We start from the raw sequence: 121,896 nt of genomic DNA, 5'->3' as shown, positions 1-121,896 counted from the left end.
TTTGCAAGCTTGTTGCACTCTGTTACCTCTTAAGAGCAGCTGTACTTTCTGTTTAACAATGCATTCAGGAGCAGAGATACCTGAAGTAGTTTTAAGCAAGCATGGCTGAGTATTAGAAGCGCTGTAGCCATGATAGCATTATGTCTGACAGGGCTTCCTAGTTGACGTGGCTTCTTTTTTACTGCTGTGATGCCCAAGTCAGCTTACTGAGAATTTATTAGGGTAGCTCAACATTGCAGCACTTTGCACAGTGCGGATAAACTAAACTGCAAGGGGATGAAGCTTTGCAAATCGTGCCCACAGAGACATTCACACATTTAAGTCAATCTTTCATCATCATAAAATGAAAATGATAAACCTGAAGACAAGGGCGGGGGGTGGGGGGGATGGGGGGTGTTCAGCAGCTTTCGTGGTTTCCTGTCACCGCTTCTTTTCATTATATGTTGTGATATAGCGTTGCATAAACTTGTGGTGTCAGGATACAGCAAGAGGAAGTGAATAAGAGCAAGAATGTTGAAGTAGTACATCCATGTTTTAAGTACATCCATGCTTCTAACCAATCGAACAGAAATGCCAGGGTAGAAAGACTGGCAGGGACACTTAGAGTCTTCCACAACCCCATTAACTAACAGAAGGACACCTCTTTAATGAGGTGAAAATATAACCGTTGGTCATCTAGGAAATTTTCTGAAATACTCAGATTTCTGTGCATGGAGAGATCAGGACATGTCAGAAGGCAGTTTTCTCAGACACATTTTGTGTCATTTTCCTTTATTCTTTCCCCATCTCCAGAGAGTTTTGGTACACCAGAGTAGATGTTACTACTACCATTTGAATTTTTGTTCCAAATTCCCATGTTCTATGGCAAGATGTGCCATGTTCGCACTTTGTGTGGAATGATAATTCAACATGGATACTGTAACCTTGTATGTCACTCTAATGAATTCATTAATCATTGGCCTCAAAACAGTATCCAAATTATTCAACCCCAGATTCAGAAAAGGTACACTGAAACATCACGGACTGAACATAGACCATTTCCAGGATTTATTCATTTGATTCAAGAGAATACTCTCTGATATAACAGTATTTTCTGATTGGGATTCCAAATCTGTCAAGTAGTAATAAAAAACCCCCCGAAACAAATGACTAAGAAAATATGACAGGCAGCAACATCCAGACTGTGACTGCAGTATGTCTATGTTTTATATCTGCTGTCTGTGTTTTAGACAGTACAACTTAATGTTTTAACTCTGGCAGTTCAGGCAACCAGGTTATCCCATTCTAGTGGAGCGGGATAACCAGCAAATAACTCTTGGCAATCTGCTACAAGGCAATATGAGTTCAGCTGCACTTAACACCGTGATGCCTTTGGAAACATGTCAGGTGAATAGCTATTACGAATTTTATTCCAACATTTCCAATTTCACCAGCACTGTGTAGATTTTCAAAGTAATTATTTTGAATGAGCAAGAATGGTTTCCGTGGGAATGGAAACATATGCATGGAACTTTACCTATAATAAGGACATGGAAGAAGTTAGTAAAATATACAATTCAGTGAGATAATTGTGACTGGTAATGGGATCTGAACTAAAACCAAGATAAATCGGAAATTTCCAGCCTTTTGAACAGTATGAATCATATCTCAACAAAGAAAATAATAACTCATAGTCACATACCAGCTTGTCAGCAATCCTTGGGATTTACTTCAGGGAAAATTGACTTCAGGACAATACTGCTGCTTCTTGTTCTAATACCAGCTGTGGACACACACATTCTTATTGTAGAAAAAAACGTGGCATCACTTATTACTGCTGTTGTTTTCAAACCAGCAGGGAATTCTTTGGGATTATAAAAAAATATCTGGCAAATTTGTAGACTTACCCACTCGACTTCATTCATGGAAGCAGGAACTTTCTTTCTACAGAGATGTGCCAATCAAAAGAAAGTAGACAAGATTCTGGCATACTCAATATATGCCTTTCTTACAGAGAAATACAATTTTTAGCGGGGTTTGTTCTTTCACCTGTTACCAAATGGTTATATGAATTTGGAAATGCACGTGTGTACCATTCCAGCTAAATGTGAAACATGTGGTTATTTGATCTTTAACTGGACACTGAAATTTATATGTATTCCATGGATGGACAAAGTCGTGCAAAGCAGACAGCTACTTCTGTCTTTTCAGTCTTAGATTATTTCATCAAGATTATAACTAAGGTAGTGGTCGTTTACAATATCGCTTTAGAAGATTACACGGTTTGAAGAAACAGCCCTGTTGACAGAGCTGTTATTTCTGCTTCGGGGTTGCTTCACTTCCTTCCTACTCCATAACAGCCACAAGCACCGTCGTACAGCCAGACCTAGATCAAGACTTCCTCGTCCGAATGAACAAAACAAAGAGAGAAAAAGCGCTGGGTGGCTCACGATTTTGCAGAAGGGGCGGGCAGGGGAGAAGATGAGAGCAGCAGCTGATGATGGCAGGAGAGGGGCCGCGTGCTTTTCTCCTGCAGGAACGACTGCCATCTCCCACCGCTCAGCTGCTGCTGCGGTGGCTGTTTGTCTTTGCCATGCTGCAGCACAGTTTGGCACGCAGCAAGGCCACAGCTGTTTTGCCCCACTTTGGCCATGCATAGAATAAACTCCGCTGGCAGCACTGTATCTGGGAGACCTGTCGTGGTGTCGCCTATAGACACAAGTAACAGCACAGATACTTGTACCAGAATGAATACACTGCGTCTTCTACCCAAACTGTGGTATCGGCTGCCCAGGAAACACAGCTGACCTGAAACACAAGCTTGCAAACAGCTCCCTGGTTGACCCAGGAAAGGCTCCGTGGCTTAAACATGGGCGTTTCATGGAGGAACCGAAGGCAGAACAACTCCAGCACCACCGAGTTGGACACCGCCAACACCGGCAACAACTTCACAATCGCTCGTTTTGCCTCGTCCCGTAAACTCGCGGGCCTAAAGCAATACCGCCTTCACCCCCCTACCGCGGGTCCCCACCTCCTGCTGGCACCGAGCGGCAGCACCGGCCCGCGGGAGGGGGCGCCCCCCGCCCCTGCCCCTACCCCCGCCCCCGCCCCGCCCCGCCGGGCCGTCCCCGCCGCCGGGCAGCCGCCCGCCGCCTCCCCCGCAGCCCGGCCCGCCCGGCGGGAGGAGCCGCCCGCCGCCGCCGCCGCCGTAGCCCGTCCCCGCGGGGCGGTCCCCGCGGCCCAGTTCCTGGTGGCGGGGATGGCGCGGCGGGCGGCGGGGCTGCCGCCGCCGCTCTGCCTGCTCCTCTTCTGCCTGCCCTTCTGCCTGCCGCGGCTGGCGGCGGCGGCGGCGGCGGCGCGGCCGCCCGCCCCGCACCTGGTGCTGGTGCTGGCCGACGACCTGGGCTGGGGCGACGTGGGCTGGCACGGCTCCGCCATCCGCACGCCGCGGCTGGACGCGCTGGGGGCGGGCGGCGTGCGGCTGGAGCGGTACTACACGCAGCCCCTCTGTACCCCCTCCCGCAGCCAGCTCCTCAGCGGCCGCTACCAGGTAGGGCCCGGCCCGAGGGAGGGGGGTGTAACCCGGGGAAGGTCGGTACCGGAGTTGTTGCCCCAGCCTGGTGACGGCTGCGGAACAGTCGTCGGGGTCGCTCCATCCCGCTATCCCTCCATCCCTCTATGTGTCCATCCCGCTATCCCTCCATCCTACGCCGTCCCGCTATCCCTCCGTCCCACTATCCCTCTGTCCCGCTGTCCCTCCGTCCTGCTATCCTGCTGTCCCTCTATCCCTCTGTCCCACTGTCCCTCCATCCCTCCGTCCCGCTGTCCCTCCGTCCTGCTATCCCGCTGTCGCTCTGTCCCGCTATCCCTCTGTCCCTCCGTCCCTCCATCCTGCTATCCCTCCATCCTGCTATCCCTCTGTCCCTCCATTCCTTCATCCCTCCAATTCCTCTGTCCTTCTGTCCCTTCATCCCTCCATCCCACTATCCCTCCATCCCTCCCTGGCAGCAGTGACGACCCCCTCCCAGACCCTTCCTGCGGCAGCCTGTCAGCAGGTGTCTTGGTGGGGCACATCTCTCCTGCTGGTTCTCAGCAACACTCTGTGTAGTTTGGCCTTCTTGTATCTATCTCATACAAAAACATGCTTAGGAGAAGGCTACTGTACCAAAACTGGTTGCGTTTGTATGCAGACAAACTTACTTACTTTTGGCTCGCTAGCTCGGCAGTAAACTAAGTGTGAGTTTATTGCAAGTTGTTCTGCTTCAGAAAAGCTGAGGTGCTCGCTATGCTTCAGTTGTATTAACAGGTATGGCAGCATATCGTGAAAAATACTCCTGTCGTAGTCATCTTCTGTTACGTACTTCTGAACTGGACAAGCATGCAGTCAACATGCGGCCAGAAGCACATCAGCACTACGTGCTCAGTTTATGCAGCTTGTTTTCCAGTGCAGTGTTTAAACGCGTCCTGACCTGTGCATTCTTCATATGGTAACATAGGTGTAGACATTTATGCACCCCTTGTTGGAGTGCGCACAGAGTGGTCCTTGCTCAGGGTATCTAGCTGCTTTGGAGTCCTAGTTGTGATTTTTCCCATTTTTTTCAGTTGAACAGTATAAGAATTGGACTTCATCATACTGCTGTTCTTCCCCCTCCCCCTTCTTTTTATTGCAACTTTGGCAAGGGGAAAGAAAGCACAGACAGAAAGGAGAAACTCACAGAGGCTTAAGTGTATTTCAGAAACTTCCCCTCTCAAAGTCCTGCATATGCATGCTAACTGTACCTATTTGTGTTCAGAATGAAAATAAATCCTGTATTAGCAGATGTTATTTCATGTTGTTGTAGGAAGGTTGTTCTAGGTGATACTCACTCTTTCCAAGCAACATTTCTTCTGTTTCTAGAAACTCCGAGAGTCAATAATAAAGAAGGGGAAGATGTAATTGACTTTTTTTACCAACTCTTTAAATTGTTTTATGTAAATAACCTAAAACATTTTTTCATCTTGACTGTTTCTAGAATATAGTTCATACCCTGAATATGCTTATCTAGAAATGAGTCCGGGTTAACTGGACAGTACTGCACCTGATCCTTAAAGTGGAAATTGGAAATGCTCATAGTTCTGTCCTGATTTAAATTTGTCATATGTATTTGACTTGATAATTTAATCATCTTCATGTTGACCTCGTTACAAATGAGCAAAATAGTATTAGAAAGTGGAAGTAATTTTTCTATAAAATTGAGGAGACATTGTGTGTAGGAAATAATTATGTAGCAAATATGTGGGATTTTGTTTTGTTTTACCCATTGGTGTGATTAACAATTGCTTGGAGTTTTTAGAAAGTAACCTAAATCTGTTCCTATTTGGAGCTGGAATTTTGATAGTCATCTTGCAGTCCGTAAAGAAAGAAGAGCAGAGGTATTGGTTTATGAAAGCCGTAGAATTTTTGTATTATTATTAATATTTTCCTCTCCTTTTTCTTGCTTTCTACAGACAATGAAAGAAATTACAATGCTTTGCTAGCTTGTGTCTTTCACTGTATTAATAGTATTTTTGTAATACTGCATTTTAAGAAAATAATTCTCTTTTTCCAGCTCCTATTTCAAAGAAAATTAGTAACTAATAGGCCCTTTGTGAGAGTCTACTTGCCCGCTTGCCTAAGATCAGGGCTTGTTTGGTTTAAAAGTGAGTTCAAAGTGTTGCTAAAGTGATGCTTTAAAAATTAATTGTGCAGCTTGCTACACTGGAGTGCTTAGTGCAGTTACAAAATCTGATGTCTTGTACTCTAGGGGGTCTTGGAGGTTTTGTGCTTTGACAGAGGCAGATTATTAGAAATATTTAGTAAATAAATAAGATATTTATACTTGTATGTGTATGTTTGCTGGCCTAAGTTTAGGGTATTGCATTTTTTTTATCTGGAGGAGATAGGGGAGTCGACAAAAGTCAACTTACAGTACACAGTAGCTGAAGGGTTTTCTTGCATCAAGCAGTACATACTCCGAGAATTATCAGTCATGTTTTTATAAAGAGATACAAAATTTACCACTTCTTAAGATTGGAAGCTTATGTGGAACTATTAGAGGTCAGATCTAAGCAGTGTCTAAAACTTGTGTTATCCCCAGTATCCAAATGCTTCGTTTGTAAAAGTGCTCACGCTCGCTTTAAGCATGTAAATAAATACATAATGTGTGTATATAATGTACATTTAGAAGAGTAATGCAAAAAGCACTGTCTTATCCTTTACTACCTTTTCATCCGATGACTGTTCTCTGGTATAGGCAAAAGCTTGGTAGCTTCACCTGCCATTGCACTTTTTTGCCCATCTCCATCCCATTTAAAATCTCTCTCTCCACGTTGAGATCTCATCCCTAGCCTTCAAAGAGACCGTAATGGTAATTGTTGCCTGTTAGATTTTGCCATGAAAACGCAAAGGGCTTTGGGGTTTTTTTTATTGCACTAAGTTTATGTCTGGGAAGGTCTTGTAAACGCCTGCGGTGCGATGTCCTTGTCTTCCTCCATACTCCCCCTGACTTCCACCTGTGCCTTCCTCATCTTCCTCGGGGCTACATGAGCAAAGACATGAAGCCCTAAAGCTGATGGTCTGGTGTAGCTTTGTTTCTTTTTGCGCCTGCTTATGAAGCAGCTTATGGGAACACGTTGCTGTCTTGTAACTAATCTCGCATCCTTCTTTTCTCTGCTAGATCCACACAGGTTTACAACACCAGATAATCTGGCCGTGCCAGCCCAGCTGTGTGCCACTGGATGAGAAACTCCTCCCGGAGCTGCTTCAAGAGGCGGGATACGTTACTCACATGGTGGGGAAGTGGCATTTAGGGATGTATAGAAAAGAGTGCCTTCCGACCCGCAGAGGATTTGATACTTACTTCGGTAATGATTAGATTTAACATGGACAAGAAATGCGGTGTTAAAAATTATGAGAAACCGCCCGATTCTTCTAAGAACAGCAGGTTTACTGTTAGTGTATGAGTAAATCAATACTTGGGCATGCATGTTTCCGAAGTATAACTGCTTAAAATAAGATGATAGTGCCTTAAATGCATGCCCAAGCCTTACAACTGAATGAAGAAAATATCATTATTATTGAGTGGCTCCAAAGAAAGTATTTGTGTCTCATGATCTGCATTTAATTTGGTTCCATGATGGTTAGAAGATTTAAGGTGTGGTGATTGATTTGTTTTTATAAGTGTCTGTAATCTAAATGTTTTGTGTTAGATCAGACAGCAGATGTTGCTTGCTCTGCAAATAACGTTACGCTTCTAAAAGCTGGTATTTTTAAGAAAGAAATAGGCATCATACCACACTGTGTTCATGCTTTATGAATAGAGTAGCATTGTTTTCCAGAACTGCTGGCAAGGAAGGTGGTGTGAGAGCCTCTATAGAACAGTATCCAAAAGGTCTGTTGCAGGAACTCGCAAGTTATGGAGTCAAATCCTCAGATTAAAAAAATAACGCCAGAATTAGGGTGTCCCAGTGTGACTCTGTTACAAAGCAACTTGTAGCTACAAGTCGTTTATTCTTCTGCTCGCAAAGGTTCGAGTCCCAGTATTGATTGGACTTTTGTTAGTTTTTGCACAAGTGCTGCAGATGTGACGTGAATCAGGCTGCCGGCAATACATCTCATTGCGCGTGGTGCTGCATGCAAAGTTGTCCATCGCCACTTGGCTGTTTTTAAGACACTGCCATTAAATGGAGAATTTCAAAACAGTTCATTGTCTTCAAAATAACTTTGCAAGCTGTTGATAGTACAGCTGCCCACTTCTACAGCTGAGAAAGTAAGATACAGAGAGACTTACACGTTCCTCTTGTCTAACTTTAGGCACTTAAATGAGGAGCCTGACTGTGCTGCGTCCCTGTTGTAGACAGTGGTGATCCAAACTTTAGGTGGGAAGAACCGTTCACTTAGATTGTTTGTCTCTTTTGACTCTTCAGGGAACTTGAGGCCGTGGTTTCACAACTGAATTAAGCCGATACGTATGGATTGTAATACAACGGCTCGTTGCTTAAACGTATATGCCTCCTCCCATCCCTTTGCAGGAGCTTGGGGTCTTCTTGGCAGCATAGGTGTAGGTAGGCTGGTGCTCCTTGGGGAATCTCACCCTAGGACTGAGTAGACTCTTGATGCAGGGGCCTTAATACAGGCTGGCTCTGGGCATGGTCATTGAGTGCCCAGCATGACACTATTTTTCAGAGAATCTAACAGTTTAATATTCTGTAATGTTCGTGTAACTCCAGTGTTAATTGCAATTAAGGGGCATTTGATTCTTTGGCAAACTTGGTGCAGTGTCTCCCCCATTGGGCACTCAAAATGGGACAATGCAACTTGCAGCTCTGAGTCCATGGATGTAGGCAGTCTGCCCACAAAATCTCTCCTTATGCTTTGAAACAAAAGCAATTTTTTCCTTCTAAAAATCTGTTACAAGTTTATATTGTTTTTAAGACAAAACTTCATTATTTCTGTATGTGCTTTTTTGCACAAGTAACTGTACTTGAAGCTGCAGAATACAAATTCAAGTGAAGTTCCTCCATTTTGTTTTTTTTTTGTCCCCAATTTTAGTTTGGTTTTGCAGAACTTAAGAATATATTTTTTGCAGATTTGTCTGGGTTTTTTTCAGGGTATTGGGGGATAAATCTGAAATCTAATTTCCAAAGTAACAATTACTGAGATTCAGAAAATTTTGAAGAGGTTTGTTTCTGGTCGATAAAAATCAAAAGCACTCAATGCTTGACAGGAGAGCCCTTGGCAGGAGCAAATCTATACCTCTAGAATTTTTGCATAGTTTGTTTCTTTTACGTATCTTTAAACAATAGTGTCTTTTTTCACCAGTTGGTGTCAGCAGTGGATCAGAAATTGCTTTACAGCTGACATTAAAAATGCTTCATACTTGGATGTTTTTGAAAAAATAAGTAAAAAATTCCAAACTTTCTAATATTGTGAGAAATTTTCTGTGAAAATACAAATATAGAAACTCATACTCGCTAAATATCAGAGTAATACATGGATCAGTCACTGCCTTTGCTATCAGTGCATTAGTTTAATGCTAATGTATTTGATATCAAGTTATGAATGTAAAGGCACTGAACTGCTTTCAAAATCTTTCATGTGTTTTGAAATTACTACTTGCATTAGCAATAAAAAGTCTATGAAGTATTAATGTTGAGCTACTTAGACCTGTCAAGGGATGTCACTATAGATGGTGAAATGTTGGATGAACTCAAAACCACTAAAGTTTTGACATTTTTCACTTTTTAAAATTTTTCCCCCCTAATGTATCTGTTTATATGACATTATGTTGGTCAGCTTATTTGACATCTTCTCCTGTTCTAGGTTATCTTTTGGGGAGTGAGGATTATTATTCTCATGACCGTTGTGTCCTCATCAAAGCAAAGAATGTGACGCGCTGCGCTCTGGACCTTCGAGATGGAGAAGAAGTTGCAACTGGGTTTAAAAATGCATACTCTACTAATTTATTCACAGAAAGAGCTACAGATATTATAGCCAATCATAAAACTGAGAAGGTACAGTCAGCAGCTGTTTTTGATAACTTTAGCACTAAGGAATGTTTAAAAAAAAAAAGTTAATGAAATTTTAATAGACCTGCGCTTGAGCTATAATTCGGGGCTTTTCAACAGGGTGCGTAAAGCTAAATGCGAGAAGTAGCGCTGGTAAAGCTTGCCTTGTCTGCTGTCAGAATCAGCTTTGGCTGCACAGCCCTGGCCTGCTACCCTTCTCCATTTCTTTTTTTAATAGTGTGAGTAATAAGTTTATAGAAAATGATTTAGCATGTAGTTTGCTCTTCTTAAAAGAGAATGGAAAGTTTAATGGGAGATATTTCATACAAAGAAACTGTTAACAACTGTGTTGTGAAGAAAAGATACGCCTGATGTTTTTACACAGCTTTGCGAAAGTGCTTTATCAAAGTTTTATTAGTTTGTGCTTATTAGAAGAAAGAAGTGTAGAAGAAATCAAAACACAGTGTCTTCAGCTGTTGATGAATCAAGGCTGCTTTTGCTGCAGTAACTTTTGCATTTAGTACTTTATGGTCAACTAATTTCCGTTCTACCCCTTCCACCCCAGCCCCTCTTTCTCTACCTCGCTTTTCAGTCTGTCCATGAACCTCTCGAGGTCCCTGAAGAATACATGAAACCATATGCCTCCATTAAAGATGCAAAGAGGCGCCGTTATGCAGGGATGGTGACTCTTATGGATGAAGCCGTAGGAAATCTTACTGATGCTCTGAAAAGATACGGTCTTTGGGACAATACAGTTCTTGTTTTCTCTACTGGTAAGTTAATTTAAATATTCTTTCAGTAATAACTTTGACACAGTGTCTAAGAAGCTGACTTCAGAGACACCTGGCCCCTCTGTTCTTTCCCTGTATATTTTCTGATTATAGAGGAATGATGAAAGTACAACAGGACTTTATACCAGAAGAAGCAGTTTCTCTCCCCTGTCTTATGGCTTTCTCATGCATGATGAAAATAACTCTGAGCAAGTGTCTGTGCGAATCGGGGATACTCCTATTGGAGTAGAAACAGTATTGTAAAAACTGAGGAGTACAGTGAAGTTGGAGGCATCTTACTTGGCCCTGCAGTTACTGAGTATCCGTCAGAATTGAATCCTTACTGAGAGCGATCGACTGAATTAATTTGTCCTGAGCTATAGATAGCTGTCTGATCAGTCTATAAATTGCCACGTGTTGCGTGAAGCACGAACAGCCAGACAGCAAGCAGTTTGAAGCCAAATCTCTTTATTTCCCTTACTTCCATGTAACATGTAATTTTTGTCTTGCTTGGATTATTTCACTGGCACCTTACTCCCATGAAGCAAAGGTCTGTTAATTAAAAAGCTTGGTATGTGATGGTTAGCCTTAGTCTAGGCTGCCAAATTACAGGCTGAGTTTTTATATGTACTATCAAGCTATCTGGTTTCTAGATTATTGGGATAATGCAAATAATACATTACAAAGCAGTCTCCTTTGTTTCCAAATTAGGAATGAAACAGAACCTTTTTGAAATACAGCTGCTTGGCTGGGTTTCAGGAACATAGTTGTTCTTGTTTGGCTGGGAGTGGGACGTGGCCTTTCAGTACTTAGAGTTGCTCTTTCGCTCAGGCATTACAGGTTAGGGCTGTCAAAATGGCAGATTAATTTTCAATGAATGCTTTAAAAAAACCCCGAACGAACAACAACAAATACCCAACCCCCCCCCCCCAAACCCCAGATTTTTATGAAAATGCAGTGATGTGTTTTGAGTTTAACAGCTGCTTCCTATAGCACTTGGAATCTTGGAATTTCTTTTTGTGTCCAAACCTGTTTGCCTTGTGGTGTTACGTTTGTGTCCAGGTTTTAGCTCTAACAGGATTCGATAACTCTTCTATGCCTGTTTCTGTTTACCATGTTTTCATATTTAGAACTGAAAATAAGCAAAGCCATATGGAAAATGATACCAATATTTATCCCATATGGAAAGAATCCAGTCTTTGCTGATGGGGTCCTGGTAGAGTTATTTCAGTAATGTTTGTTCAGTGTGTTGCGGAATAAAACTAAAGATATCTGAGTTGGAATTGCAGGGTATGACTGACTTAAAAAGGCAAAATTATTTTTTTGGATATAAAATATTTTTTTCCAAACAATGACAGTATGCCCTGCTTTTAACAGTAGTTATCTTGCCATCAGTTACAAGTATGTTTCAACAAGAGTCAAACAGTCAGGAGAATCCAGTGTCTGCCCTATCTAATGGGACTTATCTTGAGTTAATTGACATTTTAGACTGCCAGGAGTGGAATTTAGTATTATTGAAATGCAGGGAAATTTGGCCTAGATCAAGCAGGTCAGGGGGCAATGATTCGGTTTTTTTCAGTGTTCTTCCTTCACTTCAAACAACTGTTCTTTACAGGCATAATACATTGCATACTTTAAAGACCTAGTTTCCAAAAAACAAATGTCGAACATATTAAGCATAAAAAAAAGGCAAGCAAAAAAAAAGAAGCATGAAATCTATTCAGCTTTTCTGTATTATATTTATCACTTTTGCAGATGCTGTGTTTTAAAATTGGCATTAGAAAATGGTTGAAAAGAAACACGAGAGGGTCTGCAATTGAACGTCTTGTTCAGAGAGTTGTGCTGTGTGAGATGTCTCTGCACAGCTTTCAAGTCCTTTGTAAATGGGTGTCTTGGTGTGCACGGGTAGCTATAGTGCCGGTATATACTTATACTATGATATTACCTTCAGCTCTTGAGGGCATCCCTGCTCGAGGAATCTGTGCCCCCTCTCCCTGCCCCAGGTTCTCTCCTGGGACTGGGGGACCCTCCTCATGCTTGGTGTGGCAAGAGAGACACATTTTTCCCCTCTGATCACGAATTCTCTCCAGGAAAGTTCTTCCCGTGTTGTGAGGTCAAGAATCAATTTAAGGATTTAAATGAAAACTGCACGGGAGAATCCAGGGATGGATAAAGTGTACCCACAATTTTAATGAGCAATATGTATGTGTCTCCTCAGCGTATTAGTTAAAGATACAGAATCATAAAAGCACTCTGTTTTGTTATAAACCTGTGTGGTTTGATAACTGTAGTGCTGGAAACCTATAGAGGAAAAAGAAGACCATACTTTATGGTAGATTTTACTAGATTCATTACTATTCCCTGTTTAGTTGCAGCCAAAACTCACACTTGGATGTTTGCATCTCACTGCTTCAAAATTGCCCCCCAAAAAATAATTTACAAGTGATCATTTGCTATTCTGTGCTATAGCAAGTAGCATTGCCATATACAGTCTTCTGGTTGATTCCTTCACTGTGAAGTGCTGACCCCAAAATTAGAGATCTGGTTTTGGTGAGTGCTCATGGAAATACTCTAGAACATGATATAATCTTCGCTGTCATGGTAGATTTCTTTTTATTAAACTCTTTCGTGTTTCTTCCTATTTGTATATGTTATGGCTCAACCAGGATTGCCTTGAAAACATGCCACTTGGCAAATGGAAATACAGCGTATTTCAAAAGGGCCTTGTAAAATGTGTAGAAGAGCTCCAATTCCTCTTTAAAGTGGCCTGATGGAGACACTGGGCCAAAAATGAAGTAATCTGGTCATTAGCAAAGTCTGACTCCATCAGTATATCGTGTAAATCAGCATCTCTGGTGTCTTTTTGAACAGATACACAAGCTATTTCTACAGGTAAATAAGAAAAAGAGCAAAGGTGAGCTACTTCAACGGTATGTGGTATTATATTTGTGTATCAAGTAGTAGCTTGGAAAGTCTTGACTGGTGTGGAATAGAATTTGCTTTTATGGAGCACCTTTTATACTGCCGATACAAGTCAGTCTACATTAATGACATCAGTGGTGAACATGAAGTCATTGCCTGTTCAAGCAAAACAGCTAAAAATGTTGCAGCACTGTCTTGGGTACCCATGGCCTTTTATCCACTTGAAATAAAAAAGAATGAGACATAGGGTTTATTTTTCTTTTTAGGAAACATAAGAGACTATAACTACCAACTTTCCTAAAGAGGGCCTTGATTTAAAATAAATAAAGGTCATAAAAAACATTCAAGTGGTACAAATTTACCTCAGCACTATTAACACTGGCTTAGAGTCCAAATTTTGCCTCAAATATAGACCTATGATTTTAGGTAATACGTAGGCATTTGCTGTAAATGCCATGTGTTTATAGTTTCTGCAACTTGTTACAAGTAATTTTGGTGGAAACTTGCCAATATTAGAGCAAAGGAATCCAACCTCTAATTTCAGTTCTGTATTAAAGCTACTATCCTTCGCTTTAACTTTCCGCTTTTTAATATACTAAATAGTTTTGGAGCAAAACTCCTTACCGCTCTTCCTTCTAATTTGTCTGTTAATTCTTATATGTAGGTTAGCACTGTAGTGTCTGGTAGTTGCCGTAAGAGGGCTTTGAATAGCAAAATATGTGGAACTTTTCAAGCCTTGGTTTGTGTTGCTAAGAGGAAACCACATAAATCCTTTTCATAATGGAGCATGTGACAGTGATGACTGTTTTCACTCCAAAAGAGGGTCTTTTTATCATTTTAGAACTATGATTAATAAGAGCACAGATTTTTTTGGACACACTTACTGATGTTTATACAGTCTTTCTCTCACTCACCTAAATTCCCCCCCCCCCCCCCCCCCAGATTTTGTATTACTCTAACAAAGACTTTTTCTCAGTCTTTTTTTTTTTTTCTTTCTTCCATTCCAGCCAGCATATTGTGGCTTTTGTCTAATAAAATGTTGGGGGTTTTCTTGCTTATTTCCAGCTCCTACTTTGGTAGAAACCAGGGATCTGACTTTCACTGGTTCCCTAAGGGCAGTTTTTTCTCCTCTCCCTGATGTCTTTGTTCCTGAACGAACTCCTGCTCCTTCTCTTATGCTGGTAAGGAAGTTCTGAGAGAGTTTGAATTGCAGAGTGTCCAAGCTAACTGAAGGACAGATTGGTTAGAGCAGTTATTCTCTGGCTGTGGTGTCAGGCGTGCTAATTTTGAAGGCTGTGTTGTCAGATTATTTTTTTTTAGTAAACCTGCTCAATTATAGATCTGAAGACCTGCTTTAATTGGTCTTATTAGGAGGTTCGGAGAGGTTCGGTGCATTGCCAGGGAGGAAGATGCCTGGGCATCTGCTGCTTCCTAAGAGAAAATCAGCACAGGTGCCTTAGCTGCAAGCACCTTCAGTCAAACTAGTTATTGAAGTCCACATATTCCCAAATATTACTTTTCTATTTCTTGATTATTTAAGCTTGTTATTATACAGATTAAAAGTTGCGGCTGATCACTGTATTTGCATTGGTCGGAGTTGTTGCATGTCAATGATAAATAGTGGAAGGTGCCTGTAGGTGGTGTTATATATTCCGCTGTTGGCTTTTACTCTTTTTTTTTAGGCTTTTTCCACATTAAAGTACAGGTAGTAAGAATAATTTTTTTTTTTTTTTAAAAAGAATATATTCTCTGCCATATGGTGCAGATAATAGTAATGAGACACCTGGTCTGATTTGTAACTATATTATCAAAGGTGGAAATGTTATCTCATGATGGAAATTAATTTCAAAATGAAAACTGCGAAGCTGTTGATAGTCAAGATATTAATTATTTTTCCCCCTGTTTTAAAATCCTGTGATAACCCAAAATGTTTTATAGGAAATGTTTATTTATCTTCCCTTCCTTCTAGCGTTAACCCCTCCCCATCCACCCTGCTTTTTCCGTGCAAAACCTAACACTCCAAACCTGAGTTCCTGAACAGAGGGTGACCTTGTGACAGAGACACTCGCTTCTTTTTTCCCTTTGTGTTTAAAAATTCCAGCATAAGTGGAATCTTTACTTTTTCTTCCTGTTTTTAGCAAATGCCAGTGCTTAAAGTGAAGTTCACTTGTAAATGAAGCTGAGAAGTGAATTTTGCCCGGAGTTGCACGCTGACCATTTTTGCGTAAAGCTTTGACTTAAGCATGCTGATAGTTATCCGAGCAAATTTTTTCTCAGACTGAGATGAATGATGAAAACAACTCATTTTACATGTCAACAACATTTAATAGTTTCCCACAGCTCTCAAAAGGCTGTCTTAAACTGATTACTATTAAACTATACTAGTTTGTTCTCCATAATGGTGTTTAAGAAGCCATTATTCTTTGTGTCAGAATCTTCTACCCCCAAATCAGTGGTCAGGTTCAGTGCTCTGGCACTGGGACAAGTCCAAAGTTTTCTCGGTTATGTCTCATTTAACTTGCTTACTGCAGACATATGAACAGTTTGTGAGGTTATTTCCATTGTTTTTAGGTGCAAATTTCTCTCTTTGTTTCTCTTGTGTTTAGTGATGGTGAATGCTAGCGTAGACCTGACACAGCAGGGTATGTAACTACTGAGACCTGTTTAATTACTGAGACTGCTTACAATCAAAGCAGTCGCCTGAAACTGTCTGCACTAGGATTGCTCCTATCATGAAAGCTGTACTGGGACTTAAAAAAAAAAAAAGAGGGGGGGGAAAGAAGGATTCAATAGGATGAAAAAGGACATTGTTCACACAGCTTTTGTAGGGCTAAATTTGTAACTATTGGAATCTTGTGTACATCAAATGCATTTTTTTTCTATGAGATCAATTTTCTCTTTTTTTTTTCCCACTTTAGAAAAGTCAGAAGAATAATGAGACAGTTCTGGTGAGTTACAGAAAAACGTAGAGGTTGATTTATCTGAGCACAAGTCAGTAAAAGTTGCTCTGTAAATGCTCAGTAAAGTTGCTTAGCAAATGGTGCTCTGATGCAGGAGAGGTATTATGTTCCCTTGATGGAAAATAAAAGCCCTATGGGTGTATTTAAAGCACAACAAGAATTACATTAGCAGAATTTTATAGTAGAAGATGTAGTTTTCTGTTTCTATTGTCCCTCTAATGGAAAGGCTTTCAGTAGTTCTTCCATCAAACACACAAAAAATCAGTATTAAGCACTGAAAATATAATAATGCGTCAGCACTCCGAAGACACTTTTTTGAGTGGCTTTTCTGCTGCCTATATTGAACCTTCAAGGTTACTCTTTCCGCTGAGAGTATACAGCATCAGACTGAAGTACACAACAGATGTTTTTTCATCAGCTGATCTTAACCAAATGATTTTGGTTCGTTTCGTTGGAAATATATGTTTTGTATTAGCTATCAGAGGGAGCACGCTTGCATTTCTGTCGCACTTGCAGCATGATTGAAAAACACAGCAACAAATGGATCTTTCAGATGCAATATGGGGAAGCAGGGAAGAACTTGAGTTCAAATTAAGGGCAAAGTTATTCTCTAATTCACGCTGCGAGTCTGTTATCCGCAGTGTAGATCTCTGCTGTGTATTCCGTACTCTTTTTTTTTTTTTAATGAAACCTCAATGGGAGTTCCGCACTTGGAACACGTACAGAATAAGCATTATTCATGCTGTGAAGATCAGAGGGGAGAAATTTTCCCCAAATGTGATCCTTTACCGCTATTATCGACAGCACTCTCTGTTTAACTGTGAGTCACAACCACGAGCTTAAATCACACAAAGGAAGGGCTCTGAAGTCCTGTTCTGTGACCTAGACTTTCAGCAAGAATGTTGGAGGTCAAAAATGAGATGCATTTACAGAGCTGTGCATTGAAGCTGTCTGGTGCTTGCTCGTATTGTGTCTGGCACTAGTAAGTGCTATTTAATTCCCTTTCATATATATGAAATTCACCCAGAAAATTAAAAAAGGTTTGGGTTTTTTTTGTTTGTTTTTTTTTTTTTTTTTTAAAAAAAAGCAACAGCTTACTGCCTGCTTGTTTTGTTGATATTGGCAACTGATTGTAATGTTATATCCAAACTTCTGTGTATGAGAATTACACATGTAGACTTGTCTCCTGCTTATATCCATCACTTAATTTTTAAATAAGTACATATTAAATGGTACATAGTGGTATCATGTCTGCTGAATAACTGTGGGGGTTCTAAACTATCGTATCAGTGTTGCTTGTTGTTCCCCTTCTTTGCTTTTTATTACTATGAATTATGGACTGCCTCCATAATTTCACTACTGAAATTATTTGTAACAAATAAGTATCTGAAATAAAATCATACAAATCCCAGTTTTGCATTATGGAAAAGAGATGTCAGCAGTTCATGCAAATAAAACTGTTGGGATTTGGCTTTTCTGTAGTCTCCCCATCAGAAATTGGCAACAGCAAGAAAGGTATAGGGATACGTGTTTTGTCCCATCTTCTATCTTTTATCTTTGTCTGAGATTGTTTGCATGTTGCATGTTACTCCTTTTATTTATTTTTAGTTGAAAATTTCAGAAGTATGCTTTGTAGAAATATCATAGGTAGTGTGAGTCACTTCATTGACATGCTGTGTTTTCAACAATACCGAGACACTAACATTGTTAAATTGGCTTCTTAAACTCTGCAAGTTACACATGAAATAATTTCACAGTTAACTTTTAATATACTTTCCAGTTCTCCTTTGGCTGGATGGGCCCTCACACTGACCTCCATATGGTTCTGATTAAGTATAAGAGCATGATTGCTCATAAGGCCCCAGCCCTTCAAAGGAGCACTAGATATATAACATGTAACAAATGTTTACCGAATTAAACTGTGGATGAATTGGATATGCCATCTTATTTCTGCCATCTTTTTCTAGACTCGTTACACCCATTATTGTTTAGTAGCTGCGGATTAAAGGAACCTGTGCAGTCACTAGTATTCAAGGTTGTTTTTTAAAATGCAGTATTACAATATCAGAGATAAAAATAAAAAAACTCAGTATTGGAAAACAAAGTCAGAATTACACAAAGGAGAGTAAGCAGCAACGACTTCCATCATCCAGTTTAGTGGTTTAAACTGTTTTGGATCAGTGAGACAAATGTGGTTGAAAATCTGTGCTAAATCTGTTGTCCCTCTAATCCATCCTCTGATAAGGGAATTGTGCTGCCTGGCTGGTGGTGGCACAGTGGTAGGATAACTTTGGATGCTGTGAGATTCAGGATTAGAAGTGTGTTTCTGTTGTTGCCATTTGCAACTCATTGTAAAATCTCCTAATGCAGCAACACAACGAGAAAAGGGGGAAAAAGTCCCCAAACTATGTGAGTTTGAGTTCCTTTTTAAGCTTTCATCATTCGGAGCTCAGGTGTTGAAAACGTATCAGAAACTAGAGAAGAGGGAAGGAAGTTGCTCCTTCCTTATTTTACTGGGACCCGGTGGGTATGAGTTTCTGTCCATTTCCCTGATTGTCCATCTTAGGTATCCAAATGGTGAAATATCTTCCAAATTCTGTGGGAGACTGTCTTCTAATGCATCACTGCAGGTAATTTCAAAAAAGATTAGAAAAACTTTGAGTAAATAAGCTTTCTCTGGTTGTCCTCGCAACTCTTCCTTGCATGACTTCTAGTATTTCTTCCTTGTCCTATATGTTGTTTTAGGCTACTGCCATGAATTCACATATATATTGGGAATTGTTAAATTACCATGTACTATTAAAGGTACTAAATATTAAGATATAGCCAAATATATGCCATTTACTGGTCAACTATTTCCTTAACCGATATTAATGAAAGAGATAGCTACAACATCTCTTTTGTATATTGCCATTATTATTTTAGAACCTAAATTTTTCTACAGCCAACTCTTGAAAATTGAATAAGGAAGGAAAAGACAAATACTTCTTTTCTTATCCCTAGAAATCAGTCATCAGAGTGGATATATACTAAATCTGTTGCAAAGAGCGACATTTTATAATATCTGTTGCAAAAGATGAAATCTGATGCAAAAAGCAGTATTTTATAATATCTACTACTATGTTTTATTAGGATAGCTTGATTTTATAGAATCATAGAATTGTTTGGGTTGAAAGGACTTTTAAAGGTCCTCTAGTCCAATCTCCCCTGCAATGAGTAGGGACATCTTCAACTAAGATCAGGTTGCTCAGAGCCCCCTCCAACCTGACCTTGAATGCTTCCAGGGATGGGGCATCTACCACCTCTCTGGGCAACCTGGGCCAGTGACTCACCACCCACATCACAAAAAATTTATTCCTTATATCTAGTCTGAATCTGCCCACTTTTAGTTTAAAACCATTACCCCTTGTCCTATTGCCACAGCCCCTGCTAAAAATTCTGTCCCCATCTTTCTTGTAAGCCCCCTTTAAGTACTGAAAGGCCACAATTAGGTCTTCCCAGAGCCTTCTCTTCTCCAGGCCAAATAACCCCAACTCTCTCAGCCTGTCCTCACAGGAGAGGTGCTCCAGTCCTCTGATCATTTTTGTGGCCCTCCTCCGGACCCGCTCCAACAAGTCCATGTCTGTCTTGTACTGGGGACTCCAGAGCTGGACGCGGTACTCCAGGTTGGGTCCTCACCAGAGTGGAATAGAGGGGCAGAATCACCTCTCTCGACCTGCTGGCCATGCTTCTTTTGATGCAGCCCGGAATATGCTTGGCTTTCTGGGCTGTGAGCGCACGTTGCTGATGCATGTGCAGTTTTTCATCCACTGGTACCCCAAGTCCTTCTCGGCAGGGCTGCTCTCAATCCCTTCTTCCCCCAGACCGTATTGATACCGCAGCTTGCCCCGACACAGGTGCAGAACCCTGCACTTGGCCGTGTTGAACGTCATGAGGTTCATGTGGGTCCACTTCTTGAGCCTGTTGAGGTCCCTCTGGATGGCATGCCTTTCCTCAGGTGTGTCAACTGTACCACTCAGCTTGGTGTTACCTGCAAACTTGCTGAGGGTGCACTTGATCCCACCATCTATGTCACTGATGAAGATACTGAACAGTACTGATCCCAGTGCGGACCCCTGAGGGACACCAGTCATCACTGATGTCCATCTGGACATTGAACCGTTGACTAATACCTTCTGTATGCAACCATCCAACCAATTCCCCATCTACTGAGCAGTCCACCCATCAAATCCATTTTGAGAGAAGGATGTTGTGGGGAACTGTGTCAAAGGCCTTACAGAAGTCCAGACAGATGACATCCATTGCTCTTCCCTTGTCCACTGATGTTGTCACTCCATCATAGAAGGCCACTAGGTTGGTCAGGCAGGACTTGCCTTTGGTGAAGCAAAGCTTGAATCACCTCCCTGTCCTCCATGTGCCTCAGCATAGCTTCTAGGAGGATCTGTTCTGTGATCTTCCCAGGCACAGAGGTGAGGCTGAGAGGTTGGTAGTTCCCAGGGTCCTCCTTTCTACCCTTTTTAAAAGTAGGTGCAACATTTCCCTTTTTCCAGTCACTAGGGACTTCACCTGACTGCCATGACTTTTTAAATACCATGTAGAGTCGCTTGGCAACTACATCAGCCAGTTCCTTCAGGAGCGTGTGATGCATCTTGTCAGGTCCCATAGACTTCCGTATGTTCAGGTTCCTCAGGTGGTCACAAACCCGATCTTCTCTTATAGTGGGAAGGACTTTGCTCCCCCATTCTCTGCCTTGCGGTCCATCCACTCGAGAGATGTGAGAGAAGTTGCCAGTGAAGACTGAGGCAAAAAAGTTGTTGAGTATCTCAGCCTTCTCCTTGTCCATTGTTACCAGTTTGCCAGTCTTGCTCATTGGCGGGGTACGCTTTCTTTGACCTTCCTTTTCTGGGTGACATAGCTGTAGAAACCTTTCTTATTAAGTTCAGCTCCAGCTGCACCATGGCCTTCCTGACCCCATCCCTACACAACCAGGCAGCATCCCTACAGTCTTCCCGGGATACCTGTCCCTGCTTCCACTGCCTGTACATCTAATTCTTGCCATTTAGTTTGACCAGCAGGTCTTGACTCAGCCATGCTGGTCTCTTGCCCTCCTTCCCTGTTTCTTATGCCTGGAGATCGAGAGCTCTTGTGCTCTATGGAAAGTGTCCTTAAAGATCTGCCAGCTCTGTTCTGCTCCCATGTCCCTGAGAGCAGTTTCCCAGGGGTTCCTATTGACTAACTCCTTGAAGAGCCGGAAGTTTGCTTTCCTTAAAATTCAGGTTCCTGACTTTATTCTTCACCTGTCCCATGTCCCTCAGGATCGCAGACTCCACCAGTGCATTGTATTCTAGCAGATCATACAAAAACTCTGGTGGAAATACTTAGCTTTTTATAATTTTGAATTTCAGTATTTCTTTAAATAATTGTTTAATAGAACAAATGCAAATGGAATGAAGTTTGAAATTTTATATACATAAATTTTTAGATTTTCTTTGTATCTGATTAATAATGTTTGGAACAACACAGAACTGTCTCACACAAAGCTTTTGTATTTGTTTAGAAATACTGCTTCTCCAACAGAGTTACTTCGTCCCTTGCTTCTGTGAATCAATATAAAAACATAGGGAAAATCTATCATTGATTGACTTGAGAAAGAAACATGCGATATTATCTGGTTTGGGTTAAGAATTTGGAAGAAGGTGCAGGTGTTGTAAGATGGCCTTAGTCAAATAAGTAATGTCTGAAAAAGATTACTTGAATCCCTGCTGAGACATTCTGGATCTGTTTTCCTTTTATGCTGTTTCATTTTTTTCACACCTATATGTTCATATAAACTATGGTTTGGTTAGTACATCTGTTTCATATATTTATGATTATTCCAGAATTAAAGTATGCTCCAAATAAACACGTGAGTGAAGGCTAAAATCCACAGAAGAAACAGAGAACTTCCAAATAAAAGCTCCGCACAACTGTCCTTTGTATTCTTTCTCTCGTTTGCTGTTATGCCATGTTATTCCATGTTATTCGTATGCATAAAATATATCTGTATTTGTGGATGATTTCCCTTTATCGTGTGTTAAAAGTAAGATTTTCCCTCTCTGCCTTAACTCATGGGAGAGGAAAACCAGCAGAGAGTCAGAATATAGATGTGCTGAAGGCCAAGGAAGCCATACATTTTACAGATTTTTGACTTAAAAGAAAACCAACAAAGAAGCACTAAAGTCCATGTTAGTTATTCCAAATTACAATTAATTCATAGTAAGATATTGTATCAGTTAAAAAATGGTTGACTTTAAAAGTGGAAGGAAGGTTTTGTATCATAGGTTTGTGCTCTTGCCTATAGATTTTCCAGATCATCTGTTTCTCTAAAATTTAGAAGGCGTTTAAGCTTAGACGGGCCTAGTGTTGCCCATATCCTGTGCATGCAGACAAAAAAAATTTTTTTTGATGAAACATAGTTGGGAACCACAATGGAAGGTTTTAATATTGGAAAAAAAAATCTGTAAAATAACTAAGACTGGAAGATAGAAAGTGTCCGTCTTCGGAGCTACTAAAGTTGAGCAGCATGAGCTTGAAAGTGGGCATGTCGTGGATGTTAAGATTTGGCCATGGGTGAGTGTATCAGGTCATGTAAATGTCTGGTGTGAAACTGGCTTGGAGAGCTCTTACTGCAGTGTCTGTTCCAGGTTTCAGCTCTTTGTGCTAATGCTGGAACTAATAAGCTGATTTCCCCTCCTTTTGTAAGGATCCTTGTTTGTATTTTTCAGTTCCTTACAGCTCAGTCTTGATTTTTCGTCTGCTTTCTCTATACGTTTCTACTAATTGTCTTTATGCCCTTTGCAAATCTCTGCCTCTCTGGATACCTTCATATGTGTCTTATGACTGGAATATCTGCCTCTTAGGATATAGCATCTGTCTTTACATTTCTCTTTAAACAGAAAGAAATGCCCCCACTTTTTATCTGAACTTTGAGCTCTGCTGCCCTGTGGAATGCTGCCTGTGCCTGTTCTTAGGTTTGACCTCTAATTGCGTTTTCTCAAGTTAAAATACAGCCAGAACTTTGTGTACATTGAAGTGAGCTGACCCTGAATTCTGTATTAAGGTTCCAGAGTTCCTTGAACTTGGTTGGGAAGAAACAGAAAACTGCAGCAGTAATTTAACTTATATTTTAGAGTAAATGGCTTTAACCAACTACATATAAAATCAAATAATGCAGCAACTATACTGCATGTTTTTCGTTATTAACTTCTTGAATTATATACGATCTACATGTTTAGGCTATGCAAAAGGTTATTACTGGTCATAGCAGAGAACCGCATGTATTAGAGCACTGCACTGCTTCTGGTACCTGGCAAGAAGATATTTTATCAATTTAACAAAGAAATAGTTAGAATATGTTGATGTCTGACACTCAAAATTTAATGACAGTTTTAATAGTTACATCTCCTTAAGTCTGCTTTCTATTTGCACTACAGCATTGTAACACATTTCACAATCAAATAAGCATTTGTAACACGTGGATCTTAAGAATGACATCCTATGCATGCTTTTCTGTTGAGTCCAAATTTTTTCAATAGTATTCTTCCATTACTGTTCTCATGGGGGTAAAAAAGAAAAAAAGTGGCTTCGGTTACTTTTCTCATGAAAGTTGTACATGGTCTCAGTTTTGGCTGCAAATGGTGTGAATTCATATCTGCCTACTTGAATGTATCACGTGTTATGCTGCCATCAAGCTGTGTTCCAGTGATTTCAATGGACTGAAAAAGCAAACCCTTTGTTTAAAACTGTTTCATAAGTACATTTTACTGACCACAAATGGTTCACATTGACTAGGAGATATAAATTGCTGCTCGCCAACATTTACAGTTCATTAGAAATTCAAAGGTAGCAGAAAGAATGCAAAAAAAAAAAAAAAAAAGAAAGTAAAAATGCATGCCTCAGGAGGAAGAATAACTGTGTAGACAGTGATGGTGATGAGTGGGACTAAGGTTAGGGGCTTTTTCTGCCCACAGGTGCCTCCCCTTCACATACAGTTGCCCCTGGGGTCTCTCAGCTGTGGTCAGGGACTACGTGTGGCTTCCTGTGATTCTCTACCCAAGTGACCTTGGGTAGCTTGAACATTCTTAGTAGTAACAGTGTTTTGGGTTTATTAATCCAGATAATTTTGATGGAACTGTATTAAGGGTAAGCACGCCAGCCTTTTTAGGGACTGTTGACCTCTTGTGTGAGCTGATAGCTTTTGATTAGCTTAACTCTTTAAATTAGTTTAGTCAGACCAAAAGAGCACATCTTGCTGCAGCCTAAGGCAAATGAAGAGAGAGACTTTGGGAAAACATGGACCTGAAGACCTTGACTAATTTAATGGGTCACTTATTCTCTAATCCTGAGAGAGACTTGTAGTTGAATTTTTGAAGAGTTAGTAACTCCTTTCCCAAAGTGGGAGTAGGGGGAAGATGGGACTTCTGGACTTGCATATACAGGTCAGGTAGTGATTACCAAGGAGACCAGAAGTCCTTATGAGGAAGGTAAAACTGCAACTGTAATTGTGGAGGTTGGGGGAGCTCACCACACAGGATGCCACCATCCCCTCTTTTGTCATTCTTGTTTACAGTGACCCTGCCAGTTTGACTGAAACATTAGATGTTTGCTAGTGCAAGTTTGGACTGAGCAGGCAGAGGAGGGATCATGTGGCTGGCTTGGTCATTAATATGAAAGGGATGATAAATTCTGATCGTTGGTGGCAGGAGGGATGACAACTGATAGCAGACAGACTCCTTTTGCAAGCACAGGTTGAACCATAAAGTGGATGCGTTTTATGGCTTTAATATCACTACATTGGATAAGGAATTTGCAGAGAAAAGAAGGAAAGACATCTTCTAAAATTGAAGGGATTAAGTTATTTCTGAAGTATGGGTGTACTGGGAAACACTTGGCCATCCAGGGTGTCCTGGTTTGAGGTAAAACAGAACCAATCTTGTTCATTAACTTCGCTTCTTAGATGGGCCTCTTCAAACAACTGAAATTAACTGCATATTGTGCAGACAGTGTTCACTCTCTCAGAGTGATAAGACCAATGTTTATAGCTGATGCCCAGGCATGGCATGCAGAGAGGCTCCTGCTTATACTTATTGCTATCACACCCAAGGCCAACCAGCTTTGTTATGTGCCCCGTTGGAGGGTCGGAAGCGAAAAAGCATAGTGGGGTCCTACCTGCAGGGAGGAGCGGACAGGACAGGTGACCCAAAACTGACCAACAGGGTATTCCATCCCATCTGCCTCATGCTCAGTATAAAAGCTGAGGGATCAAAGGGTCACGGGCTCTTCCTTCAATGGCCGACGTCTGATGAAGACTCTGTTCATCTGCCTGTGATCCCGATCCTGAATCCAGATCCGGAATCCAGTTCCCATCTGTCACTGAGTCCAGCCTGGGACTGCCCCAGTGCCAGCCGGTGTCGTGATTGTCATCTCGGGAGCTTGATACGGTTTTGTATATATTTTTCACTGTTTTGTCTTATTTTATTATTACAATTTCATTAAAGTAGTTTAGTTTCTTCTAAACTCATAAGTCTCTTTTTCCTCCTCTGCCTCTCTCTTTGAAGAGGGGTAGGGGGGAGCATCTGTCAGTCCCATCTGGGGTCCCTCGGGTCCCCAGTGGTGGATTTGGCCTAAACCACGACACAGGGCTAAAGCTCTGTTTGTAGTGAAATGGCTGTCTTTGAGCAGAGGAATCTGTTAGTGCGTTACGGATTTTTCTGCATCTTCCCCAGTGTCAGGAATGGAACAGGAAACCAGTTAACCTGTAAAGGATAGAGTTTCCAGGATAAACTTTCTAAGGAATGATCATTAGGCACAAAAACATCAAAACCAAAATGCCCACCGAGAGCAAAATATGCAATTTGTCTGTTCCTTTGAAGTCTACAGTTGTTTCCATTGTGCATATGAACAGCTCCCCTTTGAAATCACTGAGAGTTATATGTGTATATGTGAGGACTGAATGTGGTCTGTAAAGCTAGATAGTTGCCAAGAGAGAGATTTCACAACTTCAGGATTCAGGAAATATGATCAAAAGTAGCAGAAAGTTCAAGGATGATGATGTTGGAGAAAAGTTGGATCTTGCCAAGAGGAAATTGCTGGTGACCTTACTGAACTACCATGGTGTCTTGCAGGCGTATTGCAGAGGTTCAAACACGGGAGCAATTAGAAGAGGGCATGTTTTGGCACGTAGCTGGGAAAAACATAAATCACAAAGTTGTAATAAAATAATCGTTATTAAATTAAAAATTTTGAGTTTAAGTGCTTCTTGTCACTCACTTGAATGTAGCGTTGATGTCACTACATTGAGGAGGAGGATAGGAATATTAGGCACACTGTAAACACTAGGTTTTTTTCTGTTTATTTGGAGAAAATAAGTTCAGTTTTAGCCAGCTTAACATCCTTTTTCTTAGGTCCAGCAATGTGTTATTTAGCCATTATTACCTGTCACCCAGCAAAGATGTTAAAGAAATAAATAACAAGTAAAAAATGACTCTGAAATGTTCATTCAGCAAGTATGTTCTCTGCTATTTCCCCATCCTGAAAAGATAATCCATTGCTGAAAAACATATTTATGAAAACTGGTTAAAAATGCTGCTTAGATCATTAAAGGGAAAGAAAACTATTTATGTAAACATCCATTTCTCCTCATTACCTATCTTTCCATGTCACCATGTTACCTTATCAAATAATCCCTTCCCTCTCCTGTAAGCTTGATTGCATTTAGCTACAGCTGAGGTAGTTTTTGGGAGAGTCTTGGACTCTGCTGAATGTAGCAATACAAGACTGATGCATTTCCCACCTTGTCCATGCATGCTGAATGAACTTAGGTGTTTCATTTCATTGTCATCCCTAGGAGAATGAAACAGCCTACAGGAGACAGGATAGTTGCAACATCACAAAGTAATTAACCTTCCCTCCCTGCTCCCCCAGCATTGTAAGACTAGTATTATAGAGAATATTCTTTTCTTTGCTCTTTCACTGATGTATTTCGTTTAGAGAATTGTCGGATGGAATTTCAGGTTTTGTGGTTTATGCGCTTGGTGTGAGAGTTAGCTTAGGGACAGATACTTCTTACTCAGGTGCGTGCTGCCCTTTTTTCAAATGTCCGGTGTGGTAAGTAATAACTGAAGAGTTTTGTTTCAGTTTTATGTCTTTCTGCCAGCAGACGTGTTTTTTTCTGCTAGTGAATTGAGCCAGTGTATTCTGGGTATAACCAGGGCCCCAAGTGATTAAAAACTTGAGTCACTCCTCTCAAACAAAAGTGATGTGAAAAACAGATGTAAATCTGTCCAATTGCCGGAATCAAGTCATAGTTTGCACTGTGTAAAGCCAATGCATGTGCCTACACTTAAGAAGAAGAAAAAAAGACATCTGGCTCATAGCAAATGAAATATGAGAGTCATGGACACACAAGAGGAGTTGGGCTACTGCTGGATGAGCAAGCATCAGCTGAAAGGCTCCTGACATGGAGTGGTGGCCCTGCCACTCCTGCTGTTAGGAACGGATTTTTTAATTCCCTGCAGTGAGGTTTTTGCTGCTCCTGGGCTGGTTGGGGAGTTTCGACATGGGGCAGTTTTCCCTGGCTGCAGGCGGTGTGGTTGGAAGGTACCCATTGGCACCACCTTCCTGTGCACAGGCTCCACTGGACTCTGCACAGCCCTCTTCTTCCTCCCCAGCTTTTCTCCCGAAACCTTTCCCAGCTGTATCCTGATGTGCTAAACTGCTTATATTAGTTCCAGAGTCCTCTGTTTATTGTGTGCCGGAGAAGTGACAGAAGGCAATCGGAGCAGTCCCCCCTCAAGTAAACACCAAGGAAGAGGAGGCATAGGGGGTTAGGATGGAAAACGTGGCTTCTGGGCACAACTCTGAGGCTTTAATGCCTGTATGTTAGATCGTTTGTCTCTGCTGTTTGCATGTAATTCTAAGTTTTGGCAGCTTCATATCCCTGGAAGTGGGGGGGTGGGTTGGTTTTTTGGTTTTGGGTCTTTTTTTTAAGAAAAAAAAAAGGTGTTAGGTCAAAGTAGTCATTTCGTCCCTCGTGCTCAAAAGGCAAAACTGGAGAAAAGTGAAGCAATGATCCCCCAAGGCCGGCAGCCTTCCCTGCAGGCCGTGCACACCTTGATGTTTCTGCTGCGTCTGAAGTCAGCGACATCTTTTCTTGTACACAACTCTGAGCAGCAGTAGATGTAAAACCAGTTTTCTGCTGGCTCCTGTCCTCACGTGTTGTAACTGGATCTTTTTTTTTTTTACCTTACAGCTGCAGCCTAAAGTACAAAACCAGCAGGCCTGAGGTCAGGTATTTTCCGTATATGTGGAAGTACAGATGCGTTAGTTTTGGCTGATGGCTGCTTATACCGGGTGTCCGTAAGCACCATAACAGTGGCCTGACTTCCTGCTTTTTTTCTTCCAAAAGCTGCTATAAATATGCCTCCTAATTAGATCCATAACGTTGTTGGGATAACAGCACTAGATTTGTTCTAAGAAAGTCACGCGGCTTCCAGAAGCAGAGGAAGAAACCCAAATGTATTCAAAATAAACTTCCGAATGCTTTTACTGAATAAAAACACCTAGATGTTGCCAGCTATCGGACAGTCTCTGCACTTAGAAAATGTAATGCTTGAAATTCAGTGCTTCCCAGAATACTTGCAGTCATTTGTCAGTCCTACACAGTTCTCCTTTCATTGAGTGTCTGTCTACCGTATGGACATATCTCTTCTGTTTGGTAGGGAGAGGGAGGGATGCACGTGGAATCTAAACATTCTTCCAAGTTACGTTGACAACGCGTATTTATTTTATATGGAAAGAGGGGGCGTATAGGAGGGACTCTGGTGTTCCTTTTGGCAAAGAGAAGCCACCTTACTTCCACTCTCATCTTCACAAAACAATTAATCTATTAATCAGAAGCAAGAAACTGGAACAAGCACCAGGAATTATTATTGATTGTATTTCCCCTTCAAATGTTTTGTGCACGTATTTCATAATAGATTACGTGTAGCTGATGTCAGCAGCCTTTATCTTCAGGGGTAGTGGGAGCTTAAAAGGTTCCTTTTTCTCATTATTTTCAAGATGCTTTAGTTAGCTTTAATTTGATAATGTACTGAAATGCCCAAATCTGCATTATAAAATAAAACAGGGTTGTTTTTTTTTTCTGGTCTGTACTCACTTTAGAAATACCGTGTGGCTTTAGACAAGCCTTTCAAACAGAGCTTGGCATGGTTTATGTATCAGACAGATGTGTGCTAGATCAGCTTACTGCAGGGGCCCATGAGGAGAAATTACAGGGTGTGGGAGTTTTCTCTTGCAGCTTCAGAAAAATTCACCAATTCAAAAACGTAGGGATCTTATGCACAGGTGGAAAACAGGAAAAAAAAAACCACCTGGGACATGCCAATGGTGGATTTGAAAACTACTATAGATACAGTAAGAGTATTTGGCAAGTAGTTTGTAACTGTTTTGAGGGAGAAAAGAACACTTAGGTGTTTGTAGCCAGGAGCCAGAAATGTTAGGCCAGATCTTTACAGATGCTAATGGTTGGTTAAAGTTATTAAGCACCAGTACATGATAAATGATTAGTGAATTGTGATATCTAATTGTATTTGTATGATCCTAGATGCTTAAAATTAAGCTTTCTTCTTACTTTGCCCCTGCAGATGTTTTACTTCAAATGCTTTCTTTGTGCTGTGTTCTGAATAGGATAAAAAAGTGGTTGCATAGTCAAAGACTTTCTTGGCACACAGTATTTGATTTTTCTCTCTTTTTTTTTTTTTTTTTTGACTGTTTCCTAATGGAATACTTCCTTTAAATGTTGATTGGTCATTTCTTGCTCAGTGGATGTATGAGTTACATACATACAGATCTGTTAAACTTTTGAATGGCTGTTTTTAAAAATGAACATAAATATCCCGAAGTTATGTATTTAAATTTATTAACTTCATTATCATAAAATGTTTTGCATGTTGATTTTGTTTTGGTGATATCAAGCACTTTTTGGTCTTTTGTTACTTATTACTAAAATTTATTTATGCAGAATTGTTGTGCTGTGAGATGTACAATGGAAAACAGTCCAGAATACCTATCCTGTTGGATTGTTGTGCTGAAAGAGTTTTTTTTTATTTTATTTTCTATTAAGACTGTTCTTTTTTCTTGTAGGAAACAATTAATTACTGATGTATTTTCCAGAGTTATTGTTGTAAATATTTTCTGTGTTCTTGGATCACTCTTTATTCTACAGATACCAAAACCAATTTTTAAACTTACCGTGATACTTAGGATTACAGTTCTGCCATTGCAACCAAGGTTGAATAATGTGTATCACAAATTTAAACTTTCTTGTTTAACCATCTTCCAAGAATGGAAGGTTTAGATTAAATAGAAGCTAAGGACAGTTTGTGTAAACCCTGCATATTTTTATGAGGTATTCTCACTGTCTAAAACAATTTGCACACTAAATGTAGTCAGCAAGGGTGATTTATTTCTTTTTTTTTTAATAAGAAGACTTATGAGTACCTCCTTATTTGGACTAAGAAAATGCAAAGACTGAAAAGAAATGCTGGAGTAAAAACTGCTTAATAACAGCACCAAATACAGCCCTGGATGAATCTGTGGAGAAATTTGAGGAAGCCCTCTCAGAGGAGCTTGTCTAGAACAATTTGCTAGGCATGTCAACAGGGCCACAGGATGTAGTTCAGTTGTGGTTATAAGAAGAATGCAGCAACCTGAGTGGTCACAAGGGAGACAAAAAAAGGATGCCGTGTTTAAATAAAAAGTTAATTTGCTGTATTATAACTGAAACAAGATCTAGTGTGTTAGAAGAAAATAAGTAGCTATACAGCAAGGCATGCTATTACTTTTGAATAACATAAAAAAAATGCAAATTTATTTTCTGTATTATTTACTATTTTTAGTTTACCCACTTAAGCCCTACATAAGAGCTGGAGAAAAAGCAGTGAGGGAAATTTTTGAAGTGAAGACCAGTTTCTGGCCTATTTGCAGAGAAAATAATACCTCTATTCTAGAGCATTAAGGTGAGGCAACATCAGGAGCAGAAACTGCTAAGATGGTGTGTGCATGTAGTAGGAGTCGCGAAAGGAAGTCACTTGGACCGCTTGTCCACATGGTGAAAGAAGTTAGCGTGTTGTTCATGCGTACTTAGGTGTTCTTTGGAAACTATTCTAACAGTGCTTTTCCCACCATCCAAAAAAATAAAACACAAAGATCTCTTTATAGCTTTTAAAATAAGTTTTTCATTCTACTACATAGGCAATGATTTTTGTGCATACAACTGGCAGAGATTAAGCTTACTTTCTTAGAAAATTGGCCTTATACAGTATTACAGGACATGTTTCCATTTAATTTCTTCTACCAACAATAACTTCCTAGCCCGTTGATCAATTTAAACTGAATTTGTCAGAGGAGTGAACTCTAATGTATGAAGTTTTGACAGATCTATTAATGCGATTAATATTGTCCCTGAGTTCAGTAACCACTGTGGACTTGTCTTAGCAATGAATATGCATGGCCAAGAGGTATTTATGATCCTGGGAAGGACACTTGTCAGGGCTTATTCTTAAGTTAACACTTTTGTCTTTGTGGTTTTTTTTTTTATTGTCTAATGAGATATAAATCCCAAATGAAGCTTTTCCCATAGTTGTGAGTATCTATTGCCGATATGGGTTATCTTCATCATATGAAGCAGCCTGTTGCTTCAGTTCCAGGGTAATTCAGTAAAAAAGTGAGTCCATCTGAAGACTTGAATCCATACATGTTTAATTAGTTATTGCTATCAGAATTGTTTTATTGCTGTTTTTTATTGTCCAGCTGCTCTTCAAAGAGGTTTTAGTCATTAAACTGTTTACTAGTTACATACATCCCACATCACTGCATATGTATACTGCCCTAGTCGAATGTTTGGCAGCTGGCAACTCTTCAGAGAAGTGTTTGGGAGAAACAGAAGGGCCTCTCTGTTTACTTTTGTTTATTGATTCCTTTAAGAACTCCTGCAAAACATCTTTGACAGTTTACAAATTACAGATTTAACAAATTAAACTCTTTCTCATGTACATGAGAATGAATATTAATTACAAAAGCAGATGTTTGTGAGAAGAAAACATGGAGCTTCAGTTTTGAAGGTATATTCAAGATGCTGAAGCTTTACTTTGCTTTTATTTTGCTTATGTTTAAAGGTTTTTAATAAATTAAATAAACATTAAAAAGTGCCCTTCCTCTTCATTACTTTGAACAAAAATCCCACAGTAGGTTGAAAGACAGTCACCTTCTGTTGTACAAAGTGGTTTGTTTTTTTTTTTTTTTAAATAGGTTTTATTCTCTGATTTTCTGTGTGGGAAATGTGTCCTATTTTAATCCAAAATCTTTTGGGAGGGAGGTACTACAGATTTTTGTTGTTTCAACTTGCTCCATTAAAGTATCTTGATGTGGACAGTATGTAAGTACTTTAAGAAAGAGTGAGAAAGTGAGTAGATATAAATAGGTGTATGAGAGTGAAAGAAAGTAGAAATAGTCCTAGAAGAAATTATTTTTTTCTTGAAGGCATATTTGGGTAGTTGCTAGAGTTGTTAGAAAAATACTTAATTTTTTTGCAAATATTTTAGTCAAAACAGAAGGTCTCACTTCAAAATTTTATTTTTGCTATAGCAATGATTGTTATTTATCGAAGATCAACTTTGCCAGTACTTTGAAAAGTATTCAAGGCGTTAGGGTGCTGTGCATGACTATTTTGAAGGCAAAAGTTATTTCATCTGTAGAGCTTTGTATCAATCTATTTTATCAGGATGCAAGTCCCACAGATACATTCATATCGAGAAACTAACATAAAATGTGGTGGTGTTTTGGGTTTGGAAGCACTGCATTGGTTTTGAGAGGAGTTTAGATCTGCTAATTTTGTTAGTATCAGTTCCAATGAAATGATTCAGTGTGGCAGTTTCTTTGTTTGAAGATATATTCAGGTCCTATCAGATTCCTATTCCTTGGATGATGAAGGACAGTGCAAAATTAAAAGAGAATTATGCTACTCACATGAGTCATGTAAACTGGCAGAGAATGATAATGTTAGAGATGAGCCTGGCTTTTGTACCTTGGGACTCTTTTTCACCAATTCCTGAACCTCAGAAATACTTATTGCCCTCAAGAAACTGTTCTGTCCATGACCACGTGGTTCCCTCAGATCTAACCATTGCAGGTTCCCTCCCTGATGCTTACAAGTATTTTCTCTTTAGAATTTTTGCTTTCTCTTCCATAGAAGGAACGATACCTCTTCCCAAATCAGTGCAGCATTTCATTGGTGTCTATGACATAATTACTACATTATACAGCTTTCTCCATCATCAACAAGGCTGATGTTACTTCAAGGGTGCACCAATTTGATCCGAACTACCTTTTAAAACACTCGGGATGCTTCTGCTTCTCTCCTTTATTCTGTCGTTTTGCCATTTACCCTGCATATGTCTTCTGTGCATTTTTTCATCGGTGGTAATGCCTGTTCCAAACTCTGTTTTAGCACATTCTTCTTCCAGCAAGAATGTCTCTCCCCAGTGTTCTCTTTCATTGTCACAAATTTCAACTTGCAGAAGAAAATTCTGTCAGAATGGAATAAAAGCATTTTGATACCCCCCTTCTTAAAATAACACAGAATGATGGGACTGATAAAAATACTGTGAGAAAATAAAGGTAGTGAAACACCTATCAAAGCAAGCCAAACCAAGCAAACAACAAAGCTCTTTAAAGATGTATGATGCTGCCATTTAAGAAAACAAACAAAACTGAATAAATTAGCTAGGTAGTGCTTATGCCAAGTACCATAATTTCTAACTACAGCCTTATTCTCCCCCCTTTCATCCTTTCTTTGGGGATAAGAGCTGGTTTCTTTTATGATTTTTCTAATACATGTAACATGTTGTGGGTACTACTGAAGTCTAATTTATATAGATGTAATTACAAAAAAGATTCTTACAGATAGGAAAAATATGTTCACTATGTTTTCCAGACTATTTCACTATTATTTTTAATGAAAATCATATTCGATGTTTGTCTCCAGGAAAGAGATAATTGAAGTATCATGCTTGGGGGAGGGTAGTGTTTTCAGCTGAAGTAGCAAGGCTGAAGATTTAATAATAATAAATGTTTTAAATCAGGGCCTTTAGTTGTAGGTACCTTGATTCCAAAAGCTTTGCTCTGGAGACTGTCTGCTGAGATTAGGTTATTAGGATGAGTCATGGAGAAAAAACAGTTGCAAAAATGGATGATAAATCATTCAGGAAATATTGTTTTGAAGTACATTTAGACTTGGATATGCAGCCAATGTAGAACATGAAGCAACAATGATCCTATTTGTCTCTTACCTAAGTGGATATTAAGTGTGTGTTTTAAACTACTGGGAGTTTCAGTATGGACTTTGGCATTTGTTCCATATTCAAGATACTTTGCTAAAATAGCGTGAGAAATAGCTTATTTGGGAAAACATGAGAATGGCTGTACTTCCACAGATGAACGGTCCGTGTAGCAAAGCGTCCCCTTGCTACAGCAATACCTGGTAGCACGTGTCTAGGAAGGAGCATTGGGACTCATTGTTGGTGCCTTTCAGCAAATGTTTTGTGAAAACTTTCAAATCTTCAGCAGTTTGTGACTGAAGAAATTCCTGAGACAGAGGTGATGTCTTTTCTTGTAAGAACTATCAACTATTTTTTCATCTTTAACTTCTCCAGTGGCTTTCTGAACCCATGCAAGCTTTTAGCATCAACTGTATATATATCCACAGCTGTATCTTAGGGGAAATGTATCTGAACACACATAGAAGATACCCATTTTGTCTCCTGCTATCTAGACATACCCTCATAGGTAAGACTGACTAGAACTCCAGTTGCACGCCTGTAGTGGTTCTTCATGCCTTTTTTAAGCCATGTCTATACCTCATGCAATCAGTGGCTTCTTGCTTGTTCCCTCCCCCACCTTTGTTATTTAGTGGTTAGCTTTGTATTTCATCAAGACAGAGTCCATTATTATTTTTCATTATTATGTAACTTGCTCCTCTTTAACAAATAGTTGATATTTGAAGTCCTAGATAGTATTTCAGACCATAGGGAAGTAGTTATCGATATGCCGATGTCACACACAAGTTTTTACAGGATATATGTTAGATAGACTCCTTGTCTCAGGGAATTATAATGAAACTGGTATGACATAAATGTCTTCAAGTCAACTACAGAAAGTAAAGAAAAAATAAATATAATAAAGATTTTAGTTTAACCCAGGAAATGCACGCTTTTTCTCTCTGTTCTTCAAAAAGACAGTCTACTTCTATAATTTCCTTGCTACTTTGTTGCTGATATTCAGGACTAAAAAAAGTAATCTCATGTGCTATTATTAAACTGATATGGACAGTAATTAGCTTATGAGACAAAGAAGATATTTAACATACTTAAGATTTGATCCCACTGTACGTCCAAACTGTGCTCTAACATAGTGTAGATAAGATAGCTTCTATTCTAAGGCCACCAAAGGTTAAAACCTACTGAAAGCTCTGTCCTGTGAGTATCACTGACAGGAATTCCTGTTTACACTCAAAGCAGAAGGAATTGTCAAAACTGGTTTTTTTTTTTTGGTTTAGTTTTGTTTTGTTTTGTTTTGTTTTGTAACCAGCGACTGCTTAAATTCTCAGATCTCATTGCTCAACATTGTTGTGTGAGAAATATTGTTAGGTAGTATTTGGTTGCCTGGATTTCATACTGAAGACAGTGAAGCTCTTAATTTATTTATGTTTAACCCAAGAGTGCTGGACACAGCAGCCTTACTGGAAGCTAGTTGGGCCACAGAATGCTTTACACTTTCCAAATGATGCTATTTTTTCCAAGTGCTTCATTTAGCTTAGTCTTCCACTTTTTAATGTTTTTACAAAGACATGCACTACTTTATTCCACAGTAGAACAAAAAGGGTTTTCTGTGTGCAGTAGAAAGCTGTTCACAGTGGGGGTTTACATTGGTCCCTAATTAATGAAACAGAACGGGGATCATTTTGTTCTGTTGTAGTTACAGTGAAGCTCTTCTGTAAGGTGTTGGACATGTACTTCTTGTTTCTTCCCTCAAATGCCTTTTTTTTAATCAGAAAATACAATATAAACATGTCAAATTACACTGAATAGTTCAACAACTACTATCTGAAAGGCTTTTAACCTCATTAAAGTATATAAAAATTATCCTTGAAAGAATTGCCATCAATGACTCTTCCAAGATCATTAAAATAGGTTCGAAGAAAAACAACTTTACAACAGTACTAAAAGTAACATCAAAGAATCAGTAATTCTGTTAACTTCAGGAATCTAGATTTTATTTTGAATGTGGAAGCTTGGTGAGAGAGAGTTTAAAAAGAGTTACATGAGCTATCTCTAATTTATGTAGATATTTCTGACTTACTGTAGTCACAGTTCAACTTTTTCTGTAACCATCTTATATGTTGTTCTCGCCAAACACAATAAATTCAGTATATTTTTAAATTTCTTCAATTATTTTAACTTGTTTCTACTCTTTGTTAGGGCTTTCTTCTTCTGCCTGAAAAACTGTTTTGTGTGACATTACAAATCTATGTGTGTGCCTAAAAATCTAGGGGAAAAAAATGGTTCTAAACTAGGAATACAGGTATTGTCCTGGCACTGGAATAACAGTTTTCCACTACTGAATAACAGTTTTCCATTTTAGGTATAACTTAATGCTTTGGAAAACAGTGTATTCCGAGTACTAATGATGGCATTGATAGCAACTCTTCTGGTGGTCTTTAAAGTAGTTGTAAATACATTTTTAAAGTCTTTGATTCTGGAAGGTTTGGATTTCTAATGGTATTTAGAATCAATGTCAGAGGTTGCTCTCAACAAAGTCTTTCTAAATCATTGGCTTGTAGTATGGTATAATTCCTGCCTAGCAATAACGTTTCATTGTAATAATTTGTAAGACTCTGGTGAGAATTCACTGGTGAGAACTCCGTGATTCCATGAATTAACTTACATTTGTGACATGCTCTGAACACACGATATTATATGACCACTGAACAGCACTATGTGAGTACTTGCATGACATGCCTATATTGTGAAACTGTTTTTTCAAATGGATTAATGAATGTTGTGTGAAGGATTGTTCTGTTTCTTTCTTACCAATAATTCCTTTTCATTACTTGTTTTCCAGATAATGGAGGGCAGACTATGGCAGGTGGAAATAACTGGCCGCTGAGGGGAAGAAAATGGACCCTCTGGGAAGGAGGAGTGAGAGGAGTAGGCTTTGTTGCAAGTCCTTTACTGAAACGAAAAGGCGTCGAAAGTCATGAACTCATCCATATCTCTGACTGGCTGCCAACGCTGGTGCACCTTGCTGGAGGACATACCAATGGCACTAAGCCTTTGGACGGCTTTGATGTTTGGAAAGTTATCAGGTAACTCGCATGTCAAATCACCGAGTCAGCATTCTGGTATGAGAAAAATTTAATCAGCCCAGACAACAGAGCTGGAACTGGGGGGGGTGGGGGGGTGGAATATTGCGTGTTCCTTTTCCTAAATAAAGAGAAGGTGTAAGTGCAGTTAACTTTCCTATCCATGAGAGAATTATGCAGGTTGCAAATTAATCCTGGTCACAGGTGCAAAACCTCCACGCACCTTTAACTTGGTATGTTGAATTTATCAGTGTGGATGCAGCAATGCATAAACGTGGAATACTTTTTCAAGAACGCTCTGTGATCCAGAAGTGCCTTAACTGATTTTGCACAGCATGGAGTACAAGGTAGTAAATTTTGTGGACCTTGCCCTACTCTCTACAGAGCCCAGTTGGGTGTCTCTGCAGAAATGAACATGTGGGAAACCTATGGAGATGTTAAACTCACTGAGCATGGATTCCACTTTGGTGGTTTGTTAGCTCAGTGCAGGACCTGTCAGGCTGGCTCCAAGTGTGACCATATGAAGAGGTCTGTATCGTGCTCTCCAGTGTCTCAGAAAGCTTGGGAGGTTGAGTACAGAAGTAGACTTGACTTGGTTCCTGAGAGGTCGTAATGTGGTGCCCGATTAAGGAAGCTGGAGCACTCAGGAGCACAGTGCAGCCATGATTAGATGGCTGGAAAAAAAAGGCAGCTTAGCTCCAGTTGGCACTGAGACCAAGCTAATGACTTTTACTGGTCTCTCTCTGACTCCGTGCACCTCTTATGCTGTCTGGATTAACTGGGATATCCTGAACACCATTAGTTCAGATAATGGAGGGTCTTCTGTGCAGCGAAAGAAAAATGAGCTAAATCGCATATATTTTTCCTCTGGAAAAGAATAATAAAAGTGGTATCACAAATGCTGGATACTGGAGGCTCTGGGCATATCTGAATATGTGCTTATTATTGCTGTTGTTGGGCTCAGCAGAGTCAGTAGCATAAAATGTAAAAGAATAAATGAAATAGACATTATCTGGTAAAGGTGATTTTTTTCACTAGAACAAACCGGCAAAAGAAACTCTGATGTTTGCCCTTTGTGGTATCTTCAATACAGACTTATATTCAGTCAGTCCTTCCTCTTGCAAAGCTTTTCTTTTATTCTAATGTTATTTTATTCTACTAAAATGGATTACCAAGTCCTCAAAACCTGAGTTTCTGCAGAATTTTAAACTCTTGTGAGCAACCCTTAGCTTTGCAAAAATTGCATGGTAACACTGGTTTAAATACCTTTGCAAAAATTGCATGATTTAAATTCCTTTGTTTCTCCCTCTTCTGTGCTGCATGTAATGTATTCATTGATGGGGCTAAATCCTATTGTCTACATTCTTAGAAGTTATATTTGTTTTAGTTGGTCTTTGAATATAGTTGTAATTCGCATAGGAATCATTTAGGATGGAAAGTTTAACACTGCTAAAGCAGAATAAAAGGACTAGCAATTCTATTTCCTACATGCCATTCATCTGAGAACTAGTATTTTGTTTCCTTTGATAGTCTTTATTACGTTTTTATAGCAGCCAGATGATATTCTATTATGTGTGTTATAAACTTTTGTCCCCTTCTAAAGGTTCCCACCCCAGCTTGCAGGAGAAATGTAGGTATTTTCTGCAATTTTCGACATAGGGCATTACGATAAATGCTGATTTTTGTGTGTCTTAGCAGGAGTTAGTTCCTAAACAAGCGTGAGCAGCAAGTGTTTGGGTTAGGGATTGAAACGAGAAATTGAGGGTTAAAGCAGGCAGAGCTGAACCCATCTACCTGTCCCTGGTTAGCCATATATAGACCTTGAAATTAAAGAAAAAAAAAACAAGCCCAAACACCCCCCTTTCCCCCCCCGCCCTATATCTTGAGTTCAGAATTGTTTTTCTGTACCTTTAGTAGGATTACCTGTTTTGAAACTGCTAAGATTGATTCCTTTCTTAGTGCTGCCTCTGTTTCTGAGGAGCTACAGGGTAGTTTTCTGTACTATCTGGAGTTTGCGGAGAGCTCATGGCCTTGCGCCCAGGTGCGCTGTATGGCTCTCTTCCAAGTGGAAGAAGATAAGGATGTGTATAATTGAGGCCAGGGACCGTTAACTGCCAGGAAGGAATGGAGACTCCTGTCCAGCCAGAGACAGTAAAATGTTTTACATGCCGAAGTTACTGTGGGAAGAATTAGCATCAGCAAGATCCTGGGGTACTCCTAACCTGTAGATGTTTCTTCCAGCTACCAGCAGAATTCCTGCCTAATTCAGGTCCAGTTTCAACTAGGTATTCTTTGTCATGGACTGATCTGCTCAGATCAGGTTACTTCCACAGGAAAGTCACACTTGGGGAAGGATAGGTATGGCTGCGCATCCCCTGCACGCTCCTGGCACTTGAATCCTGTCTCTTCGTGGAGGAGCTCCATGCAATGTTTACTGGCACTGCTAGGGAATAGGTGACCTCCAATATTTTCAGTAGTGCCAAACAGAGGGCCTCTGTCCAGAGGGGGTAAAAAGGCAGTTTTTGTGAACCGTTAGGCTGCTCTTTGGCTGACCTTGCAGCCAAAATGTCAAATTTCACATGATTTTCCCATGTAATCAGGAGAAATGAGTGTATTAAATTTCATGATCATAACTCAAAAGGTCACTTGAATATTGGATAGCATACAATGAAGGCACAGTGCCCTTTTGGTGACATCTGATGGAAAGTTCAAATGTGTTGGTCATAATGAGTGAAATTAGATTTTGCCAAGATTCAACCTCATTTGAAAAAAGTAAATGAATTGCCAATCACTGTGTTACATCTGTATTTTTTTCAGCCCAGTTCAATTCAAGTAGCTCCATATGCTTCTTGGGGGTTTGAGTTTTTAGGTGGGGGGGGGTTTGGTGCACTTTAATCCTAAGACTACTTTTTCTTATGTATCTAATCAGAGGGAAAAAGGTTATAAATTTGGAACCTTGATTTAGATATTCAAAAGAATATATGAGACAATGCAGATACTCTCAAAAGTCACAAAAATATTGCATCCATTCCATTATCTGTCTGGTCTCTGTGTAAAAATAGTCAGTTTTCAAAGGATGTGTTCTTAATGTGATATTTATATAATAGATAAAAATAATACAATTCTGAAAATAACTACATATGAATATCTATATTTCAATATAGATATTCATATAAATAATATAGAAATTAGATATAAATTTTGAAATCCTAGATATAAATTCTGAAATCCTGCACCAAAATGAACTTTCTGTAAAGATTTTAAGATGATTGGTAGTCCAAATTAGGAATTGCCTTAACGTGACATCTGCTAATATTAAGTTCTTGTAGTAAATAGAAGTGCTGAGACCCACACGTATATACAACTGTTCATTTCATGCCTCCTTTACTTAACTTTGACTTGAAGAACCAGAAGAAAGTTAATGGCTATGAGCAATTGGCATGAAAAGATAAAGTTCAGGAGCACATGTTTCTTGTGGACAAAAATATCTTCTTTTGCGTCCTTTTTAGCTAGCTATACTTTATGTTTCTTTCATGCAGTGCAGGAAACTGAGGAAATAGAAGGTTCTTGTTTTCACTGTTTGGACTTATTTTCTTAGGTAAAAATTTGCATGCTACTTAACAGCTCTTTGACGGGGACTTTGAACTCAAGAGCTTGTCTGCTCTTCCTAAGCTGATCTGCTGACCCCGTGGTGTAGGAAATAATGTTCCAACACTGTATCAATGAGGAACCTAATGGAAGAGGAAAGTGATGTTATTTAAAATAGAAACTGAAATAAAGCAGATTGTGCTCTCGCTCTCACAGTTTGGGGCTCTGGCTCACCGAAGGGTGTGTGTCTCAGAAGTCTGCCCAGCAGACAGGCACCAAGGCAGGGGTTTTCAAGCCATGCATCTGGCAGCCAGGCATCACGGTGCTTGTGACCATATGTTAGGCCCAGGATCTGTTGTGATGGTGCAGAGTTTCGGGAACGCCAACTATCAAGTCCTTCTAACATCTTCTGTGTTCTTCTTAGGTTGGTGACCATGCACAGGTTCTGGTTATGCCTTTTTGTACCCTTTTGGTGGTGCTTCTCCATCCTGTCTGACCTCTGTGAGTCACCAGGTGCCATCACTGCTGTGTTTCCCTATCTCCCTGTCATGTGAAACTGATCTAGATGTGTTGGGGTCTTGCTGACATGCTGATCTGCGTGTCATTAACACAGGCTGTTATAAGAGCCCTTTCCCTGCTTATCTGTTGGTGCTGTTGTCTCCACACGCAGGTCTTCCCAGTCTTTCTCCATCCATACCAATCCTGCCTACAGTTTTCTACAGTACAAGATAGGAGGCCACCAAAAAAACTTTTCCATCCAAATATTTGTTGCAGCGTGTCTGCGGGACGGTAGTTCCTAAGTTTGATTGCACTTTTCTAATACTTAAGATTACCATGGGTAGCACTACAATATAGCTGGAACCTCTAAAACCATGCATGTACGTGTTAGAAATTATATCTAAAAATACAGGATAATATCACTAATATATTTTACAAAAATAGTAACTGAGAATACCAAGAAAAATAAATGGAAAACAACACTAAAATTCAAGTAGTCAAGGAATCTAAACTGTACTGCATGTTTCCAAGCAAGTATCTCAAAAGGCACTTGCATTTCTAAGAAACATCTGTTCTCCAGATGCTTGCTACTCTATTGAAATAGACACAAGGCAAAATAATTTTACTTATGTAGAAGTTTGCCCTGGTCAATACATTGTTTTGATATATTTTGATTTTCAGTACTGAGTATCTAGTATGTCTGTGCTCAGGAAAAATATTTTATTTTGCATTAGCAAGGAAATGGAAAACCAAATGGTAGAGCACATGAAGCAGTGTGATAGGCTCTGAGAGATTCAGGATAAAATGCAGTCAAAATATCAGTATTTCTTCAAAGCTTGTTAGCAAGCATAGCTTTTCAAGTTTTACTCATACATTTTGCAGGATGAGTTTCAGTTTTAGATTTTTATAATGTTGGAAATACCAGAATTGACTAGGTGAAGTAAATGAAACAAGATCAGCTTGAATTCTTGTGTCCCAAATCATTACATTCATTTGAGGAATTAAACACCTGTTTGAAAAAAAATTTCATTATTGTGGTATAAATTAATGCTGAAGAAAGAGCAATGTAAAGCTGAGACTAATGTTTATTTCCAGCGTATCTGAAATACAATTATTTTAGGAAAGCGTGTACAGATATGACCCAGAGTAATACAATATATGGCAAGGTTATAAAGGCTCAGATTTTGCTGAGTGACACTGAGGATGTTTTTGTGCAAGACAAACATATTTACCCTGAAAAACCTTGGATTCCTTCCCAAGGACACCTTCTGCCTATTTAGCAACAACAACAACAACAAAAATGAAAGGTCACATGTAAATGTTTGTTCATATTCACTACGGATTAATAGATCTTTCTGTTTGTTTAAAAAAAATTTGCAAAGCAGAAGACAGAGCGATGTTTTCAGAATAAACTAGCTGATTCTCATACCAACTCTGAACTTAGTCTGCATGTTTTCAGCAAGATGTCTTTACATAGAGGACTTTTTTGGGAAACAATACCTTTTAACTGCTTAATTAAATAGTCAGTCAGACATGGTGGAATAATAACCAGACAAAAGAAAAAGTTCCTTATTTTCAGGGAGAGGCGCAATATATTAAAATATTGGAGTCTAAAAATAAGTATACTAAAATCAGAGCATTGTAAGATACGGTTACACTGGAAGCTACTAAAAGACAAAGGCAGGATTCCCTAGAGAATCTTACTGCTTTCTTATTCTGGCTCTGTTGGCTAGACTATGTTGCTGGTGCAAAATAGCCTTGGCAGAACATCTGCCAAGGTGAACTTGTTGTTGAGGCTGTGTCTTTTGAGAGAACGAAGGTCAGCGTGGAGCTGCATAAATGGGAAGGAGGACAGAGTTTAGGTACAGGGAAAGGGAACCCTGCCACAAGTGTAAATTCTCTACTTCAAGGCGTTGCTTCTGTCTTCCTGATACCCTTTTTTGTCAGCTAGTCACTTTCTTCGGTGTACAATGCCATCTTCTTTTCTATGGCTATTGTTTTGCGAATAATGTATGCTGGTTATAAACCTCCATTTTGTGTGCAACAGAATTACCGGAATAACACCCAAACTGAGTGAGCAGTTCAGTGCCAGCTGATGTGCTACAGAGCTTAATAGAGCAATGCCATAAGCTTCAGGGAGTATATCTCACGATTATATATAAACCACAGTTCCAAGTTACTAATACCAATATTCTAGCCCAGAAAAAAATGGATTCAATAGAAATTACAACTGCATCGTGCAAAACTTAAATGAATGCAGGTGTAATCTTTATATTTTTTGTTCTTTCTACCTGCTGTGCAATAACATTAGTAGCCATGTTTACTATACAGTATCCTTCAGATTAAAGGCCATAAATGAAATTACCTTTAATAACACGATAGTAGTACTAGTCTGCTTGAACAGCATGAATATCCTCGGTTCTGACTTTCTGCTTACATGACACTGTATGAATATTGGATGCATAAATAAGAGAGCACATAGGATTAAGTTACTTCTTTCTTCTGCATTTGACTCTGGTGGAAGATACTAGATTACTTAGCATAATTCTGGTGTTTGCTTTCTTTCAAAAGGATGCTAAAAAATGTAGATACAGCTCAGAAACTCCCCAAGCAGTTACTGCAGAGTCATTCATGTGCTATAAATTCGCATCCTAGTTTAACTTTGTGGCGGTTTTTATATACTAATGCTGTAGGTTAATTATTGTACTTCCTCAGTATTAATACCAAAGCTGTATTATCTCAATACATTTAATCTTTCGTCCAATCCTCCTAGTTAATGTTGTACTTATTCAAAATGTGTAGTGTCCAGAAATTGTTTTAGAAATGGAATAGAACAATATTAATTTTAGTTAGTTGTTATTGAAAATTTTAAATTACAGGCAAATATTGTTTAATTATACAGCTTATATATTAAAATAATAGCCATTTTGAGGTTTCCACTAAGTTTTATGTCACCTGAATTTTTTTTATTCATAGTGTTAAGTGGTTTAGGGGCCCTCGTTGAATTTTTAAGTCTTACGATGAAGTTCCTTAATAGAAAGAAAACAATTTAAGTTATTTGGAAGTGTCTAAAAAGCTGTCAAATTATAAAATAATGTTGTACCATGTTGTAGCCAGGGTTCTTTCTAATTATGTCTTCCTACCCATGTTGCCCTTCCTAAGTAGTAAATTTCTTTTTCTCAGTTTAGGACTGGGTTTTACTTAACTCAGAAAATTTATTGGTAAGTTTGGAGACTCATTCCATGCCATCCCTGTGTATCCAATGACTAGAAAAAGAAGGATGATTTTTTTTCTCTGCAAGAAGGTTCAGAGTATCTAAATAATCCTTGTGACCTCAGTTACAAATTGAAGGCGTTTTTTCTGAGGGGTTGGCAATGCCCCTAGTGTTTTTTAAGGCACCCAGCCAAAATGCTTTCAGCATTCGTTCAGGTATGCAGATAGCATAGCAAGTGCCATGCCAGCTTACACTGTGTGATTTGATTTTTAAAGGTGATTGTTGTAAAACCCTGGTTTGGTAGGGCCAGTTCTGTACTCTGTAAACTTGTGAATAATCCCGGTAAACACCAGTGAAGTCAGGGGAGAGTGACAGGGGCAAAAGCTGTTGCTACTGGGCTGGAAAAGAGCATTTGGATTAAAGTTGATAGCAATTGGTTATGAGCTCATTCTGTATTAGGATGACAAAAAGCCTTAAAATAAATCATGCAGAATCCTAATGAGCTGTAAAAGGAAATTAACGTGTCCTTTTGAAATCTCTCCTAGTGAAGGAAGACCTTCCCCCAGAGTGGAACTGCTGCATAACATAGACCCCTTGTTTGTGGATGACTTCCCATGTGAGTATGCTGCTGATTGTTCGAGAATTATTAATCATACAGTTTATCTTCTGAACACTCCTTGTTTTCCTTAATTGAAGTATTTCCTGCTAGGTGCAACAAAATAGAGTAGGATGCCTTCTGCTTTTAAGTAAATAGCTTTAAAATACAAAGGCGTCATCCCCCAGGTGCTGTAAGTACTTACTGAATCACGACCAACGCATGCTTCCTATTTCAGAGGGCTCTGAAGCACTGCTGAGTAATGAGTAAAATACTTTGGGACATGGAAATGTTGAGGAGCAGCCGTGTGCCTGAGGTGCACAGTGAGGCACACTGCCAAGAAAACCCTACCAAACTCTGTCTTCAGTGCTCCAGGCTGGCAGGTAGCTCCCAATGAACTGCTCACGCTAGCACATCTTGATACGTCCATATAATATGACCTTGCAAATGGAAAACCTGAGTCTGTGGGAAGCTGAGAAGTTCCAAGTGTTGTGATTGCTTTTGTTCCATAATCACATGGGTTGGATCTTTAATGCCATAATCACATGAATTGGAGCTTAAGTTTGCCATTTCTATAGCTCTTTAAGCACCGTCTGTTTTATGATTCAACATTATTAGTTTGCTAAGGACTACAAAGTTTTCAAGCAGCGTTTTTTTTTCATGCAGAACATTGGAACAGGTCCTTTCCAGTGTTTTTACAGCATTTCTGTATTTCATTAAATAAAGAAGTAAATCCAGGGAGAGGAAAAGTAGTGCAGTGGGGACAGTGATCTGTTGCCTCCAAGACAGATACATGTTGTGCTGTAGGAACTGTATGGAGAGGGGTAACGTGGCCTTCTGCAATGCCTGTCTAGTGCTGGCTGGATGGCACTGCCTGCAGATAATTCCTACATAATGAGGGAGTTAAGGTGTAGCTACTCCGATTTCCCTTCAAAGGATGTTCAGTGAGTTGTAGCATTCCTGTACAATCTTGTGCCCTGATGTGGTATTCTCAGGCATACTTCAGAGACCATCTTTTCCTTGTGAGAACTGCCGGGACTGAGTTCATTGGAGGTGTTTGAGTAGACAGATTCCTGATGTAAATAGAAAAGAGAAGAGCAGAGGAGTCTAAGCTCAGGAAATACTTCCCTGGGTTGCTTCTGTGATGGCATACTCTGATGATACTTCACTGTTTGCTACTTGTAGCGTGTCCTTACTTTTTGTGTGTATTGAGCAAGATGTGGGCAGGGAGCGGGACAGGTGGGCAGAAGCTATAGTAAGTGCACCTTTTATGCTGGACGAGATGTGACTTTTAAGCGTCATGAACAGAGGAAGGTGTATGCGTGCCTGTAAATTTACTATGTTTTTATGTACCTTTCAAAACTGGACTCTTTAAAAACAAAAATGTAACTTTTCACCCACATGTCCTTATGTGCCATATAGGGCTTTCCTGTCTCTTCTTAGCAAAGGCCTATAATTTTGGCAAGTTACTTTGTGCCACCTTTTTTACTTTCTCCCTTAATTGCACTTTTGATCAGGAACAGGTAGAGTTGACCTCCAGATTAGTATACCTTACATTTTCCCTAGTTTTGATTTTATGATACCATTCTTAAAGGTTAGTAATTGTACTTCTGGTAGGTTTGACAAGATCATGGAATCACGGAATTTTCAGAGTTGGAAGGGACCTCTAGAGATCATCTAGTCCAACTCCCCTGCCAAAGCAGGATCGCCCAGAGCACATTACTCAGGACTGCATCCAGGCGGGTCTTGAAAATCTCCAGGGAAGGGGACTCCACAACCTCCCTGGGCAGCCTGTGCCAGTGCTCTCTCACCCTCACCGTAAAGAACTGTTTCCGTGTATTTGAACAGAACTTCCTGTGTTCTAACTTGTGCCCATTGCCCCTCGTCCTGTTACTTGGAACCATTGAGAAGAGCCTGGCTCCATCCTCCTTCAACCCACCCTTTAGATACTTGTATGCCATAATAAGGTCTCCCCTCAGCCTTCTCTTCTCCAGGCTAAAGAGTCCCAGCTCTCTCAGCCTTTCCTCATAAGGGAGATGCTCCAAGCCCTTAATCATCTTAGTATCATTGTTATTCATGACAAAATACACATTAACCTGTGCTTTTTTAGATCAGCGTTCTTTTAATTAGCATACTATTTCTAATGCAACAGAGCATTTTAATTTATAGTCCATTGTTGGGTACAAGAAATCCAGCTTTCTTTGTACTCCATCTATTGTCATAACATGCTCAATTTCTTATAAGTTAACTGGAAGCTGGAATGGTTTTGTGTTTTGCAGGGTGAGTCACTATATTATTTATGATTCTGTTTTTGACACAGCTAATGTAATTATGCTTTGTCATATAAGGATTAAAGTCTCTATTTATCAACCTGAGTTATTAGGAGTAACTGTATATGCATATAACTCAGCTGATTTCTACTTAGTGTCTCTTTTTCATTTGTGCAAACTGAGTAGTAAGTTTAGAATTAAGATCCAGATAAGTTATGTTGGTGTCTCTGTTATGGATAGGTTAGGGAGACGCAAAGCTTGAAATATGTAAGTACTTTCATATTTTCAGCAACCATGGCTCTCTTCATGTTGTTTTTTTTTTAAAAAAGCATCTTAAAATAAACTGCCCATACAATCTTCCTGTCACCAAGGTGATAAACTGTGTGTCACTCAGGAGTCTTGCTCTTTCCTTGACTGTTTATTTTTCCCTTGTCCTGACTGTTTTGAGATCAGAGTACTCTTTTGCTTTTTTTGCTGGGTTCTTTCTCACCTCTTGTGTAGTCTCTGGCCTTCTTTATGCCCATCTTGCCCTTGCCCTAGTCCATGTAAAAATTACATCACCTAAATCACCTTGTGTAAGATGAATTAGTCATATTATATTAATATTTTCTCTTTTTTTGTAGAAATTGAATTAGAATGTAAAATAATGACTGGAAGATACAGATTAGCCAAATCTTTGGGTTTGCAGAGTACTGTGGAAGAGCAAAGAGGAAATTAAATCTCAAGATACTGTTAAACATAACCAAAAAAACTTTCAGGATGTTGTATAGAATCGGGGAAGTTCTGATCATAATATTATTAAGGAGCAGACACTGTACTGTTGTTGTGCACACACAGGGCATTAAGTTATTGTTGCACTTGCACCACTGCAGGTTCAGTGCTCCTAAACACTTAAGTAGTTTTGCATACAATGTATATATATATGTATATATATTTTATGTAATGGATGCATTTATCTTCATGTCTGTCTGAATAAACTGATACTATACATTTTTAGTATCACAAATGATGGGATGTCTCATCTAATTCATTAAATTTTTTTTGACTGAAATAGAAAAACTGAGCTTTGTTCTGTTCAGATTGTTTACACCAAATAAGCATTCCTCCAGGGTAGAATTTATGCAAAAGACGTTAATCAACTTAGTGTCAACTCAACTGTTACAGCCAAGTATTCAACAGAATGTTAAGTTAAAGGTAGGACATGCTATCTCGATTACAGAGTTAACTACATCTTTGCTGCTGTGGTCTGTTAGAACTGACCTTAACCTGCCTGTTTACCACTCATGGGGTAACATCATATAACTTTTCAAATGCTCCGACTGAGAACTGTTTTCGAACCTCTGGGCATCAGCCAGGGTTACTCCAGCAGATCTGATGAATCTACTGATCGCCATCTTCTTATATTTTTCAGGAGCTCATGGCTAGTGGTAAATACTATAGCCCTACAGTAGACTTGTATCAAAGTACTGTACTTCTATTATTAATACTGAACAGGAAAAGAGGGGAAACACTGTAAACTAGTTTGTCTGCAATTCTGTTTTACAAAAAAACGCTGACAGGTCTTACTTCACTGACTCTCTCAAGTAATCTTCTCTCTCAGAGGGCAGACTTTCTTCGTGCAAGAATAAACCTTTCCAGTGGTCTGAAACATACTGCAGTGTTTTAGACTGTAATTCCTCATTTGTCATCTTCAGTGCTAATAAAGGTGTTCCTGGCCCTTGCGGCAGACTTCGCCCTCAGGCTCCCTCTGACCTGCGGCAGCCCAGTGGAGTGGTCGGGGTTAAAAATCTTTTCTGTCACTGAACTGATCTGGTTTGCAATGCAGACCTACAACAATTTCGGTCGTGTAATGGAGGAGGTAGTGGAATGAAAAACTAGAGTGGAATCACCAAAAACTAGGATGAGGAGAGGGGTGGGTTACAGTCTTTGTAGCAAAGCCAGTCTGGTGGTGAACTATTGCTAAGATAGCCAGCCTGTCCTCTCCCTTTCTCCCATCCTTTCCTCCTTCCCTTGGGTTGGATCTGGAAATCACATGGTGGCAAGATGAGTCTTCTGCCAGATAAGCCTTCAGACTATTCTGGGAAAGAGGAAAAATTTCTACCACATCAGCCAGCTGAATCAATTTGCCCTGTAGCCGTATGACTGGGAGCAGGGTGGGGAGTGTGTGGTTGGTGGCAGATAGAGGGACTGGCCGCAGGACCCAGCAGCTAGGATCAGCACAGGCCACCGGGGAACCTCAGCCAGAGGCAGTAGTTTCATGGAGTTTAAGCTTGCGGAGGTCGCTGCTGCTACCAAAGAGGAAATCCTGCCTCCCACAGCGCTTCACCACCATCCCCCTCTCTCATGGGTCACCAAAGCCACTCGCAGAGCCAGGCTATGAACGAGGTCAGGATATTGGTTCAGATTTTGATAGCCTTTTTTTTTTTTTTCCTTCGGGTGTTTGTTATACATATAGCCACACGCTCATTTTGGCACAAAGGATGGGACTAGAAGGAACTTCGGGGGCCAAGTGAGACTGATTCTGTTCACTATGAAATTAAACCCTGAGATACCTCCAGGGACTGATCCAACTTGCTAGTCTGGTTTTCCTCTGTCAGGTTGAAAGGTTGTGGGGTTGGAAGTGGGCAGGCAGAGGGAGGGCCAACCCTCCTAGCACTGTCTATCTGCTCCTGGAGACAAGAGCCTCAGGGGGAAGGAGTGGGGAACCACACCTTCTGGTTGAACCTTGCTGTGCTAAACCAGTCTGGTGAGCTCTGCAGGTGGAGCTGGACCCAGGCTCCTCAGAGGTGGTTGGTCCTCTTCCTCCTTGCTAAAAGCCATAGCTTTTGTCTTTCTGGTTGTTTCTTCATCACTCTGTTGATTATTTTCAAAAGTCATGAATATAGGTCTCCATCGCTTGGTATCAGTGTAGATTTATAATTTATTAGAGAGTGTGCAGCTACATAAAAGCAGGACGTTGGTATGAAACATCCACTGTCTTCCAGGTTTGGGTCTGAAACATTCACATTTTCTGCTAGTTTTAAGAGTTTGGTAGTAAAATAGGAAAATTAAAAACAGAAAGCTAAAATTGTGTTGAAAGAGAGTATAATTTTCTCTGTAATGTGTAGGTTAAGACAGTGCAAATAAAATGCATAAAGTAACTTAAAAGTTGCATAAATCAAGAATCTGATTTGCATGTGTTGGAAGGGAAAAAAAAAAAAAAAAGACCAAAATTGTTTTTCCCCATTTTGTGACTTTGTCTTTAAAAAAAAAAAGGCCAAGTTGTTGATGGTTTGGCAGCTATGCGGGTGACGTCAGCTCTTCCATTGTGAAAGATCTGCTTTCTTTTAGACAGCCTTATGGCATTTCATCAAGTTTTGGTGATTCAGCTGAATTAAAAACCAACTGGATTTAAGTCTAAATTCCCCTAACTGCTAAACCAAACATATTTCTGACCACACAGTCATTGCTAGATGCCCTGTCTTGAAGCAATATTGAAACTTTATATCCCACAGAAGGCAATCTTATTTTGAGAATCAGGTCTAAATGACATGGTGAAAGGAAATGTACCCTTTAATTCAGAGTTGTTAATCAGAATCTCTCGGTGCACACTGTATTATTTTTTAGTCTGACTTGCTAAATTTATTAATGAATTTAGTGAATTTCACAAAGTCTTGTAGACTACATGTGTAGCATCACTTTCTCTTCAAAAATAATTTGAATTTCTTTAAATTAGAAAGATGTATTCAAAATAAATATGTTGTTGGGTGGGGCTGTTTTAGGCTGAAAAAACTTTTACCTTCATTTAAAATTCCAGACTTAACCATAAACTAAAACTTCAAAGGCATAATAAAATTGTAGGCTACTAATTGTAGTGAATTTATTTTGAAGATACCTATTCAGAGAGGCAGACATCCAAGACAGACAACTTGTAAAAACATTCTGTGATTTTTCTCCAAACTTTTATTTGCCTTAAGCAAAATTAATCAAGCTTTACATCGCTGTCCTTGACATTTGAAGAAATGTATTATCTCATATATTGCGTTATTAATTGCCAAAATAAATGATTGCTTATAAGGGGCTAGATCTACTGTATGTAGAATGAACATATGATATATTACAATAAAGAAACCATTTCAGTTGTGGGACTGATGTATCATTCATGGGCATTAAAATTGCATTATAATGGCTGTAGCATTATATATTATATCCACACATATACCAAAATGATTCGTCTTGATTAAGAAATAGACATTCTAGGCTCCTTTAGGCCCCATTTATTAACTTTTGCCCAGGTGAAAGATGATTCCTGAGACTTTGCAGGCCAGAAGCGATTTCTTTCCCAGTTTTATTACTGATGATCTAGCTGGTTTAGAATTATTTAAAAAAAAAAAAAAAAAGTGAAAAAACAATACTGGGTAATGGTGTTATTCACTAGCAGCAGAAGACTTAGGTATGCATGGATGAGTGTGCCGCATGGGCTTTGAATGGAATAAATATATTCCGTGTCTGTTCCAGGCTAAGATCCGGAATCCAGTCTTGGAGCCAAAAATGTGCAGAAAAGTGACCGGTATGGTTAACTGACTGAGTTTACATAGTGACAGCTGGAATGGGAAAATGGTCAAGAATGGGGAAAAAGATGCGTTCTTTGCTTCCCCAAATTTCCATTTCTCTGCAAAATTACACATGTGCATTCTGACCATCTGGACTCTGTCATCTTTTCATTACAAGAAAATCATAAATTGTAATGACCCTCTGTAAGTTTGGAAGTCAGGAGTTGGCAACATGTGACCCTGGAGCCGCGTGTGGCCCTCAGTCACTTCACGTGGTGCTTTCTATGCTGGTCTGGCAATTTTGGGCAGAGCTCAGCTCCACTTCCTAATGGGAGGCCACTGTTCCAGCCAGCTCTGCTGCCATTCACGTCAGAGATGAGTGGTGTTTTTCTTTTGGCTGTCGGCTCGATGAAGTTTCTGGGGCATCGCTTTTGCTGTGGGGAGCTTTGGCCTGTGGTTATACATTGCCTTGGCTCTTAGCCCACCGGCATCTCAGTGTGAACCATCCATCACCACAGTATTCGATACTAGGTGTACAGGGATTGCATGTCCAGTGATTCTCCTAAATACTAGTTCCCACGATTCCTTTGGGATAATCTCTTTTAGAATTTAGAGATGTTAAGTCACTTAGTAAGTGTCTGGTACCAGTACTATGACTGGAAGTCAGAAATCCCTCGGTACTGCTTCTTTTTGATGCTTCATTATACCCTACACCTATTTGAACATAACACTAGCATTTTATATTTTCATGCAGGTCTTGACGTAAATGTGAGATCACATTTTTCAAATGAAATATCTCTGAGCTGGAAATCTGTGACGTTTTAATTGTGCACAGGATGTTAGAGTCTGGTTATACACGGCTCGGTTCTCTTTACCTTGAACACTGCTAACTTACAGTGACACAAGGGGAGTCTGGGTGATTCACACATAAGGCTATCTCAACATGACCTTTGATGTCTTCAGTAATTCATAAGTACTATTGCATTCAGGTCAAATCTATTTCCTGGAAAAAAAAAAAAAAAGATTTTGACTTTTTTTTTCTTATTTTTACATCAAAAGTGAAGGTTGAGCATTTCCTTTTACCATCTCTCATTTTGTGATGTTTGACCTTGTATGCTGTATTAGTAAGTTTGCTCTTATTTAGAGTGAGTTAAATTTTTATATTCTTTCATTTTATAAGAATATAATAATCTGGATAAATGCTTCACCCTGTTCATGTTCACAGGGATTTTTTGCTGCCATGAGTAATTCTGGATTTTACTCAGTTGTTTGTGTGGTGTGTTTTTTTGTGAAGATATAATCTGTTGTAAAAATCAAAGGGAATACTTTGAAACAAGAATGAGAGTATTTTCGTATGCTTACTCTTGTTGAAATTAAGAAGAGTATGCATTTTGAAAGGTAAGAGAGTGAACGTGATACTCTAGTATAAATCTTTCCTTTTGAATCAAACATTACTACGAGAAACCTGAAATTAGAAGGGACAATAGTGGATCCATATGTTCACAGCATTCAACTAAGTGAATTAAGATAAGTGAGCTTCACTGGGTGAGTTTGTCTACGGTACAGCCCTATGCCTTGTCAATGCAACGGTAGGAAGTTATAGTGTCTCAGGGCTTATCTGTTTCAAGATCAGTATTCTATTCATTCTTCCAAGGTTAAGGTCACAGCTATTCCTCAAACGTTTTTATTTTAATAAAGTAACAGAAAGACTCGGAGTTTTGTAGAAAACTCATTATTGCCATAAAGCAGCAAAAGGTCACAAAATGTCTTTCCTCGGTGAAGTAGCAAACCCCCTTATTTCTTCAGTAATTCGTTGTCACAGTATAGGCTGGAAGAGACCTTGACATTTCCAGAGTTTCCTTGTTGAGGTGAAATAATTGCTCTATACATCACAGTTCAAAAAAAAGAGAAATCAGTTAAAAGTGCGTATATGCAAAGGCCTCGTTAGCCCACAGAGCCATCCACATTTCAGAGTGACTGTAGCAAGCTTGTCCTTCCTTCTGGTATGTTTTCATGGACTCTCACATTAATTAAGGCATTAGACCTACAAACACATGTGTAACTTCAAAAATGTACCATAAAAGTGAGGATGAGCAAAGATAAAGGGTATACAGATATAACTGAAATGGAAAACCCATCACTTCTGAAGGACTACTACTGACTATTGAGCTACCGTTTAGAAACACTGTAGAATATTTTATTTATTTTATTCATTATAAGCATGAAAGAAAAACTCTTGCCTTTAAAAGACTGAGAAGAAAAGCAAAAATGAATTGACTTCATCTGTGTGAGGAGTTAAAAGTGTAAATGGAGGAAGGTGCATAGCGTGACTTTGAGCCTTTTCAAAAAATACGCAACATTTTCTCTCCGGTAGGGAGAAGAGTTGTCTGTCTTCTGCAGTACAGACCATCGGTAACAGCAGAGGTCTATAGCATGGCAGTAGGCCTAGAAATAACCATGAGGAACTTGTTCGACTCCTGTATTGATCGTGTCTGTTATTGTGAAGAGGGAAAATGCTACTTAATTAGACACTGCTGTTCAAAGCTACCTTGTAACTTTTAGCTTTTATTTCTATGAAATTTTTTTTGTCTTTGGTGCCTCACAAGAAGGCAAAAATATAAGAAGCCCTAAATAACCTACTGACTATAGGTTTGTTAGTGCACAAGCAGCAATGCCTATGCAAAAGCAGTCTGCTCACAAACAAGATACTCTTATATATACTTCCTTACAACAGTCTAAATAATCTGCTTGGACTCAAGAGTGTTGCTCATCTATTAAAGTCAGACAACGAAACTTTGATATTTAACTTTTCCCATAGTAGAAGAATGTTTTTTTTTCTAAATTTCCCTGCAGATTTTCTCTCAGTAAGACTAAATTTGCAATGGATGTAAAAAAGCTACAAATCTAATAGAGCAAGTGTTGATCAAGACTTTAAGATATATGTGTTTTCTGAGACATGCAATAAGCTCTAAATTTAGGCTTTTTAGTGGATAATGGTAACTGTGAGTGTTATGATAAGTATCCATGACATTTTCTCCTGCCTGTTTCTCCATCTCTTCCCATTTATCCATCTCTTCCCAAAACACCTCTGATTTCATTTTGACAGTTCACTGACTGAGATTTGCTCAACTTCAGCAGTATCAATAAAGACCTTAAGACAATTTGCAGAGGATTGAACTGATCCTGGTGAGATTGGGACTTTTAGCCAGAACTGATTATACCCCAGTTGACTGTCTTGTGTGCACTGGATCCCAGAGCTGAATCTGTTACAAAAGGAACATGAGTTGCATTCATGCCAAGGTAACAACATGTACTTTGCCATAGCAATAGGGAGAATTTCTTAAAACTCCTCCTGGAGTTTTCTTTGTCTTGTGTAGTTCTTGATGAAAACTAAATTAAATAAAACTTCGGAGGGCAACGAAGCTGGTGAAGGGCCTAGCTTTGTTTGAGGAAGAGGAGGCTGAGAGGAGACCTCATCACTCTCTACAACTATTTGAAAGGACACTGTAGAGAGGTTGGTGCTGGTCATTTCTCACAGGTAATTAATGACAGAACAAGAGGGAATGGCTTCAAGCTCCAACAGGGTAGGTTTAGACTGAACATTATTAGGAAAGAATTTTTCACAGAAAGAGTGGTTGGGCATTGGAATAGACTGCCCAGGGAGGTGGTTGAGTCACCATCCCTGGATGGGTTTAAGAGACGTTTAGATGTGGTGTTGGGGGATATGGTGTAGGGGAGAACTTTGTAGAGTAGGGTAGATGGTTGGACTCGATGATCCCAAGGGTCTCTTCCAACCTAGACAATTCTATGATTCTATGATTCTATGATTCTAAATAATAGACTGCTTCACAGAATTAAGTCTAGCAAGAGGTAGTTTTTGTCATGAAGTTTTCCACTGTATAAAGTGCTAAAAACAATTTTCCAGTACAGCACCATCTACAAAATTTCTTGTGCATCTACATGAAACACAGTGCAAAATTTTCTATTTATGGGCAAGTGACAGTTTTGCCTGGGGAATCCTATTCTGCTTGTATCTAAGACTTTTTGTGCTTCTGTAGCTATATGGGTGAGAAATACTCTCTATTCCCCTCGAATTCCATTTATAAATGTATGGAGAACAATCATGTGTTTCCATACTGTTGACAAAGAAATAAGGCATTTTAAAAGACCTTATGTTTATAAATAGAAGATATATAAGGACTAAGTGTCTGTGTCTCCTAATAGTAAAAATATTAACTATGCCTCTTGTTCTTTTGCCTTTTTATTTCTCAATAAAATTTTCTTTGAAAGTGTAGTCTTACTTTTATCTTGCAGGCAAGTAGTTAATTCATCTGACTGGTTTAAGATTTTAGGGACTGTATAAATTATATTACTGTGTTAGAGACAGTCATGATTTTCAGACTGTTTGGAGGAGACTTGATTTAATATTGATCAGTGGAAATGAAAAACGTAGTACTTTCACTGCTCTTAATGCTATAACCACTGTGGTTTAGTGTATATATTAAAAACGTGAATCATGTTCAATATATTATGTCCTGATATTTAACAGGAAAAATAAATCTCATGTTAAAGCAAAGCATGTTGGTGCTTAATCCGGAAACATAAAGCAAAGAAATATAAATATAATGGAAAACCAGTGTCATTTCTGACCCAAGCCACAGATTCGTACTGCTTTTATTATGCTTGCAGCTGAAGGATGTGAAGAATACAGCTTTTCAATTGCTATAATGGCCTTCACTAGAAACAGTATATGCTGAAATGTATTTATATGTTCTTATGTTCCCACGTTAAACCTTCCTGCCACGTTCTGTCTGTTCTCCCCAGATCCAGGTACTTCCAAACTGGGAAATACTGAAGGAAATCTGGGTATTTTTTTCATGTACCATTCTGGTTTTTATGCTGTAAAGTACAGTCTCTAATTTGGATATATTTGTAGACTGCCTGCAAATCAAACTATAGACCAGACTGCTTGCAAATGAAAACCACCCTGTGCCTACAGAATGCTTTGCCTCTGTGGATGCTAGAAAAACACATAGATCATTGAATTAAAATTTAGAAGATAGTAAAAAGTTAAGAATCTGTTCCAAATGGTGTACCCACTAAGTTTTCTTACTTTCTTACATAAATTCAAAGTTTTATGTACAAATTTATTATGAGTGAAAATCGAAATTACCCCAACCCATCTGGATAGTCCATCACCAAGTTAAAGGCTTATTTTCTATGTTGTCATTCAAAATATTTATAAGTATTATATGATGTGAAATGGAAAATACAGAGAAAACCTCCATCCTAGAGTTTCATACAGTCTGTTGGGGAGAAGCCTCTCCTGAAAGATGGGAGATTGCAGTTCAAAGCCCTTCCTAACTATCAGGGTAACTCAGGGCATGAATTTGGGTCCCCAAAGCCCAGAAACCTATCCCCAGTGTTGGGCTAGATTTTCTGGAAGGGGGAAAAAACCCTCTTATTTTGTCAGGTACATCCTCATGTGAATTTAACCCTTAGTTTCCAGTTTAATTTTCTTTTTATTAAAAATATATGGAAGTTAAACATTTAATTGGTCTGAGCCTTTATTTCCAATTTACTGAAAATTAAATAAGTTCAGCATCAAATTGGTGTCTGTTTCTAATTGCTTTAGTGGACAAACAATAATTTATAGAGCATGCAGTTGGATAGGGCTTTCAGTGTGAACTGAGATTTGCCTCCTTTAGGGAGGAAACTAGTGGACAGTTGGAAAAATGCCATTGGAGGGAAATTCAGAAGATGTGGTTGTGGGAAGCAGCACTGACCACAAAGAAAAGTTATAGGGTGGCTTCCTGAGTTTTACTGCAGTGAAGTTATGGTTCATTTCTCGACTTTGTGTTTCCTTTTCTGGCTGCATGCTCCTATAAAGAATCAAGTGTTTGGGTGCCTGTTACCTGACGTCTGCCTTTATTGTGCTGTTTCAGTGCTGCAGGGAAGATCTAGCAATATGTTTAAGTAAACAGCTTCTAGATCTTAACTTCTGAGCTTAGTGACGTGGATTTTGCAGCGGGGAAAGTGACTCTGGAATTCTGTTTTCTCTGCTCATCCATAAGCCTCAGTTTTTGGTAACATTCATGGTATTGTGGGCTGTTACGGATTTTTATTTTTATATTTATTTTTCTAAGCTGTTTCTTCTGAGAATTGGTAAATTATGTATTGGCACTTTTGTTTTGATTTGTGAATTACTTTAATTTGGGGATAATTGTGTGTGTGTCTGTGTGTGTCTGTGTGTGTCTGTGTGTGTTTGTAGCCAGAAATTATTGTTGTGAATACAAATAGAGAAGCCTTTCATATAAAGGTTTCATGGAAAACACATTGTGTCTACTGAACTGGATGGATTAAGGGGAATTTAGCTTCATTTGTTTGATTAAGAGAAGATACTACTTTGTTTGTTACTACTGATGCTTAACCAGTGTGAACCAGCGCCCACTGGAATTAATTGAAGGGTTTTCATTAGTTTCAGTGTGGGTTTTTTCAAACCCTAACAAACCTCCTGCTGTTCCACAGTTGAGCATTAGTAAGGGACAGTGAGCTTGCCAATCGTGAAGGCTTTGTGTGTATGCGTGTGATGAGATTTCTTGGAGGTTGAAGACTGCTGTCATGAAGGAAATTTTTATGTGGTGTTCCATAACATTTAAGAAAGTCTGTGATTTGTTACCTACTGCTTCTGCTACTGTAGCACAAAAACAGGCTAAGGTTATTCGAAGGAGTCTGCAGTGTCTATTGATAGAAGAGTAATCACCTGTGATCTTTGAAATGCTTGGTTTTCTTTCTTTTCTGTTTAATGGGCATCATGTAAGTAAATTTTTAAATCCTGATAAAGGAGTCAAATGGTGTACATCAGAACAGAGCTGTGATGTGCAAAACCTTTGATTTATTCTTATACAAGCAGTGGGAGAATGATACCATTACCATTTTTCTGACAATATATTGAATCTGGTGAACACAATAGGGATTTTTTTGATGATTAGAATAGTATGTTGATTTTAAAAATGATAATGAACATACTAGAAAATACTCTCCTTCTGTTTGGGCTTCGTATATAAGTGGTTTTTGGTTTGCCAGTCCCAGACTTCTGTCTGGGGATCTCCTCTGTGGTTTTTATAGACTACTAATCAGATCACAAGAGGCAGGGACACATATGCATTGCCTTACTATGAAAATAATACTGGTTTTGTTTGTTGTTTTTAAGTTCTAGTGGAAGTAACCTGAGTGTTTTTTTCCCATGTTTGGTTCAACTATTAAGCAGAATTCTACTCTGCGACATACAGAATTTTTCACTCTTCTTTAATAAAAACATTTTTACAAAGTAAAGAAACTTTTTTTTGAATCACTCATCATGTACAATCTCAGCAGAATTAAAAAAAAAAAAATTGAACATCTAATTTATCCCCTTGAGACCTGTCATTGCCAGGTGACACTACCTTTTGAAAGACTCCTCCTGGAGTGACAGTCTTCAGTGAGTTGACAATCTCTGTGCACAAGATTAAATTATTTCATATGCAGTATCTTTTTTCGGACATATGCGTAAGTGCCACTTCATTTCCTAAATCTGCCTTACTGCAAGTGCTTGTTTCTGCAGTTCAGTAGTTTCTTGCCTTCTGGCTACGGGATGCAACCTCCTTATGGCTGTGTTCCTTGCTCTGAGGGCATAACTGACAGAATGCCGTGATGGGTGCATCTTGTCACACTGATAGCTCTGTATGTGTCTCTCCAGTCTTCATTAGCAGAGATACATCTGAAAACATGAGCGCTCCCAATGAACCTCCCAAGAGTCCTTGCAAACAAGCAGGACCTTATTGCAGCACTGCTTTAGTGACAGTTGTGGCTTATGTGATGCCTACTGACAAAATGAGATGTCTTTTATCACACAGGGGTAAGGATGGCAGGGGACCAGCAACTCCGGGAGATTTTCTAGCTGTTCTGATAGCAAGAAGCTGAGAGGCTATGAAAAGAAGATTTTACAAAGTGATAGAATAACATGGAGGTTTTCCACGAAACATCTTCAGTGAATGAAAAACAATGGCATGTTATTTAATTTGAGGATGTAGCCAAGATTATATGTGTTCAGAGAATGTAGTCTAGTCCAGTCGGAACATGACTGTTACCGGCAAAAGCAGACGATGAATTTCCTGCGTAAAGAATTTATGTCTCATCCAGTGTTTCGGCATGTTTGAGTTTTTCTCACTTTGGGTACGTGCTGTGTAGTAGTGCCATTCTGCATTGTAGATGATGTTTAGTCAGGTCAGGTGGAGACTGCAGTCACGCTGAACAAGTCAACAACTACCAAGATCATGTGGTTTCACTCAAGGTATTTCATGAGGTCTGAGTAGTAAGCACTCAAACTGTGTGTTACATTGATATGTCCCCTGTCAATTAAAAGAATAAGGCTTTGATTATTTGATTGCATTTGGCTCAACATCACACTAGAAGGGAAAAGCCTTCCTATGGTCATGCAGGGGACATAAGCAGCCTGGTCCCTGGAGTTCCCTACAACATACAGGTTTAATTAAGCAGAATGTACATCTAGCAGAGGATTTTAATTCACAAGGGATTGCACATCACCCAACTTTGTAACTGGCTTCTGAACCTTTTCAGTTGTACTGTGTTCTTTTGGGGATGTGAAGACCAGAAGTACGGTTTTCCTGTTGCATAGAGCTTTTTGCTGTGTTCATTAGTCCTTTTCTAATAATTCCTTGTGCTCAGTTTTCATTTTGACCAGTGCTGACAAAATTCTGAGAAAGCGTCAGCTCAGTCTGTTACAATCCCAAGGTTTCACTCTTGGACAATTATGGGTGACACACAGGCCATCATTTTATATATGAATTTAGGATTGCTATTTCACACATGCATCACTTTACTTGTATCTATGTTAAATATAATTGCCTATTTTAATGCTTACTCACCCGGTCTCATAAGGGCCTTCTGTCATTCTTTACAGTCAGCTTTAAATAATCATCAACCACAGACTTTGTAATCTCACTGTTCAGTCCCTTTTCCAGGTCTTTTGGAATATGTTCAACAGTATGGGTTCCAGCACAAATTCCTTTAGGAATCCAATAGTGGCCTCTCCAGTGTGAAATCAAAACGTTTTTGTTTCTCATCTTATTAGACGCTTTTCTATCTATGTGAAGATCTTTCTTCTTGTCCCATGGTTGCTTAGTTTCTTGGCCTAGATGGACGTGTAATATGAGAAATAAACTTTAATTCTACGTGTTTTGTGTTATGTAAATATTGGAGTGGAGTAACCAAATAAGTGATAGGGAGCGTTGTGTAGCCAGACAAAACTTATACTGAAACAGAAGTCTTGAGAACTACAGAGATAATTTTTAGTTACCGAGAGAATACCTAGGGAATCCTTTCATGCAGTACACATTGTAAACTGCAAGTTATCAAGCAATTTAGACATCCAGGTAGTACAAAATGGACACACACTTGTGTTACAGAAAATGTTGGTGATATTTCTGCTTTGGCTGAAAGCTCTTAGATGTACTTTACACCTGAAAAACAATAGCACCTGTTTATATATTTGTTTCAGATGAGTTTCTAATTTGCTCTAGATAGTGTGAGCCATCTAAAATCTTAATTCACCCTGGGTTTTGTGGCTTTTCTTAATGCATGCTTTTCAGTCTTTTCCATCAAGCAGGTTGCAATTAAGCGTGGAGCTTTTTGTAATTATATTTTCCCTGTTACATGGCTGAATCTGCTGCTACATTGTAGTATCATAAATAGAAGTTTAGCTGCAGAGAATGCTGATATTTTTCACTTTTTCGTTTGGGAAATATACTGCAAAAGGTAGATAACTTCGAACATCCTTGTTTTGCAGATGAACAAGCAAAGGTAGAAGCTTTGTTTGTTCTATTGTCCACATAGGGCACTGATTATATGTAGCTGCTTATAAAATAATGGTTTTGTTGCTGGGTAACATATTGGAAAATTGTAGAGTCATAGTCAATGTGACACTTACTTAGTTTGTTTAGATTAACTCTTTGGGCAGGGCTCTGTCTCCCAAATAAACAATACATTAACGTTCTTTTGTCTTTCTCCAACATTGCTCTCCAGTGCACAGCATTGCCTCCCTGCACACTAGTATTGTAGACCACAGTGTACAGAAATATAGCATGCTTCAAGAAATATTGTTTTGGACCCTTTAAATTTTGTGGTTGGGACCTTGCTAAATGGCATGTTAGAGAGAGCTGTGTGCTCTTTGATCTCTTACCAACCAAGAAAACCTCTTCTCGACATGGATCATTTTCATCATCTTAATCATAGACTGAAGGCAGAATATTTTATTTTTAGATGTACTGTCTATTTATATCTCCATATTTTAGGTTTCTACCAATTGCTTGAGTTGGTTTCATTCAAAGAAAGAAAGAGAGCTAGAGGAATGAGAAGATTAATTGAGCTATGCTTATTAGATCTGTGCAAATGTCATATATATGTAGTTATATATAATATGTATTCCCCTATATATTCACTTTTTAAATCTCAGCTGAAAATTTGTACTTTGTCTTCTTCCTTCTTAGGATTAGAAATTAGATCATGAAGGTGAAATGAATATATTCTTAAGAAATTAATTACATTTAATAAAATGTTTCCACAAATTTATCCTTTAGACTGATGTAAAGAATAAGCCTTTCTTTAAAAAAAAAAAAGTTCAGATTGTACCTTTTCTTTTTATGTTGCGAATTTATACCATACACACTATCCTGAAATCTTTTTTTACAAATTATGGTTACGTGGTACTTGAAATATTTGCCTTGCAAAGTAGGAAGCAAGAGATTGAACAAATCATAGGAAATATTTACAAAGATGATGACTGATGTGAATTTTCCAGCCTACCTACCAAGTACAGTGTTGCAGTGGCTTTTTTGTTGTTGTCTTTGCTGTATTTTGATTTTTCTTGCATTAGAAAAAGTGGTTTTTTAAGTATTTTCTGTTGATTGAGTATTAAGTATTTCTGAGAGTATCAGTGAAACCTGTAAGAACATCATAAGACTTAGAAAAATAAACAAGTTGGATTTATAGGCCACATACAAGAAGAGGAGTGGAGAGCATCTGATAAGACATCTAAAGTAGTAAAATGTAGTAAAACTGGATCAACCCTTCTTTTTTTTTTTATTACCATGTAGCATTGCGGGCATCAAAGGGTCACAAAGTTATTTTGGCGTACAGCAGTAGTAGAAGAATCTTAAAGGTTTTAAGTTACACAGAAAATAAATAGATTTTCAGACATTTTTGTCTTTTTCATGGTGGTATTTTTTTATTTTAGGTAAGTTTCTGATAGGTAACTAGGATTGTATGAGCCAAGGAACAGACCATCGATTCTCAAGCATACGTTGATCTCCAGGGAAGAAATGTGAAGAAATGTTTCTTCCTATTTTCCACCCCCAGAAATCATTGCCCAGTTGGATAGGTGAACTAATGATTTAAGCAGAAGGCTATTGTAAGTGTATGCAAAAATACATAGGAAGACAGTTTTTTTCTCTGGAAGAGCTACCCAGCTAACCTAAATGATGTATTAAATCCGGAGTACACAGACGATATTGAATGAAGTCAGAAGAGCTTTTTTGGAAGGCTAGGAGGAAAAAACAGCGCTAAGCACATTGCATAATTTTTTATGATCTTCCCTATGGTTAGAAAGTGAAGTGAAAGAACAGATGATCGCTCGGCAAAGTAAGCAATTTTGGTTTATCTTTTCTGTTTTACTTTGAATCATCAGTTATTAATTACGTCTTGGGTCTCACTGCTGGATTGAATGTACCAAATAACTTCTTCACTATGGCAAAACTTGTCATCTTGTAACATTTCTGTAAATTGTTGTTTGTTTGGTTTTTTTATAATTTAAAATTGTATGACTAAAGCAGGAAATAATGTAGGTATCAGATATTGTGTCCAGCTGTGGAACCCTCAAGATAAGAATGACATGAATCTGTTGGAGCAGGTTCAGAGGAGGGCCATGAAGACAATCAGAGTGTTGGAGCACCTCTCCTATGAGGACAGGCTGAGAGAGTTGGTGTTGTTCAGCCTGGAGAAGAGAAGGCTCCAGGGAGACCTTATAGCAGCTTTCCAGTATCTGATGGGCACCTGCAACAAAGCTGGAGAGGGACTTTTTACAAGGGCGTGTAGTGACAAGACGATGGGTAATGGCTTCAAACTGGAAGAGGGTAAATTTAGAATAGATATTAGGAAGAAATTTTTCACTCTGAGGGCGATGAGGCACTGGAACAGTTTGCCCAGAGAAACTGGATGCCCCATCCCTGAAGGTGTTCAAGGCCAGGTTAGATGGGGCTTTGAGCAACCTGGTCTAGTGGGAGGGGCCCCTTCCAACTTGAGATATTCTATGATTCTGTGATTCTATACTTACCTTTTGTGAAAGTTTTGACCCTTTCAGTTAAGTACATACAGAGATTAATGTAATAAAAAGGACTGCATAAATCTGCTTTGACATAGTGCTTTCTTTTGTAAACAAAATATTTGGCTTGTCCTGAACTGAAAGTAATTTGGTAACACATCTTGTGTATGATCAGGCCAAAAATCTGTCTCGCTCATTATTCTGTTTCCAAGAGTAGCAGTTGTGTAGGAAGTAGTGTATGAAGACAAGCACATAAATATGTGTGCCCCCACAACCTGCAGCTAATGGCTCCCTAATGGCAGCTAATGGCAGCCTGATCCTTAGGTTGTGATTTTGGATATAAGAATCCTTGATAGATTTTTCTTCTACTTCATGAACCCTTTTTATCAGCATCGCAAGGAAAGGAATTCCACGCTTGAGTTGGGTTCATGATAAAGAAGTATATAGTATTGTTTGTTTTGAATATGGAGCTTCATAATTTATTTGATGCCCCTATTAGGAAGGACCAGTTGTTCCTCATTCAGCTTGTCATGGCCACACAATATCATAGACCTCTGTCCTGTCCCTCGTCAGTTGTCCATCTTTGAGGATGAAGAGTACTATTTATTTAGGCATTCTTCACACAGAAGCTGTTCCATAGCTTTAATCTTCCTTGTCATATATCTTTGTATTTTGTACAGTTTTTCTGTGTCTGTTTTGTAAAATGGAGACCAGAACCACACAGTGTCCTGTGTGAGGCACAACAAGGGCCTAGGTGGTGGTATAGTGTCCCATTCTTCACCATTTCTAATGTTGGTTTTGCTTTTCTGCTTCTGGACATTGCCTGTTCATTAAAACTTTGCAAACTCTTCCCTAAATAGCAATAGCTTGTTCAGAGCACATTCTTTTGTGTATGCAGAGTGAGGATTGGCTTTTTTTCCCTACGTTCATTACTTTCCCTTTTATTGTACTTACACTTGTGCATTAGCAAGGCTTAATGCATTGGAAGATTGTTTACTTTTGAGAAGTGTCCCACATATTCGCTGGTCGTTATTCAGGATGTTATTTATATACTTACCCAGTAGTAAATTTTTCAACGTCCTGCCTACAGAGTATGCTATCGAACATTAAAATCATCAAAATGGCAATTGTTCGTGCAAATGCAGCTAACATTATTTGACTGATGCTTTCTGAGTATCTTACATAGATTTTTCAGAGTTGATGACATTGGCCTTCTGAAAAATCAAGTCTCTTGAAGGGACAAATTAGCCATTGGAGATTATTTAGGCTTTTACATCCTAATTTGGAATATATATATCTGTTTACAGAAACAATGTATGATAATGGAAAGAAAAGAACTAAATTGAAGTTTTCATAAGGGGCAGAGGGCCAGGCTTTTAAAGTATTTAGATAATAAACTGCTTTTGTGGGTAGTGGGAGCTGGCCACCTCCATGCCTTTTAAAATCTGATCCTGAAACCTTTTTTCAGGGTCTTAAGGTTAAAGAAGGTTTTGAAATATGATGTAAACTCCGAAGTCACTTACCAATGGCAACATTGTCTGAAGGACTTGTTTTTTCTATTGAGATGTGAAAGCTATTTGAATACTTTTTGGTGACCTACAACTCCAAACAAAACACTAAAATATTGAGATCAATTTGTTGTAGCATGAAATATTTGAAAATAAATATCTGGATGAAATTTCACTGCTTTCTTAATGAATAAAAGTTGTATCATTTCCCAAGAGACTACTTAAAAAGAATTATAGCATCTGGTGAGGCTCCGAAGTTATGCTTCAGGAAACAGTGGCTTCTGTTTGAAAATGGGAAAATTCATGGCAAAGGCTGTGGGATTTTTTTTAAGTTAAAAACAAAGCTTTAGTATTTCATTAGCCATGGATACAATGGTGATCAAACGGCAGAAAAATAAAATGTCTAGCATTTTTCCACAAGCAAAAGCATCACATTTTTTAGATATAAATCTATAAGGAGAATATGCAGGTATGTGAAGGCAGACTTGATTACCCAATCTATAAAAGGTATCTGTCCTCTGACTGCTGGATTAGTCCACAGGGTTGTTGTTTACTGCCTAGTCAACCATAAAGAAAAAAAAAGAAGAAAAAAAAAACAACCAACAATCTAGAACAGGTGCAGAGAAAAACTGCTTAGATGCTATGGGAATAAACATTTTATCTTGCAAAGGAAACAAAAAGAATGTGACTTGCTTAATCTGCCAAGTTGGAAGAAGGATCCCTGTAAAATTCATATGGCGAGGGAAAAGACTGTCCAGGCATTTTGCATTTCACCTGCCCTAGCAGAAGCTGAAGAATGAAGCCAGAGGTAGAATCTTAAGTGCTGGGCTGAAGGGGACAAAGTCAGGTAAACACAGGGGGAGGAATATCTGAGCTTAAGGTGGAAGTCATATGATGGGAAGAAGAGAACTCATATCAGGCAATATTTTTGTTTATCTTAGTTCTGTACCTGGTGCTTATATAATGTAACAAACTGGCAGTCCTATAAATACCTTATGCAGAGAGCATTCAAGCAAGCATGGATCTGTTTTCCATGGCTGTTATGTCTGATGAAAGTTGACCTGTACTGCCTGGGAAGCAATGCACTTGTCTGAATAATAGACAGTACATTTCTTTGGCAGAAGGCAAGTGCTTGCAACGGATGAGTTAACATGACTGACAAAGTTCTGTTTATAATAGCTCAACATGAGGGAATTTATCTTTTTTTCTTCAAGAAATTTTGCTGAAAGATAATATTCTACCAAACAACTTCAACTACTAGCTCTGGTAAATGCATTTCTTAGTTTAGGAGTTTGGTTTTGTTACCTGGACCAAATGAGGAGTTTTGAAAAGTATTTTATCTTCTGGAATCTTATTTTAAGTCTCATGCATGGCATTCTAAGGATATTTTGAAAAGTATATCTAAAAATACAATCTTTCATACTGTTTATTTGAAGTATTTTAAATAATGTATCTTGTGTAATACTATGGCTTCACATACCATAGCTCAGCAATCAGAAGCATATTCTCCATGCTAAACCTTAACATCAGAAATGCAGACTCACATAATTTTTCCTTTAATATTGTAATTTTGAGACATAATGTTTAAAAAACATGATTGTGTTTTTTGACCTGCTGAATGTCTTTCGTTGTGCTCTTTAAGAAAGTAGATGGCAAATATGAGTATTCCTAGTAGCAAACAGTATGACAGAATAATACATAACATAATGATGTTGAAAAGTAAGCAATATTAATCTTCAAACTGTTTTGTATCTGCTGTGGACATCAAATGGCTGTGTGGGGAATTATCTGCCAGAAGACATTCTTCTGGGAGTATTTATAATGTTTTCCTCAGTTTTATAGGGGTTTGGTTTTCTTTATCATCAGCTTCACTGCTTCATGATCTAAGATGAGCAGAGTCCTCCCCAGTCTGTGTATGCATACTCTAAACAAGCAGTTCCCGTTTATAGCTTTATTTATCTGGGAACATTACACAAGTCTGATGTAAACAGGGAGCTTGGATATGGACAAAAAGTGCTTATTAAAGAAAAACTGATTCAAAGTATGAAGCCCAGTAATAAAATAGAAACTTAGCACAATCTTCATAAACAATAGAGAAATTCTGCCCCTGCGTTATCTTTCCAACCTTTCTGTTGCTCTCTTCTATCAGATGTATATTTGCCTCATTGTGATGTACAGATTTACTCTTTGTAGAAACCTCTCGTTCTGCTTCTAATATTGGATCTCACACAATCAATGTGCATCTCATGGATTCCCTTTTTTATTTCAGTGGCAAAAATATGTCAGCTGAGTCCTTCAAATTCCCTAAACTGATTGAAAGTCACCTCTTGAAAGATGCTAGAAAATCAACATTGGTTTCTCTCCATCTCCTGATGTCTTGTTTCTAGTCTGATTATAGAGTTGCCTTCTGGTAGTCTTTTGGTAAACAGGTATCAACAGACACAGTTAATGTAGAACTTTTGGATTTTCTTTCTTAAACTCCTATCTTGTTTATGAAAGCTGATATGCAAGATGGTTTGGATGCTCCTGGAGTGTCTGTCTGACTCCCTCCTGGTCTTCTGATCATCCCTGGTGTATGCATGTTATTTTTTTTTCTGAGCTCCCTTCTATAAGGAGTTTCAGGCTTCCTTTTGAGAGGGAATTTGCACATAGTTGACACTTGAGAGTTTTCTGCAGTATCTGGATATAGGACCACATCATATGGGACTCTACCAAAGACAGCATGAAGACATGCTTCACGCTGTGTCATGCCATAGAAGTACCTCACCAGCCAGATACACATCTGTGTGAGTGTAGCCAGCTCAGTCCAGAGAGACATCTCTGTGTGTGTGGATACAAGTCAGGGCCTGGGACTTGGTCCCTGGAGTGGTCTAAGAGAATTAATAGTAGTAATCTTTCAATCCTGTATTCCTAACTGGCAAAAGATACCGTCACTTGTATGGGCAAATCTAGCAATTTGTGAGCATTCTTAATATAGGTGTATGAGATACACATACAATATCTCTATCTATGCAAATTGAGTCCAGTTATTCAGACTCAGGTGTGACATTTTCCACTGGTAACTTTTTTGGGGTGTAGTTCAAGTTCTGAGTTAAATACATCCGGTATATCACAGCACAGATCTTTGCACATATGTATAACAAATTCTTTATCCAATATATAAAAATAAATGGATGATACTGCTTTGTTTTCCAACAGAATTCTAAACATTACTTCATGCATATGCAATGTACCTAACTTGTTTACTGTTTCATTAAGGTCTTGGCATTGACAATCGGACATCTTTACCACAGAGCAAATCTTCTCCATGGGATGATGCACTTTTCAATATATCTATGCATGCAGCAATACGACATGGAAAATGGAAGTTACTAACTGGATATCCAGGTAATGAAGTAACTCGTTTTTGTACAGTCTGTTGTATCTCCCACCTACCCCAAACACTATTTAATTCTGTTTAATGTATTTTCATTTCTTTTAGTTATTCTGCTAACTTCTCAGTTTTTGATCACATGCAAAAATCTAGAAGGGGTACTTCTAAAATCCAAACAACATATTCTTTCATTTTTGCTAATATTTTGTATAAAATGACTTTCACAGTAGTGGAAAAACTATCATAGAATCATAGGATATCTCAAGTTGGAAGGAACCCATGAGGATCATCGAATCCAAGAAGAAAGTCCATGAAATTAATTGATATGAAATTAAGTTATGTGGAAGTTTGAATTCCAATGGTGCAGCTTTTTTGTATAAATAGGCCTCATGTATAGGTAGCCCTGGACTAGAGAGACTCTAGTGCTGGGCTAGAGTTAAGGAATGCAGCAACAGTCACTGGCCAGTGGCTTGTCAAAGGACCTAGCGAACTTGTTAATTAGAGTATAACACTACATCTCCACACTGCTGCTCCATATCTGAGAATTAATCCTTGGTCTGTTCCTGTTTCTGCAGGCTGCAGTCATTGGTTCCCTCCACCGTCTTTGTTCAATGAGTCAAAGATTCAATCATCTGATCCACCAACAAAGAGGCTTTGGCTATTTGATATTGTTCATGATCCTGAAGAGAAAAATGATTTGTCTGAAAAATATCCTCATGTGGTGGAAAAACTGCTCTCACGGCTTCAGTATTATTATAAACGTTCCGTGCCCGTGTTCTACCCTGATGAGGATCCCCACTGTGATCCAGCAGCAACTGGGGCTTGGGGTCCTTGGGCATAGCGCGCAGCACTGTGTCCTGCAAAACAATCCTGTGCCAGAGTCTGGTTTATGGACTCAGGGTCCTAGTTACATATCTCTTACCTTGTTAATTAAACTATTGCTCGTTCCTTGAGTAATTGAGTATTTCTTACTCTTAAAATATGTTTGGAATCGTTTTCCCACTCTCTCCTTCCCAAGACTTTTATGTGAAGTATTGGTAAAATTATAAATCTGTTGTTCAAATATTCTTTGTCCAGAATATGCTGTTAATGCAGAAGGTAAATCGTTGCCTCCCTCCTTGAAAAAGATTACTTTTCTTAAAAAGCTGCAATGAATCATGGCAGCAGGGACATCCAGAATGCATCAATTTTGTGGAATAAACGGATTTTTGGTTTCATGTGTGTCCAGAAGACAAATTTTATTGGAAGCTATTACATATCTCTAAAGAACAGGAAAAAAAATACAACAGTTGGCATAATTTTTGCCTTTAACGTGCACCTCCATCCAGAAAAGGGAACAGGTGGAAATCTCCCATGGTAAAAAAAAAAAACAAAACCTCCCAGAATACAGCAAAATCCATAAGCCTTGTTGCAAAATCCATAATCCTTGTTCCCTGTTAATGTATCAAACTGAAGTGGAGAGTGGTAGTCAACTGGAGTGCAGGGCTGTCAGGCCGAGGGAGCATGACAGGCTGAAGAAATGGGTGAACAAAGACTTCATGAAGTTGAACAAAGGCAAAGTCCTGCTCTTGGGGTGGAATACATGCTGGGCTACGGCCAGCTAGAAAGCATTTTTGTGGGGAAAAAATTAGACGTCCTGCTGGACAATAAATAGAACAAGAGTTGCCATGTGCTCTCTTGGTGTAGAAAACCAACTACATGTTGGTCCATATAAGCAAGACTGTAGCCAGCACATTAGGGGAAGTGTTTATTCCCCTCTATACAGCACTGGAGCATAGCATCACATTTTGCGCTTACCCTGTGCAAGAAAAGTATTGACAAATTGGAGTGAGTCCAGGGGAGCACGATGATCATGATCATGGGGAGGAGAGCAAACAAGAGGAGGCTAAAGAAATGGGTTAGTTGATGCTGGAGAAGAAAGAGAAGGGGAAAATTGCTGTCTTCAGCTACTGAATGTGAGGGCATAGAGAATCACGGAATCACGGAATTTTCAGAGTTGGAAGGGACCTCTAGAGATCATCTAGTCCCACTCCCCTGCTAAAGCAGGATTGCCCAGAGCACATTACTCAGGACTGCATCCAGGCGGGTCTTGAAAATCTCCAGGGAAGGGGACTCCACAACCTCCCTGGGCAGCCTGTGCCACTGCTCTGTCAACCTCACCATAAAGAAGTTTTTCCGTGTATTTGAACAGAACTTCCTGTGTTCTAACTTGTGCCCATTACCCCTCGTCCTGTCAAGGATGCTTCAGGGCCCCAGACAGAGAGCAGGTCTTCTGCCCCGAGGGCTGGAAAGCAGGCTCCCGGGGCTGGTTTGGGGGTTCAGAAACCAAAGCCTTCTCAAAGGTGCACAAAGATGAGAAGCACACAGGGAACACATGGAGTCCCAACTCAATATAAGAAATGAAAAAAAAAAAAATAAAAATCATACCATGAGGTTAGTCAAATATGGAAACTGCAAGGCTATGGCATCACTGTCCTCAGAGATGTTTAGTGCTTGGTGGGAGATGACCCTGAGCAATGTGATCTAACCCTGAAGATGCATCGAATTTGAAGTTGGCCCTGCTTTGGTGGTGGTGAGGAACAACCAGGTGACCTCCGAAGGGCCCTTTCTGCATGAATTGTTCACTGATTCGGTGATGAATAAAACCTTACTTTTATTGCCTGCCTGGTGAGTACCCCTTATTTTCAGATTTTGTTTCTTTATTACTGTAGTAGAGACTGTTTTCATCCTGAAGTGGGCTCTAAGCCATGAAGAAACCAGGCCAAGCAACATTTCTCGGTTACTCATCAAATTGATGCAAGATCAACCAACCAGCTCTCTTAATGTCTCAAACCTCTGGAGTCTGGCCAGAGTTCTGGTACTGCTTCTCAGTGTCCTTAGCCAAGTTCTCAGGCTGCAGAGCTCTAGCTGTCATCCTCTCCAGAAAGTAGGGATCTAATTGCCTGTTTTCTGCCTCCAGGACCAGCTCTTATAAATTGCACTAAAATTTTGCACACCTTTTCCCAGTTTTCCTTCAGGACACTTGTGCTAATTGTTAGCAAAGAGATTCATGAAGAGGCAGACTTGACAGAATTTGTGCAATATTTTAAAACAGAAAGATAAAGCATGGAAAAGATGAAACTCAAGAAAACTGAAAATGCATATAAAAATGGATAGAAATTTCTGCTTTCTGATACAGCTGATTCTCCATTACACTGTCTTAAATCTAGCTTGCCTTTTCCACCTTCGATGTTTTCCTATGAGTAGAAGTGAAGCCAAAGCTCTCCAGAAGCCTGTTCAGCTGTTTGTCTTTCTCCCCAAAATTCTAGTGTTTATCTGTCACTTCTGCTCCTTTATTTCAGTATATTTTCTATTCTATTTCACTCACTCTCTTCAGCCTTGAAGACGGGGAAAGAAGAAATGTAGTTTGGGAGGAAACAATTCTCCTATAGTGTGCAAACATACATTCTCTGTGGTTTAGTCAGATACGTTTCGGAACCCTGTTTCAGACCGAGGCTCAATATCCGTCATCCATCAGTGGCTGAAAGCAGATGGTTGCAGCAGGATATGACCAGGGCAAGCACATGTGATAAGGTCTTCAGATTGTCCCTCACCTTCTAAACGATTTTTCAGAGTCTCAGAGATTTAACTTCTATGTATTTAGTTGCCTTCAGTGATTTTTCCTTCCTTCCATGACGTTGCAGAACCTTTCTGTTGGGGTCCTTGGGCATAGTGCACAGCCTTACAATACCTTGTAAACTGTTGGTATTCACACAATCGCACGTTTCCACAGCTTAACTAGACAGGCTGTGCAGAATCACCTGTTTCTTTGTGACCTGCTTCCAGGTAACTTGAGTTTTCACTGGTAAAATATATATGCTGCGACAGAAGCTCTTGCTATGCTACATTTAGCAACTTTCATTTTAACCAATATCTTTCAAATATCAAAAAGGATTTATATGTTCTGCAAAGGTAGTCTCCAGACTGATAGCTGAGCATATCTCCTTCCATTTCACAAAACACATTTAAGCTTTTCTTTCTATCATGTGTGACTCTTCACCCAACTCCTGCTCAGATTTTAGCTAAAACACAGCTCATGCAAAGGCCTGATGCCTGTTGGGAGCGGCGCCGTTAAGTCAAAGTGAGAGCAACAGGTAGGCAGCCGGCAGGCAAGGCTGCAGGTCGTTAGGCAGCCGTTATCACCTGCAGCTTGCTGTCTCCTGCAGCCATAACCCTTACGATTGATTGTCTGGCAGTTGCTTCAGAATCCACTAACTTAGGGAAATGGTATAGACCAAACGTCCAAGCTGGAAGGTCTAAATACGCCAGCTTACCCGAAAGGCTTCTGAAACATATCCAACAGCAGCCAGACTGATGAGGCTTTTGTGCTTCCTGGTGTGATACAGGGGAGGTCTGCAGTGTGATGGAGGAGGAAGGATGAGCACGCTCATCATCAGCTAGGTAAGTATTTTGCTTATACGTGCATGGGTTACGAGTTATGAATCAGAAAACTTGTGCATTAGAAGCCTCATGAATTAAGGGATGACTTAGTCAATTCACGTGTTAGACTAGTCTGTATGAAGGGGATTGAGCCCTTGTTTGATGTATGTGTGTTTCTTTCCTAATGAGCTTATAAAATAATGTACAGAGAATTTTGTCCTGTAAATTTGAGAGATCTAAACAGACTGTGACAGTCTTGGCTTCACAGTGCAGCAGCATTTCACTTCTGAGCTTTTGAAGACTATGGTAACTGAGGCTCAGGCTCTGTTATTTGCCAACGACAGCAGGGGATGGAAAATGTAAGCAACACAACATTTTATAAGATGTTGCATCACTTTCACAAAGCTCACATCCTCCTTCAGTAGCTGTAGAAAAACCTTTATTGCATTTCCCTTTCCTAACTATTGTAGTTTGCTTATTTTATACCAACATAATGATTTATGATAGTTTATAACTTACCTGTTTAATACTGCAACTTTATGTTTCATATCCTAATTTTCTGTAGCATATAGTTAGTAACATGGTTTGAAATATGGTATTCTGAAAGAATAAAGTGTAAAATCACCTTGTGCAACTTTTAGGGTTACTATTTGTGTACTGTTATGCATTAATGATACATGTTGGCCTTCAAATGCCTTTTTGAAATAAGTCACCCAAATATCAGAGGTTCCATCTGTTTAGTACTCCATTCCTCATTCATTCAGAATGTGTTGGCTAATTTATTCTTGCAATCAAAATGCAGATGGAGTTGACAACCATTCCCCAGTATATAAGGCAAGTAGATCAAATGAATTTATATTATTCCTGCTCTTGAAAGTTGGCTGTTTTTTTCATAGCACACATTTATTTAGCTCTCTGTCTAAAGCAGACATGTAAGACTAGAAAGCTAACTGTTCTCAGTCAATACCCGCATATAACATTTTAGTTTATAGTGGCAATTACAGGATGTGGTTGCCACAATAACAAGGGCCTGGACTCGGGGGCAGGGCGAATTTCTGCCCTACATTTCTGTGTGTCATTCAGCATTTGGCATATGTATTGCACAAGGAAAGATGTTGGATTACCCACAAAAATGGGAACTCTTCTTAATGATGTTTTTATTACAGGTGCTATTCTTTCTAGGCTGATATTCAATTTCATGGAAAAGAAAGAAACACCAGCTACCTTCTAAAAGCTCAAGTAATTAATGTGTTTAAGTCTCCCATCAATGTCAGCTCCTTGGCTAAAGTTAGAAAAAATTAAAGAATGTCTAATTTAAATTTCTGAGGTAAGCAGAACTCTTGTATGTTCTCTTTTCTCTCTGTCCTGCAATCTGCATTTTAATATATTGCTGATATTCTAGTTCATATAATTCATCTACTAGGAAGAGACTGTGACATGTTACTATCTTCTGTAGGTATCAAATTCACCCCCTGTTTCCTCTTATTGCACTTTAAAATCCAAGCATTAATTATTTTCTTAGCTACAGTACACATAATTATTTATTTTATTTCCTAATTATTTCCATGGGTGGTCCTTCATAAAATATTTTAATTGAACTGGGTTTGGGGAAAAAAAAAAACATCTGGCTGACACATTTAGGTTGGCATCTGCAAAGAGTTGTATACTGTTCAGTTGTTTCAAATTGGGAAATACAGAATTCTTTATATATTTTGTGGTTACTTGAGTAACATTCAAAAATGCAAGCATTTTGAACTCTCTAAATAAAACTTCATTTCATCCCTTTCCAAGTTAAGATTCATTCTTAATCTAGCAAACATCTGAGCATTTTGAATTCAAAAGTCTTCATTTTTATATTGTAGAAATTATTTAAGCTTCAGAAAAGTAACCAAGTTTAGGAAGAATGCTCACACTAGCTACTCCTTTTGCATTGCTTATTTACAAAAAGATGCACACAAACAAGGAAGGGACGATTTTATAAGCAAAACAGAAGATCTGGACCTTTCTTGAGTCAAAGGCCCTATCTTCAGCCTGAAAATAATTTGTCCAACTTTCCTGAAGTTGATAAATGGGTCTTGGATGAAACTCTTCAGAATCTCTGAACAGAAGAACCCAGAGTTTAAACCCTTGTGGTCTGTGTGGGTTTGAAGCTCTACTAGCAGTCCCTGTTGGCCCCTCAGAATTTGCCTCTCATCTTACTTTCTGACAAAGTGGTTTAAGGCTACTAGGGATATTCCCAAAGGTCTTCCATGTAAGAAGCAGTAAATGAGCTTGAGGTTACATAGAGAATCACGTTAGACCTGTGCCAACCTATTGCTGACTTACCAAAGAGACCTGATGGAAGGGGTCATAGGGACAGAGCCACTGATGGCACGTGCGATGGAGTCTGGCACATGAGGACATGCGGTCCGTGTGTGTAGCCATGTTTGTAATCCTAGGGGCAGGGAAACCCAAATGAGAAATAGGCAAGTGAATCACAACACATAGAAATCAAACAGTCTAAATGAAAGAAAATGTGACAAAGAAAAAATATATAATGTCAAGCAAAACATTGTGATCCAGAATCTAACTGTAGGTGTGGGCTGTGCTTAGCCTAGGAACTCCAAACCATTTCCAAGACGTAGCAGTTGTCAAGGGAGAATTCATTTTCCTGCCTACCTGCTCCTTTGGCAGCACACCACAGGCCCCCCTCCGACTGGACCCTGAGGCTGTATCTTTCTCATAACATTAACCTTAGCTCTTATGTGATGGAGGGGTCAGAGGACCCTTTCTACATCCCAGCCCTTCCCTTGGCAGCCCCTCTGTAGCCCCACCCTAAGGGGACCCATAAGTTTTTTTGTCTATCTAGCTATAAATAAGCTGAGGTTTGTAACGGGAATGCTTTTGCTAAGAGAAAGGAAAAAAAAATAATAAAAACCCACCAATTTTAAGTCTGAGAAGGTTTTTAAGCCATTTTTTTTTTTTGCCAGGAGGTTTCCAACTGAGTGTTTTAACTCTTTCAGCTTACTTTCTGTGTCAGCTGCAGGCAGTGGACCTGATTCGGTTTCATGTTGGGTTGTTACATGGGAAGATCCTGGTCAAACGTACAGTGTAGCGAGTTCCCTGGGGTCCCGAGCTGCTTTTTCTGATTGCAGTGCTCTCACATGTCTTCTTTCAGTGCTGTACAATGCATGTATGAGCTCATCTACACCAAGCAGAACTGCTGCAAGCAGCAGTAAAAAACATTTTGGCATGGAGCGTGCAGAGTGAGTCAGCCATCCAACCATGGACAGATTCAGTGACGGCCCTTGTGATAATTGCATACTGTGGTTAGCAGAGGCAAAGAGGATGATGCATTAAGTTCTTGTTGCGTTAGTGTTCCCTCCTGAGAATGTTATTTTTGCTGGGTGGAGTGGAGAGATATTGGAAAGGTTGGCGATATATCTGCTGCCAAGCTTCAAAAAAGTGACTACCGGCTGCCATCGTCAAAGCGGCTACCGGATGTTGATCCCTTAATTCTGGCTAAACTTAATAGCAACAAAGGCAGCTATATTTTGTCTGCAGGACTATAGATAGAAAAAAAAAAAAATACAGTCAGAATCGCTAGATTTGGATCTAAGGAATGCAGTGCTTATTTGGACGAGTCTTCAAAAGCCACAACAAGGTACTACACCAAAGCCACAGATCTGGGCTGCCAGATTCTGGCATTCAGGACAGTGATAAAAATAAAAGAGCTCTGTCTTGCTTTGTGCCATGCATTCTTGTGATTTCTTCAAGCAAACAAGGAGTTAGAATGCAGTAAATACACGTACAAACAAAGTAAGCTGTATTCAGCAATGCTTGTTGGGTAGTTTTAGGCATAGAGCCCACAGTAATGAATGGAAAACTTTGATCAGGACATCTGTGGCCTGCCCAAATCGTTTCATGGGATCTACAATTCTGCCGGGAACATCCCTCCATGGCCCTATTAACCAGGGATGTTGGAGCCTTTCTTCATTGTGTACATTCTCCCAGCACGCTCGTGAAGTAGGAATCATCAATTTTTATTGGATAGAAGGCTCTGAAATGGCTTATTCAAGGATATCTGAGCCCTTAAGTTACCCTTACGTTTATCCTGCCTTACTGGGAAAAAAGTTTAACAGGTCTCTCTGGATGATGACAAGATGAATGTTGAGAGCATTAAGTCAGAGGCTTGACTTCACTTCTAGCAGACATACTCTCAGTTCCAGCTTGACTCTACTTAACTCACTGTAACAAATATCTTTTTTTTTTTTCTCTCTCTCTCTGTATAAATTACAGTCATGGCAGTTCTGTGACTCCAAACTGTTTTCTCGATGTTGCTCACCAGTGTGGGGTTATCTGTGCAAACAGTCAGTTTCTGGAGGATCATCATTTTTTCCCCTCTGCCCTGTATATTAGTGGTAAGAGGAGCCTTTTTAAAAGGCTGTGAAAATCAAAACAACTGCCATCCCAAGAACCATGAAAACACTGCTGCCCTGTAGGTGGCCCTTACAGATGTACTGAATTTTCACTTTAATTCTTATCCCCTTTGCTTTGTTTTCAAATATTCTGTTTTACAAGTCATACTTGATTGATAAAGCGCTGTCTGCAATAATCCCAAGGTGGCTATTAGTCTGGTCTGGTCACACCCCCCCTGCCCCAGCAGTGACATGTTGTAGAAACAAAGTCATTCTCCTGCCTTTTCGATTCTGTTTTGGTTTTACTTTATAATGAAGAGAGCATGGTCATGGTATATTAAACAACTGGATAAAAGCAACGTATACATTACCATTATTCTACTTCTAAAGAAGTAGAAAAGCCCTGAGACTAATATAGTGGAGAAGCCTGGCTAAGAATTTACTGATAGTTTTCTTTTGCCATAAATTCAGCCTAAAAAAAAAAAAAATCCAGAACAGCTGAAACGGCACAGCCTTTGGCTGAGTAAAAAATAGGCACATTTATAATATCAAAGACAACTTATGAAAATATCCCAGCTGGATTTTGAAAAATGTAGGAGGGAATAGAGTAGAACAATTGCATTTCTGTTTATATTTGCCCTACAAAGTAGCCCACTCTGAAGAAACATTTACAGAAGTGAATGGTTGAGAAATTGTCTCTTAGAGGCAGCAGGTGTAAGGTGTCTGAAATTCCTTTGAGTTATAATTGCTTGTTAGCAACAGGATTTTTTGGTGATTATTTCTGCCTACCATACACAGGGATTTAACATAGGTGGAGAAGTTTTTAGAATTCATCCTTTTTCTGTATTTACTTTATAATAAATAAAAGGCCATGGTATAGTAAAAAAATGGAGTAGATGAAATTACCCAGCGCAGTAGGATGTACTTTTTCAGAAGCAGTGATCATGTTGAGACCCTGCTATAACAACATTGTTTAACAGCTATTCTTCTCATGTCCTATAGAAACGTATTTGTAAGCATCACAAACTGCTAGCAAAAGCTGACTTTTTAATAGCAGCCACTATCCATCCTTTTACTTAATGTGATTTAATGACATTTATTTGATGGCACGTTCAAATAGAGTAATGGCCTCTTTTTATATGTAAGCGCTGGCTTTATCCATAGTTTATTTTCATTGTGCTTTGCATAAATGTACTGCTGCTGATGAGCATTAGAATAAAATAAAATGTTTTAGGAACACTTGGTTTCATCCTAAACATTAGCCACGCCATGAGTGACTATAATACAATGATGAACATCAAAACCCTAGACGTAGTGGAGATGTGGCATTGTTTAGCTCCATTACTGTCAGCCCGAAATGCACACACATCTGCAGCACCCTCGAAGTGTTGTTTCCTTCCACTGCTGTGTTAGGAGCTGATTACTGCATAGACGTCTCTGTATCATCAGAGTGAAAGTCAGAGTAATTCCACTCAAAACCATAGCTTCGGGTAAATGCAGTGTTCGTGAAAGGTCTTTGCCTATGAACTGCACTCAGAAGATTATGAATTAATTAATGATTAATTAACATATGTGTGTCTTAGTTGCCTGCGTGACAAGAGGGAGAGGAGAGGATATTGTAAGCAATAGAGACAGAGCTGTGCCAAAAATGCCAAAGGCTGCGCCTTTTAGAAAAACTTTGTTCAATATATTGGTCACTCAACCTGAGTGCAGTCATAGTTCCAGCTTGTTTTATGAACCAGCCCAGTCAGTTTTACAGCGGAATTAAAGATTTCCATTTGTAATGCAAACTGGAATCATGTTCTCAGTTCAGGGAAAGCTCTTTGATTCTTGTTCGCTGACAAAGTTATGTTTGTTGTGGATTCATGGGCCCATTTGAACAGTAATCTGAAGATGTGAAGTGCCAACAACTGTTATCCTGTCACTGTTGGAGGAGAAACTTACTCTCTCAGTTAATAACTCTCTTAGGTTTTAGATCTATGCATATTACTCTATTCTTGTTTAATGTTATTTTATTTTTTTCATTGTGTATTTATCTTTAAAATAAATGTTAGCTAGGTATGACTCCATAGAAACACAACAAACATGCATTTATTCATACAACTTCCGTTTCAAAACAGACCTGCTAATATTTGGAACTATCATTAATAAAATTTACTGCCTTTTAAATGTTATAATCTCCATTTCCTCATCCTTCTGCTCAAAAACCTGGAAATGAAGGAAGTTTTTTCATAAAGATCAAATGATAGCCATAAACCCTAGAATAAAAAAAAAATATGTTTAAGATAGAATTTCTTTTTGTAGACCCATAATAAAGCCCGTACAGACAGAGAGCCCAGTAAATCTGGTATATTTCTATAGTTCTGAAATGGGCCCATATTTAGCTTTATGTTACTGCTTAGAAATCAAGTTCCAAAAAGCCATAACACTGGCTTCTGTTCTTTCCCTTAGGGTCTGAACAAGGAAATCCAATGTTTTCTGGTCAGCAGTAGGAATTCCACTTTGTAATCTGACACTCTTCATTCCTCTCCTCTCAAAAGCAGTAAACCAAAAAATTAAAGGCAGAAGAGATTTTCAACAAATCGTGTAGCATTTTCAAATCCTCACGCACCTTTACTGATTTGTTGGCATGTGCAGACCGAAAGCTTCATGACCTGTCCTTTCTCTTGTCAGTTCCTGCTCTCATCACATCATCTAGTTATGCACGTTTCACTGAGAATTCATGCTTTCGCGTTTCTCTGATCTCAGCCCCGTTGTTCCAGACTCCTGAGGAATAATAAGAGTCATAGAAGAGCCAAGATCTTCATGTTAGGAGGCTGATATAGCTGTGCTGTAGCCCACTGAGCTATGCCAGTTTATAGCAATAAGTACTGTGCAGTTATTAATAAGATATTAGTCCCTTTCTTCTATATTTTTATTTCTGGTCTCTAGCAAGCACGTGGTGGCATGCTTCTGCATATTTATGTAGTGGTAACAATCGGATCTTTTCACGCTCAGAGTAAGTCAACTCTAGTCAGTCTGTAATTTCTTTCTGACAGACTCATTATTTCTCTGCCGATGATATGGTGATGGTTAAGGCCAGCTATACAATTTAAAAACAGACAATTTTTTTTGTGAGCACAGTATGTCCATCCAAGCACACTTCTGTCCTAACAGCACACAACAACCCTACTCATCCGATGACCACTGGTTGTAGAACATGGTTGTAACACACTGGATAGCATGTTGCTATACAGTTCTCCCTGCTGCTGTAATTTCTGTTTATTTATCTTTTTGTGATGCTGTAAATGATGGATATATATTTGTACAGGGGTCATTGAAAAGTCTAAGTCTAATTTCTTAGTTTGGACTAAGAAAGTTATCCAGTTGCTTTGGCTGCTTGTTCTCATTTAGAATTTGTTCAAGTTCATGCTGGTGTCAGCGTGCCCTCTGACTTCATCGGAAGACCTCAGTCCTATTTGAAAAAATCAGATTATTTGCAATGAAAGACTTATCAAGCATGACACGAGCTGCAAACTCAGTTGGAACTGTATAAACTTCCGTGAGATTTGTTTGTAGTAGGAACAAATGTAGTAAGGAGAGCCGTATTAGGAACCCTCTTTGCTGTTCTCTGTGCTTTCAATGTATGTGCTTCACTTTATTTGTATATGTTGAAATTATGCATCATTAAGACATCGATTTTTGCAACATTTCTTAAAACTGTTGTATTTGCTGGACTGGCCTAAGAAGTTCTGAGAAGTCTGCAGCTAGTGCAAATTTCTTGGGAAATCGTAGCAAGGTTTTGGCGAATTCTTACACCTTGGGTTTGAGTACATCCCTATAGTTGACACCTTTTGTGTATGACATTTAGCTCAGATCCATACCCATACAACAGCAGAGACTATACATGTAAATTAACAAAATAAAAGCCTGCACGTTTCTGTATGTTTACTATAAGGAGGCTGCAATAGAAAATTCCAGCATAATGCCTTTATGCTGATAGGAAATGATGTATTGTTCATTGTCACCCTTAACATTTAATGATATTAACTGTTATTAACAGCTGAAATTTATGTATTGCCTGCAAAGCAGAGAGAGATTTAGGAAAGAATGCATTGGCAATTAATACGCCGTATTCTTAACAGGTACACCACCGTAGACTTTCTGCACCACCTTCTGAAATCAACCGCTGGGAGGAAGGAACACGAGCATTAGCACAAGGAAGTGCAGTCTCAGGCTCTGGACTCTGTTAATTATGAGCCTGAGACTCATGGTTAATGGTGATTAATGTTCCTTTATATTTTGCTAGTTTCTTCCGTGTGGGAAAAAATCACATAAAGCTGAAGTACTTTCAAATAACTATCTATATTTATTAATGATTTTTTTTTTAAAGTTATTTCTGAATTTGTTACTGACAAATTAAGAATCAAACGCTCATCAGAGTGTGTCATTTAACTCAATCAGATGAACGAAGCTGCACTTAACTATTGTAACTGCTTCTTTTTCCCACACTGTTGTTTTATTTTTTTTAAACTTCAAAGTCTCCAAATTCCTCCTGATTGATGCACTGATATTTTAACAATGTCTTTGTTGTGTACTGCAATCAGACAAGTGCTAATCCCCTTGAGGAATCTGGCAGGGCTGTGGGAATCTTCCAGCCATAATTGTATCTCTATCGCAAACGTGATGATATTGTCAACTTCAGCTGAGTTGACAGAATGTGCTGTTGGTGTTGAGGGTGGATTATATCAACTTTCTGTATTGACTCACGAGTCTAAGGGTCATCCATTTATGCATTCTTCGCTGTCTCTGGTAGGGGTTTTTTTTGGTACTGTTCTGGAAGATGTTAGAGATATAAATGCCTGTTGTATTTAAACAAAGAAAGACTGTAATCAGAAAAACTAAAAGGCAAAGCCAACAGGAAATCCTAACTACAGAGTTAAAATAAAATTACTAGGAGAAAAAATGGATGGTGAATTATAATCAATGAAACTGAAGTTTAATGGATGTACTTTCATTTTTATGAGTTCGAACTTTAAGAGAAAAATAAAGCAAAAGATGCTGAATGTAGTTCCATGGACTGTACAACCATGGGGCCCCAAGCCTTTGGTTTCCTTATTCAGTTGTTACAAGTTATTTTAGCTGAACACATGTGTTTGTTTTTCTTTAACAGTTTCTAAGTACAGAATAATTCCATTGTAAAATAATTTTGGGGGCAACGGATGTTGCAGATGATTCATTAAGTGCCTAAAAGTGTAACCTACTCATATTTATTCAGTTTTTGGATCTATGCCTCAAGCCATGATTATCATTTGTTCAAATTCTGGCATGGACCATCTGTTTCTCTGGTAATCTTTACAGGGTTTTACCAAGTACAGGGAAAAGTCTTGATTTTTATTCTTTTGAGTTACTCTACAATTCTACTTTCTCTGTACTTACATAAAAAAAAATGGAAGATACCTGTCATTGAAAAGATCTAGTAGACCTATGACTTGCAAAATATTTATTTACTGGATTTTATTTTCTATGACCAGACTATGAAGAAATAAATCCTGCTTGTTGTTTGGTTGTTGGAGTTTTTTTAAGAGGAAGTGGTTAATTTATTTTGATCATGATAACAGTAATGGAGGTCAGGGCCATTATGGTTCTTTAATTAATTTGAAAGATGAGAGAAAAAAAGGACCCTTATTTGTTTTACTATGTATACTATATATCTGGGTTCCCTGAAGTCCACTTGGCCTACAGTCAGTTTCGAAAGACCTTGATTTGGCACTGAGTCAGATTTCAGTTGAAATCAGATAGCCAAAACCACAAGAATCCAACTTGTTAGAAATTGTGACTGTTCCAAAAACACGAATCCACAAGACTGGCAAACACAGAGTAAGTAGAGGACATAGATAAAAGCTTCTGCTCTACCCTTAGCTATTGGTGCTGCTGTTACATCATTGGGAAACCATATGCACTTTGCTGTATGAGATGAGTTTTCTTTATTTGCTGTTCCAAAGCCAGAATATGTAGTATTAACTTTAATCTTAATTTTCACTGTGTAGTACTTGATCTGAAACTGCTGTGTGGAACCATTTCTTAAGGACCTTCCACCATCTCCTGTCTTCCCACAGCACTCAGAATGATCATGTATACCGAGCGCATCCCTGCCATGCTGCAAATTCGCAGACAAAATATGATGCTTCCCTTGGAGAAAAGAGGTGTAATTCTTCTCAGTTTACTAAATCATACTTAGAATTTTCTTCTATAGGAATTTCTCCCAGTGCCATCTCAAGGATTCATAACCAAATGTGACTTCCAGGACAGATCATCAACTGAATTAGTTTTGATGTTAAGGTATGATGTTTGTTTACTTGTCATTCAGTGACTTTGCAAATGTGCCTACCACTTGCTTGTGTAACTGTGCCTCAAGTACTAAATAAGAAAAGGCTGAAAAAAAAAATCTTCAGAGAAATAGTACTAACTGAAATTTGCCATTTTGTTAAAACTAACATGTATTTTAAAGGTTTCAGTGGGATAGTTAGGTTTATTACTGTGCACTGGCCAGCACAGTATTATTTTGTGAACTACACCTGATGTACTGTGTAACTGTTGAATTTGGCTATGATGCCAAGCCCTAAGGTATAGGTAATAGCTAAGTAAGATCACTGTGCAATGAAAGCGCAATTTCTATTAATTTGGCTTTACATGTCAGAATTTTCTTTATTCACTGCAGCTCTTTATGGATGCTTTGGTACTGCAGGAAAAGCATGCACTAATGACTATGCAACCTACTCATGGTCAATATGTGCCTTATTTTCTCTGTAATTAGTTTCTTCCTTTCTCTTTCCTCTTGAGTTTATTAGTCCCATAATTATCGTCATTAACAATGTTTACTTTTAATCAGTTGTTGTATTCTAATTCTCATTTCTTATTTCTTTTCTATATTATTCTCAATAATTATAGTGTCCTTGCAATATCTGCAGCTAAAGGGAAATAGTTGGTTTCCAAGCTATTATTTTGATTCCATCTTATCTGTTCAAATAATGAAAGCATGAATTCCTAGTACTAATCACTGTAGTGTTTCTTTAATGTTATCTCCAGCTAAGCATTTTCATTCATGTTTTAATGTAGATCATTCATCACTTCTTGAAAAGCTAATTTAATTCTTAGAGATGAAAAATGCAAAAAAAGCAATTTAAAGTTTTCTACTTACACACAAAATAGTTAAAGATGCAGTGTGACTTGCCAACACTCAGCAGCACGTGAAAGAACGTTTGGGAAATAAAAGGCTATTTTAGTGCCTGTAAGTGTGGGATCTGAGAGATCTTTAATTAACTGTCTATAACAAGAATAGCTATTGCAGACACAAGTTTTACGCTACAGTCAGAACTGACCATAAGACTGGAATAAGATTATTTGATTATTTCACAGAGAAAATGCAGTTGACTCATCAGAAGACAGGGTTACCACTGAGCATACATGAATTCAGATGAATGGCCTAGAAGAAAAATTTAAATCCCTTGTAGGGAGGTGGTGCAGTGGTATTGACAGTGTAGGTAATTTTAAGGGTGATGAAAAAAATTAACTTTTTCCATGGGAGCCATCGACCTATTTTAAGACACGGTTTCAAATATTGAGTTTTTATAATGTGGCAAGGAGAAGCATGAGTTAAAGATCCCAACAGATCTCCCATGCTGACATACACAGATATGCACCTGAGGGGTAAGTAAGAAATAAGGTGAAAGGCAGTGTTACAAAAATTCTGGTCTTTATTTTAAAGGAAACCCAAGAGTAGTGAGAGATACATAATTTAGCACAGGGCTCAATCCCTAAAAAAGTTTAGCGACCTATGGTCCAGAATCCTGAACCTCTAGACCAGCAAAAGCTCCTATTTAGGTCTCACCAATTTATATTGACGTTGATTTTCACATTCTGTTAAAGTTGATATAGGATACCATTTCATACCAAGTGATAGATTAAGCTTCCAGTGAATAATTGGAGAAAGACAATGCTCTCTACAGAGAAATGCCATAAATCCTAATTTTCAGGCTCCTTCAGCAGGGTTTTCTCAAACATTAAACTTGTTTTCTAAGTTTGTTTTAGCCAGCATTCTGGTCAGCACAACATTTTATTGCTAAAACACAGTAAGCTCAATTACATGGAATTTAAAACCAAAACACTCCATGAACATCTTGCGGCTTAATAATAAATACATGATATTATTAAGCTGAAATACAAATTGAGAGTATTACTTTACAGAAATGGCATTTTTAAATGAAAAGGCACAGTATTTTCAAAGAAGATTCATGCAGCACTATGCTGTATGTGCAAAGAAATAAACACTTTAATGTGTTATATAAAAAATATAAGTTTATTACATTCACTTGGCTTTAGATTATTATCCAAAAAAAGAATTCCATTACTTTGTCATTAACAGCTTCAGTTACCGGAACAGTTGTAGGCGTGCTGACACAAATCTTAGGTTTATTTTCTAGATTCCTGTTCGAGCTCTCTGAACAGCTTCTGAGGTCATATGTTTTCTTCAAAATAAGGTAAAATTAGCAAGTTTGTTTGCTGGTGTTAAGCAACTGGTTGCTCACTCTTCCAAGTTTATTCAGTATATTCTACTTGAAAGTGTCTAATGCTTAGGCTGACTGTCTTAAATTTAGTCTTGTATGCTGCACTGCACAATGAAATCGTCTCATTTCAAAAGCTTTTGATTTTTTAAAGTATCAAGCATAAACCTCTTTGTACATCTTACATTAGTTTTTTTTGTTAAAATTCAGAACACATGGCCATGTCCCAAGGAAGCTAATATTGTAATACTCTGTAGTTTGCCCAGTTACAAGGAAATTGCTACATCCTTGTAACTATTAGTACTTAATTGTGATTAGTGATTGACAGAGAAAAGCCTCCTGGCATGAGTCAGTAAACAGACCATTATCAAAAATACAGGATGCAAGTTTAAAAGGCATTTTCCTGATTAGTTTACAAATCTTTTCCTTTAGCACGATCCATTTCTTGCAAGTTGTATAGACTGTATTTGATCCTTCACAATGAAAGATCATCTCCAAATTAGTATCTCCAAATTAGTATCAGTATGTACTGTGCATATCTTTTGCTCTTTGGAACAGACATGCTGTTGTGTGCCCCCAAGGCTGCTTAGGACATCTGAATCTCTTTAATCTGACACGTCAGATTAGTACTCTAGTGAGGCCATAAACGTGAACATGATGTAGCCCCACAGGATGTGAAGGATGCGTTAATGGTATTGCAGGCCTTTTCTTTGACAGAGTTGCTCTACCCTGTAATGTTATTAGTTTCAATTCATATTTGATGGGCGTTGCAAGTATTTTACAGCTAAAACTGTCTCAAGGTTCTTTTTTAAATTATATATTATGTGCTAACTGCCTTCTGGAAAAATAAAATACATTCTCTTAATGAAGATGGTTTACACAGTATGTCCTCCAAAGGTTAATATTTTGAATCTTTTGTATATTGGAAAACTTTGTAGCAAGGTCCAAGCAGATGGAAGAAGAGTTACTTCTCAGGAAGCTCAAATTTAAACACAGAACAACTCTTTCTGTGTGATAGGGTTTTTTTTTCTTGTTTATCTTCAGAGCTCTGGTTTAACCAAAATATATAGTGTTGGCAAAAGCGCTAGACTGCATGATTTCCAATTTGGCTTTACCATCAATAAGCTTCAAAACAAAAAGTAAATACTTCTGAGGGAAAAACAAGGATCGGGGTGAAAGTGTGATTCAAGACAGTATAGCTAACTATATCTAATATTTACATATTATATATGTAAATGAGAATTCCATCCTTTACATGGTCTGGAAATAAAGAGCTAATAGATTGAGATTGAGTTATGTCATTACATTTTGGAAATGGGTATGATAATTTCACATTATCCATACCACAAGTCAAATGAAGCATGTGACTGGGAAAAGCCAGCATGGATTCACCAAGGGCAAATCGTGCTTGACCTTCTACAACAAAGTAACCTGCTTGGTTGATGTGGGGCGAGCAGTGGACATTGTCTACCTGGATTTCTCCAAGGCTTTCGACATGGTTCCCCACAGCCTCCTCCTAGAGAAGCTGATGCGTTATGGTCTGGACAAGTGGTCTGTGGCTGGGGAACTGACAGACAGGCTGCACGCAGGGGGTAGTGGTAAAAAGCTCCTTTTCAAACTGGCAACCTGTCACAAATGAGGTCCCCCAGGGATTGATACTGCACCCAATACTGTTTAGTATCTTCATAAGTGATCTGGATGAGGGGATCGAGTGTACTTTGATGAAGTTTGCTGATGATACCAAACTGAGTGGGGAAGTGGACACTTGGGTTAGGGAGAGCCATCCTGCAGGAAGACCTGGATAGGCTAGAAGAGTGGGCAAACAAGAACTTTATGAAGTTCAGCGAGGACACATGTAATGTCTTGCACCTGGGAAAACATAATCCAGGAGTGCAGTGCAGACTGGAATTACCTGGCTGGGAAGCAGCTCTGCAGAAAGGGACCTGGGAGTCCTGGGGGACAACAAGCTCACTATGAGTGAACAGTGTGCTGCTGCAGCAAAGAAAGCCAACAGGATGCTGGGCTGCATCAACAAGGGCATCACCACCAGAGATGAAGTCATTATCCCACTCTACTCAGTGCTTGTCAGGCCACGCCTGAGTACTGGGTTCAGTTTTGGTCCCCGCTATGCAAAAAAGATGTGGACAGGCTGGAGAGGGTCCAGAGAAGGGCCACAAAGGTGATCAAAGGACTGGGAAGCCTGCCATGTGAGGAAAGGCTGAGAGAACTGGCTTTGTCCAGCCTTGAGAAAAGAAGGCTTAGGGGAGACCTTATCACCATGTTCCAGTATTTAAAGGGTGGCTACAAAGAAGATGGAGACTCCCTTTCTACAAGGAGTCACATGGAAAAGATGAGGGGTAATGAGGACAAGTTAATCCTGAGGAGATTCCAATTGGACATAAGGAAAATTTTCCACAATGAGAACAATCAGCCATTGGAGTAATCTCCTGAAGGAAGTGGTGGATTTCCCAACATAAGACACTTTTAAATTCAGCTGGGCCATCTTGTCTAGACCATGCTTTTGCCAAGAAAGGATGGACCAGATGATCCTTCAGATCCCTTCCAACCTGGTATTCTATGATTCTATGATTTTCAGAAGTAGGGAGGGTTCCAATACAGCTGTGATAAGAGCAGGAAAGGAAAATAGAGTGAAACAAGAGCCACACGAGACAGGAAAGGGAACAGATTTCAAAAACATCATAAGGTACTGTATTACAGGTGGTTAACAAATAAAGAAGATGAAGATAGACTACTAATTCAGACTTCTGGGCTGGAAGGCTTCATTCCATCTTCTGTGAGAACAGTTTTATTAGAGTGCAAGGTGAGGAAATGAGGTAGTCTGCATGACAAACAAAACAAAGAACAGGAATCCAAAAACTAATCTGCATCATTGTTTTTTGATTCTTTTCCCTCCTGGCAATGCCATGGTCAGTGTGTACAATCCTGAGCATCCAGATAAGCATAAAAAATGCTAGGAATCCACTTCCCATCCTTGAATGGGGGGCTGGAAATTAGCTGAAAAGCAGCACAAGCTGCCAGTGGGAGTCATCGGTCACTGTAACTGTTCTGCTTTGTGATGCTCTGGGTCTCACTGTCACTCCACCTGGAACTTAGAAAGCCTTAGTGTTGTCATGGTTGAGTTCTTCCCTAGGCAGGATTGCTCATTGGGATGCCCATTTTAATTCTGAAAAATGTTTCAAGCAGTTATTCTAGAGCTGGGGTTATGGGGTAAGAAGCCTGTTTTACTGCATTTCTTTAGACAGTTTGGGTGAATCTTCCCAATTCATATCATATGCAATTTCTTCACATTCTAAATTACTTTGAAAAACTTGGCAGTTATAATCTTTGAGATTTTCCTATCTCTAATGATGTTAGCATTGATGAATGAAAAATATTAAATAATTTTGAGATATATAATTCTTAGAAATAGTACTAGACTATTTCCTTTTATAATTTGTAACACAGCCAGTAGAATTGTAGGATATTTTGGACAAAGTCCTAGAAAATGCCTCATTCGTGATAAATAAGCTAGTGGTCGAAGAATGTATCAGAGTCGCTTTTTTCAGCTGGATATATGAGTTGATAGGGTAATTTCACATATTATATGCATAGTATCCTGCTCAAGATCATTAAATCATTTGACTGTATATGTTTTCTCTTAGCACTCCTTAGGACATGAAAAGAGATTTTAAGACATCAGAAGAGAAATAGATTCATGTAGCTGGGTATTAATCTGGGAATTTCAATAGATGAATGTCATATTTAAAACTTGGCCACTTTAATTATTTATACCTAATGGATGCCTTGGTTTGTACAGTAGAAAGTATACTGCTAATTTAAATTCCCATGATTTACCACCTCAAAGTGCACTTAAAAATGTTCTCTGTCCTAAAGCCCCAAATTATGGGAAAGGAGATAAAACAGCTGTTACTGCTGTTGTGTCAGGCAACATTTATTTGGCTAGACAGCTTTTTTTCATACTACTTACAATAATATGTGTTTCAAAAATACAGATTAGACACAGTGATAAATCTGGATCCCTTCAGTGAGCCTGAGTGTCTGCATTCAATTACAGCCTTCTTAAAATACAGTGGTGGATTCCTGCTTGTACCATACTGGCTGAGTCCCAAATTAGTTTAACAGTTTTGTCCCCAAAACACCAAGCTTGGTTCAGAGCTGGAATGTGAGACCTCAGAATACTCAACCAGGGTCAACAGATATCTCTTGACACCCAACAAAGGCCTTTGTCTCTTCTCATGTTGCCTCTTTTTAAAGGTCTCAGCCTATGAGACACTCCGTTTTAACTGACCTTATTTCTTCAATTTGCTTTTATTTTGATAAATGCATGCTGCTGCCTTGCATTGGTCTGTATGTCTGGAAGAGTGTTTTCTTCATCGTTTTCCCATGAAAGCTCTAAGCAGCTCTGTCCTTTGTCCCCTTTGCTTGTTCCTAATATCAAAATAATCTCCACACTATTAAACTAACTTTTTTTAGTCGTCCTAGACTTCTTCCTCTGGTAGAGATGACAATCTCGAGATATTTTGGAATTAACCAATCAGTTCAAATTCAGTATGGTTAGAGACAGCTACCAGCCTTTCCCTCCAGACCTTCTCTAGGTCCTCACATGCAGATACTCTAGATATTATACATTGATTCTGTACATAATGTCTTTCAGCTAGGATTTTTCTGTCTATCTATGGCTAAAACTCTCACATAAACTTTAATTTGGGTCTGAACTATAAAATTCCTTTTCTCCGAACTTGGTAGATTCAATATAGATTCAGTACTGCTGTTAGCCACTCAGGATGCTGCTGCACCTTTTAAAAATTATCTTCGACATAAGGTGCTAATTTGAGTGTCCTTTTCAGTTTAACCACAGCCTCTTCTATCTCTCATTTGCTACCAAAATGTCCATTATATTACAAACAATCCATAACGATAGAGTCATGGCCTTTTTTTTTTAAGATAACGTCTGCCAAAAATGCTGATCAGTAGTTGTTATTGTTATTTAGTTCTCAGCATCCTTTTGCCTGTGTGTGTCTAGGCATTGGGTTTTTTGTCTGATTTGTTTAGCGTGTAAGATGTTTCTGGCCAGGACACCCTTGTTTTACTCTGTGTTTATAGTACAATGTGACTCTGATCTGTGACTAAAGTTCCTACAAGCTATGGTAAAACACGTTGCAACAGATGGGTTTCCTTGACTTAGATTCTTCATATACCCTTTTTTGTTGTTTGGTTTGGGTTGTTTTTTTTTTTTTTCTGTCCCTGCTGTTGCTGGTTATAGAGTAGAGGGATCAGATTCTTTTCTGTAATACCAAATGCTGGCTGACACTAGAGGAATGAACTACTGAAAAATTGAATGTCATAACTAAGTGCTTACAGGAACTGAGATTTCTGATGCTGTAAACAAAAACAAGGATTACATGAGAAAGACGTTTTCTTGGAGATCTATCTCAGCTGATGTTTGACATCTTACTTTTGTTTGGGGGGGAGAACAAACAAACCACAATAAAATAATACCCATGCCCTCAATCAATTCCCTCTGACTACTCAGGTCTTCAGAACTGAGTCATCTCTTTTGTATATTTCCCACCATTTTTTGTCTCCTTGACTTCTCTCTTTCCATTTTCATTGGAGTTATTAGGACAAGTTCCAATTTTAACATTGTTTTTCCAACATTATATTTCTCCAATAAAATTCTTCCCTGTGTGTTTCTATAGTCAGACCATTTATTTCAAGAGAATATTGAAATTTATTCCATTCTTCCACAGTGAGGAGGTTTTGGAACATCAGCCATTTAAAAAACCCAGGAAAGTAAATATAATCAGGGAACAAATCTAATATGAATATATCTGAAGCTTATAAAGTTGAGATTGATTTGCTCTGTAGTCTAACTACTGTTTCTAACTGCAGTATGCATGCATGATATTCCCTTTGTTAATTTTTAGCTTTTTGTAGGCACCATAGAGACATTTTTGTATCTTCTCCAATATTTTTAATAGTTTCCAGTGACTATTCACAGACTAAGCAAGAGCTTCACTTAGAGCCAAATAGTGTCTGTTCTGCTTTCCAGCCTATATGTTATTTGCTAGTTATTTGAATGTCATACTTTCTTCTATCCTGTTTTGTCTGCCCTGTCTATATTCTATTCTTATAACCTTCAGAGAATGTTTTTTTGGGCTACATCCAAGGCTGTATTTGTTCAGGTGAACTTCAGGAAATTTCAGGGTAAAATAATCCTTCATTCTAACAGTCCGTGGAGAGTTTAAATAGATCAATCAAAATGATGTCAGGTATTACTATCTGGGGTTATAAGTAAACCAATATTTAGGGAGGAAAACTGTCTAAACAAACGAATGCTTATGAAGTTAATACTTGGGAAGATCTATGAGCAAGAGGAAAAACCATTGTATCATCTTTTCCATCTCATATATTACTTAATCCAAAGTGTACTTGTTTGACGTCTCTGTTTCCTGTTTGGGTAGTGCATATGTGCTAAGTTCTGGTGATGAGTTATTTGTTTGTGCAGTTGGATTTCAGATAATCAAAATAAAAATGTTTAGAGCTGCACATCAAAGGCAATATCATAATTAGTTAGCATTAAAAATTCTCTAGTTTGATAGAAGGAAATAACAAGTTCCTCACACCAATTCCACATAAATAAGCATTTCAGATTAAGAAAATGATATGCTATGCTTAGATCTGTCTGTGTCCCAAACCTTGGCCTTCGGGACCAAATCAGAGGTTTTCAGAGTGCAGCTTCCTACCTTCTGGTAAAAATTGCCTCCTCATGACTGTTTTTCTAATCCCCAGGGTCATTCAGCCCCACAACCTGACACACTGAGCTTGCCATACAAGTTTCTGCATCCAGGGTAGTATGGTAAAAAGTAACTGTAACGATCTGTGCTGATGACCAGAGAGCACCTAGTGGGGTGTTGTGGTTTAGGCCAAATTGGCTACTGGGGACCTGGGGGACCCCAGATGGGACCGACAGATGCTCCCCCCCACCCCTCTTCAAAGAGAGAGGCAGAGGAGTGAAAAAGAGATTTATGAGTTTAGAAGGAACTAAACTACTTTAATTAATTAATAATAATAAAAAAATAAAAAGAAATAATGTAATATAAAAACAAAACTGTATCAAGCTCCCAAGATGACAATCACGACACTGGCTGGCACTGGGGCAGTCCCAGGCTGGACTCAGTGACAGATGGGAACTGGATTCCGGATCTGCATTTGGGATCGGGATCACAGGCAGATGAACAGAGTCTTCATCAGACGTCGGCCATTAAAGGAAGAGAGAGCTGAGCCTTTGATCCCTCAGCTTTTATACTGAGCATGAGGCAGATGGGATGGAATACCCTGTTGGTCAGTTTTGGGTCACCTGTCCTGTCCGCTCCTCCCTGCAGGTGGGACCCCACTATGCTTTTCCGCTTCCAACCCTCCAACGGGGCAAATAACAAAGTTGGTTGGCCTTGGGTGTGATAGCAATAAGTATAAGCAGGAGCCTCTCTGCACACCATGCCTGGGCATCAGCTATAAACATTGGTCTTATCACTCTGAGAGAGTGAACACTGTCTGCACAATATGCAGTTAATTTCAGTAGTTAGAGAGGCCCATCGAAGAAGCGAAGTTACTGAACACAATTCACAGTCACAGTCACAGTATGCTAGGGATTGGAAGGGACCTCAAAAGATCATCTAGTCCAATCCCCCTGTCGGAGCAGGGACACCTAGATGAGGTTGCACCAGAAGGTGTCCAGGTGAGTTTTGAATGTCTCCAGAGAAGGAGACTCCACAACCTCCCTGGGCAGCCTGTTCCAGTGCTCTGACACCCTCACTGAGAAGAAGTTTCTTCTCAAATTTAAGTGGAACCTCTTGTGTTCCAGCTTGAATCCATTACCCCTTGTCCTATCATTGGTTGCTACTGAGAAGAGCCTGGCTCCATCCTCATGACATTCCCCCTTTATATATTTATAAACGCTAATAAGATCACCCCTCAGTCTCCTCTTCTCCAAACTAAAGAGACCCAGCTCCCTCAGTCTTTCCTCATAAGGGAGATGCTCCACTCCCTTAATCATCTTAGTTGCCCTACGCTGGACTCTCTCCAGCAGCTCTCTGTCCTTCTTGAACTGAGGGGCCCAGAACTGGACACAATATTCCAGATGCGGTCTCACCAGGGCAGAGTAGAGGGGAAGGAGGACCTCTCTCGATCTGCTAACCACCCCCCTTCTAATACAGCCCAGGATGCCATTGGCCTTCTTGGCCACAAGGGCACAGTGCTGGCTCATGGCCATCCTGCTGTCCACCAGGACCCCCAGGTCCCTTTCCTCTACACTGCTCTCTAACAGGTAGCTCCCCATCCTATACTGGAACCTGGGGTTGTTTCTGCCCAGATGTAGGACCCTACACTTTCCCTTGTTGTATTTCATTAAGTTATTCCCTGCCCAAGTCTCCAGCCTGTCCAAGTCTCTCTGGATGGCAGCACAGCCCTCTGGCGTGTCAGCCACTCCTCCTAGCTTAGTGTCATCAGCAAACTTGCTGATAGTACACTCAATTCCCTCATCTAAATCATTGATGAATATATTGAATAATATGGGCCCCAGTACCAACCCTTGAGGCACTCCACTGGTTACCGGCCTCCAACTGGACTCTGCCTCATTGACTACGACTCTCTGGCTTCTCTCCTTCAGCCAGTTCGCAGTCCACCTAATTATCCGGTCATCCAGTCCACACTTCCTCAGTTTAGCCATGAGGATGCTGTGGGAGACCGTGTCAAATGCTTTACTGAAGTCAAGGTAGACCACATCTACCGCTCTGCCATCATCCATCCACCTTGTTATTTCCTCATAAAAGGCTATGAGGTTGGTCAAGCATGACTTCCCCTTGGAAAAGCCATGCTGACTGCCCCTAATAACCCTCTTATCCTTGATATGCCTTGAGAGGGCACCAAGGATAAGCTGTTCCATCAGTTTCCCAGGGATGGAAGTGAGGCTGACCGGTCTATAGTTACCCAGGTCCTCCTTCTTGCCCTTTTTGAAGACTGGAGTGACATTTGCTTTCCTCCAGTCCTCAGGCACCTCGCCCATTTCCCAAGACTTGGTAAAGATGGTGGAGAGTGGTCCAGCAATGACTTCAGACAGCTCCTTCAGCACCCACGGGTACATCCCATCTGGACCCATTGATTTATGGATGTCCAGGTTGCTTAACTGGTCTCTGACCCAGTCCTCATCAACTAAGGCAAACTCATCCATTGACTTGACTTCATCTTCATCTGGGGTCTCAGTGCAACAGGACTCCTCAGGACAGCCCCCGACAGAGTAGACAGAGACAAAGAAGGCATTCAGTAGTTCTGCCTTCTCTGTATCTTCTGTCACCAGGGCACCCACCCCATTCAGTAGTGGGCCTACATTGCCTCTGGTGTTAGTTTTATCTGCCATGTATTTGAAAAAGCTCTTCCTGTTGTCCTTGACCCCTCTTGCCAGGTTTAACTCTAAGGAGGCCTTAGCTTTCCTAGTTGCCTCTCTACATCCCCTGACAGCAGCCCTGTACTCCTCCCAAGCAGTCAGCCCCTCCTTCCATGATCTATAAACTCTCTTCTTCCACTTGAGCTTGCCAAGCAGTTCCCTGTTTAGCCACGCAGGTCTCCTGGCTCCCTTCCTTGACTTCCTACGTGTCGGGATGCTCTGATCTTGAGCTTGGTAGAAGCAGTCCCTGAATGCTGACCAGCTATCCTGGGCACCTTTACCTTCAAACAGCTTTGTCCACGGGATTTCCCCTAGTAATTGTTTGAAAAGGCCAAAGTTTGCCCTGCTGAAGTCCAGGGTTGCAATTCTGCTTGCTATTCTGCTTCCACCAGCCGAGATCATGAACTCCACCATCTCATGGTCGCTGCAGCCGAGGCAGCCTTCAACCTTTACTCCTTGCACCAGACCCTCCTTGTTAGTGAGGACGAGATCCAGCAGTGCACCTCTCCTAGTCGGCTCCTCCACCATTTGCATCAGAAAGTTGTCATCAATGCATTGGAGGAACCTCCTAGACTGAGGCTGGCTGGCTGAGTAGTCCTTCCAGCAAACATCCGGAAAGTTAAAATCCCCCACGACAACCAGGGCCTGTGTGGTTCGGTTTTACCTCAAACCAGGACATGGGGTCAGACTATCCAATAGCCCAAACTAAAGTGTTCTAAGCCATGGTTGCCCTTCGTATTACATGCAAGACTGTAAGTGTAATCAGTTTCTTTATCATAGTGTTCTATGGGTTATAATTTTATTACCTGGTGTCATCATTCCCATTACTAAGTACTTTATCCAACTGCCAAGCCTGCAGAAAAGCGCTGATAGCGGGACTGTGTAAGTGTTCCTGTGTAACTGTTCCCACTGTGTATTTTTAAACAGCAAACAATTTTTAAACAATTAATGTACAAGAAAGACAAGGCTGCTGCTTCCACTGGATCCACTACCACAGCAACCATCACAATATCACTCTTTATTGCATCTGTATATTGCAGTGAGGCTTACATGTGATTTGGACACATATGGGTACCTATGTTTAGAGGCAAACTTCATAAATTAATATAGCAAGGATGTATTAATAATTATTTCCTTTCATTCTAGGTAAGCTTTATTAAATCATTATGCACTTCATCTTTTTAGGAGTTAATAGATGATGAGAAAACTGATCTTTGCTCCAAGAAAATTTGCAATACAGGTTTTATACTTTCTGGTTTCGTGTTATTAATGGACCATCATGGTTCTAACATCCTTTTGAAACAGCGTGAGGCATCTATCTGTTTGGGAAAACAGTCTGATCTGAAAGTAGTAGAGCCATCTATTATGGAGACTAGCTCAAAGTGTACTCAAAAACTGGAATGCAAAAGGTCTTACAACTTTTTGAAAAATAATATGTGTATTATGGTATTTTTGTATTATCAGGTAACATTGTCACCACACTGTTTGTGTAGTATCTCTAGGGTTAAAATATTCTTTAAACAGATGTTTATTTTTGGACAGGCCTATTGAGTTGTCTCCTATTGTATGTTAAAGTAGCTGCTCTCCGAGGTCACAGAGAGTTCAGCTGTACAAAGACACCCTTATTTTGTAGAAAATGAATCTTCAGTGTCTTTAATAGGAACAAACAAAAATGTCTCTAATAAAACTTTTTTTAGAATGTTTCATTTGATGACTTGTCCAGAAAGAAAGGAGAGAAGTAGTGCAAGGATACAAGTTTGGACAATAAATAATAAACATGAAAGCATATGCTGTTTTCAGTAAGTGTAGATACCTGTGTATGCTTTTAATGTTTCTGCCACAGGAGCGTCATTCTTGTTTATTTGTGTTTGTTTCTTCCTCCTAAACCTACATACTTAGGAAAACGTTAACTGGCTTTTGGTTGTCTGAGCAGCAGAGGCTAATCAAAGAGGCACGGGTGCAGAAACGGGACCCAGCCAGGTGGAGTGTGCCCTTGCAGTTGAAGAGTTTGGAGCCCCAGGCTGTCGGCAGGGCCAGCCTGCATCAGTCCCTCTGCGCCGTCAGAGTGAAACAGCGCTCTGATAGCTGTGAAAAGAGAACTCCTTACTTTTTCCCAGGAGGAGGACGGCTTTAGCTTGTGGCAAATCAACTTTCGCACTGGTGTAGCAGTTCATTTATGTCTCTGAGATCCCCGGAGTGATTTATTTTATTGACCCACTTAGCGGCTGGTTTTATCTGTTGCAACAGCCAGTTCCAATCAAGCAAGTGAAGCTGATGCTGCGAAGTGCTGTGTGAAGTTAGACACCTGTCATCCACTTGCAACCACCAGTGTATTACGTGAGGGCGCAACAGTGGGGAACAGCACAGGCATGCGGAGGCACGTCCCAGCATAAACCTTAATTTTCTCTGCAGATGCTTTAAATGAGTATCACTGCTCACAGACACGTATGTACTTAGCGCACTAGACATCTTAAGACACTTCAAAAAGTCACAAAATTCTTGAAAAGCCTGAGTCACCAGAGCGTTCTGTGGAAACTGGAAGAGCTCTAACTGGGGATTTTAAAGGGAGACTGGTGGGAAATGATGCGTTCTGAGGGGGGGGGGGGGGGGAAGGCTTGAAAATAGAAACTTTGCAGACAATTTTTGAGACATTTTCTTGCAATGTAAGTTGTATAAGAACTGCATTTTTTCCAGAAGGTCTAGACTAGGAGGAATGCTTGGAAACGGGAGGGGGGGCGGGAAGCTGGTGTATAGCATTCCCACTTTATATTCGGCACGTCCTCCACGGCCAGGTCCAAGGGGGCAGGTTAGTTAGTTGTTTCTATTACAATGATGAGGAGTGAAATAGTTAACACCGGGGCTGACACTGCCGGTCGTGCAGGCTGGTGCCAGTTCTCGGCCGGGTCCCCCCGGAGGAGGCAGGTGAAGGGCCGCTGATGATGTAAACCGCCGGCATGGCGGGTCCGCGTTTATCTGGGCTGTTTCCAGAGACTCTCCCCTTTGGCCAGCGGGCTGGAACAGCCGTGACACGGAGCGGGGGGGCACACAGGCCCGACCGTGGCCCAGGTACCGGCTGCCCGCCCCTGCCGCGGGCCCCGGAGCGGGCCAGACTGGGCCTCCCTCCCTTGGCCGGGCTCCCGCCCGGCCCCGCTGCGGGCGTCCCCTCCCTACCGGGCACGGGCTCCCCGGTGCGGCGCGGCGGTGTGAGGGCGGGGGACGTCAGTGTGAGGGGGCCGGTCCTGGGAAGGGCAGGGCGGCCGCGTCCTGTCCCTCCCCGCCCCTCGGCTCCCTGCCTCCCTCCCTCCCTCCCGCCGGCTGGGGGCGGCCGGGTCGGCGCTCGCCGGGATCCCATTCCTCCTTCTTCGGTGCATGGTCGCGGCGGGAGCGGGGCAGGGCGAGCCCGGCGGGGCGCGGGCCGGAGGCGGCGGGAGCGGAGCCCCAGCGCGGAGGAGCCGCCACTGCCCGGCGGAGGTGAGGAGGAGGAGGAGGAGGAGGAGGAGGCGGCGCCGCTGAAGTTGTGGAGGGAGGGAGGACGGGAACCGCTGGCCGCGTTTCCATTCATTGCCCGGCCGGGCTGCAGCTCCCCTTGGGCTGGGGCCGTAGGCGCAGGACGGGCCGGGAATCCGCCGGGAGGAGGGGGCACAAGGCACGGCGCGGAGGTCACGGCTGGGGACGGGGCTGTGGCGCCGCCGGGGTAAGCGGCGGGGCGGGAGGGCGCCCGCTCGCCCCTTCCCGCGGGGCGGCGGGGATCCAGGCGGGCGGCAGCGGGACGGCCGGTCTGCCTCCCTCCTTCCCTCCCTCTCCCCCCCCCCCCCAAGCGCGGAGGTGCCACCGAGCAGCCAGCCCCGGCGGGACGCGGCTCCCGCCGCCCGGCAGCGGGAGGGAGCTGGGTGGCACAGGGAGGGGTGCCCCGCGCACACGTAGGCAGCACCGAGCGGTGGCGGTTGCCGTGAGGGGGTGTCGGTCGCCGCGGGGTGGGCGGCGGTGGGGGAGGTTGTCCGGCGCTGTCTCCTGTTCCGTTTCTGTGGGAAGCGCCGTGAGGAACGGCGCGGGAAAGGCGGGGGCCGGGGCGGGCGGAACGGCGGGGGAGGCGGGGGAGCCGCCGGCCGGGGTTTGGGGGGTGTCCCATGGCGGTTTCGTGCAGGACAGGGAGCGTGAGGAGGGGAGGGGAGGGAGCGGGAGCGGGGCTGCCCCCAGCCGGGCCTGCGCCCACCGGCCGCGGCACCTGCGGCCTGTCCCGGGGAGGGTGGGAGCCGCTCGTCTTCTCAGCGAACTGCCTGGGGGACTGAGGGTTCAGCGCTCACCTTGGCGCCTTCCCACCTCCGACGTGTGTTCTTCCTTCCCTTCGCCTTTCCGGGCTCAGTTCTTGAGGGGGGAGTTGAGGGTATTTTGTTTCCTAGAGTCCCTGGGGAAAGGGCAAGAAGTGAACGGCACAAGTAACCAGTGGAGGTTGGTTGGTAGTTTGGGCGTCGCTCCGGAGGAGTTCGGTAACAGGCTGCTGAGGTTGGATCCCATAATTCAGAAGCTGCGGGTGCGTTGGAGCAACATTAAGTAAAACAACGCGGGCTGGCAGTGCTGTGTCTGGACAAGTGTGCGCAGGGCCAGTACCTGGTGGCAGCGCGGCTGGGTTGCTCCATCCCAGTGAGTTTATACCCAGCCAGAAGTAAGCAGGCGAAATGCCGCGAGTGTGCGCATCCTGATGAGAGATACGTTATTAGGAACAACTTTTTTTTTTTTTTTTTTTTAAAAGAGCTTTAGCAGACCTCATCTAGAAGAAAATATTGTTTATGTTAATTAAAAGGTTTGGCTTTCTTAGGGAAACATTCCGAAGCACCATTACAGGTACCTTAGTGAACGCATCTTCTCCAGTCCTGCACAGTCACACACCTGCAATGAGCCCTCTTGTTTTCAGGGGGTTTGCTTTGGTCACAGAAGCGTTATAGAGCTGTAACTCGTCAAGGCCTAAATATATACTGCGCACAGGGTGGCTTATTAGAAAGTGTCAGTGACACTAAAATCAATGTTCCAATTTATTCTTCTGAATAAAACATGCTACAAAAATACAATCCTAATTAATCTCTGGCGCTTCTTGAGTATTTTGTCCATGTCCACCCACTGGTGGATGTAGACAGATATATGCAGGATCTAGACAGACCGCCAGTCTGCTTTATTAGGGCAGTTGTTAATGAGCAGGTTTTATCTCAGTTTCAGGGAACCGTTTCTTGATTTTCGTTGCATATGCTAATTGCAGCCACTCCAGCTTTAATCACGTTGCTGCTTTCTTGATAAGTTTTCTCTGTCTGGGTCATGGATTGGGTTTAATCAGTACTTAGGAAATTGCCCGCTTTATTTTTTTTTTAGTTAATCATCTGTTTTTATTAAGAATTCTGGGAAATGCTTGAGTGATGATGTACCCGCATGTCGGGTAAGTAATTGTAGTGTGTCATTTGCTTTTAAGAATATAAGTCACGGGGAATGGATGCAGCATTTCAATATCAGAATGTTATGGTCCCTTTTTTGTCTATTTAATCAAAACTTATTCCTCCATATCTTCTAAGCCAGTCTTGATTGTGCTGGGCTGGTAAGTTTGGATCAGGAAAACTGCAGGCAAAGACTGAAAGGAAGCCAGTAATTGGCATGATACTTTTTCATGTTCTAGCTTGTAGCTGTGAAAATTTCTTGTGGTGTTCTGTAATACAGTCAGACTATGACATACTAAGTGCTCTATACTATTGCATCAGCAGAGCCTGGCTGGACTGCAGGCAACCGTATAGCTGGCACCAGGCAAGAAACCCAATGTTTTGTTTTGTGTACAGTGTAGACGTTATTGTTTAAATAGTAATTACATGAAAAGGAGGATTCATTGTTTTTCTGAGTGATGTGAAGAACACAATTATTATTCATCAAAATTTGTATTTCCAGAAGCTTCTGCTGTGTTAGACATTCAGTACCAGTTGGAGGGTTCCCCAGTAAAAGAGGAGCAGTGGTTGCAACGAGGGGACACGTTGAACATGGAATGGCAGCTCCTAGCTGATGTAAGATTCCTGGTTATCCAATGTAGACAACAACCAGTTTCTAGGAATTTCAACCTCAGCATCTTAAAGCCAGCTCGTTACAAGAGGAAAAGGAAAAAGTCTCTTCATGTAGCAAGAGCCCCCTCTGAAGCAGCTGGGTGTTCCCTCTCACCATGCTACAGCTCCAGAGTAGTTTGGTGAAGCTCGGAAGGGAGGTGAGGCTGACTGCTCTGATGTCCCTAGCTGTCCTTGCTTCCTGTGCACACATGTGCATGCATGAACAGGCATGTGCACACACGGCTCCTTTTGTTGACTGACCCTTCGCACCATCCAGCCTGCAGGGAGGAGAGCAAAGATCAACTTCTCAACTGCTGGTGACTGTTGGCAATGAGAGAAGCCGTTTTGTGTCACCATTCCTTCCTTCCCCATGAACAGGGGCTTTCTGTGAATTCCCATTTGCCGCTTTCCTCTCTGTTCTCAATGCCTCCCTTCCCCCACAACAGTTCCCATTTTTCTGCTTTCTGCCTAGGAGATAAATCATTTGGGCTGTCAACATTTTGAACTCACTTAGGAGCACGGGCAGAGGTGGTGAGTGACTGGAAGGTGTTGCTGAATCTCAGAGCCCTTTCTTTGATGCAGAGACAATTTCTGATGTGATTATAGCTGACAAGTCTGTTAAAACAATGCCAAAGACTTTTGCTTAGATTATTTCTCCCTTCTGGTTTTCCAGCTTTCACAAAAATTGACAGGATTCTCCCAGGTCATGGTGCCTCAAATCTTCACTGGAAATGTGGAACTAACAGGGTGTGTTCTTCCAAAATAATTTTCCTACATACAGATAAACTTGAGTTAAGCTGAATGCAGGGCCTTTGTAAACCCCAAATTAAAAAATAGTGCTGTTATCACTTGTCATTTAAAATTGCTGGGGAGCTATGGTCAGATAATCTGAAAGCTGTGTAAAGAACAGTTCTATTATTTTATTTTTAAACAGTCTTCTAAGTAAAGCAAATAGTTTCAGTCATTTCCATGTTACGTTATTGAAAGTAGGTAATGCATTTTGGAAAATATTTTACTGATTATCTGCGATCTTAAATTTTTTCAATTGTCTGTGTTTCTCCGTATGTTTAGACTTTAGCAGGTCAGACGTAAACCATGGATAAGCATTTCAACACCAGTTAATCAGAGAATAATCAATTTTCCTAGAAGTATTTTCCTAGAAGATAATTTGTAGAAGGTAATTCCAAAGAAAACAAAATCCACAATGAAAAAATAATTAAACTATAAATTTGCTGCAAAAGCAAGCAAATGACTGCAAATAAGCCCAATCTATGTGAGTAAATCAGGAATATATCTGAAATTTTGGACTTAGGGAAAACATTTGGGCAATTGCCTTTTCTGTGACCGAGCACAAATAAATCACGGTTTAAATGTTGATGGTTGGGGTTTTCTTTGAAGATTTCTTTGAGGCCCATGGTGAAAGCATGGAAACTAAATGATAAACCATGAAAATGAAGTACTATAAAAAGAGGGAAAAATGTCTTTGAGAAAGCACTATATTGTGTTGCCGCCAGTGAGAGGACCCAGACACAATGAACCCAGACACACAAGGAAGCCTTACTTTAAGCTGATTTTCAGATCTTTTCATTTTCACCTTTGTACAGCTTATAGTGCTCAGAAAGGATTAACGAAGCAACATTGCTGAAGCAGCTGCGCAGCCTCCTTTGTCATTGGTATCGATGCCCCATTTCAAATTACTTGGTCGTAATACTGTCTTGTTATAGAATCATAGAATCATTTAGGTTGGAAAAGACCTTTAAGTAAACCTAACACTGCCAAGTCCACCACTAAACCACGTCCCTAAGCACCACATCTGCACATCTTTTAAATACCTCCAGGAATGGTGACTCAGCCACTTCCTTGGGCAGCCTTGTTCCAGTGCTTGACAACTGTTTTTGTGGAGGCATTTTTCCTAGTGTCCATCCTAAACCTCCCCTGGTGTGACTTGAGGCTGTTTCCTTTTGTCGTATCCCGTGTTACTTGGGAGAAGAGACTGAACCCCACCTCGCTACAACCTCCTTTCAGGTAGCTGTAGAGAGCAATAACATCTTCCCTGAACCTCCTTTTCCCAGGCTAAGCAACCCCACTTCCCTCAACTGCTCGTCATAAGACTTGTGCTCTAGAGCCTTCACCAGTTTCGTTGCTCTTCTTAAAGACTATGTAGGTATTGTTATGTTCATGTTTTATACATGATATCTAACATCTTATCAGTGAAAATATCTTGGGTTTGAATTAGCTTTAGAGATCACTAATTGGCCTTCATGCTTGTTGACACCTGACATTGCACACATTGTGTATGTTCTCATGCATTGTTTATGACAATTCACCAGTTACAGTACTAATGCTGTTCTGTTCCTGATGAATAACAGTAAATTTTGTAGATAAAATTGTATAATAGGCTTTAGTAGTACAATTTATGTTTATTTTAAAGTTTGACTGCAGGTTGCTGGCTTTTTCTTCTTGCAAGATTTTTTGATCCCAAGTGGGTTCTTCTGTTACGGTGCTATATAAAAAACATGTTTTAAGTTTACTGCTAATAGAAATGGTCAGTGTGAAAATTGTAGCAATTAACCTGGACTTGGTCTGAAATGAATATTGCATTGGTTTATTAAAGGTCGTATGATTTTTAAACCAGCTTCATTTGAGTAGTATGGCCTCTCGGGGTGGCTGAGACTGTGTAGCCATGACAGAGCTTTCTCAGTTCAGTTTCTAGGCATAATCCCTTAAACCTGTTTACAAAGAATCACCTGTGATGTAGGAGGATAAATTCAGTCTCTGTATTTGATCTTCTGTTGAGATTGCAGATAGGGTGCCAGTTGGTGCCATCTGCGTTTATAGATTTTGCAATAGTATTCATCAGGAGATTATCTGAAAGCCAAATCAATTTACATAGGTCAGTGAATTGCAGCTTGCAAGGCTTACATCTGGGATCATTGTAAACAGTTTTTTCAGAGTTTTCATTGAACTTTCAATTGTCAAAATCTGACCTCGTCACTAAAGTGCGTGGTGGTGCTAATGCACCGCTTTTATATGCTGGCAAACACATTTGAGAGAAGCTTTATTTTAATGGTTATGTGCTCTTGTTTTGTCTCTTAGCATGTGCACGTTGTTTTGATACATCCTGTACAAACAGTAATTTTGTGGAGGGAAAGCTGTAACAAAAAATATTTTCATATACAGGGGTGGTGTTTTTTTTTCCTGAAATGCTAAATAAGTGATAAATATGCAACGCTATAAACATAGTCACTTGTCCTGCATTTAATGTACCTGTAAAAGAGAAGGTGCTGCAGATAACAGTAAAATTTGTCAGATATCTGGAGTTTACTAAAGCAAGATTTGTACAGAATTTCTCAAGAGAGTTATGTGCGAAGATAGCAGCATCTTTCTACTCAACTATTTAGTACTGCTGAATAGTATGTACTGAATTGTGCTTATAATATAAACAGTGGAGGGTATCTCATGCAAATACTTTAGCTCACAGCCTTCTAAGGAACAAATTTATTTCACAAAATAAGCACTATGTATACATGGTCATTGTGACAATTTTAGCAATTGTAACTTTCAGAACGAACACCTGATAAAACCTGAGCATCATTCTGCACAGGCAAGTCTGGATAGTTTAAAGTTTACAAGAAAATTTCAAATGTAAGTTCAAGTCTAAATATAGTAACCTTTTATAGTTTTTACATGTTGAGATTAGTTGCACATATGGTAATTTCAAATTCAGTCATATTTGTGGTTTTGTTTCTGTGCTTTTAGAAGATTGTTTTAACTTATGAGTTCAACACAGTGGTGGGCCAAGTTTGGCATGATAATGAATTTACAGTTTTATACTCAATAGAAAATTTCATGTAATGTTATGTCTCTTCTCTCTTTCTCTGCATTGTTTTTTCTCAGGACAGTGTTTCTCTGATATGGTCTTTGAAGAGTTAACAAAGGTCTCATTTTTCTCTCTGTTTTAGGTATTCTTTAAGCTACTAATAGATATAGTACATGACAGCTAGTGTGCGAGATTTTCCACAGACTGCCCAGCTGATTGCTCTTCTGAGATGCTAGATAATTTAGCAGAGGTAGCCAGTTTGCAGAAATGTGTATGAGGTTTGTGTTGCGCATACATGTTTATTCAGTCATTAGTCATGATCATGACTGCATAAAATCAGTGTAATTACCTTCAAGCAATCTTCATATCTAAGTGACCCAGACCACATTCCATGACAGCCCTGACAGCTTGAATTAGAGCTTGCCTTTCATCGCAGCCAAATTTGGAGTACAGAAATATCCAGCCTTTCTTGAGCTTGCTGAGTGCAAGAATGGTACGTGTTAATGTGAAAGAGTGAAAGTCTAGTCTAAAACAGGGCCTTAGGAATGTTCTTATTCATTGGCACTCAACCAGCCCGTATCAGCAAAGCTTACCTAGTTTTTCTGTTGCATGTTGCGTGCCTCGCACAGTTGGTGTGCACTCTTGCTTTCAGGGTGCATCAGCAGGGTCGCACATTCACATATGCACTGTGCTCTGCATAGTATGCATCTACTTCCAAGCCACATTTAAAGATTGTCTGGGGAAGGTCAGAGAATGTAAGTCCATGCTTTCAGCACAATTTGTCTAGCTCTTGGCTGCTAGTCTTCTTTTCTTTCTGCAGCCTTCTTGGAGTTGGGCAGGGAAGGGGTCTGGATGAACAGTTTGTGTGAGCAGGTTGTTTGTAACCTCGTTTTTTCCAAGGTAGCCCTGTAACCCTGTGATGTTGGTTTTTTTTTGTTAAATCACTGAAAAGAAGACATTCTGCCTCAGGTCCCAAGGAAACAATCATCATAAGACCTCTTCCAGTCCTGTCTTTTTAAGTCATCTAGTCCATTCATCTGCCTCAGATTAGGATCATCCACATCTGTCATCTGTGACTTGTTCTTAAGAAACTCAACAGTCTCCCTTACATCATCATGCCATGAGAAAATTTTCTTTTCATGTTACCCAGTTCACACCTTTCTTCTTGCAGTGTAACGCCATAACCACTCCTCCTACATCCGTCTTGTAGAAAGCAAATAATTGTTTTTCTTCTTACAACGTGTTTTATTATGTTTCTTCTTAACTATCACAGCTTGCTATTTCTTCAGGCTCAATTCTTTGACCTCACAGGTGCTGTTTTCTGTACACTGCTTGTCTTTGTTACTTTTCTTTGGGTTGTCTTCCATTACTTCATATCTATTTTATTCTGTCCAAGTTAAGACTCTATTCCAATTGAGGTTTTAATGATATTGAATAAAATGGAATGGGATCCTCTTCATACTTGCTGATACGATGCATGTCTTCTTTGCAGCATTGTGACTCTTTTTCATGGTCACACAGCAATCCACCAGATCCTCATCCAAGGACACATGTTCTAAGACATTATTCTCATTTCTGCCTGACTGTATCATCTTTCACATGTTCTTACTGAAGATGACACTGTTTTTTCAGGTCATACCTCCATTTGTCATTTTGAATTCGCATCTTTTCCTCAAATATACCTGCTACCTTTTCTAGATTAACATTGTCTAGTAATAGAATAGCTTACTTTATTGCATCATACAGATCCTGAAAATACTGAGGCAAATATGCTTCGGAAACCTTACCTAAAAAAAGGAACATAATTTCTAAATGAGTCTTTTTTTTTTTTTTTTTTTTCTGCTTTTAATGATTCTTTTCAGGGAAGAAAATGTAGAGGAGAGAGAAAATTTTAAGACAAAGTGTCTTCCTTGTCATGCAGGTGTTTTAAATTAGCCGTATGTATTGAAGAACCTGTGGAAAGAAAAATTCACCAAACTCCTGTTAGTCCTGTGGACTGGCGAAGGCAATTCATGCCTCTGCTAATGCTCAAGGGAAACTTCCTTTCTCCTCGGGTCTTTCCGTTAGTTTACAGGTGATGGAGGTAGATATTTCAGAAGAAACTGGTGGCCTCCATCCTTGTCTATTTTTGTAATATTAATACTAGTTCATTGTATAATCAAAGCCCATTGAAAAATGCACTTTCAGGAGTAGTAGCTGTAGTTTACAAGTTGTGTGTGAAATAGGAAAACAGAAAGTTCAAACTCTGGCACAATTAATGTCCATAAAAAGGCAGGTTAAAAAAGAATTTGAGGAATAAGTCTTGGAGCAGGAGGTCTGCTACAGAGGCTGTAGGGCCAACAGATTATTGGAGAATAAAAAGAACATTCAGTGAAGGTGAGGCCATGGTAGAAAGACTAAGTGCTTATTTTGCTTTTCTGTTCATGGTTGGAGAAATTGATGGAGGTTTCTGCACAGGAGTTCTTTTTTATGGGAGACTCATTAGAGGGTCAGTCTGAAATTGAAATCTTGGCAGGAGATAGAGAAGAATTGGCAAAAATGAACAAGAGCAAATTGCTACATTCAGATTCACTCAGGAATGAAATAATTGCTGATTGTGTTGTTAATGGCTGAAAATGGTAAATGCGTGGCAGATTTAGTGGGATTCCGGTGGAGATTTGGGAACTACAGAACAGCAGGCCAGCCATCTGTAATACGTAGGTGTACCAAGGAGTAGACATAGTGAACACCTGCATAAATACAACGTAATGGCAACAAGATAACATGATTTTTTGAAGGGGAAATAATGCCTTATCAATGTGGAGGCATATAAATGATGGAAACCAAGTTTTATTTTCAGACTTCTTAGATTTCAGAAAGATTCTTAGGGAAAGCAAGCTGCCATGTGGGGGAAAAGTGAAGCTTCTTACATGGATAAGAAAGCAGAAAACCGAGGGTAGACGTGAATGTGTTTTTGTCACAGTGGAGGGAAGTTACCAGTGGAGATGCACGTGGATGTGTTGTAATGCCTCTGCTGTTCATTCATTCATACATAATTCAGACGAAAGGGTAGATTATAGAGTTTGCATGTGCTGCTGTGTTATTTGGGGTAGTAAACTCCTGTAGAAATACTTTATAAGACCAAATAAATAGGCAATAAAATAGTATATGCAACTTAGTGTTGAAGAAAAACTGATGATGTATCAGGGGGCAGGGAGAGCAGACCTATCTTTGCTTGTAAAGTGATGGGCTGTGAGCTGACTGTTACCTCTTGGATATAAAAAAGACTCTAGATTTGTAATAAATGGTTCCGCAAGTATGTCACAGTCAAAAAAGCAAACTGAGTATTATAAATCTGGTGGTTTATAATACTGTCTTCAAGGAATAGAGCACAAATCCACCATTTGTGTTGATGGTGTAGCCACATGTTGAGTGTTGCGTGCATTTCTGGACCACCATCTCAAAAAGGATCCACAAGAGCTGGAAAAGACCCAGAGAAGTGCTGCGCAGGCAGAGATGCGTAATGCCTTCCATACAAAGAACAGCTAAGTTGATGAGGAAAATATACAACTGGGGATGTGATGATAATACTATAAAATCATGAATGGCGTGGCGAGGGTGATAGGGATCGGTTGTTTGTTGTCTCTCCCAGTACAAGAACTAATGAACGTGGAATTGAAACTAGCAGGTGCTGGGTTTGGGACAACAAAAAGAGGAGTTTTGTTTCACGCACATATCATTAAATTGTGTAACTCCACGGGATGTGGTGGATACTGAAAATTTATACCGATTCAAAGGGAGACTGGACAAAATGAATGGAAGAAAAAGTCTGTAGAGAATTATTAAGTACATAAGCGTGACCTCTGGCTTTGCAAGTCCCTGAGCTGCAAATTGTTGGAGACTGGAGAGTATTTGGGGAAAGTATGACTAAATGCTTACGCTATTCTTATCCTCTTCCCCAGACATCTGCTTTTGGCTGCTGTTGGAGACGGGGGTACTGGGTAGAAGATTTGACCTGGCATAATTTTAGATTTGTCTTTTTAAATTGTAAAAACTCAAGACACATCTTTCTGTGAGTTAGCAGCTCAGGGTAGCATCTTGCAAATCTTGTACTTTGTAGACCAAAAGCCTCCTATTCATTTTCCTTATAATTTAAGGCAGAAGTACATTTTTAACAAAACACAAAAATTACCATGAACATTTGTCTGTCTCCTGTCAGTTGCCGTCAACTGCAAATTATGTTTCATTTCAGTCATGCTAAGCTGCTGGATGAGATAATACATATTGTCTCGTTTAGGGAATCTAAGCAGCTATGTCTGTAATCCTGACTAGGTTTTTCTGATTTATTTTCTCCTATGCATGTGTGAAATTGTATTTAATATGGAAGTTTTTCGTTTCTCTGCCCTTCTCCCTTCTACTAACTGTTAACTGTTGTCATGAACACAAAATATGTGAGATTCCCTGCAGAGTTAGAGAAAAGACTGAAAGCTCTTATGTCTCTGATCGGGGCAGAGTGGTATAGATGGAGGATGCTGCTGTGTTACTTATTATTCTACAGACACTGATTTACTGGATTGATTTAGAGTGTTAATTCAATGGTACGTCTCTAGGGCGCTTGCCAGCAGATCAAAAACGCATAACTACACGGTGCAAACATCTCACATAAACATACCTCATCAGCCCAAATTGTAACGTTAGCCTCTTACTAGTAGGTTTTCTGCTCTTTCAGATATTGTTCGTCTCTCTACAACTCAGACAATGCCAGAGCAGGTATTGTTCGTCCTCCTTCAGCTGGCAAGAAGTCAGCATGAATGCAGCATCCTGTGCTCTGGCAAACTTGACAGAAATGTGATTGTGTCCCCACCTGCTCGGGGGTAAATTTATTGCATGGTGATCATACCAGATGGTAACGTACCAGATGGTAATCTGGCATTAATGAGGACACAGCCATGTGTTGCACGTGCATTCTTTACTTTTCTGTCATGTATTAATATATTTAACTCACTTTTGCTGTGTTTTCCAAAGTGGCTATGGGGATTAAATTAACAATGCCTTTCACTCTGGACTGTATCTGCAGGCTTCTTTACTCCTTACCACCTACATGTTTCCTCTGTTCAAACAAACAATCTTGTCCTCCCTTTCTCTGTGGTCTGAGGCATGAAGGAAAGTAACTTTGTCTGGAGGTGGAAAGCCTGTGCAGTGATTATACTGCTATATAGCTTTTTTTTTTTATTTTTTTTTTTTTTTTTTTGGTACCAGGTATTAGCCCGTTCCATGTTACTTCAGGTTATCCTGTGCTGCTGCAGTGGAGAGTGGAGGCTGGGTTAAAAAGGCAAGGATCATGCAGGTATTAGGAAGTTCCTTGCCAAGCTTTTGTAGTCTGTTCCTACATTTGCTGGTGAAATAGATTGATAATATTGAAACTCCATACAGTTTACTTTACATACCGAAGTGGGCTTTATTGAAATATGAGGCCTGGGAGGTGGGGAAGGAATAGCAACTTTGGGTTTGTGTAGGTGAGACTACTGAAGTTTGTTGTAAATAAATGTGAGTGCTGTTTTGTAATTGTTGGGATGTTTGTATATAGTAGCTACTTTGATCTCTGCACACATAGTGAACATTAATGTTACTACAGCAGAGTTGTTTTGTGACTACCTTAAGAGTAAACTGTAGTAAAACCCGGAAGTATTCTCGTATTCAAATATCATCATCTGATACCTGCAAATATTTGAACTGATGGTGTATTTGCATATAGCAAATACAGTTCTCTTCTCTGAAGGTTTATTAAAGCTGTGCCAAATGCAATTAGGCATAGTCAGTGGCATCACAGCTGGGTATTTTGGAGTTGTTAAAGGAAGGTTAGTTTTCTGTTTAGGTAGGAGAGTTGTCCAGCTTTATTGGACTAAAAGATTTCTCCTGTATGGACTGGAGAAGGTTTGGCCATGTCATTGACTGATTATACTGAGAAGTATGTCAGGTAACATGAAGTTACTCTTTAGATATCTATTAGTCTGCCTTTTAGCTGAAGAATACTGCAAAGTTCTTTGCCAGAGAATCAGGGACTGCACCCGAGGGCCTCATACTTTAGATACAATCTGTGAAAACAGTCCAAATAAAATCTTTTTAATGTTTTTTCTCCATTTAATCTTTTGCTGTTGAGTTATAGGGAAAAAGAAATAAAAGAAAACTGGCCCTGTGTCTAGCTATCAGTTAATCGATTGGTCATTGACCTCAGACATGATATCTATGATAGTGGTTCTTATAAGTTTTTATGTATCCCAAACATACTTTTTAGGAGAAAACTATTAAAACACTCTTTTGAGGCTAGATTATAGGAGATCACTAATTGAATGATACTCCAAAGAAGTCTTTACTACCTTCCTTTCCTTCTGCAGTAATCATGGTTAAAATTTTGAGTGTGGTAGTAATAATAGTAAGACATATCTGTCAGAGTTGTCAGACATTTTATTCTTCATTCGGTATTATACAATACCTGAAGATGTCAGAAATTGTCTCAAATGCACAAGAAGTTCTAATGTTGTCATGAAAAATAATTTTAATAACCAATTAACAAATCTTCCATTTGAAGTTTTTCATTCTGAATCCTTATCTATGGCCATAGAGTTCTCTTCCAAGGGACAGTCTGCATTTGCAGGCAGAGATGTTTATTACTTCACTTTCCACTCATGCATACTTTTGTGACTAAGTAGAATATATTGAGCACATTTTTTGTTGTTGTTTTTTTTTTTTCAGTGAGGATGAAGGCTTCAGATTTGCATCAAACAAGCCAGATAATTTGGAAAACAAATGTGTCCCTTTCCAATATACTCTCCTCTGCTGGAAAGACTGAACAAAGACAAAGTCTGATCAAAATCAATGCTGTCATTACTCACTTGTGTTTTTCTGTATCTGATAATGTGAATGGCTGTTTATAAGCGCTGGTTAATTAAAATCCAGTGCATCAGACCCATGTCTGTCTGTCTGGGCTGATGCATCAATTCATCAGCTGAGGGGAGCAGTATATGTGTAGCCATCTTCAAAAACACACGTAGTGTAGCCCACGTTATCTCTTAAATCCTCAGACATTACAGCCCATTTCAGGAAGATGTTGGTCTGATAAATGAAGAATGGGCAATTGCAGTCATATTGAATAGCATGGTGAAGCAGTTTACAATCTAGGGGGAAACAAGATTATCCGATGCTTATTTTTAGTGGGGTGACTTAGACCATCATGTGCCCCTCCTCAGTCAAGTTCTCAAAAATAAAAAGTTTATTTCCCCTTGGTTTTTTTTTTTTTTTTTTTTGGAAAGCAGTGTTTTGGTTTTAACATTAGTTTTCCATGGTTTCCTGCAAAGCCTCAGGAGCTGAAAACATCATTCTATATCTCCTTATTCAGAAAGGAACAGTCAAGAGTTTGTTTTTTTCTAAAGGAACTGTAATTGATAACAATAGCTAAAAACATTACATGAAATAGTAACAAATAAGCACTGGCTTCACATTCACAGGCATCTAGAAAAGACCCGTGTGCAGGGCATCGTCCTCGTAAAGAGAAGAACAGGCAGAAGGTTTAAGCGATGGTGCAAGGGTGGACGCAAGGACTCAAGAGATGGACTCAGAAATCTGGACTCCTCTGGGCAAAACCTGCTGCTCTCTCCTTTCTCCCCAACCGTTTTCTGTGAGCTTCCTTGCTCAGGGCAGGGTGTGCTCTGTTGTCTTTGGATCACCATGGAAATCTCAACTTTGCTTGTGAGAAGCAAACAGTGTACCTCTTAATCTGTGTTTATGTCATTACCAGGTGACAGAAGTAGTCTGTCCGGTGGTCTTGCAGTGAAACTAGTGTCCTGTTCAATAAATACGTCCGCCTACCGGTTCTGTTTGCTGTTCGCAACTGGCAACTTCCTAAAGTCTCTTTGCTGTACGCTACCATTCTGGTTTTGCATATAACTCTAAATTAATTGATCCTGGATTAGTCCTATGTCCTAGTAGCTCTGGATTTAACTAGTTCAAATTAAATGTTTCTTTTGTTTTAACATGCGCGCGCTGTTACTCCATTAATCATTGAATGATGTAGTAATAGTCTTTGTTTATGAACTAAGAGAGGAATGAAACTTGCTGCTTAGAATTGTCCTTAGTGGGTAGAGGCCGATCCATGTTTTAAGCTTTAAATCTTAGTTTTTCCATGCATACTGTATTTTAGGGGTTTTTTTTGTGTGTGTCTTCATGTGACTGAGATAAAGATTTAAAGGGGGTAATGGCTATATATGGCTATAGTCAGCCTAAACCTGTCTATGCAGCGGAAGCTTTATCTTTTTTTTTCCTTTTTTTTTTTTGCTTTTCCTGTGAAGTTCATGTGCTCTCACAGTGGAATAAATGGTTCAGTAGTTGGTCCCTCCCCCTGGATTATGGCTCTGCTGAGAGACAAGTTTTTGAATGGCTCCTATTTAATCTATTTTGTTTTGAAGACAGGGTATTAAAAAGGGCAGACATTCTTTACCTGTCAGCCAGCTGGAGGAGAAGCAACCATTAAATGAAAAATTTCATATTCCTCCTGTAATTTAACATGATCAGGAAGTAGTCGGTTTTCCCTTTCTTTTTGCAGGGAGGTTTGGACGTTTGTAACTTCTAGGCTGGCACAAGTTGATCCGCACCCACTTCTGTGGTCACTGTCTGTGGCTCAGACCACTCTGCAGTTCTGAAAGCTTTTGCATCTTGAAGTTTAAAAAAATAAATGAAGCAGTCAATGGAAGACTTTGTCTAAAAATGAATGTTTCTCCTGTCACGTTAGAATTACTTGGGGGTGCAAGCCTCTGTAGGTGTGCCTGCATTGTCAAATGCCACTGGGATAGCTAATATTCATTCTGGCAATGGTAGTAGTTCTTAGGTGCTGGTAATCATTTGCTAAATGTCTGTCTCTGCTTTTCTAGCCATATGTAAAATGATCTGAGCGTTGCCCTGAAAGGGTTTGTTGCTTCATCATTACTTCGTGTGACTTTCTGGAGGGAGTGTGTGGTCCGAGAGACCTCACAGATTTCCTGGATGTGGCCCACACTGTAATTGTGTCTGTTATTTATTATATCCTTTCAGAAACAGAAGATAAACTAGTTTCCCTAATGATCATGTTTTTTCATATGCTTAAATGATTTTCTGCCTTTAGAGGGAAGTTATTTTGGCTCCCTTTCACTTATTTGTCTGTGTGCTAGTGTTTTTGCTCAGCTCAGCTGGAGGATTCACCACCTACACTTTGGTTTGTTCCAGCACAAGGTAGATAGTTATTTAAATATGTGAACAGTTAAATTTTTAAACACATGCATTGTCTGGAATGTATTATAAAAGAAAGTAGCTGTGTGTTGCAGTTTTTATGATATTTAATATTTATAATAATGTGATTGCTTCTTACGTGGTTAACTTTTGAGATGTATTTTGAGTCTTATGCACGGAGACACAGTCTTAATTTTGTTTGATTGGACATATGAAAAAAGTATTACGTGACCATAATTGACATAATTTCATAAATATTTTTTTAGAACTCACAGTTCACTCTTGTGCAGAACTAATATATTATTTCTCAGGACAGGAAACTGTTAAGAAGATACCAGCAGATACAGACATCATAGTATCATCCCTCGTTCAGCATCAAGCCTCCCAAATTAAGTATCAGCAGGAAAAAGACTATATTGAGTTTTATCTTGAAAAATGGTTTTTAATACTGTGCAGCTATGCAGTTTAAACTAAACAGCAAATGGGTCTGAGAAACCTAAAAACTGTTAATATTTAAAGAAATGGGAAAATACATAAGATCTGAATTTGAGATAGTAATGAAAAAAAATCAGTTACAGTTGTCCGCAAAAATATTTTATGGACCAAGAAAGAGGGAAATGAAAAAGTGTTCCCTCCCTGTTCTATGACAGGCCTCTCTGGTTTGGAATACATTTACATTTGTTTGAATTGTAGGCAGTTTGAGGAACCTGTTATGAAAAGATGTTGACAGAATCAAAGGAATTAAGACAAAGGTGTCAAAAGGATGAAAGGGTTGGTGGGATGATTTATGAGGAAAACAAAACTACTCTTAATGACTTTGTAAAACACTGGTGAAATGAGGTCAAAGAAGCAAGGTGATAGTAGGACAAAATGAAAATGTGGGCTGTGTGTCAGTGTTACTTTGTGCATTGAAATAATTTTCTCTGGAACTGTTTCCTGTCAAACACCAAAAATTGCATTAGTCAGATATGATAAAATTAAATAAGATGTTTTGTTTAGAAAGCAGTGCTGTAACAAGCAGTCTTGCATTGACCTACACTGACCAGACTGTTCCCCATCTCCAGTTTCTAAGGGAAAAAAAAACACAAAAAACAACAAAAAAACCCACGAAACCAAAACCCCAGTTCCCCAGTTTGTGGGGGTTTTTTTGGTTATGTTTTGTTTTTAAACAAACTTCAGCTTCATTAGTGCTAAAGTTCACTGGTTCTTGAACTTTTGTTAGAAGTTGTGGTAGAAGTATTTGTTGAATATTGACCTTAATGTACAGAACCTGGAGGGTGACCACAATACTTAGATGTGTAGGTTTGTAGTTAACCCTTTCACTCCCTGTCTATAGGAAACTTTTCCATTTCATGCATTTAAACGGGCATATTTTCCATGTTTTTTCCTCTTTTATGATTTTCTTTTTTGTTTTCTGTAATAATGTGGTTGTGCCTGCCAGTGCCATCTTCTCTCTTTCTTGAGGTCTGTCAGTCATAAGCAGAGAGAGGGCACTGAGCTGGATGAAACTGATGTAAACTGTATCCTGCCCCCATCTCCCTCACTTTTGAGGGTTCCACAGTCCCACCAGGCAGCAGGACTGGATACTTGCCCACTGCAGATGCGCAGCCGTGTGACCAGAGGATATATGTCGATCATGAAGCCAGAGATTACATCGTACCTGTTACATTAATTGGAATTTATACATTTTCATTGTGTGAGTGTATGTACATATAGTTTTTGATGACTAAATATTTCAGAAGCTATATGTCTTGCAGTAACCAAAAGGGTGGATGCTCCATTTCATTGAATGTCCACCAGACATTGCCATACAGTTCCTTTGTCTTAGATCAAGCTCATTTGAAGTCATTATTGTGTTAAAAGCACAGACGAATATTGGGGACTCATATTTTTGATAGGAATGGTGCAGCTGGTATAAAAGTCCTCAGTCTTTCATACGTGATGATGTGAAGAGGTGGTTTATAAAACCTTTCATTGGAATCTTTAAATGTAACCAACAGACAATGAGCTACATTTAACAAAACAAGCAAATGCAACCTCTGCTTTAAAAAACGGGGAAATGTTAATGCAGGGTTTTTTTTTTTTTGAATAGGAGGAACAACTGAGTTATTTCCATTCCCTTTCCAAAACTTCATAACTAAATCCCTGCTTATGAATTAATAAGTACCACCCAAAATATACTTTTCAGATAACTCAGGGACTAACCACATCGTAGTCATCCATTCTTCTGGTGTTTCCTGAAGAGGTGGGATGTGGCACACTGCCAGGAAGTGTGGTTTATTAAATTAATTATCTATGGTAAATGTAAATTTCAAAGATATGAGGCACTTGCATATGTCTCAGTTTTAGACAGCTTTCTGCGATTCTGCTTTTATTTTTAGTTTGTGCATTTATAGAGGATATTTTAAAAAATTGAATGTTACTAAAAAATGAACGAAATTAGTTCCTAAAAGCAAAATTAACTTATCCCTTTTTACAGCTATCTTTTAATCACATTGTTGACTTACAAAGCTTTTTTAATACATGAGTGGTTTGAGTGGGTTGATTTTTAAAGAAGCAACCATGTTCTCAACCACCTGTATTCTGGCATGGCTGCTATTGAGGAAGAAATGCTTCGAAGAAACTTCAATATTCTGAAAAATATCAGAGGGTTATTGTTGTGTGATTAGTAAAACATGTGCAGTATCAGTTGGTCTTTCATTTATAGCTAGAGAATTTTTTTAACATTATTATTTAAAGCAAATTCTGTAAATTTGGAAATGCTTGATTTGGTTTTATTCTGAAATAGGCTCCAATACTATCTTGGTTTCCACTGTTTATAAGACAGATGCAAAATTAGATAAAAAATTGGAGTTTCCTTTGGTTTGGCAGGAATAGGGCAGCAGAAATTTGAGCCATCTTGTTTGGGTGGTGTCAATTTCTAGGTAAAATTTCAAGTATTAATTTCTGTATGAAAACATGTTTATTGAAGGGAGCCTGTCAGTCTTGTTTCAGCTGAAATGAAGATACTTTCTTCAGAAGGGCACACGTTGACTTTAGTACTTTGAATTATTTTTACTCCTGCCCCTGCCAGTTCCTCAGAGCCTGTATTTATTATCCCTTTAGTCAATTAATAAAGCTTAAATAGAGCATTTGAGAAAGAAATGAGTGCACATAATAGTGAGAGGATAGAGATGTTACTCACTTAAGAGATCTGTTGCTGTTATCAAGGAATCACGTGCTAACCTACGCTCTGTATACATTAATGTATTTTCCATGTGAATGTATGTTCATGTACTCTGAGCATATGATTTGATTTTGTGGCAGTTTTGGTTAGCTTTTCACATCCAGACCTCATTGGACTCCCATACTTGATGAAGAACTCTTGAAATTTTATTGGTTTTCCATCCCAAAATACAAATTTGCCTTCAGGAAGATGATTGGTGAGCTAGAAATTGTCCTGCTTACATTGGTACTTCTTGCGGATACATCACAGCATTGGTATCCTTTTTTTTTAGTGGTTGGTCTGACTTTGATAGAAGAAGAAAGTTCTGAGGCTGTACCTCAGTAGCTTTGGAGAGGAGGGGCTCTTCATGCGCTACTGAAAGAACAGGGCACAAAAGCCTCCAAACATTTAATTGCCACTTGCATGTTGAAGCTGGGAGTCACTTTATGTAGGTTGTATTTGCTTTTAATGTCAGAATGGCTAAGGGAAAAGCTTATGTTCATCTTTTGTCTGTTTTAAACCTCTTACGTTTTTGCAGAGCTACCCTGCCTTTCAACTTTAGAGGGTTGTGAAGGGAACCACTGGACACAGCTTGGGAAGTGCTTGATTTTGGTCAGAAGAGTCTGGAATCAATCATGCTGATCTAGCTGAGGTCAGGATTTCTGAGTACTTGGTGAATAGGAATTTTCCTCTTCCTTACAGAAGCCTAATTAGAATCATAGAATTATAGAATGGTTTAGGTTGGAAGGGACCTTGAAGATCATCTAGTTCCAACCCTGCTGCCATGGGCAGGGACACTTTCCACTAGACCAGGTTGCTCAAAGCCCCATCCAGCCTGACCTTGAACACCTCCAGGGATGGGGCACCCACAACTTCTCTGGGCAATTTGTTCCAGTGCCTCACCACCCTCAGAGTGAAAAAATTTCTTCCCAATATCTATTCTAAAACTACTCTCTTCCAGTTTGAGTACGTGTATTTAATTAATTAATTAATTAATATAGAATGGAAGACAAGAATTCCAATTCTTAAAACATAGTAAGCCTGGGTAATAGTTACACCACGAATTGTCAAAAAAAGGAACCAGAGTATCTTAAATAATGCTGTGAGCATTGTGTCTACTTCTCTTTCTCTTCAGGAGTGATTACTGATTAATGTTGTCTGGAGCTCTCTTTTATTTTTGTGTAAGGCAATTACACAGTTCTGAGTTCATGCTGATGAGTGTTTGATGTCTTTTTAAAGTTGTCTCTGAAGCTGACTGGCACTTAAAAGGTGTAATCTTCCATTCCTTTATAAAACTCTGCTTGCTAACTTTATGGGAAAATATTGACATCAATTATAATAGGAACTGATTCTGGAAACTTTAATAACTAGGTGTAGCTATAGACAGCCTTTAGCTATATATTTGTATTTTAAGTTTATATGAATCCGTTGATCTAAACCAAAAGAAAATTACTTTTCTTAAAAGTGTTGAAAGACAGGTTACCCATTTGGCAGTGCCAGTAGAGATCTGATTTAAGTTTATAGAGTTATTATGCAGGGTACATTGAAATGTATGGTTTCCACCCATTGAGGTTATACATGATATATATATGTAGAATCACTTAGATAAAAAAAAAGAAATTAGTTATGCATGTACAGAAATGCAGAATGCAAGCTGGAATGTTAATTAAAAACCCCAATCCAGCATAGCTGATACACTGACTGTTAAGGCCCTTTTTCAGCAGCTACTGCCACCCATTTTCAGTCATCATAAAATTGTGGAGAAACATCCAGGCACTTTCTTTGTGAATTATTTGAGAGCACAGAATTGCCAGAAGGCCTCTGGGTCCCAAAGTCTGGTCCCCAGCTGTTGAATGCAGTTACACAGTAGATTTCTAGGTTTAAGAGATTTGCAGAATATCTCTTTGCCCACCATGACATGCAACTTGGAACGCTTCCCCGTGCCACCCACTAAACTCTAGGACACACTGTTCTAGATTCCAAATATATAAAAATAACAGTTTGGTTTTTACACTCATCCTTTGTGTTTTAATTTATTAGGGGGGGGTAATAATCCATGTTCTCCGAACTTAGTCTCATCCTGTTTCACCTCACAGGTGACTTCAGTCTTTACACACTGAAGAGGAGATGGCTACAAACTTGTTCGAAAGAAGCCAAGACTCTGCCTACGGGTGTGATTGTCCTGATCAAGGTGTTCAGGGCTGTAGAAGTTGAGTGTATTCTGTCAGGAGTAAGTTGAACAGCAGCATTGATGTATTACTTGATAGGAATGTTATAACTGTAAATGAGTGCAAAACCTGCAAGGATTTTATTAGGTAATGTTGTTCAGTATTTGGAAGAGACACTGCAGCTCTATTCACAGGTTTATAACAAAACATATTCCAGTCCAGTAATGCCAGCAGTTAAACAGCATCTGTTAAAATTACCAGGGCCAATGAAAGTGCAAAGAAAAGCTGAGTAGTGAGTTCTCTTCTCTGTTAATGCTATTTACACCCCCATCCTCACCTCCTCTCCCCTGCGTTTTTTTGTTGGGTTTTTTTTTTTTTTCTTTTGGAGAAGTTTCAGAGACTAGAATATGACATCAGTGTTTTGTCTCTAGTTTATTAGATTACATATGATGACTTAATGTTGTACTACACGGACTTGTGGATTGGATCTGTGTTTTGTTACAAGCTGCTGGGAAGGAGAGGTTAGGAAGACAGCTGGATGTATGGATGGGTGGGTGGTCTGCGCTGTCAGCCCTGAACAGTCAGACTGCTGTTGCTGCCAGAGGAAGTAAGAGCAGATTGATGGTTGTGGGCAGTGTTACACCAGAAATGGTCACTGTCTCCTCTCCCATGGCCAGCACCTTCAGTCTGGCCCTCTGCATCAGGTTGTGGTAGGCAGCAATATTTTGCTCCTCAAGCAGTGGGTGCTACCTGAAATCCACACTCTGCCTCCACCAGGGAAAAGGTGCTGGGTGGGCTGGATGGAAATGCTGGAAAGCCAGGCTTTAGGATAGAACATTGTGCTGTCTATGATGGGATTGAATTAATAGATGCTGGAAGAAGTGTATAAAACCGATACTAACTGTTATGGGTTTGTGGAAAATTTATCTGATAAAATCAAGTTGATAATGTTTGACACAAAGTGACAAGTTCAGTTGATGGGTAAAGATCTAATAATCTTAGGTCA

At 39.6% G+C, this 121,896-nt stretch overlaps 1 protein-coding gene across 1 annotated transcript; it reads left to right on the top strand.

The window, feature by feature from the left end:
* Nucleotides 1-3,238: 3,238 nt before the first annotated feature.
* ARSB (arylsulfatase B) lies at nucleotides 3,239-70,784 on the top strand (the record flags this gene model as incomplete). The annotated part of the gene is made up of 8 exons (XM_082497171.1): nucleotides 3,239-3,529; nucleotides 6,675-6,861; nucleotides 9,320-9,510; nucleotides 10,070-10,277; nucleotides 37,373-37,616; nucleotides 45,459-45,529; nucleotides 69,453-69,581; nucleotides 70,143-70,784. 8 exons carry the CDS (start codon nucleotides 3,239-3,241, stop codon nucleotides 70,406-70,408), a joined length of 1,587 nt encoding a protein of 528 aa, XP_082353297.1. The 3' UTR covers nucleotides 70,409-70,784.
* Nucleotides 70,785-121,896: the final 51,112 nt, after the last annotated feature.

This window comes from Vanellus vanellus (genome assembly GCF_965231255.1).
Source record: "Vanellus vanellus genome assembly, chromosome: Z".
Taxonomy (NCBI): Eukaryota; Metazoa; Chordata; class Aves; order Charadriiformes; family Charadriidae; genus Vanellus; species Vanellus vanellus.
The sequence above is the reverse complement of the archived record's forward strand: the minus strand, read 5'-3'. Positions and strand labels throughout refer to the sequence as shown.